The 144,179-nt window shown below is 36.2% G+C and overlaps 5 protein-coding genes across 12 annotated transcripts in view; 2 read left to right on the top strand and 3 right to left on the bottom strand.

Moving 5' to 3' along the window:
- The window catches only part of LOC137387611 (inactive pancreatic lipase-related protein 1-like), a 20,209-nt gene extending 3,633 nt beyond the window's left edge, over positions 1–16,576 (bottom strand). The window contains exons 1-11 of one of the 3 annotated variants that reach the window (XM_068074079.1): positions 16,487–16,576; positions 11,978–12,108; positions 11,701–11,734; positions 10,663–10,940; positions 7,150–7,302; positions 6,911–7,013; positions 5,117–5,248; positions 4,705–4,827; positions 3,944–4,171; positions 3,123–3,234; positions 1,781–1,960 (exon numbers count right to left, since the gene is read on the bottom strand). In XM_068074079.1, the coding sequence (XP_067930180.1) occupies positions 1,781–1,960; positions 3,123–3,234; positions 3,944–4,171; positions 4,705–4,827; positions 5,117–5,248; positions 6,911–7,013; positions 7,150–7,302; positions 10,663–10,940; positions 11,701–11,734; positions 11,978–12,061 (1,427 nt within the window). In that variant the 5' untranslated portion in view covers positions 12,062–12,108; positions 16,487–16,576. Of the gene's footprint in view, positions 1–1,780; positions 1,961–3,122; positions 3,235–3,943; positions 4,184–4,704; positions 4,828–5,116; positions 5,249–6,910; positions 7,014–7,149; positions 7,303–10,662; positions 10,941–11,377; positions 11,392–11,700; positions 11,735–11,977; positions 12,109–16,486 lie in introns of those variants that run through there. The other 2 variants (XM_068074080.1, XM_068074081.1) reach the window with 2 other exon arrangements.
- A 6,659-nt stretch (positions 16,577–23,235) lies between these two features.
- Positions 23,236–38,767, top strand: LOC137387813 (uncharacterized). The gene is made up of 11 exons (XM_068074323.1): positions 23,236–23,546; positions 24,330–24,407; positions 26,784–26,907; positions 27,081–27,154; positions 27,818–28,012; positions 29,473–29,588; positions 30,864–31,005; positions 31,760–31,881; positions 32,393–32,530; positions 36,285–36,346; positions 38,122–38,767. The coding sequence occupies exons 1-11, from the start codon at positions 23,322–23,324 to the stop codon at positions 38,481–38,483; spliced, it is 1,638 nt and encodes a 545-aa protein (XP_067930424.1). The 5' UTR covers positions 23,236–23,321; the 3' UTR covers positions 38,484–38,767.
- A 1,970-nt stretch (positions 38,768–40,737) lies between these two features.
- LOC137386923 (inactive hydroxysteroid dehydrogenase-like protein 1) lies at positions 40,738–55,253 on the bottom strand. Its single transcript, XM_068073151.1, has 7 exons — positions 55,042–55,253; positions 47,109–47,231; positions 46,273–46,442; positions 45,996–46,040; positions 45,019–45,135; positions 43,226–43,453; positions 40,738–41,405 (listed from the first exon to the last, which is right to left on the bottom strand). Exons 1-7 carry the CDS (start codon positions 55,247–55,249, stop codon positions 41,298–41,300), a joined length of 999 nt encoding a protein of 332 aa, XP_067929252.1. The 5' UTR covers positions 55,250–55,253; the 3' UTR covers positions 40,738–41,297.
- A 103-nt stretch (positions 55,254–55,356) lies between these two features.
- Positions 55,357–70,987, top strand: LOC137387089 (MOB kinase activator 3B-like). The gene is made up of 7 exons (XM_068073386.1): positions 55,357–55,449; positions 58,974–59,124; positions 59,551–59,644; positions 62,017–62,150; positions 62,684–62,799; positions 66,973–67,059; positions 70,388–70,987. The coding sequence occupies exons 1-7, from the start codon at positions 55,411–55,413 to the stop codon at positions 70,415–70,417; spliced, it is 651 nt and encodes a 216-aa protein (XP_067929487.1). The 5' UTR covers positions 55,357–55,410; the 3' UTR covers positions 70,418–70,987.
- A 9,052-nt stretch (positions 70,988–80,039) lies between these two features.
- LOC137388911 (dedicator of cytokinesis protein 4-like) lies at positions 80,040–143,515 on the bottom strand. 6 transcript variants are annotated; one of them, XR_010978043.1, is made up of 48 exons: positions 143,273–143,515; positions 141,985–142,071; positions 139,628–139,668; positions 139,430–139,521; positions 135,542–135,662; positions 133,674–133,807; positions 131,330–131,456; positions 126,250–126,398; positions 123,233–123,311; positions 121,156–121,285; positions 120,936–121,026; positions 119,747–119,838; positions 119,516–119,644; positions 119,260–119,289; positions 114,747–114,868; positions 112,877–113,039; positions 110,288–110,391; positions 110,106–110,120; positions 109,649–109,666; positions 108,755–108,917; positions 108,504–108,601; positions 107,652–107,738; positions 107,094–107,323; positions 104,830–104,949; positions 104,022–104,188; positions 103,381–103,505; positions 100,050–100,136; positions 98,853–99,046; positions 97,529–97,607; positions 95,573–95,741; positions 95,153–95,283; positions 94,194–94,279; positions 93,730–93,831; positions 93,568–93,634; positions 91,864–92,106; positions 91,594–91,683; positions 91,321–91,437; positions 90,972–91,116; positions 89,332–89,504; positions 88,994–89,163; positions 88,598–88,775; positions 87,473–87,592; positions 86,611–86,705; positions 86,174–86,246; positions 85,693–85,738; positions 85,487–85,512; positions 81,349–81,392; positions 80,859–80,948 (listed from the first exon to the last, which is right to left on the bottom strand). XR_010978043.1 is itself a non-coding variant. In XM_068075398.1 (47 exons), the coding sequence occupies exons 1-47, from the start codon at positions 143,316–143,318 to the stop codon at positions 80,409–80,411; spliced, it is 5,709 nt and encodes a 1,902-aa protein (XP_067931499.1). In that variant the 5' UTR covers positions 143,319–143,515; the 3' UTR covers positions 80,040–80,408. The 6 variants fall into 6 exon arrangements, 5 of the variants coding, with proteins under 5 accessions (XP_067931499.1, XP_067931502.1, XP_067931500.1 ...); XM_068075398.1 differs by lacking the exon at positions 85,487–85,512 and having other exon boundaries at positions 80,040–80,948; XM_068075401.1 differs by lacking the exons at positions 85,487–85,512; positions 100,050–100,136 and having other exon boundaries at positions 80,040–80,948.
- Between the last annotated feature and the right edge of the window lie 664 nt (positions 143,516–144,179).

Below are 144,179 nucleotides of genomic sequence, written 5' to 3'. Positions count from 1 at the left end.
AGTTATTAGCACATGGGAATGGCAACTGAATGTCGGACATTTGAATATTTAGCACCAGAATGAAACTGATGAAAAACTGAGATGAATGTTACTTAAACCAAACTAAAGATCACTGTTTTAACTAAACATGAGATCTTAAAGTGCATTAGCCTGCTAATGTGAAGAAGTCCATAAGAAAAATAAAGACAACAATGGTTGAACGCTTACAAAAGACGAGTTGTCCCCCTTCCCCTCATTCAACAAACTGAACCATAAAAGTGATCCATTAAAAGACCTTATCATCCTTAATCACTATTTATTTTTTATCATCATCGCTAATGAGAAGAGTCAAGAGCTGCAGATGTTTATCATTTAAAAATACAGAAACAAATTTAGTTTTTGACAATATATAAATTGTCAAAGTTCTTCCCATCAATAATTTCTCAGTGGGTTACAATGTGAACACTTATTGATGGATTACTTATTGATAGATTACTTATTGATAGATTACTTATTGATAGATTACTTATTGATAGATTACTTATTGATAGATTACTTATTGATAGATTACTTATTGATAGATTACTTATTGATAGATTACTTATTGATAGGTTACTTATTGATAGATTACTATGAAGTAAATAAACAGTCAATCCTTCAGTATACACAGTCAAATATTCAACTACAATACACACTCCTATAATGTAAACCCCTATAATGTAAGTTCCACATAACGCAAAAGAATTTATGTTGTTTTTTCGCCATTTTATGTGAGAAATTCCATATGAAGCAAAACATCAAGTCTATGCAAGTTCTCAGATTCAATTTGAATGACAAGAGTACCATAGTTAGCGTTAAAACATCACTTTCTCTCTTGTCGTACTTCAAAGAGATAACAACGTACCCTAATATATATATATACAGTGTACTGGTACCCTCGCAGTCTAAATTGCCGTGAGAGATCGTCATGTGTGCCGATAAAGAAAAGAGAATAAGTAGCTGCACAATTATTCAAAAATACTGTAAGGCAGTCGATTGGTGCAGATGTTAGAGCGTCGGTTTACCCAGCTGAATGTCACGAGTTGGAGTCTCATTGAAAGAAATCTTTTATCCTAACCTTTAACCCTGGCTCTGGACAAACGGAGGCACAGACAGACATCGCTTTTACTATAGTAAATATATATCTTTGTATTAATTTATTTTAGACATATACAATTTTTTTTGCAGCATAGACCTTACTATATGGAAAAAGTGAAGAATGTGATTTAAATTGACATTGAAGGTGTGCGTTCCCCTTAGATAAAAAACTGTCGTAATCACAAACCCTAAGCCATGTGTAAGTGATAAAAAAGGGAAAAGTCGTTAATACAAACCAATAATACAGCAGTTACTATAGTTATTAAATTTAAAAATTAAGTTTGGTCTTTTCCTATTTGAAAGGCCAAAGGGGTGAGTTTGGGATGATCCTGGAACTGATTAGACAGCTTACATGTATTTAAAGAATCGTAAAACTCCTATAAAATTCCTATAAAGTAAACGCTCTCGGAATGGATTATTTACACTGTAGTAGCATTTACTGTATGAAGATAGACCTGAGACACGATCATAAACCAACTTTGTTTGCAAAAATTCAAAGTACCCCATGAGACCTTTTTACTAAATTAAGGAACAACCAAACAGCTGAAAATACATAGAAGCGGAAAAAAAGTATGAACTTTAGCCTAAGAACCTCCAAACTATAGAAAAGTAGGATTGATACGAATAACAAGAAATGTTTGATAGTAATTATGCTGATACGTACCTCTCATGGTAGTATGTGACACTCGCATTGACTAAGACTATTTGGGTGTTGTTGCGTGTTAACATTTGAGTACGGGGCTCCGACTCATCCTCCCAAACTATTAACATTGACTTGACATCACCAATAGACTGAGAGGCAAAGAGCATGGCAGTTTTAGAGGAAGATGAACTGCAGCTCTTCCTATAATAAATAGTTGCTCAGAGATGACAATGAGAATTGCAGCATGATATCATAGCACTGTTACAAAAGACAGCTGTACTGACAGTCTGACCTATTATCTTGACCTATTAATATAGTAGTCTGATCTATCATATTGATTATAATACAAAACAAGGCTGTACTGATAGTCATCATAGATATCTTTATTACCAAATAGAATCAGAAATTTTTTTATTGAGAGTTGCACCAACTTAGTTTAGTTGAATAGGAAGACAACTTCAAAGCATATAGGCCTTCCTGTATGTTGCCTTCAATAAGTACCTGCTTGAATGGACATTCTGACTTATTATACACCTGGTTTTTTGTAAAAATAGAGCTGAATATTACTCAGCTGTTCTTTGAGGAAGCTAGTTACCAGTTTCTTTAAGTAGAAATAAAAACTACAGTCGACCTCAGCCATACGATATTAATTTGTTGTGGTTTGGGAGCGAAAGGCATAAATGTCATATAGAAAGGTATAGGAACCCATAATAATTATCTAATACAAACACCCACAGTAAAAAAACATCAAAACTTTAAATACGTGCTGTACATACATGTATTAAAAATTTGTGACAAAATAGTTATGTAATTATATTTAATGAATTAGAGTTTGTAGTAAAGATTAAATTAAACACTAAAACGCATGATAAATTCCGAACTAAATGCTGAACTGAGAGCATCGTATCTCTTTCAGGAGTTGTGGGAGAGATTTCAGCGAATAGTATATTGGCATCTTCGTGACTCCGACATACGCAGCACATCAACTGCCAAATATGAATTTTTAAAAATTTTTTGTTGATGTCGTATGACGAGGAAAATGCCATGAAAAGGGGCCAGAAAAACTTCGAGTTCAAGGCTGTAAAGCAAAATAACCATAAGACGGAGACACTGTAACCCGGGAGTCCACTGTAAATCTACATCGAACATTGCTAAATATGTACTTTGTTTTTACTAAGATACGAACTAACAACATTTGTCCCGGATAGCTACATAAATGGAAAACCACATAAAGCGATTGTTAACAGTGAGATGATTCCAACTACAAATAAAAGAGACACTGATGAAATGCAAAGTGTTGATTTGAAATACTACCACTCAGCCTATGTATTCTGCCATAAGAAAATATTGAATTATTAAATACCTCATGCCTGGTTGCTCGACCTGACTAGCACGACCATTCTCTCCGAGCAGTGTTAACTGCAGACAGACAAGACCAACTGACTGTATGGTCATATTCACCACATAGTGATCACCTGCAAGTTAAATACTTATACAATTGATTTGGAAATGTGGTGTCTGGCTAAGGAAGGAAGCATTCACTATGTTTGTTTTGTTTAGGTGATATATGACGAAGATTGGATGTGGCAATGTTCGGAAATAAAACACAGCACTGAGGAATGGTCTGCAGATGTACTATAGAGAGTCAATTGATCAATAATTATCACAGTAGGCTATTCTATGTATAGAATCATATCTGCTAGATATTTGCCAAATTTTAACCAATCAGAAGGACATCAGGATGCTGTGAGGAAAATATTCTAACAGCGTGAGACATTGAGACAAGTTTTCTATCACAGAACTGAACAGAACAGGCAATGCGCATTTGACATTAAAGCCATTCAGTTATCAATCGTTGGAAATGATGGCTTGTATGTCGATAGACAATGATATATGACAAATCAATGAGTCAGTCAACACCTCTCCGCAAAACTGATTCTTCAAGGTACATCGCATGATGTAAACTTACCAATTGAGTGTTAATGCAAGCAATAGTGCTAGATAGTTGAACACGAGCTACTAAGATGGAAAGGAGGAAAGATCTCCATGTGATGAACTCCGAGCCGTCTAATGTAAGTTGTACAGCAGACAGTAAAATAAAGGATAAATGTGCCTCTTGATCGGTCCATAAGGCATTTATACGTGTAGCTATTATAAAGACTTCTCGCACCTAATGTAACAAACCTTCAAAGGGATGAACATCAGACATTTGCAGGTAGTAATTGGTACGATGCGATGGCTTGACTGCATCCCATCCCATGTAGTTAATAGAATGACAGATTCCATCTACGAAGCCTTGTTGGTCTTCTTGGCAAGCATAAGCTACATAACTGTTTTTGGCCCGCAGAGATTGTGCAAAGTAATCCATAGACAGCTCATGATCACAGGCTACCATTTTGTGAAGAGGTTGAACTGTAAGCAAACCTGATTGCATTTAGGCTCAGACTTTCAAAAAAGACAAGAAGGAAATGCTTTTGTAACAAACAATGAGAGAGTGTTAAGAATTGAATCAGAGGAGAAAGGGAGATTGGAAGTGGAAACTGGAAAAAAGAGGAAGAAAGAGAAAAGGACAAAACAAACTACAAAGGGAGGACTACGAGAAGGAAAGAAAGAGAGAGCAGGAAGAAACAAAATGGAGAAAGAATCTTGGGAAAAGATACCATCAGAGCGATATGAGTGCCTGAAAATAACTGGCTAGTAGAGAGCGAAGACAACAAAGCCAAAATGATCTGGTACACAGTGCTCTGTGAGACAGCCAATATAATTCATATTTGCTTATACAATATAACAACAAAAAATGTACGGTATGTTTTCTAGCCAAGTATGAGTGACAGCTTTATATTATGCGTAGAGAAACGTTTGTATGACAAAACCTGATAGGTGCAAGACTAGGCTAAGTATTTACGATAGTTCGTTTTGCAGACATATAAAATAACTTGACTCACTTGAAAACTGTCCAGCAGACAGCTCATCAAGTGCCCTTCGCATGGCACCAGTGCAGTGAGGCTGGGAGTGACCACCATTAGGGTAAAAATCAGCATGCCCGATACTGTGATGAATGCCAAGACCTGCGAAACACCCCAAAGTAGATACGAAAAACAACACTTTTGAAGCTAACGCAGTTGTTGCTAAAGTGTGCTCAGAAGTCTCTGCAATAAAACTTGTGTACCTGCGGCTGAGTTTTTGAATAGTAAAACTGAGTCTAAAATTGACATTTCCTCGTCTACCAAAAACACTGGTATGAATTTAATCTGGCTAGGCTAAAGAAATAAATGGAGAAAAAAAAAGTAATGCACTAAACATTGGAAAGTATAGACTGCTCATCGGTTATCCAAGAAGAGGTAGACACGCACTCACCTCCCTCTACCATCACTACCTTATAGAAGTCATCCCCATCTGTGTGAATGGCATCCACGAATATGGCATCTGAGGGATCAAGCCTAATCGATTCCGGATAATTCTCAAAAAGTGGGCCAGCCGCGTCCAAAGCTGTAACAAAATAGGGAGTAGCGAGTGGGCAGATGCAGTAAGCCTTCAAAACTATCTACGTTTGTACTTGTGTGGGTGCAGATCAAGGAATTTTCAACGTTGCACCAAACCAGTAAGGCTATTGACCTGTCAGGGTTCAACTGATCCAAAACAGCCTCAGCTAGACTAGACGCCGCAGGTACAAGCTACGGTTTTTATTACGGAATAACATTAAGCACGGCATTGCCTGAGATTTATTTTATTTTCAATCAGCTGGCGCAGGGCACGCATGCGACACCGCTTTCTCAACAACAATAGCTGAACACATTAATCTAGGGCAATTGTACTTCATGCATGCAAAGACGTATTCTTGTCTCTAATAAGATAGACTTTTAAGAGGCTGGTTCTTAGAAACAGATAGAATTTTGAAAGAAAATATTTCGCTGACCTGTCGGAAGGCACGGAGCATGTGTACGAAGCCTGGACAATTGCGGGTATAAAATGAGGAAACGCTTATCATTTATACAGACAGACGCAATGACAAAGTGGGACTTATTAATAGACAATATCTAATCAGACAAAACTAGAGCTCATGTCAGATATGGAACATTGCTATTATAAATCTCTTTTACATTATTATATGTAAACAAAAAGCACAGGCCACTTTAACAGAGTGTTATTTATATGTAAAATGTTTTTGTTTAAATTAAATAAACTTTGAATTTCTGGCAGATAAAACGTAACAGGCTTGTGATATTAATGTTGTGAATGCGTCTGGAAATACAAGCATAACCCTATACAATAAAGTTGTATTGAAAGATATTTCCTGTAGAAATACATTTGTATTTGTACTTGTTAGAATGCTGAAAGTCTGGTGAAAAATAAAAATTTAGGCCATACATTTTATGTCACACCCGTAAATGTTTGCTGCTTCACAGAACAAGTTAGCCTTTTAAAAAGCAGGTTTCTATCAGAGTTTCTATCAAATTCTTAACACTGGCAGCTTTACAGTTAGTCCACTGGCAGCTCTATAGTTAGTCCACTAGTCCACTGGCAGCTCTATAGTTAGTCCACTGGCAGCACTATAGTTATCCACTGGCAGCTCTATAGTTAGTCCACTGACAGCTCTATAGTTAGTCCACTAGTCCACTGGCAGGTCTATAGTTAGTCCACTAGTAGCTCTATAGTTAGTCCACTAGCAGCTCTATAGTTAGTCCACTGACAGCTCTATAGTTAGTCCACTAGTCCACTGGCAGCTCTATAGTTAGTCCACTGACAGCTCTATAGTTAGTCCACTAGTAGCTTTATAGTTAGTCCACTGGCAGCTCTATAGTTAGTCCACTGGCAGCTCTATAGTTAGTCCACTGGCAGCTCTATAGTTAGTCCACCAGTCCACTGGCAGCTCTATAGTTAGTCCATTAGTAGCTTTATAGTTAGTCCACTGTCAGCTCTATAATTAGCCCGCTAGTCCACTGGTACAAAAGTTCTTTTCACTTTCCTCTTAACATAAAATAGTCGGCAAGATAAATAAGAAGTTACCAACCATCTTAATTTGTTATTTTATTCCAATTGGAGAAAATAAAGATAACAATTCGTTTACAATTACGACAGCAGAGTATCTATTCAACGTTTAATTTATTAATTTACTCTCTTTTCTACATGAAAAGTAAACAAGCTTCATACCTGTAATTCGCCCAATGCCAGGAAGCAGGGCCCCGCAGGTGCCTGCAATATGTGCTCCTAGGCTTGAACCTACCAGATGTACATCGCCTAGTGCAACCGTCCCCTACAAACACAATGTTCAACTGATTAGCCAACAAAGTCTTAGTGGCTCAAAGTGAAGGAAGAAAAGGTGCAACCAGTATCAAATTGATGTTTATAGAATCCTGCACACAAGCGCTGGCAGAGAGCAGAATCCAAACCTGTAAATATCTGAGGAGTTGTGCGATCTCAGCTCCCACCACTCTAGTGTTAGCGACCGCTTGCATGTATGTTTGGGCAGCCCCATCCTTCCACTCTACTAACAAAATGTTCACCAAGCTAGACTTTTCTTGCACAAGTGCTTCCATCATCGGCTAAAAACAATTAAAGGAGAGCATCAAAGACAGCCAAAGTTAAACTCTACACACTCTGTGTGCTAGTAAAAATGCCACGCAAGAAGGTCAAAGGTTAATAGAGGCAATACAAACTCATGTTTGCAGGATATTTGTGGTGAGAGTCATTATTCTTTTAGAACATTACAGTTGGTGCATTTCCATATAATACAAGGCTATTACCCTTACCACTGTTGTACTTGAATTTATTAACTAACATGAGCTTTTACACCAATGTACATAAATCTCAATGTTTGTCAATTGTCTGTTTGTTGGTCTGTCGTTTGTGTGTCCAGTTTTGGTGATAAAATTTTAGGAGCAAAAAATCTAGTATGCACTAGCTTTGAACTCAGAACCTCCAGGGCTGCAGACAGGCTTGCTAAACCACAAGACTACGTGTCTAACTGGCTGAAGTGATGAATAATTGTGAACACACTTATGCACCTGCCAATTGGTTAAAACAGTCACACCTCGTCTAGCACACTCAAATGTCGTGATGCATTATTTTTCTAACGATGGCCTAAGTTATAATAATGACTATTATTATAGTTTGGCTTATGTTACTCAAATTCATTGGGTAAAGAAATTTGGGCAATTAAAAATAACTTTTCATCTACAAACTTTTTATTACCTGTGCAACACCGGAGATCCAGCTGGTAATATTAACTGCCGCTAGTACTCTTGCAGTCTATTAACATACTAAGCTTACAGGGTAACCCTTACTTCGCTGTTACAAGTCAATATAGTTGTTTATCACAATATTGAGATGATAACTATTCATAATTTTGCGTTCACTAGCTTTTCCTACTGATTGTGGGTCACTGTAGCCTGTCTTGACAAACTGTTGTTTTTGTGGAGTTGTCCCCTCGTCGAGCGGGCGAGCAACACAACAGCTTGTCACAAGACGTACTGCACCTGATGCATCAGCTGCACTTATAGAGAGTTGTTCCCTTCCGTCTATGTGGTTTGGCTGCGATGTTATGGCGATTGCTCTATTAGTAATCGTAACGGATTTCGCGCAAAAATTTATGTAGAAAAAAATGAGATTACAACGTTTAACCAAAGACCAGTTTCTGCTGTAAACGTTAGTAGAATTTAAGAATAAAATAAATTGAAAATGAAATCTATAAGAACAAATAAAATTGACTGATACAAAAATAGAAATAAAACTGACTGAGCGCACAAATAACGACATGTTTAGTCGCTGTTGTTGCCTAAGTTCTCAAGTTCTACTAACGTTTACCGCAGAGACTGGTCGCTGGTTAAACGTTGTAATCTTACTTTTTCCACATAAATTTTTGCGCGAAATTCGTTTGATTACCAATGGAGCGACCAACATAACATCGCGACCAAGCCACATAAACGGAAGGGAACAACTCCCTATAAATGCAGCTGATGCATCAGGTGCAGTACGTCTTGTGACAAGCCGTTGTGTTGCTTGCCCGCTCGACGGGGGAACAACTCCGCAAAAACAACAGTTTGTCAAGACAGGCTAGGGTCACTGCTGCCAGCCGTATCTTGCATCGATGCCCTTCCTAACGTCCCAATTGGTCCTTGTGTGATTTAATCTACCAATCTATTGATCATAATGTGCCCTAACCATTGGACAGCGACTGCTCCCTAAATACCTATATATTAGTTTATATAATAACCAGTTATTCTTGTTTTACTTTCTAGTTAAGGTTTAAAGAAAATTCAATCTCAGCTCATATCCAAAACTGAAGATTGGAAGATGCGTATCGGAGACACCGTTGACATTACTGGCAGTTGGATTTTGTAATGTTTAGTTATATCATGAGAGACAAGATGTTTCATAGGATCAGATTTTTCATATAAAGGTCATTAGAAAATTTTCTGTACCTTTAGTAATGCCATAAAGGGTAAATAATTAAAGCGTGGAATGCAGTGAATAGTAAACCAAACTAACTAACAATGAATGCCTCATAGGACTTAATCCCTACAGAGACAATAACCGTAAGAGTAGAGGGTTTGAGACAATAAGCAGTCACTCAACTGTGTAATAAGTTATTATCTGGAGGTCACTAACCTAAACAAATAGCTAAGAAAATTACATGTTACACAGACACTAAAACAGGGTGGTCTTTTGCGAGTAATTTATATGCCTCGCAATATGCCAGAAATCACTTCTTGTCATTCTAAACATGCTGGGAGTATTTCTCATCCTTAAAGGTTGACTTGCAACAAAATTCACATTACAGTTATTTGGTATCAAAAGATTCACCATGTCTTACTCTGCTGTGTTGTAGGTGCCACATACATGGAAATGTGATTACCAGCTCTTAAAAGCTCAAAAACGAAAAGCCGCTGTAGATTGGAATCTCTCTATTTCTCTGACGTATTCATTACAGTTTGGTTATCGTCTTGTCACGTGATATTCTCACGTGAATTGAAACGCCAATAAAAAGCTCAGTATCAAACTTATCGTAGCACTAGTTTATGACAAACACTTCGGGTTTTAACGAAGACCCCGTATCAAATATAGATGCTCGCTACTTTAGTTTTGTTTCGGCATTATTCAATCGGCAAGTCGTAATCTGATCATGTGACCCAATACTTCGCAAATAATTTTTGCAGCACTTTTCTATTATCACAGGTGACCAACAGGCTCATCATGATTATCAGACAATGATATGTACTCATTCGAGGTAAGGTTAAAAAGTTAACGATTTTTTACGGTAAGTTATAAGATATCAGTGCTAAAAGTGACAGCATTACAATGACGATAAAACAGACACGTAAGAACAATAGACATGGTTTTATTGAATGCGTGAAGTATATTTGTGAAAATATTTCGACGAATAAGGTTGCATGAAAGTGTAAACAGAAACCACCCTGTAACAACTACGTCCCATTTGAGCCGTTTTGGAAAGCGAATCCAAACTACGGCGGTCTCGTGGGGCTGCGATTAACTGTTCATTTTTTAGCTTTTAAGAGCTTGTAATCACATTCCCACATATTTTGCACCTGCAACACAACAGAGTAAGACGTGGTAAATCTTATGATACCAAATAACTGTAATGTGAAATTTGTTGCAAGTCAACCTTTAACCAAGTTGAAGCCATTCAAATAAGAATCACTTGCGACCTAGTCCTATAAGAACTAATGACAGCTTATATATCATCTCATAGAATGATAAATATTTTGTTTGGTCCAAATTGGAGAGGCAAACACTTGTTGCTGAAACAATAACACAGCTTTTCACATGGTACTAGGCAGCTTTTCTGTAAACACACTAGTCTGAGTGATTTCCCCAATGCATTGATTTCACAGCACACACGAGCTAATCCATTAGCAATGAGAAGATAATGTGAAGCCTCAGACCTTGAGTACAGGGTTGTCCCTTGAGGAAATCCAGCCATGTATGACAATAACAAGACGTTTCTTTGCGTCGAGCTGGGAGAGCAGAGCAGCACTTTCACCGGAGGAATACTCTGACAGGGTCCCATTTGGGTTATACAGAACAAACTTTGTTCCTATTGCAGATCGGTGTTGAGGCAAAACATTGAAGGGTCGTAAAGAGTAATCACCATCTATAGCAAAGCACCCGAGACTGTCCATACATCTCTCAGTTTCTGCTCTGTAGTGCCCCGGAAGAATGCCTAAAGCATGAAATTGTAGAATGTCACGGGTGAGTTTGGAGAGACAAGCTGGCAGCCTTTATGTACTAAAGCCATATTCTTACAGTATCCAGCAAAAATGTTTTCAGAGAAAGCAAAAGCAGCAGCCGAATGCAATGAGAGTACAGCTGTAATTTAAGTACTTCATGGATCATTAGAAATCGGACAATATTTTAACATAAAAGCTCTGATTCAGCAATAACGAATGAAGCCTAAGACTATGGAAAGATTAGACCATTTGCTTAAATGCTCGCAGCATCATATCTAAAACTACCTATTTCATAGTTTAACATTTGGGACATAAGTTAATATAAACGAAGGATACATCCAGTCAGAATCATGCTATAAGCATATCAAGCATAAGGCTTAGAATCAGGGCAGGAAGGAAGAACATGATGCGCAAGCATAGCATAACTCACACTGGTTGGCACAACTAAAATAACAAGATAACACCACAGACATAAAATGAATCATGGTTGTGTCTTTGAAATGTAGAGATGCCAGATGTGGATAGGTTCCTGATGCAGTATGAAGGATCTGCTATACTCATACCACTAAACTGTGTCAACTTAAAGAGCAGCATTGAGAACAAGTCATATACATGACAAGCGGTGATAAACACAGAAGGGTGCTTGCTGAACAAAATGACTGCTGTGCAAGTAATTTGACAGTGAGCGTTTCTCAAAACCAGCAAAGCGAAATACAAAGGATTACAATATATTTCTACACCAGAGTAGCTCACCTGTGATGGATATCAGATAAGATGAAATGGCAACCTAGAAAAACATCAATTCATTCTGATGAATGGGCAGCATGTCAAGATTGGAATCACAAACACTATCATCATAAACACGGGTAGGTGATGTTGTGAATGTCAGGGTAAAATGTTATTTAGAACTGTTCCAGTGTCCACACAAGAAAAGGGTGCGAGATAGAAGAACTCTACAGATATTAACTAAAAGAACTCGATGGATATCTAAAAAGAGAACTCTATAGATATCTACTAAAACAATCATTACCAGTGCTATAAAAGCAGCAGTAGGCTTCCTGTTTTCCACCATGTAACGCTGTAATCTTAGATACTGTCGTTTAGCGACCTCCATCCTAGGCACTGACAGCGGACACAGCACCAATTCAACAACTTATAATCCTAAAACAATATTAATTTTCAATTCATGAACATACCAAGCCCAAGCATATGAGAAGCAAATGCTTTAGCTAGAAAAAGTGAACCATGGAAAAGTCAAGCAAAAGTTTTTAAGCACAAAAGTAAAAAATGATATGTTCAAACAAACCTAAAGCAGGGCTAAGTGAAGCACTTACTCTAGTACTTTATGTGACGTGTTTAAAGTAATGAACACCGGCCAATAAAACCATGTAAACTTTTATGAATTTACTGCACCAAAACGATCTACATTTACATTATTTTCGCAGTCCCTAAGCGAGTTAACAATTAAACTTGTTGTTTATTGATGAAGTCGTTTATAACTATACTGTGTTGAAGTGTAGTCTAAATATATTAGTTCAGGACATGCATATTGCACAATAGTGTAAATCGACTAACCATTGCACAGTTTTACAACATTCATTATCAAATAGCTAAATAATCCACTGTTTTTATCTTGTCTAGTTACATTTTAGCTACTTTAATAAAGTTTAACTAAAACACTGCACTATTGTAAATTTAAAAGAACAGAAAACTTATATTTAATATTAAAATGAATTTTAACTTGTAAGGATTTATATGTTACTACTTATTATATATATGTTATATAATATGTTACTACCATCAACTTAGATAGAAGTCTACCATTCAAACAATCAGAGATGTGAACGTGAAGCGACTGTTGTATAATCACAAAAGGTTTGGAAATGATACTATAACACTCCCACTACAATATATTGACTATTTAAAATGCTTTTTTAATTTTTATTGCTAATAAGCTGATTGTTTACGTTTGCGATAAAAGGTATTTAATACAATGAATAGTGATGCTGGGTACAAGAAACACTGTGTGATTTCAACGGCAACAAAGGAGTCACCAAACAAAAACTGGTCAGCATAGCAAAGCATACAATATGGAATCCGTCAAAACGAGACAGGAATTTTATCATGGGACTTATTGACAGTCGGACAGCAATGATAGCCAGTAGTATGCCAAAAAAAGATAGAACAACTCTTTGGTATGCAAAGCCATATACATGTATAGCAAAAGTTGCCTCTTCCCTTCTTAGTGATCCTAGAACTAAATTAAGAACAAAAAGCTAATTAATAACCCTTTTTAACATGCTTGGCTAGCTTTTTTTGAACATAGCTCAATCCAAGCAAAATTGATTATAACCAACGAAGCAGTAAATGTTGAGAAAATATACTATAATTTTCATAAACAGAATGTTTCAAGGACAGGAGATAGTATGCCAAAAAACTGGAAGTTCATAAAAATGGCCTGTTGTGACAATAGATGCCAACAAGTAAAATTGTTTACCCGACTACAAGGACAGCGGGCATTGACATACTCTGATGCTTTGTAGATGTCTAAAAGCATCCTTGTATCTGAATGCTTAACAACAGAACCTGAGTCACTATTTTCACTCATTCTTTTATCACCACTTAATGCTAGTGTAGTATTATTATCCCACGACCAAACGAGCGGAAGCGAATTCTGAGAGTTTTTATGATAAATGCATGTGCACACAACTTACGAAAATTATTCATCAACAATGAGACGAACTCTTGTCTCAAAATTTCATCAACAAAATTAACCATCGTTTTGTAGAGTCGTTAAAGTATAATAGCGATACAAAACACATATAAGCCTATTTGAATATGTTACCAAGTCTTTGTAAATTGTCGAAATTCTCTTAAAACTTACCCATCTGATTGGATTATATACAAATAGACAGATTAATTTGGCCGAAAATCGTCACAAAACGCTTGAAAAGCTTGGTTTAATAAAAGTTAAGACCGGAAAATGAAACGCCGAGCGACAGAGAATAGAACGGATTAAGTTGTGCGCATTTCGCAAAATAATAACATGCACATTTCACCAGTCTATAGCATTGTCGAATTGCCGAAGGTTTCTGTAATTCACGTAGGAGTACTGAAATCGTTTCATTTTTGCCGATTTCAAAGTAACTGACATTTTAGACACTTGAGTACTTTGGTATTCTAACTGATGTCCAACGCAGTGTAAGTAAAGGAAATGACGATGATATTTTTTCTAACGATTCTTATGAGATTATTACAATATTTAATTATAAGTTTGGATGACTACAGAACAATGACTACGTAGTACAGATTTTATAAAAATCTATATAAATATTACAACTTCTTGATATTGCTAACTATGACATTTTTAAATGTAAACAAAATTGTGCATTGGTTTTATATTATTACTATATTAATAATATTTGTTATTCTAACAATACCAGTGCATTTTACTTCTACTATTGGCCAATATTGCATTTCTCCTATTGCAGGGGGAGAGATATAAACATATAATCTTTTCCTTTCATTATTGCTATTTGTTGTATATAATAACACCCACACCCAGTACATTACAGCTACTATTGCAGTTATCCTATTGCACTGCAGTGCCATTTGACTGCTAATATTGCATTTCTCAACCATCAGTACCCTTTCATTTTTTCCAATATCTCTTAGGTCGTGGGCTGTATGACAGTGGAATTTCTAGTTTATTTTAGATAGGGCTCGCGAATTGTGAAGAACTAGTACATTGACCTAAACTAACATTTTACACTGAAAAACCAGCTATGTCAACAACCACCCTGGCAGGCCAGCCCTCCCCAACAATTATCATCAATATTATATGAAGCTATATTAAATAAGAACTTGGAAGGTAGATAGTGTGCTTCTTGCTAATAGCTTTAAACACAACAAAACGGTGTCAGCATATCATAGCTAGGTTACTGCTTGATTGTGACCTGTGGTTTTAACAATCGCTGGTTTGTCTGGAAAATTACGTAAAGACTGAAGCTGCTGGCAGAGCTTGTTTTTTGAGAAAAAAATGTATCAAAAAATTAGAGGAAATTCCACAAACAATTTCAAAGCTATTTGATAGCCATATTGATTCAGTACATAAATCTGTGGTGAAGCCTATGCATCCTCCAACAGCCATTCCTGCTATTTCTACTCTGCAAGATATTCCCTACCACGGGAATATCACACTTAAATTGAAAAACCGGTCACAGCGGTTCAAAATAGACCGAGACAGGCTTTTCTGCATTGAAAAATGATCTGATCATAAAATTTGAATCATTAGAAAAGGAAAAGATTATTGCTAAAGTAGGTAGACCAACACAGTGAATATCAATCTTTCAGCAACAAAAAAACCTTCAGATTCTATACATGTTTGTTTAGACCCTGCAGAGGCTCCCTCGTTCCCCTTGCCTGCTGATACACTTTCCTGTGCCTGTGGAGACTCCCCCTCTCTTCCCATTGCCTGTGGTGCTTTTCCTTCCCCTGCCTAGGGAGCCTCCTTCTCCATCATCAGCTGATCTTCTTCCTCTACTGCACTATCTCAACTGCCAAGCCTCTATATAATTAAGGACTGTCATGACCCTCGTTTGACTATCATAACTCGCAGATGTACGGGACCGAGCAAGCAAACATATATGGCCGTTCGAGTAAGGGTGTAACTTTTATTGGCTATTTTAACTTTTTGCCATTAATGTCGGTGTTTAGAATTTTATTAGTTGTGTATTTCAATTTTTTTACTTATAGAATAAAGAAGTATATTTTACTGATAAATATCAGCATTGCTTACAATAGCTTAACGCCTTTACTAGTACCTGAACCAGCATTGATTAATTAGTTCACACAAGCTAAGCAAAATGCACAAACTGAACATAGTCAAGATAGAATAAAATTACCAAGCAAATTCAACACTGATGTTGGGCGTGGGTTTGGATTAGTTATGCCTAACATAATTCTCCATATCCACCCATGACAACAGATCAAGGTAAGTTTCTATGTGGTACAAGCTTGGACACATGTTCTGTGCAATGCATTACTGAGCTAGAATAGGCCACCGCTATCCATCCTGTAGAATACTGTTACTGGTATCTGCACCGCATTGTACCTGAGACTCAGGTTGTATTATTAAAATACTCACCACTTAGGTATAAGTCGACACAACAGTTATTGTTCATTCACTCAGTTATTGTATTCCACTATGCTACTAGCATTTGCCAAAACTAGACAAATGATGCGAACACTCTGGCAAATGATAAAAAGCGTAGCCCATTAATTTGGATATATTAGATAATAACCCAGGGGTTATCTATCAGGGAAAGTTTTCACTGGAGACTTCCAGCAACTATGGTTAACAACTCAAAAATTAGCGGTTAAGCAATTTTGTTGTTACTTGAATCAAACTTAACTAACCACTTCTTCTCATACTAAAAGTTTTCTGGAAAGATATTAATGCGTGATTCTTTATCTCGGTCGACTTAGAGCCCTGCCAAATCAGATAGTTGCTTTAGCAAATGAACAAACTGGAACCTACCATATGTTGCCGAAACAAAAAATAAAGCCGTATCAGTAAGCCATTCGCGAACCAGCTTGATATCTGATAGAGTTACATGTATAGCAAAAATATTGGGCCGGTTCGGCTAGTGTCCTCACGATATTGCCCGTTGCCTGGCGTTCACCGAGTAAATGTCAAGGTTTGAAATTCGGTTGCGTTTCCGTTTATACTTTATAAATAGTAAAACTACGGCTAAGTCAAGGTTGTCTTTTTATCAGCTAATAGCCAAAACATTACATACTTACATGGGCGATTCATGTACATACACGTGTGTACATAATTCAGCGACCCAACCCTCAAGCTCGCACCTTTCAAGATATAGGCCTATATGTTCGCCGCTGCTTCTTGGAGGATTTCGTAGGCAATTTTATACCAGAGAAGCTAGTGGTTTCTACATCGCCGATTTGCTGCAAGAGCCAAGTTCAAACTTATTTAGTACGATTTTGCTATAATAGACAGTATTGTTTTCATTGTGGATCAGAATCACTGTTGTTTATAAACAGTATGAAGGCCAAAATTTAATAAGACGGCTAAAATTTTTATCATAATCATACAAATATCTAAACCTACTTCAGACCTGACCAATATTTAGGAATACTGAAATACTTTAAAAATTTAGTTTGTAGGTGTTTAACGTAGTAGTATATTGTAAGTTATTAAACTACTAGCATGGAGACTTCACCCTAATAGTTGTAGACAATTAGGTCTACTCACTGAGTTTGGTTTTATATAATCAATCACCACGTTTTCACTAGATAGAAGAAGCTCCATAAGCTTAGAAATCTATATAATCTTATAGGCCTGTTTCATTGGCTTAGTCTCTAAAACAGCCAATCTGGCGTTTTAGCCTAAGTTCCTAAAACATATCAGGTGCGCGAGGGATGCCTGCATATACATCATGCATTTTTTAGCATCATGCAAGTCGTTTAGACTGGTGTAATGATAAACCCTATACACCAATAAGCACTTATGACTAATATAAAGCGAAGACAGTGAACACACCTGTTTTAATTCGTTGAGCCTTCAAGATATTTCTTACCAAAACATTCAAGGGCGGTATTTTACTAGCCCATTTGGTCTTTTCAGCCTGGTGCCCTTTTGAGAAGGCATTCAGTCGTTAAGTCAAGGAATTTTCTCAGAAGGTTCTCCTCATCTGAAAAAAATAGTCTCGCCGAAGCTTGGCCTCGCAGGCATAGCCTTAAATATTCTCCCCCCTTGAATGAGAGCCCACCTTATTCCTACCGTAGTGATGATTCACTTGAACCAGTTCACCTCCACTCTCAGAAGCCACCGATTCCATGGACTCAACCTCCCTGGACCAGCGTTCGGATCATGGTCCTTCAAGCTAATTTGGACACCTTCACTTTTGCCAGTGTTGTCACTTGCAGCTGTTTAGGTGACCGTAGATGCCTTACCAACTGCCTTACCACTGATCTTCTCATTACTGTTGGCAGTGACACAAAGCCTTGTGCGAGCACCGTACAAGCTGCCTATCAGGGCAGCTTGTACGGTGCTCATTACCTTGGCCAGGCTCTCCAGAACCTCGAACATCTGCCTGTCTTTTTTAACATGCTGGAAGAAGTTGTTCTTTTCATCCTGAAGCTTGGCCAGAGTTCTCTCCTAAAGTGCTCTGGCTGTCCATTTCCTTCAGTCAATGTTTACTCTCTTTGCATTGACCCCTTCCTCTAATATAAAGTCAGACATGATGCTGTTTAAAACAGCTGCACCTTATTGGCCACTGGCCGCCTGATCACTTTACCCTTTGCTGTAGCTGTGTAGTTGGTGCTATGAGCAAACACCTGTGCCTTTGGACCAGCCTTTTCTGTGCTGCTACTATCCCTTATTGACACCTTTCCTTTGTTGGCCTTCCTTTCTGTCCTTCCTGTCTTCGGGACCTCTACCGTTTCCATCATAATTATTCGTCAAGTTTTGCAACTTGCCATCTGAAAGGCCAACTTAGACCAGCAGTAATGGTTTTAGGTGACAACAATGAAACTGGCTTAGAACATTTTAACTTATCTTTGGTCACCTTTTGCCTAGTGTCCAGGTCCTCCGCAACTGGCTCAAATTATCTCATACGCAATCCATTTAAAACAGCCTATAATTTCAGCTGCTTTAACTGATTTATGCCTAAAAAGTTTTTTACTCATTCCCTTTACAACATAAACTTCAGTTTCCATAGATCTGTATTTACCTCTCAACAGCACTACTGCTTTACCCACCAACATTAACTCACAACCATCTACTCAAAACAAGACAGTTGATGACTCCCTTAATTGTCAATCTAACATGTTGGCTGTTTTTTCAGTCACTATTGAAACTTCAGACCTGGTATCAAACATCAAATTGACTTCAATACCATTCACCTTTAAAGTTTTACTATTTTATCATCTAGTCATTTAAGACCAGATGAGGAAAACCTCACACTCCTACTAAGATGACGGGAGCATATGTTGTCCTTGTCTCTCTTACCTGAACCTTTGCCCGTACTCCTGTCACTTTCACTACTGCTACTAGTATCATATCAGTACCTGTTAAGATCTCGTCTCTGAGACTTCAGAACTATTTTAACAGTCGATACTAGTATGACCTTTTCTATTGCAAGTGAAGAATCTAGCAGCAGGAGAACCGCAAAGCTGGGACTGTCAGTACCCACAATTGTAACATTCATTGTCACTCTTAGGTAAACATTCACCCTTGAGCATAGACCGCCAATTGCCTATCAGTACGGAAATCCCTAGAAGAATGACTAGAATCTCTGTATCGGCTTCTGTGCTCATGTCTAGTATACTCAGGACCAGAAGTTCTACACCCAACCTTTTTTTGCACAAAAAATTAATTTTTAATCAATATGCAACATTTACCATACTAACTTTTAAGTGAAGGTGTCTGTTTATTTTTGTCTGTGTCTGGCTAATGCATAATTCAAATACTATATTTGAAAGCTTGAGGCATAGCTAAAACAGATTGTTGAAAAACATTTCTTCCTTATGCAGCACATTTGCTCAAGATTTAAAATAGCTTATAAACAGTGTCAGATAATGTAGTTGCCATTAGTTGAGTTTCTCTAGCCAATGAATTTGAGTAGCTTATGCTAACTGAATCCTAAGAGGATGCCCAGCGTTGTATGGGTAATAAAAAAGGTTTTTTGCGCAAAAAATTTATTTTTAATCATTATTTCCAACATTTACAATTCTAACTTTTAAATGACGGTGTTTGTTTATTTCTGTGTGCGCTATAGGTTTAACCCTTTCAGTCCTAATTATTTTCCAGCTGACGGCCTGTCAGGCCTAATTAATTTTTCACACTCGTTATTTAATTAAATGAGTTGGATTGAATTGGGCATAAATAATGTTGTGTTCAAAATAATTGAAAATCGTTTTTTGCAGCTTATTGGTAACATTCATAGCTGCAATTTGATACCAATATATGCACATCAAGTTAACTTATATAAGATGTTTTTGATGAGATTCAAATCGATATATGTTTTGGAAATCCAAAAGTTTATGTTTGGTTGCTGCTACCAGTCAATTTCTTGGCTGATAACATTTCAATAACATATTAGAATGACAGAAAGATGTGTTAGGAGCAGGAGCAAAAGAACTTTTGAAGTTCTAATCAGTAGAACTAAAGTTATCAGCCTATATGCAATATCATGGCATAGTAGTCTAAAGCTTCTGATCCATAGTTTAGCTGATTGGTTTATTATGCCTATATATCATAATTACAGTCTTTATTAACAACATTTACACTCTAATGACTGCAAACAACCATTATCGCAATTGTGATAATAAGACACACAAGATGCGAACAACTTGAGTACAAAACTGATATAATCTAGAAATGCATGAAAATGAGTAAAAAAAATGTGTATAAAAAGAATGTTTATCAAAACAGGTTCAAAATAAATGTTCATGAACTATGACTATCTGTTGCTGGTAATCACTGACAGGCGTGGACGCTCTGAACATACCATCATTGCCACTAGTAAAAGAATCATCACTTACATTTCCTACCACATCTACATGTACATGTAACAGCATAACGATAATAAAAAATTGTTTATATAAAAACAGCATAATTTTTTTGCTTCTGAACATCTTGCACAACAATATCCAGAGGTAAATGCATTTACTATGTCATTTGTATCTAAAATTATGGAAAAATATTCAACTAAAAAAAAATTTTGAAATAAATAATATAATAATTCAGTAATTCTTCTGTAATACATATGAAACTTATCTTGTGCTGCTAATAAATTATCATTTTGTTGTTGTGAATCGTTTTCACTGTTGAATTGTTCCCCTGAACTTATAACTACGTTAGATTGACTAAGAAATCTAGCTACGACTTTCAGTAAATGTATTCAAAATGACGACGTTCAGCGTTGAAGAAGTTGAAATCTAACACGGGATTCGCCTGGTAAAATGTTTTTATCCAATCAGAATTCTGGTATCAATATGAACATGTGACTGTTATCTTTCGGAATATAGCTTCAAAAAACGTTATACATAGAAGAAGTATCAATAAAGTTACTCAGATTGAGTCCCGAAATAGTTGAGATCAGTCTCAAGTGAACACAACTTTTCTCGAGATAGTCCGGATCAGGAGTGAAAGGGTTAATAAAGTTTATGCTAGATATACATATATTTCTAGCATTTTTCTAGTACATGACAGTCTTTTGTGAGAGTGAAGATTGGTAGATGTAATAGGTATGTCCACAATTATTTTCTAGTATGGCAAGGTGGCTACATGGGTTAGCGTGCCTGTCTGCAAAACAGGTACTTCCAAGTTTAATTCCAGTGTGGGACATTTTTTCGTTTGAGCGTGTTTTAATAGCTATAACTGGACAAACACTTGGATTTATATATACAAGGTTTATAGATGAATTAAGTCATTCCTTGTCACTAGCAATGCACAATTGTCTTATAATAGATTTTATCCTGTTAGAATCTTCACTGGCGTGTATATGTTACTTCAAATTATACTAAACCATAGAAAAGACTTTGTGTTGCTTGGTTAGGAATCCTGACGACAAACAAACATCAATATATCTACAGAGGTAATACTGAATCAACTTTTTGAAATTTATAAAACGCTACATAGCAAATCTCAAGAAGTTTTACAGCACCAAATACTTGTCCAAGCCTAAAGAGTCCTGTGCATTTCTCATTACAGAGTAGCTTGTCTATTTTTTTACCTACCGTAATTGAAACCCTTGGCTGGGAGTATCAGAAAAAATATTAAGCTTAAAGTTTATATTTTGGTCTATTGCCTCTTATTTGCATGCTCAAAGCATTCTGTTTGCATGTTGCGGGACTTTCTTCAGATGCAAAAAAGTTGGTAGTTTTAGCAGTTTACATGTAATTAAATTAGCGGGCTTTTAAGATTTGCGTTTTGAAATAATTTTGACATAAAGATGTTGGCATATAATAAATGTTTGCACAGAGGTGTGTTTAGTAAAAAAGGTTTTGTCATTTTTCAGTAACCTGTTAGGTTAGCTAACAAGTATCTTTAGGGTGTACTGTAAAGGTAAGCATAACCCTGCAAACAGGCAGTTTTGTTATCTCACTGGCCATTGAAGGGAAACTTTAATATATTTTATCTAAAGGTTGACTTGCAACAAAATTCACATTACAGTTATTTGGTATCAAAAGATTCACCATGTCTTACTCTGCTGTGTTGTAGGTGCCACATACATGGAAATGTGATTACAAGCTCTTAAAAGCTCAAAAACGAAAAGCCGCCGTAGATTGGAATCTCTTTATTTCTCTGACATATTCATTACAGTTTGGTTATCGTCTTGTCATCACGATATTCTCACGTGAATTGAAAGGCCAATAAAAAGCTCAATATCAAACTTATCGTAGCACTAGTTTATGACAAATACTTCGGGTTTTACCGAAGACCCTGTATCAAATATAGATGCTCGCTACTTTACAGTTTTCTTTCGGCATTAATAAATCGTCAAGTCGTAATCTGATCATGTGACCCAATACTTTGCAAATAATTTTTGCAGCTCTTTTCGATTATCACAGGTAACCAACAGGCTCGTCATGATTATCAGACAACGATATATACTCTTTCGAGGTAAGGTTAAAAAGTTTAACGATTTTTTACGGTAAGTTATAAGATATCAGTGCTAAAAGTGACTGCATTACAATGACGATAAAACAGACGCGTAAAAACAATAGACATGGTTTTATTGAATGTGGGAAGTATATTTGTGAAAATATTTCGACGAATGAGGTTGCATGAAAGTGTAAACAGAAACTATCCTGTAACAACTACGTCATATTTGAGCCGTTTTGGAAAGCGAATCCAAACTACGGCAGTCTTTGTGGCTGCGATTAACTGTTCGTTTTTGAGCTTTTAAGAGCTTGCAATCACATTTCCACATATTTGGCACCTACAACACAACAGAGTAAGACATGGTGAATCTTTTCATATCAAATAACTGTAATGTGAATTTTGTTGCAAGTCAACCTTTAAAGTACCATAACAGCATAAATATATAAATCAATATATTTTATATGTGTAGAGCTGCTATTATGGTACTGGCAATCAGTGGCTCTCATTTTCTTGTCTATATTTTGGCAATATTACTTATGAATGCATTTGTTCAGTTTGTATTGAAATATGTCAGATTCAGCTTTTGGGTTTCTGATTTTAGATGGATGCGGGTAAGGCGAAAGGTTCCGCAGTAGTCAGTACAGATGCTTTATCAGAACCTGTACACATTACTCTACCCAGTACAACAGTCATCTTGCCAAAAAATACCAAACAAGCATCTAGTAAATATTTAACTCAACCTATGCCGAGAGTTGTAACACTTGCACCACCTCAGAGGAACAGTCAAGCATTATTATGCAAAGTTAGCCAAGCACCAGGTGTCTCTAGCGAATCCGCAGGTACTTCTGCGGGAGCAGAGGATGTTCTTGAACAATTACTTAGCAATCGGCCACGCACCAAGATATCATTGAAAGGGCGACCAATGATTGTGAATGGAGAGCTTGGTGTCTTCATTCCTAACTCTCTCGTGAGTTCTCCTTTCGCTCAGTAGACCTTGTGTTACTAGTTGTCGCTATTACTTCTGGTTTTGCTAAAATACAGTTTGAAGTGATTAAACTGAGGGGTTCTACAAACATAGGTAAGTATATATTGCGCTGATAAAATGTTTATTTTTTATTCATCATCAGAGGTTCGGAGTCGAGCATACTTCTTTCTTGTTAGTAAGCGTTCTGAGAGTTTAACATGGCACAATCTGAAGGCACTGACCAGATGTTCAGAGCATTCATTGTTCGTGATTATGGAGTACTTGATTTAGCACTAATTCACAGAGAGAAGAATGGCTCTATTTCGAAAATTCTTTTGAATATATGACAGAATTGACAATGAATTAACATATGTGTTTGCTACTCAACCTCAGGAGTACCGCAGTGCATTTATTTGCCCTCTACTTACGCTATCTTATTAGTGCTGATACTTCTGATTCCTTTTGGTATCATCAGAGAATAAGCTAAAGCCATTAGAGGCCAATATGTTTTATTGTTCTCAGCTGCAGTAAGTCAGTGAGGAAGCGATGCATATACTCTCTTATTGACAATACATGCAGGCCTATATTCTCTCATTTTTCTATTAGTTTTCTAAGCTTTGTGTTCTTTTTACTTTGCTAAAATATGGAGACACGCTGAGGAGCATAAAGTGGTAATTTACTTTTTTTTAAAGAGCCTGTAGTGCGCGAATACATACCCGTTGCATATAAACAGTGGATTTGCTCAGTTTTCTATTTCTACATTCTTATCTGTTTACTATTGTGTAGCTGGACCAACAAGATGTGGATTTCACTATTCAACCCGAAGCTTTATTACCAGACAGTTCAACCCATAAATGGAAAAGAGTAAGTACACTATCTACCTACACTAGGTCTACAAGTGTTTGAAAGCTGCTGAAATTTATTGTACCGCATCAATTCTTTTATGTTACAGGTTTTACATGTTGTAAAATTCTCTGTGGTTATATACGCTAAAGGTCTAAGACAATTTTAGCTGGCCAAAAATAAAAATTAAATTCGTAACATTCTTGTTATCAAATTTTTAAAAAAAATCTGTCGCTCTAGTCAACTAACTGGTTCATACAGAAGAGGGGATGGAATGACCTGCAGTTGTTGGGTTTTGAATTTCCAAAATGTTTAGTGGAATCGTTTGTACTGATTTTTTTCAACATTTGATGTAAGCCTTGGTTGGATACTAAACAGTTGTTACAAGTGAAATAATGCATTTGATGACCGTTTAGTTATTAGCAAACATTAATTATATAGTTGTTCTATTAACCGAAACAAAATTAAATTAAAACTTATATAGGTTTGCAACCAAATGAATGGCAGAATTGGTTTAGCATGTACTGAAGGTGTGCAAGCGAGAACAGCCATTAGTTCATCAGAGTAGCTTGATCAAGGAGAAAAGATTACATATGCCAAATTACATTATTAAATTCCTCTGAATTGTATTATGTTGTTTATTTATAGCTGGTTCGTTCAGCTTATTTTGGATCATATTTCTTTTGCTGCAAACTCATTTGCTGATCATCTTTAAAACAAATGAAATTTAAAACAAAACTTTTTTCTACTAGTTTAACTATCAAAAGTAGCCAGGTACAAATCAAGAAATTAAGTAATATGCATGAGAGTCCAGTGTTTTCCTGTTACACTCAATGTTTCAGTTGAGTGTAACAGAATGACACAGTCGATCCACAAGATAGAAATGGCAAGACCTGCAAGTTTTATTGCTCACAAATTTTTATCAATTGTTTCATGCTTGTGAAAGTTGAAAATGGCACTTGCGAATGATGTGCTAGAAAGTCCTTCGCAGGCTATTTCATTTAAAACATTTCCACACTTCAGTCATTCCTATTTCGATTTGAGCAGTTAAAAGTGGGCCAGCATGACTTCTGGCGTCGAATACTTTATCATTTTTAACAAGGCACCCGTGTTAATCCGCAACACACAAATTTTCGATGAAACACTCATCGCGAGGTAACTCAATGGGTGTGCAATGGAAGCTTAGTGATCATCGATGCCAAGCCGATTTGTGTCTACTGATTTATTTTGGAACTCATTAGCAATTTTGGAGATGTAAAACGCTTGACCATCAACCAACAGGTGGAGTTGAAGCCTCATAAAAAAATATTGGTGTTGGCAGAGAAACACTCCAGTATTAAATTCATATAATCAACCTTTAGTAACTGTGGGATCCACATTTCAGACTTCATATAAAACTAGCCAACTCCTTTATAACCTAGGCTCGCTAGTAGGAATAAATACATACATGGCTAGTTTACAGTACATGTGCATGTATTTTGCCGATGATGGAAGAAGTGATTATTTTACTGAAATCCAGTAGTATGATAGCATCAGAAATGAAACTGCTAGATCAGTTTGCATATAGCTTCATTTACTATAAAAAATAAAGTCCTGTTACATAAGCTTTGAATTTTCAGGCTGTAAACGGAAAAACTCGATGCCTAGTTGTGAAATGAAAGTGTTTATTTTCTATTGGCTAACAAAATACACGTTAGGTGAAAATTTGCCAGTACTGACAACGTAACTGATCAACTGAAAGTTCCTTTGATCAGACATGTGTCAGTTCTGACAACAGCCTTCCAAATACATTCAGCATTTAATAACAAGTATGATGCTCAGTGTGAAAACCAGGTCTACATGTACTTATCACCTAAGTACTTGTTCAACATTGTATATCTGATGTGAACTTTGCCGATAACAGGTCTGCGTGTATCTATCATTTCAATGATTTGTAGAGGCTTTTATATCATGTTTTATGTGCTTCTATCGTTCTGCTACAGAAAATAGCTGAACCGTTCCAAGGTAGAGTTTCTTAGGCAGGCATGTGTGGTTAAAGAAATGTCAGTGGTACAGCTGAATAGGTCCCTAATATCGGTTTTACAAATCTAAAGCTCTAAAAGCAGTTAGAGGTTGTTAGAAACAAGTACTGAAGAATCCCTTAGCTCTATAAGAACCCTAATGTTAATAACTAATACATTTAGGTTCTATAGAGCTTTTGACATCAATTATTATGAAAGAAATCGTATCAAATAGTTTTACGCTTCTCAATATGTTACGCTAACAAGAATTTACTAAGGACGCTGCAAGGTGGCTTAACCTACTCAGAACCTGTATCAAAAGTTTGGAGGAAGTAATGTGCTCGTGAGTGTATTTTTTGTTTAGATTTTAGTGATTGCTAGAGAGTGTCTACTTTAGACCATAGGAATCTCTACTTCACACGATGTACCAACTGAAATTGGTCCGATACACCAAAACGAACCACAACTTATTGGTTGGGACAGACTGGGAGCTGCCAGAACAATTATGTTACCTTCTTCTGGTATGTCTGTTTTGTGTTAATAAGCCGGTGTTATGTATGTTACCCTTATCTGGTATTTCTGTTTTGTGTTAATGAGCTGATACTATTTGTAAACTTTCAAGTATATGAGTTTTATAGGATAATTTAAATTCATTGTATGCAGACTTTAAAGTCTGGTCTGGTGTTTCTTACAGGGAAGGTGGTCTATAAAGAGCATGACACACAAACTACAGAGGAGGATTTCTATGACTTCAACGCATTTCGAGAGGTATTGGATTTCATGGTCTGTCGATAATGTTATTGAAAGTGTGTATGCTTGTAGGAAAAACCTACCGTTTTATATTATCATTAGTTTCTCAAGTAAATTTTTATATTAGTGAGTATCTGGCTTCTCCAATACCGCAGTCGTAACCTAGCAAGAACCTGTATTTGACTTGGTTTTATTCTGATGTGGTACAGCCATGAGTATGACTCGGTTCTTGGAGCCCGGAGGAGATTTAAATAAGTTCTAGATCCTTCAAACAATCATGTTGAAAAGTATTATATTTGTACATAAACATTATGGTCAGAAAACTACATACAGAAGGCTGACACTCGCCTTGAACATTAATTGTTGCAGATTATCAACTGTATCTTTTAATCTAAAGTTGATCAGTACTATTTAGAAATACTACATTCATGTAGAACTGGCTTATCTTATAATACCACATTTTAATAAGACTCAATCTATTTAAAACAAAATAAACTTTCACTCCGAAAGATGAACTGTAATTAGAATGTATACTAGTACTAGTTTTTAACAAATGAACTGTTTTGTATAAATTCAACATATAATTAGGTTGTTTTCACGAAATACCAATGTTCAACTTAAATTAAACTTTATCTTCCAGAAATACCATTTTTTAATTTATAGTTGGTGTTTATTCTCTAGAAATACCTGCCAAAGTCTGAAAAATACAGCTACAATTACACCGGCAGGGAGGGCAGTGACCTTGTGATATTCCGAATGACTGGGCTGACTTGTAAGGAATCCATGCGGTCTTGGTTGGAGGCCCTTGAATTCATATGCAATGTGCACTACAGAGTATGGAAAACTTACAAAGGAACTAAAGAAGGAGTGTACAAGGTAACTTAGACTCTTCACACTTGTAATGTGTTGACATCTAATCTTCATTGTAAGTGTCATTTTAAGTTTTAGATTTAAGATTCAGTTAACTAGATTTTCGAACATTTCTGATCTCAACCATAAACCAGAAAATTTGAGATTTTTACGCCTTGGACTTCAACAAAAAAATCGGTTTTCAACCAACCCGAAAGAAGTCAGTAAAAATAAGAAATGTTTTTGGATGTACCAATTTTTTACCCAATCAAGGATAGAATATGTAACTGTATCATTCATTGAAATTTCTGTGATTTTTTTCTCCAAGATTTGGCTACCTTGTACCATTGCAAAGGCCTTCAATATCATACAGTGTTTTGATTTTTTGTGGTACAATTGATAAAAATAAAAGAGAAGAAACGTTTCTGCTGTGCGCTTCATTTTAAATTACCTTTGTTAGGATACTGGGCTCTTTCATTAGAGTCTTTTAGATCAAGCCTTAGGATAAGTTGGCCTTCATTACTTCGATGTTTACATTTATTTAGGTAAAAAAATGTATGAAATGTTTGTTGTTTTTATAATCTTAGATAGGATACCCTTTTATTAAAATAAAACACACAGTCTATTTGTACCCTTTTTATGATATACAGTACACAAGACCCTGAGTAAACAAGTCTGGGGTACGAATACAGCTGTATAGTACAGTACATTGTCCATCCTATGATAGTATTATATAAATAGATTTTTGTGACAACCGCTGTATTTTATATATTACCTGTTCTCTTATTACATGTGTGTACAGTTTATGGTGTATCATAATAACAAATCCTTAATTTCTACACTTGCAATGCATTAAAATTGTTTACATTAATTATAATGAAGAAATAGTTTTGGAATTTCAACAAACCGCTATTCAAAAAGCTTTCTGGGACAGGTTATGGTTGAAAATCGAGGTTTGCTTATATTTGAATATTTTTACAATTTTGAAACTGGTTTTAAAAACAAATTATTTAGAAATAAGTGAAACCCTCTGATCTATGGATTAAATGTTTGTTTCCTAGTCTTAGTTTATGTCTGTGTAATTATTCTATTTCTGACCAAGGATATCAATTATGGCTGGCTGCGTCCAACATGAGAGTTGGCATACCTACGCAAAATGGTAGTGTTTCTAGCTGTGCTCACACTACTTGGGCTACACAGTGTTGCATGTGAGAACATGTTGTGCATATTTCATTCCTTATTATTTTGCTATCCCATTTAAGACACTAAATTGAGGATTGAAGGTACAAACGGACCTGTGTGTTAGGTCACAGATACCAGTTATCACAGCTAGCGTCATGTTCATTTGCTCTTTTTTATTCGCTGTCTATTCCATTTGTGGTATTTTTCATGATTTTTATTGTATCATATAATTACATTTTGTTTGCTGTCAATATATAATTTGACATATAAAGCTGTTCATCACCTCGTGGATCATCTTGGGGCAGGTCGACTTGAGGTGCCATATGAATCAGGGGACAAACCGTAAAACTATGAAAGGTAAAGATTTTGGATGCCGGAGCATGCTTGCTATTAAAGTAGACCCTCCAAAAATCTCTAAAGGGCAAGTGATGATGTCTTCTCTTATTTATATATGTCTGATGATTGGTCTGTATATTTGGACTTGCTTGCTGATTGGTCTGTATATTTGAACTTTTCTGATGATTGATCTGTATATTTGAACATGTCTGATGAGTGGTCTGTATATTTGAACTTGTCTGATGATTGGTCTGTATATTTGAGTTTGTCTGATGATTGGTCTGTATATTTGAACTTATCTGATGACTGGTCTGTATATTTGAACTTGTCTGATGATTGGTCTGTATATTTGAGTTTGTCTGATGATTGGTCTGTATATTTGAACTTGTCTGATGACTGGTCTGTATATTTGAACTTGTCTGATGATTGGTCTGTATATTTGAGTTTGTCTGATGATTGGTCTGTATATCTGAACTTTTCTGATGACTGCTCTGTATATTTGAACTTTTCTGATGACTGGTCTGTATATTTGAACTTGTCTGATGATTGGTCTGTATATTTGAGTTGGTCTGATGATTGGTCTGTATATTTGAACTTGTCTGATGATTGGTCTGTATATTTGAACTTGTCTGATGATTGGTCTGTATATTTGAACTTGTCTGATGATTGGTCTGTATATTTGAACTTGTCTGATGATTGGTTTGTATATTTGAGTTTGTCTGATGATTTGAGCAAGTGTGATGTTTATTGCATATGTTTACCCAAAGATAAATACTTGTTGTATCCTTTGCAATTAAATCTATCAAATTGAACATATTTACTGGAGATGAAGGCCACTTCGTCAGCTAGCACAGGCAATTGATGACAAGGGATTCATCATACTTTTTGCTTTGTATTTCTACACTTCAGGATTAAATTAGTTTATTTAATTCTGACTGCACATTGCACTCTATCATCTGTAATATAATAAAAATTTTGGCCTTGACCTAGAAAGCATCTGTTGAAGATTCATCAAAAATAGCTGGAAATCTTAATTTTTTTGAAACTACATCTGCGAGGGCTTTTTGCACTCTGATCAGTAACAAATGGAATTAGGTGGCAATAGCATCAGTGGGTACAAGTTCATGGGTCATGGGCAGCAACTAGCATCATCAACACTGTTATAAATATGTAGCACTTGTACCAACTTCGATACCGATCGTCGGACTGATGACCTCCAGGTCAGAGATTAAGATAGTAATTTTCAAAAGCTCATATATTAAGATGGTTAAGGTTGGTTGTTGGGGCTAGAACCCTGCATAAGTTACGTTGAGAATAATGGTGTTGCTGTGTATACTCACCATTCTGCTCTTTGTTTCAGGGCTGCATTCAAAGCCATTAGGGAACGCTTTCGATGCCGAGTTCGGTTTCGCTACGTACACAATCACACAGCCAAGGAGAGTCTCAGGAACATGTCTGTTCGGAAAGACATTCAGATAAAGATCCTAAATTTCTTTGAACAGGTTTGCTGTATTTACCTTTGTTTCTACTGTTTTACTTAATTACTTCACGTCAACTCTGCTCTTGCTGCTATGGTCTCTGCGTAATGTCTCGTCTGTCGTTCAAGTTTTCCATAGTTAGGAAGTGTTTATAGCTTATTCAGATAGTCTGCTATTCGTAGGATGTGTGATACTATGATATTCTAGTGACGCCCCAAGCCTCCTTAGGTTGTTCTGTTGGCTGCCCAGGCCATGTGGTGATACTTTATTGGCTCTCTTGCTATTTGGTGGCCATCTATTGGCTACCCATGCCTTTTTATGTATTCTCTTGTCTCCCTAAGTCTTCTTATGACATTCTGTTGGCTTCCAATGACCTTCTACAGTATACTATCGGCTTCCATTGCCTTGCCACATGATTCTGTTGGCTTCTTATGCCTTGTTATGGTATTCATTGGTTTGCTTGGTCACACATTAGTATTTTATTGAATCTTTATGCCGCATGATAGTATTCTATTGCCCCCTTGAGTTTCACGATGTTCATTTGTTGACGCTCCTGGTCATGTAATGATATTATTTTGGCATTCCAGGCTATGTAATAGCATTCTATGGAGATTCTGAGCCACAATATTTCTTTCTATCAGCCTCCCAGACTATGTGATGATATTTTTTGGTTCATCAGGCTATGTGTTTTTCATCTATAATTGGTGCTCTTGGCATGTGATGGTATTCTATTGGTTCTCAATTTTACCTAACTGCGTTCCTTTGGCGCTGAATATAGGGTATGAGTATATCAGATGCTTATTTGAGGCACTACCAAGATCTGAAAAGTGAATATGGCGAAAAATACAACGAGATGCTGTGCAACAGATCCTTGTGTCCGGACAAGGGCTATTTCTACAGGTGCTCCATGGCTGTATGATTATATCTTTCACTTCTTTACCTACCCAACCAATTGTATGTATATGGGACATTTCAAAACTGGGAGATTTTGATAGGCAATTTAATAAGAACTTGTTAGTTACAGTGACATATCAACTGTTTGGAACTAAATTTGATATGAGTACACAGCTAGGGGATGGGAGGTGTTGACACCAACTACATTAATAACTTTGGGCTCCTAGTTAGTCTACCCATCATTCCCATGTTAGTTTCCTGTTGTGTCCTACAGCTTGTAATTTAATTTATTTGGTTCCTAGATATCAGCATGTATAATTGCTGACAAATCATGTTGTATGATATAAAATGTTTTCACTGATATAGAAAATGCAACAAGTTCATATGTCATATGTTCATTATGACAGCGTTTGCTTGCTGCCTTGTGCTATTTTTTTGATCTGACTAGTTAAGAATGACTCATTCGCTTTTTCATCCAGCATTACTAAGCTCATCCACCCATTGTGTTTTTGTCCAGTGTATGGAAGACGTTCTGCATGGCACACTATGGAAAGGTATTGAAGCCCCCTAAATCAAGAATACCTAAAGTTCCTTGGAACAAAGGCTTGAAAGGAATCACATCACTCAAACAATTCCTTCCGATGGAAGATCCTGGGTGAGTAATTATTTGAAAGTGGCTCTGCATTATGCATAGAGAATAAGAGTACTCAAATAATACTCCCATTTGTAGTTTCTTCGTTGATAGTTTCATTCATGTTTTTTTCTAAAAATATACTAATAATTCGTCGCAGGTAAAGCAATAGTTCACACTCTAGTCTCATTGTTTCGGTGTAACTTAAAGAATTGTTTTGATTTGCTGGGCCATTCTACACCTGAAAATGTGAGAGTAGAAATGGTCTATTATATTATATATTTTGATGTGTTGTATTGCCACGGTAGTATCTTTTTTGTATTCAACATCGAGGTATTAAGTGCACTGTTTTGTTTTCATTATAGTATGGCATTCATTAAAAATTGTACATTACTAATATAGTAAATTAATTCTCTAATCATTTGCTAGTATATAATTTTAAATTTGTATGTCTTGAAAACTATAATATAGATATTTACTAGTAGTTGCTAGTCAAGTATATTACTAGTAAGTTACTGATCAGGTATATTACTAGTAGTTATTGATCAGGTATATTACTAGTAATTACTGATCAGGTATATTACTAGTAGTTACTGATCAGGTATATTACTAGTAGTTATTGATCAGGTATATTACTAGTAGTTATTGATCAGGTATATTACTAGTAATTACTGATCAGGTATATTACTAGTAGTTACTGATCAGGTATATTACTAGTAGTTATTGATCAGGTATATTACTAGTAGTTACTGATCAGGTATATTACTAGTAGTCACTGATCAGGTATATTACTAGTAGTTACTGATCAGGTATATTACTGGTAGTTACTGATCAGGTATATTACTAGTAGTTACTGATCAGGTATATTACTAGTAGTTACTGATCAGGTATATTATTAGTAGTTACTGATCAGGTATATTACTAGTAGTTATTGATCAGGTATATTACTAGTAGTTACTGATCAGGTATATTGCTAGTAGTTAGTGATCAGGTATATTACTAGTAGTTATAGATCAGGTATATTACTAGTAGTTACTGATCAGGTATATTATTAATAGTTACTGATCAGGTATAATACTAGTATTTACTGATCAGGTATATTACTAGTAGTTATTGATCAGGTATATTACGAGTAGTTACTGATCAGGTATATTACTAGTAATTATTGATCAGGTATATTACTAGTAGTTACTGATCAGGTATATTACTAGTAGTCACTGATCAGGTATATTACTAGTAGTTACTGATCAGGTATATTACTAGTAGTTATTGATCAGGTATATTACTAGTAGTTACTGATCAAGTATAGTACTAGTAGTTACTGATCAGGTATATTATTAGTAGTCACTGATCAGGTATATTACTAGTAGTTATAGATCAGGTATATTACTAGTAGTTACTGATCAGGTATATTACTAGTAGTTATTGATCAGGTATATTACTAGTAGTTACTGATCAGGTATATTATTAATAGTTACTGATCAGGTATAATACTAGTATTTACTGCTCAGGTATATTACTAGTAGTTATTGATCAGGTATATTACTAGTAGTTACTGATCAGGTATATTACTAGTAGTTATTGATCAGGTATATTACTAGTAGTTACTGATCAGGTATATTACTAGTAGTCACTGATCAAGTATATTACTAGTGGTTACTGATCAGGTATATTACTAGTAGGTACTGATCAGGTATATTACTAGTAGGTACTGATCAGGTATAGTACTAGTAGTTACTGATCAGGTATATTACTAGTAGTTACTGATCAGGTATATTATTAGTAGTTACTGATCAGGTATATTACTAGTAGTTACTGATCAGGTATATTACTAGTAGTTGCTGATCAAGTATATTACTAGTAGTTACTGATCAGGTATATTACTAGTAGTTACTGATCAGGTATATTACTAGTAGTTACTGATCAGGTATATTATTAGTAGTCACTGATCAGGTATATTACTAGTAGTTACTGATCAGGTATATTACTAGTAGTTACTGATCAGGTATATTACTAGTAGTTGCTGATCAAGTATATTACTAGTAGTTACTGATCAGGTATATTATTAGTAGTTACTGATCAGGTATATTACTAGTAGTTATTGATCAGGTATATTACTAGTAGTTACTGATCAGGTATATTACTAGTAGTTACTGATCAGGTATATTACTAGTAGTTATTGATCAGGTATATTACTAGTAGTTGCTGATCAAGTATATTACTAGTAGTTACTGATCAGGTATATTACTAGTAGTTACTGATCAGGTATATTATTAATAGTTACTCATCAGGTATATTACTAGTAGTTACTGATCAGGTATAATACTAGTATTTACTGATCAGGTATATTATTAATAGTTACTGATCAGGTATATTACTAGTAGTTACTGATCAGGTATATTACTAGTAGTTACTGATCAGGTATATTATTAATAGTTACTGATCAGGTATATTACTAGTAGGTACTGATCAAGTATAGTACTAGTAGTTACTGATCAGATATATTACTAGTAGTCACTGATCAGGTATATTACTAGTAGTTACTGATCAAGTATAGTACTAGTAGTTACTGATCAGGTATATTATTAGTAGTCACTGATCAGGTATATTACTGGTAGTTACTGATCAGGTATATTACTGGTAGTTACTGATCAGGTATATAACTAGTAGTTACTGATCAGGTATATTACTAGTAGTTACTGATCAGGTATATTACTAGTAGTTACTGATCAGGTATATTATTAGTAGTCACTGATCAGGTATATTACTGGTAGTTACTGATGAGGTATATTACTAGTAGTTACTGATCAGGTATATTACTAGTAGTTACTGATCAGGTATATTACTAGTAGTTGCTGATCAGGTATATTACTAGTAGTTACTGATCAGGTATATTACTAGTAGTTACTGATTAGGTATATTACTAGTAGTTACTGATCAGGTATATTACTAGTAGTTACTGATCAGGTATATTACTAGTAGTTACTGATCAGGTATATTACTAGTAGTTACTGATCAGGTATATTACTAGTAGTTACTGATCAGGTATATTATTAGTAGTCACTGCTCAGGTATATTACTGGTAGTTACTTATCAGGTATATTACTAGTAGTTGCTGATCAAGTATAGTACTAGTAGTTACTGATCAGGTATATTATTAGTAGTCACTGATCAGGTATATTACTGGTAGTTACTGATCAGGTATATTACTAGTAGTTACTGATCAGGTATATTACTAGTAGTTGCTGATCAAGTATAGTACTAGTAGTTACTGATCAGGTATATTATTAGTAGTCACTGATCAGGTATATTACTGGTAGTTACTGATCAGGTATATTATTAGTAGTCACTGATCAGGTATATTACTGGTAGTTACTGATCAGGTATATTACTGGTAGTTACTGATCAGGTATATAACTAGTAGTTACTGATCAGGTATATTACTAGTAGTTACTGATCAGGTATATTACTAGTAGTTACTGATCAGGTATATTACTGGTAGTTACTGATCAGGTATATTACTAGTAGTTACTGATCAGGTATATTACTAGTAGTTACTGATCAGGTATATTACTAGTAGTTGCTGATCAGGTATATTACTAGTAGTTACTGATCAGGTATATTACTAGTAGTTACTGATTAGGTATATTACTTGTAGTTACTGATCAGGTATATTACTAGTAGTTACTGATCAGGTATATTATTACTAGTGACTGATCAGGTATATTACTAGTAGTTACTGATCAGATGTTCTGGCTTATTGTAGATCTAGTGTAAGTAAGAAAGGATGTAAAGGGGAACTCAGTAAGAAGGAGCGCATAAGACAAGCTGCACTGGCAGGTTGGTGAGCTATGTTATCTATCTTTGCATGCATAGATAAACCTCCACTTACTAAATTTTCGTTAACGAGTGTGTAAAGTTCAATAAAATATTTTTTGACTTTTCATCAACGGTTATTTTCAACATTTGACATTCAAAGTATCTCAAAGCATCACAGTTTCGTTGTTGACAATGAAATGAGATAAAAAATAGAGAAAAGCAAAATATAAAATGATAAAAATTATGGCAAGTTAACCTAAATTTTGCCTTGTGTAAATTAAGTAGAGGAACCTGGACTACCTACACTCTATCAGCACCTCAGCTATGCCCTAGATAGTTGTCGTTTTTTTTCTTCGAGATGTAAAGCGACACAAGATTTTTAATAAATATCTGGCTGAAGTTACTTTGTCAATGCTTAAAGAGATCTGCATTTGCTTCTACACAGACCTGTCATCTGTAGTATGCTCTACCTCTCCCATTGAGACAAATCTACTATATTATCTACTACAATGTATATAATAAATTGCTGATCTTGTAATCTTTCTTGACACTGTACCGATGAGAAAAGGATCAATGAGGAAATTTAAGTGCTTTAAAAAATATTCCTTTTTATTGGCTTCAAACTCATGCATTATAATCATACAGTAGTTTAGTTGCACTTCCTTGAGATATCTAGTTTTCTAAGATATTCCATCTACCTTTATGTTGCTTTGTTGCAATTTTATTATAGCTTTTATCATAGGCCATAAGTCTTCAATGATTTTAGCCATCTTTTCAGCCTCTGTGAGTCGGACAGCTTTAGATATATACCTCTATATATTATATACCTCTATTTATTATATACTTCTATTTATTATATACCTCTATGTATTATATACATCTATGTACTATATACCTCTACTTATTTTATACCTCTATTTATTATACCTCTATTTATTATACCTCTATTTATTATATACTTCTGTCTATTATATACCTCTATTATATACCTCTATTTATTATATACCTCAATGTATTATATACCTTTATTTATTATATACCTCTATTTATTATACATCTCTATCTATGCTATATACCTCTATTTATTATATGCCTCTATTTATTATATACCTCTATTTATCATATACCTCTATTTATTTATGCCCTCAGCCCAAATAGTTTTATATTTTCTTAGCTGATTCACAATGCTTAGAGCCTTAGATACGTTGCTGTGGTACTGTTGAAGGCAAGAATAGCACCAGTTATCAATATTAAAGTTCATAGCCAATCAAATTAAAAGCAATTGGCTTCATACTCCAGTTTGTCCCGGTTTTAATATAATTATGCGAAACTAAGCAGCTATGTAATAGAAATATTCACAAATTTAATTTTCACAGCTATTCCCAGGTTCGGCATCTTTGTACACTTAGACCCAAGCTTGTTTACAGACGGTCGGTGTCTCACGTAGTGTGTACGTAGTTTAAATGCAATACTTAGTTCATGTTAGCAACACAATTTGATTTACCAATCCAATCATGGATTTACAATAACGGCTGTTTACTTTTCAATAATGGAATCTATTGAAAAATCAGTGTGACTACTAGGGTTTGAACTCACTGCTGCTAGTAAATGCACTTGTACTAGCTCTCACCACTTAAGCCTCGTATTATTTGATTGCCCGATGTTGTGTGGTACAGGATACATGTATATTTATGTATTTATGTAGCACAAAAATACGACAAGCAATTTTGCTGTCAGTGGCTCATAAAAGCTCTTTAAGGCTCAGAGGCAGCTTTAGATGTGCTGACTGCTTACAGGTATAGAAAGTTCTCTTATGGAAAGTATTCGTCAAAACCCTGAGACCTACAGCAGAGCTGTGAGCTCTTTTGCGGAAATGTGGAGCTCGATGGACGATAGAGACAGACTGTCTTGGTTACAAACAAGAACAGTAGATAGCATCTCGCAGAAGATCGTCCTGTTTTCCCCTGAACAATTAGATGAGACGATGGAGGCGGCGGAGAACATAAACCTCATAGACTTCACGCAGCCAAGCTATTCCGATGTAGTGATTGGAGGTGAACAACGCTACGACTGTGACTCAAGGAAACATTTGAAATTTGATGACCATCCTTCAGCAGACGGCATTTCTGACTTCACACTCTGCAATTTTTCTGACTGACCAAAGCGGGCTGTCTATGTACCTAAGCTTTGTGCAATGCATAGCGTGCATAACAGATAGGGCACATTGTCAGCTGCATCCAATAATTTCTGCTACCTCACAAACATATTTTCAGCATAAATTTTGTAGTTGCTGTGTTTCACTTGTTGCATTAATCTTGAATTTTATGAAAAGCTGTCTAACATGCCCCATGCATTAAGTTTAACAAAAGCTACATTGTATTTATTGTATTATTGCATGCCATTGTATTTCCATCCGCATTGCAGCAAATTGATTCAAAATTTATACACATCATAAACAAAATTGTTCTTTGGCAGCATATTGAAACAATCACTGATGGACTTCCTTCATTACTGTATAGCAACTAGACAGTATATGAAGTTAAACTCTTTTGAAAGTACTTTGCTATAACCATGCAGCTGTGAAAAAGATTATTTTGAAGTTTTACAAAATTCTCTTGCAACAGATCCAGGAGTCAGCTCATGTCATGCATTGGAGAGGGTTGAAGTCTTTATCAGCTACAATTTCTAACCCGACAAATGAGTATATATTGCGATAGAGAAGTTGTGTTCATTCGGTGCTGCCTTCTTCAGCCGGTGTTCCTAGAGTGAACTGTTTGACTATGTAACTGAAGCTATGCCTGACAAGCTTAAAGGTTTACTTGCAACAAAATTTACATTACAGTTATTTGGTATTGAAAGCTTCACCATGTTTTACTCAGCTGTGTTGTCGATGTAAAATATGTGGAAATGTGATTATAAGGTCTTAAAAGCTCAGAAACGAACAGTTAATCGCACCCATCACAAAATTGCCATAGGTTGAATTACTTCTCAAAACGACTTCAATGTGACATAGTTGAACACGATGTGCTTCTGTTTACACATTCATGCAATCTCATTTGTCGAAATATTTTCACAAATAAACTTCACGCATTCAATAAAACCATGTCTATTGTCCTTATGCATCTATTTCATTATTATTGTAATGCTGTCACTTTGAGCACTGATGTCTCAGAACCTAGCCTCAATGTCAGTTTAATTTTTTAACCTTAGCTCGATGGGGTGCATATCATCCTCTGATAAACATGAAGAGCCTGTTGGTCACCTGTGATGGTCGGAAAATGCTGCAGAAGTTGTTCGCGCTATTTGGCCAGAAATATGGGTTACATGATCAGGTTACGACTAGATGATTAGACCAGGCTAAAACGAAACAGTAAAGTAGCGAGCATCTATATTCGATAAGGGTTTTTCGGCAAAATCCAAAATGTTGGTCATAAAATAGTACTGCCAGACGTTTTATTGAGCTTTTTATCAGTCTTTCATTTCAGGTAATAACATCGCGTGTCAAAACAATAACCACATCGAGTTGAGTACGTCATCGAAATAAAGGGATTCCAACCTACAGCCGTTTTTATAATTGTTCGTTTTTGAGCTTGTAATCACATTTCCCTATACTTTGCACCTACAACACAGCAGAGTAAAACGTGATGAACCTTTTCATATGAAATAGCTGTAATATGAATTTTGTTGCGAGTAAACCTTTAACAAATACAAACTTAATGGCAGGTATAACAGCTATAAAAGCGGCAGCTAGAGGGATGTTTTAATAAGCGGAAATACATATTTGAGAGGGCCAACAAATACATGGTACATTTGGTACATTTTATAGCGAGGAAGCTTTTTCATGTGAAGGCTCATGCTGTGATCTTATCTGTACTACTAGCCCGCTACTAGTTTTCCAGTCAAGCGGCTGACCAGACACATATTTACAAGTCAAATAGCTCCATCTGCATGCATGAGGAAGTGGTTCTCCCTGACAACCATAGGTAGGTAGGTACAACCATAGAATGGCCCACATTATTAAAGACGTGTCCTAGTGAATGAGTTTTTCTGACAAGTGGCGCAGGTACAGCAGATAGAATGTGTCATATAGCTAAGAGACTTTCATTAGCAAGTGTTTCTCTGTAACAAGTGGTACAGATGCAGCCTGGAGATCATCGCATTATTATAAACATGTTATGTAGTGCAGTGATGCAGGTATTGCAACAAAATGCCTATTATTATTAGAGACATACATGTGCTCTTTACCGAACCTTTTGTCAGCAAAAGTAGATAGATGTTTAGAGGTCATCCCTAACAGCAAACTGAAAATTTGTTTTTTAATGCATCTTACTGAATGTTAGGAAAAGAGCTGACAACTCTTTATATTATATGGTTGTAATTTGTTGATGTTTACAAAGCTCACGGGAATCTTTATTTATAGCCACAATCATACAAATCTAAGTTCTACACGAAGATCTCTAGCAAGACGCTTCAACTAAAATCAATAACTTATATCAATCTTTAAGATTATATTAGATATGATTGTAGTTCAAGCCACTCGAGCTCTAATTGCATCTAACAGACTTCCATCAGTCACAACATAATCACAGAGAAAAAACATCCAAAGCGTACGTACAAGAAATAAAGTTATAAAAAGACAGATTAAAGTAGAAAAGATGGCTGGGAATCATTTGGATGTGCCATATGTTGAGCAGGATAAGACAATTACACGCAAAACATGATTTTATAAGTGAACGTTACTAAATGGTGCAAAAATAAACTTTCCTATTCTAATTGCATGACCTAACAGCACAGCAAAACTTGTGTTGAAGATTGATATTTGCTTGTAACAGTAGCTAGTAACAGCAAGTAGTACTACAGGCCATCTTGTGAAAACAGCTACCATAATGTGATGCTAGAGGTGTATGTCTATTTCTCATGTCTTTGGCATTATATTGCAGCCAGTCGTGTCATGGGTTATGCTTTTGAAAAATTAGTGATTTCTTCTTACTCTCTCTTGTGCTTGCCTCCGTAGTGCATTGTTCAGGCGGTTAGCCCCAGATACCCAAAGCCATTCAGGGAGAATATGTGCAATCCAACCCTATAATAGAGTCACTGCCAAAAATAGAGTAATGAAATCGGACATTATTGATGCTGTCAAGTATCTCTGCAAATTTCCTTAACATTCAAACCAGGTCAAAGAGGAACAGGTGCACCAAAAATCCAATCGTGCAATTATAGTTGACCAATTCAATGAATGTTCATAGATAAATGTTAGTCCACGTATGGCGAAAGTGTCAAAACATAGTTAATGACCGATAGCAAAGAGATTTTAGTAGGAAAGGTGCATTCCAGGATGTAAAGTTTAGAAAACTAGTGTTAACAATAAAATTATCTGTGTGATGCCAGTTTTGTCATTACAATCCATGATAGATGTCCAAAAATATGGATATACTATAAAGAGTGCAGTGGTGATCCATAGGTAAATTCAAATTGCTGATGTGAATTAATCCATCGATGAATCATTCCTCAGTATATCACTGCATCCGGAAACTTGGTGATTTGCTGGAACAATCTTTACTTACTGTTAGCAAAATTGCTTTGCGGGCAAATAAACTTTCTTACAGTACGCTACATTGATGCTAAAATTCAAATGCGCTACATGTGAGAATAGTATGCATAGCTTTGGCCAAGTTAAAATAGAACTTCAAGGCTAAAACGTACCCCCAAATACAGTTAGAACTTTGGCTGCAATGTAAGAATATCTGACAATGAAGTCAGTCCCTTGCCTTGTCCAATCTGACAATTGGGCAGATGTGTTACAGGACTTACATCAACGGAACAAGACAGTATCCTTAGGGCTGATTTACACTAAATCGCTGAATGTCAGTGTTAATCCCACAATACTTCGGCGACCATCTGTGATAAGAATGTTCACTCTATGATAAGAATGTTCACTCTATCATAAACCAATCCACGTTTACATCAGCATATAGTTCGCGGCATAGCGTTCTCATTATATACTGTCACGAAGATGATAAAATACCGCACTTTTCGGACTATAAACCTATGTAATGTATTACATACAACCCTATATATTAAATGTATCACATATCACCTTGTCAAAGTAATACTTTTCATAGACAGAGTTTTATGTAATGTATTACATACAACCCTGTTTATGAAATGTATTACATATCACCCTGCCTGTGTAGTATTTAGATATCACCTTTTCGATGTAATCTATTACATATCGCTCTCTTTAGATAATGTATTACCGTACTTTTCGGACTGTAAACCGCACCCCTATATAAGCCGCATCTGCTTTATTTTCCAAAAAAACGATAATAAAACAATACATAGGCCGCACCTTTGTAAAGTCCGCAGAACTCAGGACAGTGCTTGTTAACACAGCAGCAACTTTGCTGTTTAAAACGGAACAGTGCCTAACGGCATTGTTTCGTATTAACCGACGCTTTTTAACCTAGTGCCTAACAGAACAGTACTGTTAGGCATTGTTTCGTATTTTCTTTCACCGCTAACCGGGCGCACTAACCGGAGAATCTGGTTAATGCGCCTTAGCGGTGAAAGAATAAGTCACAAAATAGCCGCACCCTTATATAAGCCGCATGGCTCAAATCATCAGAAAAAAGTAGCAGCTAATAGTCCAAAAAGTATGGTACTAATCCTGCAGCAACAGTCATGAAAGAAAATTTATGTCAAGCAACCCGCGATTGCCAATCAGTGAAGTATCAGAAAAGTTTGATGGCTGCAATCTTCCCGAAGTATCTAGATTATTTCAACGTTGCTAAGGGTTTACGGTGCACATACATGGCGAATAATCAATAAGAGGACAGCTTCGATACAGTGTGAACCAGCATTTAGATTCATGAAGAGTGACTACGTAAGAAGCTGACTAACCTGTATTGTGTGCAGCCAATAGCCATTGGTTCTCTGGCTGTAGCCGAGTGTCTGTACAGCGTGCCTGGCATAACGTTCAGCACTTGGAATAAAACTACTAGGGCTACGCCAAGCCCGATTGAAGCGCTGCATACGTGCCCCGACGTAGAATGGCATGAGGCATTGCACGGTGATACCTCTAGAGGAGTATTCATACTGGAGGGAACGTGAAAACAGGTCGATGTATGCCTAGAAAACATGCTTGACAAGGAGTATCAGGGATAACAAAAAATTTATCAGAAGTTCTATAATATGATAGCATTAATACATATGACATGAAATTACCAACAAAGATTGAAAACCTTGATCTCTAGAGAGCCACATGCGAGTTCAAGAGGATTTTTATAACCAGGACACTGATATTATTGTCAGATAGCCAGTTAAGGAGCAGGTCAATTTAGTGCAAGCAACAGTGCGAGTCCCGTGAGAAGAAATATTTTCAGGAGTGCTTCTGGACTGAGAGTTTTAAAGCGTGCAGAATAAAAAGAAAAGTAAAAGACATAAAAGTAAACGAATAACAGTGAATACTGCTCCATACTGGTTTACATAAAATCTTTTTCAATAACTAAGTGCAATTTTTTAAAAGATTGAATTGCCGGTAGTCGGGAACAAATGGCAAAAGTTTCGAAGCTTCAACATTCCATCAGAAATGAGCAATGTCCTACATTTACAATAAGAGCAGCTCTGTGTCCTTCACGTGACTCGCTGAAAATATATTAGTGGCTTGTGCCTTGTACGATGTTCCTAATTTGTAGCTCAATAAGGAATCTTCTCATTGACAAACCCTTGAGAATCCCTTGTAAAATGCTATACAATCAAACCTCGACTTATGACCATCTCAACATCAAAGTTTTTGACATAAGACATTGGAAATGTCTTATGTCATTTTCAATGTCATTTCGTACATCCGCAAATGTTTGAGCAAACATTTTCTGGACGCCTGATGCTTTTAAAAACATTGTCACTCAGTAAACATGCAAGCAGTTTTCCTTCACATAGTTTAATTCAACGGTGCTCAAATAACCTTGAACAGTGCTTCATAGCGGTTTTTGATGAATCCACGAAGAATAGTATGGGTGGTACAAGTGGGGAAAAATGTAAGACATTATTTAGAATTGAAAGGAAAATTATCGAATAACCTGAGAAGGCATTTCCAGATCAATTCCTTAAAAATATTTAAAACTGTCAGTTATCGCAGATAAGAAAGTGATGAGGAAAGAAAGTGTGAAGCGAGTGAAAGACCTAGACATAATAATTAAAAATTAAATTTAAAAAAGGTCAAATATAAAAGCAATAAAATACAAATAAATTATAGTGATTTAAAGCACACATAGTTTAAGCTAGGCTAGCTCTGCATCCCTATCAACACCTCCACCTACACATTGTCCGTCTCTTGTGTACCGAAGTAACGCCTCAATTGGCCTGTCACTAACAACATGCGAAGTGACAATAAAAGCCTCTTCATATATTATTACTTCATATATTTAGTTTCTCATTGGTTTAACTCACAGATAGCTATATAAAATAATTGGTTTTAATCTTACAATTACCTGAAACATTTATCATCAAGCTTTTGAGCAGTGGAACAAATAAAGCCAAGTGCAATTTACTATTCTACAAATAGCAGCTACACCATATGATGGCTTAGACATAGATGTACAAACCAAATATCGAAACAGGTCAGCTTGATAGGTCGAGGTTTGACAACATATAACAGATGGCAAGGTAATATGGTCTAAGAGTATAGGACTCACCTTGGTGGCAGCGTAAACAGCTAACTGCGGCGTCGGCCGAGAACAGCTGCCGGCAGCAATATTCACAATAGCTCCCTTCCCTCTCTCAACCATCTGTGGCAAGACAATGTGAGTCATCTGCAAGGGAAGGAAGACAAAGATACACAAGTATGTCCATTAAAGGTGAACTTACACCATTGAAATGATGCCAATGAAAATTATATCAATAAAAAGCCAAGACATCAAGCTTCAACTTGATATAGTTTGTGTCTTTGTATTGTAGACCCAGTCAAGGCGTAATAGTTTGAATGAGATCCTAGTTAAGATTCAAGTGAAAGCGCGATTATGATATCTATGGTTACATTTCGGCAAATAATCCGACAGAATAAAGACGCGTAACGCTGAAACTTAAACAAAATGGCCGATATCATAACTGAAAGAGGCAGGTAGATGCGCAACTAGTGACATCATTTGGCACATATTTTGCTTCTAAGGGTTTTAACAGTGATCAGGTTTTGTCGATTTAAATCGTGAAACATCTTGGAAGTCAGATCACCTCAAATGTAAAAAATCACAAATGATAGAAAAATATTGTTAATTTCTGATTTAAATCTATTAGAATTTTGTATAAGTTCATTTTTAAATTGTGAAAGGAGAGACGAAGTGTGCCGGCAGCTTCTGTTAAATTAAGTAAGACTCGTGGCAAAGTGAGCAGAAAATGATCAGTATTTTATAATCGGCTGGAAATGCTCTGGTGAAACAATAGAATGAAACAATAGAGTGAAACAATAGAGTGAAACAACAGAGTGAAACAAAAGAATGAAAGCAGAAAACTGTAAGATTCAGACGCTTGAACATGCTGTAATGATGCCTTTTACAAGTGATACTTTCAAGCAATAACAATATCACAAATAATTCTTGAATATCTATTTATTCTTTGACAATATACAACATTTGTAGATTTTCTTCTCCTGAAAGCTTAGTCTAGTAAAACTCACCATAGTTGTCGCCGCTATGTTGACGTTCACCATCTGCCAAAGTTTCTAAAACACAACCAAACATAACAGCTACCTAAGGATACAGTCTAGTGTACTAAGCCGATGATAATACACAGACACGTCTAGTCCAGAGATGAAACAGCTTCAACAAAAAGAGGCCATGAACTGATGTGATGGGCAAAGGGAAGCCTACACATATTTCTAAATTCCTCCCACCGCAGTTATTAGCGAGCTGAACACATAAAGATACGTGTTGCAGGCAAACTAATGTACTTACCTCAACAGAGACATCGAGGAAGTACTGCGGATAATCGTACATGACTCCGACATTGTTAACCAGAATGGCGATGTCCTTAGAATCGAGTTCTTCTTTCAGTTCTGTGTACTTTGTCTCATCTCCGTCAAATGTGAGGGCGATGAAATCCACTTGCACTCCAAACCTTTCATCTGAAGACAAAGCAAAATTTGGTAAAATGGTGAGAATCATGAAATAGGTCATAATATGAGATCTAAGCAAAACCGTTCTCACACCAATGGCCATATACCTGACACCTGACACCCTATCAGTCAAATGGCTTTAACAAATTAACAAATTCTTAATAGAATGGAATAAGAGACAACTGTCTACATAACTAAAGATGGAGCAGGAAATAACGCAAATATTTTTATTTACTACAATAATGTTCAACTAATTATATTCTGAAGCAGTATATTTTTTCACTCCACAATAATAATAATAATAATGTTGTGAGAAAGAAATAAGCCAATCATTGAGGAGATGAAAGAATCCCAAACCTTACCAGAGTCGACAGCCTTTGAAGGTATTTTTATGAACAAAAAGGACTAAATTCAGAATGCAAGTCAATTCGTATTCACTTTCAGAAATTACTTGTAAAGGGAAGCATTGTACTATTCTTCCAACTAATCTCTTGTTTTAAACAGCTGAAAGCAAAAACACAACATCAATTTATTAATTATTTGTAGATATGTTTAAAAACTTGTGACTAAATAAAAACGATTAGCAAATGGGTTATGACGAGCACAGACTCACGGTTACAAACAATGGAAATAAAAGACGAGTGACATAATGCTGTTACAGTAAGTGCCACGTACTTATCTGAATAGCAGTGTTCTGTAGTTTATTTGCATCTCTGCTGATCAACACGAGGTTCATTCCTCTTAGAGCAAGCTGCTCAGCGTAAGCCTTGCCAATTCCATCTGAACTACCAGTTACCACTGCAAGCATTGCTACATAGTTGAAGAACCTAATTGAGTCACATTTCACGCCCTGATCTCTCCAGCCAGCTATAATTGACAGCAGGCACCATTCCAACTTGTGACAGCACAGATTATGCTTTTTGACACATAAGGGTTTGCACTTATATTTATAATTGGGAATTGTCTTAAATAGAACAGTAACATAGGATTTACAAGATTTAACTTACTACTGGCAATTTAAAGTTTGCAACTCATACTTCTGATAACATGGATGCGAATGACTGAATACAGCATAATATCAGACGCATCAGTTATTAAACCATGATAAGGATCATATTCTTTTCAGTTTGACTATAAAATTACAGAAAATGTGTTTTCGACTATCTGCAGAAAGGCAGTCAATCGGTAAACTCTCATCCATCGAATTAACCATCAATCATTAACTCCCAATTCAATGAAAAAGAAAATGAACCTTAAATTTAAATTACAACTCAAAGACAAAACACAATGCAGTAAAAATGCCAAACAAAGGTATTTAACAAAAGCATTTCACACTCTCGATACTCCATAGTAAGTCGCAGGAAACTTCAACAAGTGAACCGTCAAACTTAGCCGCACATCCATTTGAATGGAACCATTCTCCAGGAGTGGCGAAAAAGTGTACCTGGCATTATTTATAATAAAGAAGTAAGCCTACTACATTATGTTACTAGAATTACTATAGAGTTCGCATTCTAAATGTACCAACTAAATGAAATAAAAATGCAATATGTGGCGCTGATATGGAAAACCAAACTGGATGAGCTTGTGAACTCTATAGAAGCTGTGAATCAACCCTTGGCCCAATCAAATGTGAATAAACACCAATACAGATGTAAAACTGCAGTCTGTGCACTGTTACAGACGCAACTTTTGGATTTAAAAAACTGCTAGTCCAATTTTTAGCATTTTATGCGACAAGCTCTATAAAGTTTAATTAGTATAAAATGATAAATGGCTCAATCAATGTAAAAGAAAACATTTAACAACCAAACAAAAAAGAAGCCATGCTGGAAGATATCTGCAGTAATGTTGTACATATCTTCAAATGTGTTTGCTTTTGAAGCTAAAACTCCAACTACTCCCTTTCCTGGTAATTTTTACTTTTATTTCACCTTTTTTCAAGTTACAATTTACTGCACGATATAAAAAATTTGTTATTAATAAAATCTATATCCTGTTCGTTCATCATTTCTCTATTTAACATTTTGATTAGTGTTTATCTGCAAAATCTACATTAATTCAGTTTAGGCATAAATGTCCTTACAGAGTGTGACAAAGTGTGTGATAAGCCAACCAATAGGATATGCTCTCAGAGTCGAAAACCTTTCTTAGAAAACCTGGTCAGGAGCAGAATTGGTGCCAAGCTGCAATTAGTGTGATTCATAAATATAATTTAGTCATTTTTGTCGATGCTGGACCTATAACCGCCCATTATGGTTGACCGGTGACACTTGCAGATGAAGTCCCCGGCAAACATTGTTGCCCAGCTACAAAGTATTATGAGAGAGAAAGAGAAGTTTGATAAGGAGGTTGTAGAAGAACTCAGCAGCGTTCATGTAGGCAACTGATGAACAGTTAGCTGATGACTCAAAAATGTTTGCAATAGAACCAGAGGACAACCAAAACGATTTGCAGAGAAAGAGTTGCCACTTTTGACTTCTGGAAAGTATAGAAAGAAAAATTCCAACCCCTCCAGTTAATCTTTGTAGTAAGAATGGTGGATGTTTGCTGTCAACAAATGACTGGCTGATGAAACTGGTGAAAGCTATCACATCATTAGTGAGAAAATGTGGGTAAAACCTGCCCCCTCTGTACAAAGCAGTAAACATTGGAGAGCCCCAATGCTTTGTCTAAGCGCATATGTTTAGATGGCACACCAGGGCATGTGAAACATGTCAAGAAAAGTTGCCGTTGTTGCAACTAGGACTCAACTTAATTTCCTTCAGACAAATTTAAATCACTTTAAAATACAAGCACCGCCACAAATAGAGATTAAATAAATGATTATGCCCAAGATGAAGGATCTATAAAAACAGCAGCTCGGGTCAGTTTTAAGACACTACAATGAACTACACTAATATTATCATACATGTAAAGGTGATATATTTTGCATTAAACCTTCTGTAATTGTTTTTATGTAATTGCTGATATTCCCTAAAGGCTATCAAAGAAAATTTGTTATCAAACCCTATGAATTAATTAGGTGTTAAGTATTTGAATCGGTATCGGCCAAACTTTTCTTAAAAAATCTGAAACTTCAGATACGTTTTACAGATCAACTATTGAGCAAAAAGAGTATTTTAGAATGCTACACTGATAAAGATCATCAACTGCAAGTTCCTTACTTTTATCTAATGAATCCACACTCTTTATTTCATGTCTATAGGGTGATCAACATCAACACAGCTGTGGAACCTTTTTGCTTTAGTCAGGACGTGATCACAAAATGTGTTATTTCCCAATTACAGCGATGGAATTTATTACAGCCAATCCCGAACAAGATAACAAAGAGAAACAAGAATGCAGTGTAATATTTCGGTTTACTAGCATTACGAAAGTAATTTAAGCAGTAATTTAATTTAAACTATCTTTCTCTTGATCCTGACAATACATAGCTTGTTTGTTGGGTTGTTCTCGTTTGGTTGTGTTGTGAATGTAATTTGATCTTCTCTTCTATTATAGTATTTATTTACACATTGTCTTTTGAAGTTTGTCTAAATAATTATGGTCCTACAGATCATTTGGTGAGTTAGTTCTTTTGAGTGAACCATTACAGGTCTTACTAAAAATTAAAAAACCGGTGTTCTTTCACAAGTGCTGCTAACGTTGTTGGTGTTTTCATTAACAACAATAAATAAATACAAACAAATAAATCCATTAATATTTATATAATAAAATGAACAATTATCTATGAACACAAAAGATCTGAATTGGTATCGGAATCAGATTATTTTTCAATAAGAATCGGTATATCGGATCGGTTTCTAAATCGGCTGGTAAATTTAGAATCGGGGCAACTCTAGTTAATTCGCTCCTGTGTTGGTATTAGTCAAAATTATATATACCTACTGTACTTACTATAAATTAGTAACAAATTAGTATATTAACCTTAGCAACTATATTTAACTTATAGTTAACCTAATAACTCTAGCTTAGTTGAAATGGTAATCATTTTTATACTTCTTTTAAAGTCGTTGTCAAACCTAGGACTCATGGTTAACGAATTAAAATTATATATGTAGTTATATAGTTATATATGTATAATGAATTAAATTTATAATAAATATTATATTAAACGCTAAAATGCACAATAGATTTACACTTTCGTTTGTATTTTCACTAATATTTGTTTCACTTACACAATATCAAGCATTTACAACACACGAAGAAGCATGCCGAACTGAGAGCGAGCATTATTTCTTTTTCATGCATAGTGGGAAGAATTTTGACAAATAGCATATTTACATCTTTATTATTCCGACATATTCAGCAAACCGACTGCCAAATTTAAACTTTGAGAGAATTTTTGTTGATATCGTATGGCGAAAAAATGTTGTATGGCGGGGGTGACAAATCATAGTGTTCCAGATGTTAAATAAACAAACTGTATAACATGGAAACCGTAACCCGGGGTGCACTGTACATTTGGTTCAGTGCACTAATACATGTACTGTGAGAATACAACTTATATACAATTGGCAATGAAGATATTTTAGCTGCACAGTTCTACACTACTTCAGTGCTCTGCGTGTAGATACAGTTTCAAGCCAAGTATCCTATCATTGTACATGATAGAATTTTGTTAAAATGTCACAAGTGTTTTGTGCAAACTCCCTTCAGTCAACATGGCTAGTTAAACTGTTTAACCATTCACCAAACGGTTAACTATCAAACCTCTCAAACTATATTGATAGACAATGGGCCACAGTTCGTCTCCAAAAAGTTTGATGAGTTCTGTACCATGTATGGCGTCAAACAAATCACATTCCCATCATTCCCTCAGCGTCATATGGTGAAGCTTAAGTTTGTCCGGTCATTGAAGCGCTATGTTGAAAAGCATTGCACTAGAGGGAAGACTATAAAAGCAGCTCTTCAGAGGTTTCTCACTACATACAGACACATACAGTCATATCCAAATGTAGACTGGAAATTTTCAGCTGAAGCGTTAAATACATGTAAAAGTAGAGATAGCTGATCAATCTAAGCTTGCGGATAAATCTGAAATGTCTACTAAACTATTTCTGTACAATGTGGACTCATTGGTGTATACAAGAAACTGCAAGTCAGAAGTTAAGTGGGTTTCAAACTTCCAGGGAAAGTGATCAATAGACTTGTTGATATGTACGATTGTTGATTTCTGTACGAACTGACAGAGGTGTTTGAAAACGTCATGGTAACTAGTTGCAAGTGGGACTACAGCTGAAGAGTAAAATAGCCAATGACAAATTGATATTCAAAGACAATAGTGGACAATGAGTTCAACCAAACTCATCAAAATCTCCAGTGGCAGATTTATGATACCTAGTGCGTAACCTTTAACACAAAATGTGTTAAAGGTATGAAACGTATTTAAATTTTATCAATGTTTATACTCATGGCTTGAGTAGACCTACTGCCATTTCATTGCACAATCACTTTCCTTTAGAGGTTCAATGCAGGAGGCATTCTGACTCAGCATTGTATGCTTAGAGTAGCATAGATTCTGGCATGCAAGTCAACCTGGCATATAAGTCAAGGTGTACCTGTTTGACACGTACCTGCCATATAAGTCAACCCCCTTTTCTGGCTGGAATAGCTTGATCACTATTAGTTCAATCGGCATCAAAGGCGGGCGATGTGTAGCTGAAGAAATTGCATTTCGAAACGCCATCAGAAAAAATGCCCATGTTTTTGATGCCATCGGCAATACAACCATTAAAAAAGAATGAGTGAAGGCAGTTTTGGTGAAGACCCTGGGCAGGAAAAACAGCACTTCACTATTGTATTGGCCCACCTCACCAATAAAATGAAACTGCCACCTCTGATTATATGTATTTAACAGAAAAGCAACACCGCAACACAGATTTCTGTCAAGAATTGTGATCTATGTACAAAAAAAGATGAATGGCCGTAGATGTGTAAAATGGATTACCAAAATGTGGGCTTGTAGTCTGATACTACGAAGAAAGCATTAAAGGTTGACTTGCAACAAAATTCACATTACAGTTATTTGGTATCAAAAGATTCACCATGTCTCACTCTGTTGCGTTGTAAGTGCCAAATATGTGGAAATGTGATTACAAGCTCTTAAAAGCTCAAAAATGAAAAGCCGCCGTAGATTGGAATCTCTTTATTTCGATGACGTAACTACGAAATTTGGTTATCGTTTTGTCACGTATATTCTCCCATGAATTGAAAGGCCAATACAAAGCTCGATATAACACTTATCGTAGTACTAGTTTATGACAAACACTTCGGGTTTTACCGAAGACCCCGTATCAAATATATATGCTCGCTACTTTACAGTTTTGTTTCGGCATTATTCAATCGTCAAGTCGTAATCTGATCATGTGACCCAATACTTCGCAAATAATTTTTGCAGCACTTTTCGATTATCACAGGTGACCAACAGGCTCGTCATGATTATCAGACAATGATATGTACTCATTCGAGGAAAGGTTAAAAAGTTTAACAATTTTTTACGGTAAGTTATAAGATATCAGTGCTAAAAGTGACAGCATTACGATGACGATAAAATAGACGCGTAACATCAATAGACATAGTTTTATTGAATGCGTGAAGTATATTTGTGAAAATATTTCGACGAATAAGGTTGCAAGAAAGTGTAAACAGAAACCATCTCTCACAACTACATCACATTTGAGCCGTTTTGGAAAGGGAATCCAAACTACAGCGGTCTCGTGTGGCTGCGATTTTTTATTCGTTTTTGAGCTTTTAAGAGCTTGTAATCACATTTCCACATATTTTGCACCTACAACACAACAGAGTAAGACATGGTGAATCTTTTCATATCAAATAAGGGTAATGTGAATTTTGTTGCAAGTCAACCTTTAAATTAAAAAAAACACGTTATTCCAGAAGAGAATACTAGCGATGACAATTTGAATAGTGAAGAATTAGACTTTGGGATCTGTGTTGGAAATGGGATCTCATGTTGAATATGACTGCTAATATTTTACTATTATAATGGCAGAGGGCCGTGACCAGGGCAGCGGTGATTGACCTTCTGGCCACCACCACCGGGCCCGAGCCTTCCGGCCACAGGAGAAGGCTCAGTCACCATTGAGGACGCCCGGACCACCGAGAAAACCGAATGTAAAATAATGAGAAAAGTGAACGAAGCCTAACAAGAAAAAGCACATACAGCGCCTCCTACCGAGCCTCGATCGAGTTCTTAGCCCTGAAGTCAGCTAGGCAGGCACGCTTCCGCCACAAATCCTTATATGTTATATTATGTAATTTTGATTTGCGATGGCTTTGTGAATCCTGAATTTTACTAGAATACATGTCATGAAAAATGTAATCACTGTATAAGTCAAGGATAAATTTCAAGCTTGAAATGTTGCATGAAGCTTTCGATTTGAATGCTAAAACTTACGGTAATTAGTGACAGTTGCTGCTACACCACCTAACTGGTTAGCCATGTATGTTTCTGTTCTCATTCACTCTAGTTTGCAATAAAGACTAATCCAGAGGTTAACTTGGATTAACTGATATATACATTTGCACCGCATACATGACATTTACAAGACATTCAAAGGTTGTTTGCCAAAAGAAACAGAAAAGTGATACGCCTCAAAATTGGTGAAGCAGTACCAGCTGTTGGTACCAATATAAAGATATAAGCGGAACAGTGCACAAGGATGACAATAACCTTAACAATAAACAACGGGGCAAAAGACAATTTCTTATCATTTGACAACTGGATGGAGATGGATGTCCAACATTTTGCGTCGCCATCATTCTCAATCCAACTTTTATTGAAAATAGCAGATGTTTGGCTGGTCGTGTATGAGCAATCTATATTCTAACTCATTGGCCTATGTATTATTGTTTGCCTCTAATTTTAATGCGTTTTTGCCAAGTGTATCATTAAGGAGTAGTAGATACTATGGTGAGTTCAAGTTAGGATAGAGTCCCTAGACCACCCGTAGGTGAAAGTGGAGACCCTCAGACTCGTAGAAGTATCAACTAAAATATTCGCATTTATCTGGTTGTTTCTACTATAAAACTGTTAAAATACGCATTTGGGTTAGATGAGATAGCTATTGGCTGGCCCTGACATTTTGTGCGAATGCCAGTACATTCATCATTAAAACATTGCTCAAGAAAATCATCAAGTTTTTAGAAAGAGGCGTTTTCAAACTGTATTATGTTATGAAAGGTCTTGACCCTCTGAATTTTTCTACGATTCTGCAATGAATTAAGTCTCAACAATTCCTTCTTTTGGGTAACACCCTCTCCCCCCTCCCCAGACCCTTGTTTTGTATCAGCTCAAGTGATTGAATAAGAGATTTCAGGCTGGGGTCCCACACCTCTAATGTAAATTCCAGTTTAGGCCGACAAAAGGTTGTATATGCCAGCAGCTTTATTTGAGGCGGATTGAAGAGTCATGCAGTTTGTGAGATTGAAGAGTCATGCAGTTTGGTACTGCGTGACTCCCAAAACGCCAGTTGCTAGTATGTTTACATTTAAATAACTCATCACACTGTGAGTCGTCTAAGTGGCATTTAAAAAGTCAAAAAATTATTTGAGGAAATTAAATTGCTGATCGACTTATTCTTACCTGCCCATTTACCGCCGTATAATTTGGCGATATCACGAGAACCAACTCTAGAAATTATGTACGTTTTAGTAAAGTCCGACAAAACTAATGCACTTGTAAGTAACTTTCGTGATATAAGATATATTCCAACAAATGCAAAGGCATCGTTTATTGATTTCAATTCATCCGAAAGGTAATTGATAAACACTTGAAAACTGTCGGCATTCATACCGGAAGCATGACACACCTAACAAACCTTTTATAACAAAGAGTTCAATAATTTGCCGAAGAGTCCAATATGTGCATGCACACAAATACTATATAGAAACTAGTTGTGGAAGACATGACCTTGCGTTGCCAAATTTAGACTAGTAACATAAAGCTGAAAAGATGGCGAGCAGTTTCAGCTCCTTTTTCTCTAGAGATAAGGTAATTATATGTGTCGTAACATCTTTAACGTAAACTAATTACTATTACTTTTATGCTGTGTTATTTTAAAGGATTAAAGTTTCGTATTCTTTTCATGGGTAGGGTACACTCAAGGAACCTCATAAGTAGATGGAGCTACAGCTAATTGGTCTCAGTCGCTGTTCGAATGATTCCAAAGCTGACATGTTTGGAGTTTTGTTGTTAGTAACAACTACAGATTGGACCATTTTAAACACTTTTCATTGTTTTTATTGTATTTTTGAGTTTCTGTTGTCAGTTCCATTATCAATGTCGAAGCTGGTACTGCATGAATACTGGATACTGCACATTTAACCAAAAGCTTTCAACAGTTGAGCGGTAGTTGTATTATATCAAGCTTTAGATTTTGTAAAAACATGTGATTTAAATCTTGTAATGATTGTAATACAAAAGATTCAATGACTCAAGGCTGTCCTAAGAGTGTTAAGCAAATCAATTGCCTCCTGCTGGCACCATTTCAATATATATAAACTGCCATTTTAACATTTAAGCTATCAGTTCTTTCTTCAAATGATGGGATGAAGCTAATGTGAACTTGATGGTTTTTGTTGGAGGAGCAACAATACTCATTGATACAATGGAAATTGAAGCTGTTAACAGATTAATTCATGTGAATCAGACGTTCTTCAATATTCTTAATATTCTCTTAGCAATAGATTGTGATAAATGTTTATTCAAGCTAATGCTTTTATTTTTTTGCCATATAGACTAATTTAGTAAAAAGAGTTCCTACTATTATAAATTAGCAAAGAGTCTTACCAATATGTGGGATGCTGGCAATAAACTTCATTGATGGTTGCTGGCGCACTGCCTCATGTTCTCTCGTATGAGCATTATACATTGCATTGTGACAACAGTGCAGTTTTGAATTCATAAATATAGTGTTCATTGCAAACTTATTTTATTGCTTTTTAAACTTTTGTAAAGCATGTTGAAGCACTGCCTTATAACATCGTAATCCGTTATCCATATAGCTTACCATTAGTTGTAGGCCTGCTCCAATAATCAGGACTAGTGACCATGATGTAGAAGTTTGTTAATTAACACTGCTGTTGTCGTCATATATTTTCATGATTAATATGCGAGTAAATCAAAATAGACAATAACCCTGCAAAGAATCATTCACAATCATTTCCCTCATTTTATCTTTTAAGAATTTACATATTCGAAATGAACCCGTTTCCTAGTCATGTGTGCAGACATTAGCAATGTGTTTCCGTAGTTCATAGTAGGTGTAATATGAGCTTGATAGTCCAGTTCTGATTAGTTATTTGTAGGAGACTATGGGTTTAGAATATTTCACGGAAGTCTAAACTCTAGATTATTTCTTAACATGTGGATATTTACGCTTACACTGATGCATTTCAATATTTTAATAGTGGATGTCAGGGAAAATCTTTTAACTGTGGAGGTGCTAATTTAAACTCTGACACACTTTGATACATAAATGTGTTCACAGTATGTCGACCTGTGTAATAGACAGATCGACATACTGTGATCAGATTGACCATGTGATCATACTGTAACTCAGATTGACCACCTTATTGCGCCTGTCAGTGAGAGTTTTCACATCGGTTGATCAATAACTTGACAAAATAAGCCTTGGTTTTGGTACAGTCATACTTCAACATACGAGCTTATTACGTTCCGGGACAGAGCTTGTATGCCAGTTTTCTCGTATTTCATAGCTACATTTCTTGTATAAAATGACTGAATACAAATTTATCTGTTCCCGTACTTTGAGAAAAGCACATAAAAGTAATACATATTACGATGGAAAGACGTGCTTTTCATGGTTCTAATTCACCAGCTGTGCTCAAAAGTAAGAAATACCTATTCTGTAGTTATGATTTGCATTAGACTGTAACATTACTATGTATAGTACTGTATAGAGTTCTTACATTTGAAGCAGATGTAGTGGCTAACGGCGGTATGAGGTGAGAAAGACTTGACAGCAACACGTTTGGTGCACTACACTTATGCAATGCTATGTAACATAAACTTATGTAACTTATGTAATGCTATGTAACATAAACTTTAAATTTAACTTAAAGGTTGACTTGCAACAAAAATCACATTACAGTTATTTTGTATCAAAAGATTCGCCATGTCTTACTCCGCTGTGTTGTAGGTGCAAAATATGTGGAAATGTGATTACAAGCTCTTAAAAGCTCAAACACGAACAGTTAATCGCTGCCATCACGAAACTGACGTAGATTAGAATCTCTTTCTAAACGGCTCAAATGGGACTTAATTGAACAAAATGGCTTCTGTTTACAATTTCATGCAACCTCATTCATCAAAATATTTTCACAAATATGCTTCACGCATTCAATAAAACTATGTCTATTGTCCTTGCGCGTCTATTTCGTCATCATTATAATGCTATCACTTTTAGCACTGATATCTTAAAACCTACCTTGAAAATTCGTTTAATTTTTTAATTTTAGCTCGAAGGAGTGCATATCATCCTCTGATAAACATGAGGAGCCTGTTGGTCACCTGTGATAGTCGAAAATGTTGCAGAAATTATTCACGCTGTTTGGCAAGAAGTATGGGTCACATGATCAGATTACGACTAGACGATTTGACCAACCCGAAACAAAACTGTAATGTAGCGATCATCTATATTTGATATTGGCTCTTCGGTAAAACCCGAAGTGCTTGTCATAAACTAGTGCTACGAGAAGTTTTATATTGAGCCTTTTATTGGCCTTTCAATTCACTTTAAATTCATTCAATTCAATTGATCACGTTTCGTGATGGCGGCGATTAACAGTTTGTTTTTAGCTTTTAAGAGCTTGTAATCACATTCCCACATATTTTGCACCTATAGCACATCAGAGTAAGACATGGTAAATCTTTTGATACCAAATAACTGTAACGTGAATTTGTTGCAAGTCAACCTGTAAATAAATTTAGCTTACTAAACACAGACTTACTAAACACAGACTTACTAAACACAGACTTACTAAACACAGACTTACTAAACACAGACTTACTAAACACAGACTTACTAAACACAGACTTACTAAACACAGACTTACTAAACACAGACTTACTAAACACAGACTTACTAAACACAGACTTACTAAACACAGACTTACTAAACACAGACTTACTAAACAATTCTTTAATCCTACACTAAACTTAATTCAAATTTTTGTCTTGGATTTCAATTTTTTTATTATATTTGGGCTCATTTCGCTTCACTTTCAGTTTTAGCTAGATTTTCTAAAACTTTTCCAAACTGATCCAAGGAAAAAGACTGAGCGATGCTATTTTCGTACTCGGTGTCCTAATAAACGGCCAAATCGAAAACTATCTCGTATGCTCGCATCTCAAATTTGTCTCGTATCTCAAAGCAAAAACTTGCTCCAAATTTTGCTCATATCTCAAATTTCTCGTATGTCGAGGTATGACTGTCTTAGTAAATGGTTTTAATTTTGCTAAGCATCATAATAAAGCCTTTGCTCTATTGCCAGACGTTTCGCAAGCCCAAAAAGTTTGAACAAGGAACAACAAAATATAATCTACATAAACAAGCCAATGCTTCTCTACAATCGGGAATTGACCTTAGGAGTGTCGTCAAGAAACCTCCGGATCATGATCTGCAGGACTGGATTGCAGTTCACGGTACGCAGCTGAAATTCTTTTACTCTTTACGCTTGGGAAATTTTCGTGGTGTATGAACTATAAGACATATTCTTTCTTCGTTAATACACATTTATGTACTATTTGTCGAAGATATAGTTGATTTTTTAAAGCTACTGATTTGTTGGAGCTGGCGAGTGCTACTTCCATTAAAACTTGTGGTAAGCTTTTCATTGCTTTTATGAAAAGAAGTGTTGGTATTATTCAAGGAAGTAGACGCTAGTCATTGTGGCTTCGTGCCAAAAAGTTTCAATCGGTAGAGGAGTCATCCAATGGTGACTCTTTATCATTACAAAGAAAGGCTTGTTTGCTGATATCAGGCCGTATCAAGTCTTAGTTAGTCAATATGGCTTAGTTGAAGTGTTGGAACTAGCCTACTCATAATTGCCTCCTTCCGTTGTCATACAGTTGTGGAGTTCTTCAATAGAATAAACCTCATCTATGGCACAGTCTGTGAGTATTGTACAAAGGAGACGTGTCCCAAGATGTCTGGTGGGCCTAAGTAAGTAGGTTTAGCCATATAGAATATGTAACAGGTCATATTATTTTCAATACAAACGAAATTGGACCACAAAATTGTTTTAGTCATATGTAATAGAGAAATTTCTCAGCTTTTCAAAACTGATTACGGAATTGAAATCGATGCAATTTAACCTGAGATACAGGTTTTTATCGAAAGTGCTGTTGGTCGATATGGTCAACACGACAAACTGAAAAATTTTGTTTTCAAAGATGATGGATTGAATATTGAACAGTATTATTTGTTGACGTTTAGGAAAGTCATGGCAACCGCACGCTACAAACATTGCATTTTCATGAATGTTGGGAATTGCTTGGCTTGACAAAAGTCTAGGCCACATGGACAAGTTTCACTTTGGAAGCCCATTTTGCATCGCACCATTGCGCATCATAGGAAATGCTTCATTTTGTATTGATTGAAAATGATACGACCTGTCACATATGTTGACTGTATAATTCAAGTGAAAACTTGATCTGTGTACTGTCTAGTAGGAACACATAATTTGGCAGTTTCATCAGGGGCCATGCATTCTATGGTTAGTTTAAGGATGCATCGATGGTTAGTTTAAGGATGCATCTATGGTTAGTTTAAGGATGCATCTATGGTTAGTTTACGAATACATCTATGATTAGTTTAAGGATGCATCTATGGTTAGTTTAAGGATGCATCTATGGTTAGTTTACGAATGCATCTATGGTTAGTTTATGAATGCATCTATGATTAGTTTAAGGATGCATCTATGGTTAGTTTAAGGATGCATCTATGGTTAGTTTATGAATGCATCTATGGTTAGTTTAAGGATGCATCTATGGTTAGTTTAAGGATGCATCTATGGTTAGTTTACGAATGCATCTATGATTAGTTTAAGGATGCATCTATGGTTAGTTTAAGGATGCATCTATGGTTAGTTTACGAATGCATCTATGGTTAGTTTACGAATGCATCTATGGTTAGTTTAAGGATGCATCTATGGTTAGTTAGATGGCTATGCATCTTTGTTGGTGTCATTGTTTCCCATTAAAAAACCTCTAAGACAAAAGTATTTTTAGTTTGATTCAAGTCAGATGAACCTCGGTTACAAAAGCTGAATTCTTTTTCTCAATACCTTATGGATGTAGCTACAAAAGGGTAGATTTGCTTTAACAAGATGTGTAATCACGAGGAATAGAATTGCTTTTGTTAACTAATTCAAGTTTTCATCTTCGGTAATCAGTGATTGCAGCTTGTTACACGTCAAACTCATTGAAAGCCTACTGAAAAAAAATGATTTTTAAGAGCTTTGAAGAGCTCATTGGTTATTCCTATCGTCTTCATGACAATAAACCCATGAATTTCTTATTCGATTTATTTAGTAAGTCTGATCCAAAATGGCTTCCAGAGTGACATTGTGTTTTCTCAGTCAGAAATAATTTTTTCATTTTTTTTGTATCTACAGTGAAAAATATTTTACTGAAAACAGTTATGTGTGCACTACTCTATTATCTGCTATTAGATTTTACCTGTGCTCTGGGCCATTATATCGTCTTCGCAATGTAAGCCGCCATTTTGAGCTACAATACTTATGCTGTGCTTTACCTAGGTTATTTTTATTTTAGTCTTGTGTGCTGTAACCGTGTGCAGTGTAAATCAACGATCTTAGTTTATTTAGGAGGTCAAGGATGAGCAGCGGTACTGTTTTAACTGTTGTAGTTGAACAATAAATTATTTTCATATTTATTCTTTGTTTTAAATGGTAGTCTGCTGCTACCAATTTTTTCAATTTTCTATCTAAAATTTTCTTTCATGTTTTGGCTTCACAAAAACAATAGAAAAGTTTTTAAAGTGAAATGGGTAGCTGCTTTTTGGTTAAAAATTAAAATTCTTTTAACCAAAAGTGTGATACATGATTATAATGTATCACACGTACCCTTGTACCCCCGTTTTCTTAAAACATCAGCCCAAGTCGGAAAGGAGGGAGCATGAATCAACGATAATTCAAACATCTGCTGATAAAATATAGCAGTGCAAAGATAAAGGCCAATCAGCCGCTATCTTTTTATGCTTCTAATGCAGTTGTTTGCCAATGATCTCCGCAGGTTACTGTGTCCATTAAAAACTAAACAGGAAGAAGATAATTCCAAATGAGTATAGTTCGGTAGAAACTCGATTAGCAAGCATCTCTCTATGAAGTAACGCTGAATGTGAGATTTTGTGATGACCTTGTGCTTGGGTTTGTATGACGCATTCTTTGGGATATGACTAAAATGATTGTGAGTCTATTGTATACCTTGGCCATAAATTATGTGTACACGTACATCAGGTTTATGGTGCCTGCTAATGCTATGAGAGACCTTTGAGTATCTGTATGGCTACAGGTATGAATATCAATGGTGCGACGGCGTTGATTACAAAAAACCAACAGCACTTCCTGCTCAAAAATATACGAGTCTACTCATGGACTGGGTTGATGCGCAAATCAACAACGAGGATATATTTCCTGTCAGCATTGGTGAGTATTTTATGGTTGTTTTGACAGATGTTCTGGTTTTGCTTCTACTGCATACGTCAGCCAGTTTTCTTCAAATGTTGTCACCTAAACTTTCATATCTGTCATCGGTTTGTGTTGCGATTGGATTGTAGTATAATGTATATCGATTCCTAGCAAATTTGTTAAAGCCTGTTCATGTATTTGGTCTTTAAAACTTGCCCCAATCATGTGTCATGTTTTTAGCAAACAGAACATCATATTTTAATGATCGCCTATGATCTTTAAGCGTATAGTTTTGCTGTGTCTTAGCGTTATTGTATGCTCTGCTGCTCGATTTTTATACCAAGTTAAATTTAAAGCTTTTTAATGTTTAAAGGAACTAAATGTTTATGTGATGTTAAATAGTTTCCATTGTATTTTATCACATTTAGAGATTGTAAATTATATCATCTCTTGGAATCTCATTGGTTGAAGGCATTTCATGGTGCATGCATTGTGCATTGTTGCCTGTCGGCTTCTTAGCAGTATAACACATCGCAGGAATTTTTATGTAGAGGTACCCTTTCCCAAGACCTTCCTGCCAACTGCGAAGAAAATTCTCACGAGACTGTTCAGAGTGTTTGTCCACGTCTACATTCACCATTTTGATACTCTTGTATCCATCGGTGCGGTGAGTAGCGCTCATTGTCTGGAATTCTGAAGTTCACTAGCTTTAGTACTGTGTTATACCTTACACAGTGTCTGGCTACCTACATGTAGTTCCTTCACCACTGTTCACTTATGTGTTTTGCTTCTCAATAGACTTCTTGTTTTCTTCTGGCCTCTAACATCAATCTTCAATAGAGTTATTTATATTCATATTTAGTCAGGTTTACTAAGGGGCAGGAACAATCATCTTTTATGCCGTTCTAGAGAAATTATCAAAATTATGAAATTTTCGGCATGCGTTTGTGTACAAATTATGTATGGGCTATTGAAAAAGAGTATGCAAGAAAGTGTTGGCTAAATATTTCAGTGATATAGAAATAGCGATGAAATGACAATAACATATGATAGAAATAATAAAATAAATAAGGAATGCATGATGAAAAAGTATAAAAACTAACTTGTAAAAACTGAATTAATATAATGAAATTTTACAAATTTGAGCAAAGATCTCTGGTCGGGAGAAATGTGTTAATGTTCTTTGTCCATATGGTTAAGAATGGTTTCAGACAAAATATTTTCACCGTTTTTCTAGGATTTATGTAATTTTATGGCAATTTGTTAAAGCCTTAATATAGCAGAGTAAATACTTGATTCTAAAAACTAAATACTGGTCTTGTGTCAAGTACTCTAGTACCTGCTACTGATCATTTTTCATGGGCCTAAGATTTGTTTACTATGAGAAGCTTGCGTAGAGTTTCGTGCACTTTCAGTTTTTTAAACTTTCTCAAATTTTAGTGTGTCATAATGCAATGTTTTATCTATCTAAAACTTTTTAAATCGGCTTATTAGTCCATGACATATGGACGATTTTTTGGCGCCTCACCGGGATGCAAGTACATGCGACAAAAGGACATGATAGTCATAAGACACTAATAAACTCAGTAGTACAGCATGATGTGACACTCTGTTTACTAACTTGCAGGATTACAGTACACTGTTCTGGTGTTTTACCTACTTCACCTCTCTCTTAACTTGTCTCTTCTCAGTCATATTGTAATAATAGTTAGGGCACCACTGACTGTTGTTCTTCCTATTCTTTGTGAAGCTTTTGCTAACTTTTACCTTTCAATTTAGGTGGCACTTTGCTTAACTCTTCTGCTACCGTGCGCCGAAAAATCGGCAATCTCGGTAGTAGCAGTACAGACCGTAAGCCGATGAATCGGCTAATCAATAGGTTTTCACTTTTCTTTTCATCATGAAGCCTACGTATTATCTAGACCAATCAAGTTTTGTCTCCAACAAAACAACCTTGTTGTCGATCACATGCAACTCAAGCAATGCCATTTTTTCTTATTTTTTCAAAACGGGAAAATCGGATCGCTATCATCATGGCAAAAAGAAATTCGTCGCGTTTGTTCAATGCAAAGGAAGTCTCAGAAATTTTGCGAGCGTGGGATTCATTAAACCGTTTTATACTTATCTTGTAGAGAATTTTGTTCTGAATAAGATGCATTTAACACTAAAACAATATCTGCATTGATTCTCAAGGTTTTTGAAAATCCATTTGAATTAATTCGGTCAGAATAGCGAATTTGGCTCGGTAGTGGAAGAGTTAAATGCCTGGTTGAAATGGCATGTTAGTTGCACGAGTAGCATATTATACCAGGTAGCCTGCTTTACTGTTGTACTGTTTTATTCCTAAACCGATCTACATGTAGAATATTATTGTTTAGTTGATGTATAGAAATTAACACAAAATACATTATTAAATTAAAAGAGATTTAATTCAAACAAAATTGCATTAATATACAGATGCTGGAGTCAATAAAGCTATCTATATTTATTGAATGATATTTAAAACATATTTTTTGTTTCTTCTATTTACTGGAAATTAGTAACTCTTTTTGTGACTGGTTAAATTGTTAATAACTAACATTTGAAATACTAATAATGAATGTTTTATAGAATATGAGCAATAGATATTTACTAACAGCAGTTGTAATCTGTGCCTAAGTGATACTTTAATGCGGTGTTGTACTATTTATATTAATGATAATATAACTGTTATTAATATCATTATATTATATTTATAAATAATATAATTATTATTATTTAGATAATAAATGTTAATACTAAATTAAAGTTTAGTAAACAATGAATACAATGTAATACTATATGTATTAAAAATAAATATTAAATCTTGTTTAGATATTACATTTAAAAATATTATTCCATTTCCTGTGAACAAAAAAGTTTAGAAATTATATAATATTTATATTCATGTTGTTAAAAATGAAAATAATTAGTGTTTTTTTAATGTTTACTTTATCATTATTTACTATCTTATTCTTTATAATCTATTATTATTTAGCAAGATAATAACAAGCCATAAGAGTATTTCAAAAGAACATTAACTTAATTATTTGTATAAGGCAATTGCATAGTAAACAGTACATTATATAAAAACTTTATTTTAAATGAAAGTTTACTATCTGTGTTGGTATTTGTTCACATCGCAAATCACTAACGAAAATGTTATATTTACACTAAAATGGAATGAATGTGATGATCATCCTGCTCATACATACCCTCATCAGTATTACTGTATCTGAAAAGGCGTAAAGCCAATGCATGTTATTGAAAGCAATAGGGAGCAATTCACAAAGATCGCTTTACAATTTCCTGTATATTTTATTCTGCCAATGAAACATATAACTCTTGTTTTCAGTGTTGAAGATGGAGACACGGATAATTTTAAATTATTGCTGCTGGCGCGATAATCATAGTTGAATATGAGTGTCATGTTCATGATGTAAATTATTTTGCACCGTCGGTGTTTCGAGACCAGTTGTTATTGTAAAAATTGCTAAAAATGTCAAATTTCCTGTTTTACTAAAAGTTTGTCTCAATAAAATAGTGAGATAATTGTATAATTTTCAGAAGCGAGCCTACTACTTACAATTATAATGACCAGCATGCTGCTGTCTTGCAGATGTTAATAGCAATAAAACTGGTGCTTGGAGATTAAAATGCTTGTGAATTGTATTTAAACTGTAACAAAAGTTGTTTCACTTTGATTTGAGAACATTTTGGAATTCATATTTTATCTATATACCGAGAACAACAACGATAAATTGAATACTTTCGGAGGCATTATCATTGCGACCTCAACGACCAACAAAACATATATTTAAATTTCTTTTTCAACTTAAGATTTATTATATTGTACAGTTTATGATAGAGTAAAATGTGGAGATTATAAAAATAAAAACTTTTTTATGTTAAACTGCACATTAAAGTATATTTTTTTATCAAATAGGTTCCGAAATCTGGCGATTCTTATAATAAACAGGCAACTATGGGTATACATACTTATATGTATATCTATATACTTATATGTATATATACCCATATGTGCATCTCAATTATTCACTCAGAGCCAGCTATTTGTGGCTTTCAAAACGAGCGATAATGGCCATGACTACCAAGTAAATAAAATTCTGAGCATGCTAATATAAAAACTTATTATATGATGAGACTTCATTTTGATGCTTGAACACTGATTCACTATACTGGCATGAAACAATACACAGTGCCCACAAAGAACCATAAAGTTACTTCAGAATAGTAAAATGGGAAAGAAACAGATGCTTTAGTGGTTAGGGTTGGCTGGCCTAGGTACTGACTTTGTAATTAATAGTGGTGGATGTGAGGTAACAACAGGTCCTGTAACAATTATACTGATATGAATTGGGTATGAATAGCGAAGTATAGTAACACTGTTCACGGCTTTGGAAATATGTTTACAGCACTGTTAAAGATACTATATTTAAACCATAAACTAATTATATTCATGTATGAAATATTTATTGTTCTGGTTGGGTTGTTAATTGTAGAGCATTACTTTGTTGTTATATCATTATTGTGTTAAAAGGTGTTAGGCTATTTTATTGCAGCCGATTCACTCTGTTACGCTGTCCATTGTTTGTAATACGATGGATCAGTGGACTCACACAATATTGGTATTAGCACTTTCAACAAAACTTTATTGGGCTACATTCTACAAATATAAATATTATACAGTTCCTTTGTGGGTACTTAGTTGCCCCATCATCTTATGTACTTTGTTGTCATATCCTCTTATGATCTTTTTAAACTCAGCAGTCAAACTATAAAGGGATTATTGTGTTTTTAGGAAGCCCATGTGAACACATGTTACAAGCACTACTATTATTTTGTGACCGAGTTCAATTTGGTAGATAGGAAAGAGCTGGAGCCTTTGGTGAGTGCAGCTATATAAGTCCTTACTTCCCTTTTACAAGTAGCCACGCGGTATACTTTGTAGGGTCTCACTTTGGTAAGAGACCTTACAAGTAGCCATACAGTATACTATGTAGACTCTCACTCTGGCAAGACACTTTACAACTAGCCATACAGTATACTGTGTAGACTCTCACTCTGATAAGAGACCTTACAAGTAACCATACAGTATACTGTATAGACTCTCACTCTGATAAGAGACCTTACAAGTAACCATACAGTATACTGTATAGACTCTCATTCTGGTAAGATACTTTACAAGTAGCCATACAGTATACTGTGTAGACTCTCACTCTGGTAAGATACTTTACAAGTAACCATACAGCATACTGTATAGACTCTCATTCTGGTAAGATACTTTACAAGTAGCCATACAGTATACTGTGTAGACTCTCACTCTGGTAAGATACTTTACAAGTAACCATACAGCATACTGTATAGACTCTCACTCTGGTCATATACTTTACTAGTAGCCATACAGTATACTGTGTAGACTCTCACTCTGGTAAGAGACCTTACAAGTAGTTATACAATATACTGTGTAGAGTTTCACTCTGATAAGAGACTTTAGTAGTAGCCATACAGTTTACTGTGTAGACTCTCACTCTGGTAAAAGACTTTACAAGTAGCCATACAGTATACTGTGTAGGGTCTCACTCTGATAAGAGACCTTGCAAGTAACCATACAGTATACTGTATAGACTCTCACTCTGGTAAGAGACTTTAGTAGTAGCCAAACAGTATACTGTGTAGACTCTCACTCAGGTAAGAGACCTTACAAGTAACCATACAGTATACTGTATAGACTCTCACTCTGGTAAGAGACTTTACAAGTAGCCATACAGTATACTGTGTAGACTCTCACTCTGGTAAGATACTTTACAAGTAGCCATACAGTATACTGTGTAGACTCTCACTCTGGTAATAGACCTAATAGGAAAAGCTGACATGAAGCAAATGCTGTGTTTGCTACAAATAAAGTGTTTTGGTTTCACCTCATTAACTAATTCAGATCTTAATGGATAGGTAGCCTGCATTGCAAGGTGAGAAAAACCATCCAACAGCTAGCTCTTCGCACTCGGTTGCTTGAATAGAGGGTTTAGTTATTAAATTATTAAACGTCACTGCTGTTACTCCCACATTTTGTTCCAGGCCGCCAAAGCTTTTGCGCACTTTAATTGTAGGAATGTCTAAGATTTATGAGTTTATCTAGTATCAGTTGTTGAACTGAAACTTTCAAAATTGCAATTTCTATACCAGGAACCGATGGTATTCATTGGAAAAATCTGGCTTTTTCAGACAAAACATTTATCAAAGTGTTGAGTAATAACTGTCTTTCTAATAAGGCGTTTCAGAGTGGAAATTAATTATTTTTTTCACAAGACAGCTGTACAGCCCATGATTATGGCTGCAATAAATTGCCTTGTTATTTGTTGGCATGCTTTACTGGAGAAATTTACTTTACCTATTTACCAGACTGCAACGATAATGCCTTCACACTGTTTAGAAGGGAAATAGAAATTTTTTTAAGAAAGACTGAAGCGGCTTGACATGGAATATAAAAATCATCAAATATAAAAATGAATGTACACTATGTAAGTTTATAGTTCCCATAGTCCAGGTTAGTCTAGCTTTGTATTTTTAGTACTATCTGTACGTATGTCTTTTGTGTTTCCTGTATCCCCGAGGCTGTACCTCAGCTCACCTGTCTCTACTGTAAACACAAAGTATGAAGTTTTGTTTTATTGATGACTAAGTAAATGCCCGGGCAATAAAAAGATTCTTTGCAAAGAAAATTTATTTCTATTTAACATATAACAACAGTTAACACTATAACTTTCAAACTTCGTATCATGAAAAAAGTGTTTTGTGCAGTTTAAATAAATTAAGAGATCAATCAAAACAACTGTTAAGGTCTTTAAACTTTGACAAACAACTATAATTCTCACACTTCATATCATGAGAAAAATGTGTTCAGATCAAATAAGTTGAGAAAAAAAATAAAATAACTGTAAAAGTCTTTTAATGTAAATGTGAAATAATTAGGAAGTGATGGCTAAATAAAGTTTGTTCTGCTATGATTACAATGAATAATGATGTAGCGATGTTACGATTGGTATAAAATAAAATAAAAATCCTGAGCATGTTGAATTGATAATAAAAATTAGTACATAGAAGTGTGTGTATAAAAAAGGTTACTGTTTCATTAGAAGCTATCCATCAAAACATTGAATACAACGATACTGGTACCTCTTGATACTGATACAGAGGTGAAAATTAAATATTGGACTGTCTTTGTCTTGTACTTTGTCTAACCAAACGGAAAGAGAATGCAGAGTCTATTCCTAAATATACCAGAGCCTCGAATATACCAGGGATTCAAATATACCAGAGCCTCAAATATACCAGGGACTCAAATATATCAGAGCCTCGAATATACCAAAGCCTTAAATATACCAGAGCCTCAAATATACCAGAGCTTCAAATATACCAGTCTCAAATATACTAGTGCTCAAATATACCAGAGTCTCAAATATACCAGAGTCTCAAATATACCAGTGGCTCAAATATACCAGAGTCTCAAATATGCCAGGGCCTCAAATATACCAGAGTCTCAAATATACCAGGGACTCAAATATACCAGAGTCTCAAATATACCAGAGTCTCAAATATATCAGAGCCTCAAATATACCAGAGCCTCAAATATACCAGTGGCTCAAATATACCGGGAACTCGAATATAATAGGGCCCCAAATATAATAGGGCTACGAATATACCAGGGCCTCAAATATACCAGAGCCTCAAATATACCAGAGTCTCAAATATACCAGAGTCTCAAATATACCAGGGACTCAAACATACCAGTGGCTCAAACATACCAGAGACTCGAATATACCAGGGACTCAAATATACCAACGCCCAAATATACCTGGGACTCAAATATAAAAAGGGACTCAAACATACCAGGGACTCAAATATATCAGTGGCTCATATCCATGAGATGGAGAAATGTGCTGAAGTGCCAGTTAAACTTTGTTAGCTGTCTCAACAGGATAGGAAGGAATTTGTTTAGGATAACTAGCTATGAATATCACATATTCAAAGGAATATCTTATGTATGTAGTCGCATTATCTATTCAACATTTCTGTGATATTTAAGTTGGGTCTTAGAGTGTGGTTTGCCGCTATCTTTAATAGGCGTTCTATTAATCAATTAGATGCAGGTTGGGGGGAAGGTCAATGACCTAGCTTTCATTTTTTGTCCTCATTCATTGCCTCTGTCATTGTAGAAGGACATGACAGAGAGGCTTTGTCGCTGATATCCGGCCAATCGCCTGCGAACCATTTTATCTCAAAGCAGCCAGCAAGCATAATTGATCGCCGATTACTTCATAAGTATACAAATTTTTGGTCTCTTGTACGTCTTTACTCATTCTCGTCTTCTATGAATTTTTACCAGATTGACGCTGTTTGGCCTGACTTGTTTCTTCAGCTCGGTTGACTAATGGATCTAGCACTATTACATCTTATTATACTTAGTCACCGATTTTATAGCAAATCTTTTTGGCAGGTTTTTATTAGTAGACTATATACTTTTTGTATTTTCATTGTGCTTGCGTTTGGATTATCTGTTCATTTATTACCTTTAGGAGTAACTAAACTCTTGCGCCATTTTCCTTACGAAGTATCGTTATTTATTATGACACGACCTTGCGGAAGGCACGCTGACATCACTAATGAAAGCTAAACTAATTGAGACATCGCTGAGCATGAGCTCTTCCTTGGAACTAGCTTTTGTGTCGTGTCATTCTGTATTTAACTCGCATCAGATATTATACCATCTCTTTGTCAGCCAATTCATTTTCTTCCAATAAATGTATTGAAAGTCACGTGTCAATTTATCTCCGAAACTAACTGTACAGCAGCTAGTAGCAGCGGTCAAAGTTAATGTGAACTTGTTGCTCATATTGTGGCAGCAGGTATGAAGTTACAACCGCTGAAAATGTGTCTCCGTTATCAGTTAAGTGAAATGCCGTTGCAAGAGGTATCTGAATGGTTAGTCTAACTGAAAAAACTGGATACCATGCACACTAATTTGGCATTCGTCATTTTGGAGGGCTACTTCGAGTAGGTCTACTCTCAAGTAAAAGGTATATTTCTATTATTCCTATCATGGCGGTCACACACAACTGATTTTGTAAAGAGGAAGAATGCAATTTGGTAAAGCGCAAGGTCTGACTACTGGTTAAAAACAATCATTGACAGGTGGAGGGCATCTATTTAGTGAAGTAAGTGCTTGTCTTCTCTCGCATTCGCATTTATCTAATTAAATATGTTGCGCACTTTTGTCAGAGATCGACTCACAACAATGATGATTTAATATTCAAAAGCAATCTCATTCATAGTGATATGAATTAACCTTCAATTGATTTGAACAAATGTAACGTATATTTTTTACTCGATTTATTTTGAATTGAAAAAATCTGATTTAGGATTTGGATTCGACACGCAAACCAAATTGTTAAAGCAGATGTACTCATGTACCTGCGCCAATGAATAATTTATCAGTTGTAAAATACCAGTAAATGTTATTGAAGCTGACTAGCCCTCTTGTTGTGGAATTAGTTGTCTGGAGGAGCATTTTGGGGAATATGCTTGCTTTTCCAGAATAATGATGCCCAGTCGAATTCCGTGTTCTCACATTTTACCAAGGATACTCTCAGCTAGTCGACACACAGCTTAAACGTAACAATTATAACATGACAGACAGTAACTGCAGGTGACTACATGTACATAACTTAGTTACATAGTATTAACTTTCACCGCTTTTAACATTTGCGTTATTTATATGTTATCTAGAAGGCTGTCCGGCATTGCAGAGGTAATAAAAAATGTTTTTGCACAAAAAATTTATTTTTATTCATTATATACAAGATTTACCGTGAATTTACAAGAAACTTTTAAATGAAGGTGTTTGTTTATTTCTTTGTGGGCTACAAGTTTAATTAAGTGTATGCTATATAAGTATATATACATATAATTATAGCATTTTGGGGAAGTCTGGATAGGTATTTTTTTAGTACACTGGCAGTCCTGTGCACTGGCAGTGTTAAATACTGGCAGGTTTGATAAGTATATGCACAATTATTCCATAGTACAGCCGCATGGTGTAGTGGTTCGCATGCCTGTCTGCAAAGCCAGTGTTATTTAGGTAATTTCCAGTGCACAGAGGATTTTTCGTTTCTAACGTTAGCAAGTACTGCAAATGTGCATATTTTAGTGCTATAATTGTATATATGACAGACCAACAAACCAACACTTAGATTTATATATATACATGTAGATAAGTTTTTGATAATTATGCTTATACTTTCCTAATTTAATAATATTAGTACAGTAGAGGCTGTGTATAAATATATATATTAGTACAGTAGAGGCTGTGTATAAATATATATATATATATAGTACAGTAGAGGCTGTGTATAAATATATATATTAGTACAGTAGAGGCTGTGTATAAATATATATATATAGTACAGTAGAGGCTGTGTATAAATATATATACTCGTTATGGTGACCCTTAAATTACTCCAACATCGTAGTTCAATAGGACAAAGTAAAAAAGGACTAATGATAACAGCCTGCAATAATCTGCTTTGCTTATTAACTGTTTTTTGTGATCAACAATTTGTCAAATAATCCTAAATCATTATTCTAATGATTATTCTATGATCCGGTCTACTGACAAGAGACCGAGAAGGCTGTGAAAAAGAAACGATGTGAAGAACAAAGGCAAAGGGGCGGAGCCTATAATGAAAGTAAAATTATAAAAAAGAAGATTCAATCGTTTTGGCCAACGGTACGGACACCTTCTCTGCATGCTTTTAACATAGTTTATTGCCTGTCACGCATGTCTATATACATGTATATATTTCTCAAAGTATTTCGGTGGATCTGTCATTCCGACTATAGCTATAGTGCATGCTGATTATTTTGCCGGTGCGACCACGCGTTACAATACCCCTGTTAAGAAATACTTTTTATAAGGTTCGATTACTATATCTGGAGTCAAAACCAATTCTTCTCACGTGGACAATTATATTATCTCCATATAGTCTTATTCAAAGTTTTGATGGATATCTTCTGATACAACAGTAACCTTTTTATACACACACTCTTCTGGATTTTTATTATTAACTCTACATATTCAGGATTTTTATTTCATTTTCTCAGTTCGTATTAATTTTATCATTACCAAATCATCTTTTATTGTAATCATAGCAAAACAGATTTAATTTAGCTATTACTTGCTAATTATTTCACATTTACATCTAAACCTTTTTACAGTCGGTTTATTTTTTTTTAATTTATTTGACCTGCACGAAACATTTTCTCATGATATGAAGTTTAAAAGTTGTTTGACAAAGTTTGAAAACCTTTACAGTTGTTTTTATTTCCTTTCTTAATTTATTTTAACTACACAAAACACTTTTTTCATGATATGTAGTTTGAAAGTTAGAATGGAAAATGCTGTTATATGTTAAATACAAATAAATTTTCTGACCAAAGACTTTTTTATTATCCGGGCAACGCCGAGTAGCACAGCTAGTAAATTTATATATGTATTTAGTATATACATATTTCATTGACACTTAACACTCAGTGTTGTTGTTTGGCTGCTTTGAGGAGAGTAAAGGGAACCGGCAGTTTCCTTTTACAGCATTTTCAACTTTGGGGATTTTTGAAGAATGTGTGATTGGTGCGCAGCCAGAAAAGTCACCAATTAAATTATTGCAGAAAGTATTCTATGCTCTGACTTCATCTAGCAGCTTTTCTCATGTCGCACACTTTTTTTGAGACTAGCGAAGTTTCAATTGTAGGAGACTATAACAGACTCTATCCTTTGGTTTATCAACAAGATAGCTCGTACCCATAGTCCCTTGCAGCAGTGTCAACTCGATGTGTCTGAGAGAGGTCCGGATTTCTAGGCTTATTGAAAGTGGTTTTGGCAGCCTCCTTCCATGTCTAGGTCATTAACTTTACTGTTAGTGTATATTATGGTTGACCACCCGACAGCCCTATCCTTCTAAAAAAAGCTTGTGGCTCCTTCAGTTTTATCGAAGTGAAGCAGTCCCTCACCTCAGCTACCTTTTCAGTATCATTGGTTACACTGACTGACCTTACGATATGCCTTAAATTTTGTAGGTTTTGTAGTATCTCCCAGTTGGAAAGTTCCTCTAACCTCTCTAATATAAGTGTGTCTCGAAGTAAGAGGCAATGATAATCACATCAGCTGGATAGAGTAAAATGCTTTGCCAATGCAGCACTTGTATAAGAAGTCCCTGAAATATAACTGAGACGAATGTCAGCTCGAAGACTCTCAAATTTTAATGTTCTGACACCATTGAATACCTTGGCTGACATCTGCTATCTGACACCATTGAATACCTTGGCTGACATTTGCCATCTGACACCATTGGCATTGAAGGTCCTTCTAATAACTGTTAACCGAGTAAGCACATTAAAGTACTTGTGGTAATCACAACGATGCTATCTTTGGTTCTAATTAGAGGATAGACATCTTAGAAAGTCCGAGCATTCAATTACCGATAGTCTAAACAGAATGCCACCTTCTGTTCTTTTCCTTTTTACCAACACCACAGAAGAGCCCTAAGTTCTCTTGGACATCATTATAAGTCTTTTCTCTAGGAGCTCCTATGCTCACTGTTCAGTCTCAGCTTCTTGCTTTTGATTAAACCACATCAACTATATTAGTACTTTTGTCATACATTGCAGTACTTCAGAGTCTTGGCTTTCGAATAAGCCTATATTACATACACAAAGAATAATAGAACTATGAAAAACAGGGTGTCAAAAGTATGTCCTGCAATGAAAAAACACTTGGTAGTGGTTCCCACAATGTGATGTCATAATTAGCATTTAGCCTTAGGTCATCGATCCCTTTCGCTGCCATTGAGATTGCGCTTTTCTGTGACAATCGGTGCTGTTAAACCCAGAGAGCGCTAATAATAAACTAGAATTCTAGATAATCAACAATCCCCAGGGATCGTGCTAACACCCGACCAATACAAACACATGTTCTGGGTTAATAGATTTCCGGTGATTGTTAGAGTTTGCTCTTTTCATCCTTTCATTCATTTTAAACATTTATAGTAATTATTTTCACATCGTTTTATATGATGACATTGTTTGTCCCTTGCTGCCTTTAGAACCATAAGTTGTGGAAATAGTTGCTCTTGTAGTACTATTATTATTTGAAGAATTTGTAGCGCTTTCCATGTTGCTTTCTAAATATGACTATGTTTCAATAAATATACCGTTGTTGATGATGATGATTTCTTTATTGATTACAAATAATACATAACCAAAAACAGAAAAATATCCCTTTTTGCGGGCCAAGATGAAAGATTAATATTTGAGTGTATAAATAAAATCTACAGTGTAATTGTTCCTGTACAGATTTTTATAAGTGTTTTTACAGGTTATAATGATATAATATTTTAACGATAATATAATAATATATACAGAATGATACTTGAAAATAAAGATTGTATGAGTATTAGATTGGCAATTTTTGAGATTTATATTCCATGAGTGATTGTGCTGTGTCTTCTGAGATTTGGTGTCTGCCGCTCTGGTTTCCATTCCATCAACAACAGACGACCCTAGTCGCCGCAAAACCGAATCTTAAGCACCAGTTTGTAACTATATCAACCTTTATCAACTGTTGTTGATAATGGTAGTGAAATAACATCGATTAAATTGTGACCTGCAGTGGCATGGCCCTAAGACTATATGTAAATTGCACTCTCGCAAGATCATGCAATGCTTGAAATTAATTAGCCTCAGTCGTGCCCCTCAACATCACTATAAAAAAAGAAGGCTAGTGCATAATATCATCGGGAAAATAGAGCATGGTGCTTGAAATTTGAGCTATTTATCATAGAAATAATTTGTACATGGAAAGCTAATGGCACTAACTCCTTTGTCATCTTCATTGGTTCTCTGGAGTTGTCCTACCTTCGCCTGCCATTAGCGCCATTGTGGTAGTTGATAAATAAGCGGTAAGAGCACACAACACCGAATATGAAAATTGTGCCATCATAATTTCCGAGCCTATACCATTGAACATTTCTGTGGTAGAACTCTGATGAAATCCTATAAACACCAACTAATGTCTGTCTCGCCATGTCAAACAATGGCTCATTTGAAAGCCAAGATATCGAAGAGCCTGAATAAGCTGAAACAGTACTGATATAATTGATGTGCTTTAAGCTGGTGTGATAGTTTACAGCATATGCCTTTACATAGATAGATCGTTCTACAAGTTGGTTCATCTCATACCTCCAGACTTGAAAACTGTATTGCAATATTTAAGCAGTTTCACTTTCTGGATTGCTCTTTGTCTGTGGTAGCTTGCCAAACATGCGCCATGCAACTGTTGCGGGCACTAGACGACTTTCTTCACCCATCCTGAGTGTAGACTCTGTGTCTTTTCATTCTTGGCAATTGCTGTCCAGTATTCTTTTCCGCAGACTCATGAAGGCTTCTATGCTAATTCTGGCTTTTACTTCATAGCTACTACTTTCATTGAATTTGACTTGTTTTTGCTGCAGACCAAAAGTGTGCTCCATAGCTGAACTTTGATGAGTCCGACTGGGCAAGAGTTCCAGATAATTACTCAGCACATTAATTTCCTTTCCTATTTTGCTTTGCTTTTGCTAGAATTAGCACTTTTTTGGTTATTTGTACCAATCAGCAGTCTCCATGGCGATCAGTATACACGTACTTTTAACATCTACTTGAGTTACGGAATAACTATAACCTAGAAGTAATAGGAGACTCTTTTTAAGGGCACCTCTAAGATGGCCTCTACTAATCCTGACCGCAAAAGAAACTTTTCCTCTTTTTTATTTGAATTTGCAGTTTTCACACAAAATGACGACTGTTTCATCAACCATTGGCTCAGAAGACGTGCTTTCCTCGAGCATATGTTTACTTTGTGCTTGAAGCATGTTAAACAACTGTTTTAGCAACGATTTTGTGGTGTAACCTGTAGTAATATAGCTTCTTTCTATCGACCTTGGTAGAAAGAAACTTGATAGAAACTACCCTCCATCTCTCTTTTGCTTTTGCTATGCTAGCAATTGCTGGACTGTTAAGTGGTTGGGCCAAGGCTCTACTGTTTTCAAACTTTCCTTGCTAGTTGATACTTTTTCATCTGTATGCATGTGGCCATGGGTCTCTCTTTGGGTGCTTGGGTATAGCCACCCTTTGTTTTGCTGGCCTTCTTTGCTGGTATATTTTGAGTTGGTCTTTACTTTTTTTAACAAGCAGGCCTGTACATAGCCATTAGAAGTGCTTGCGACTATGGTTCTCACAAAAAACTTGAAACTATTTTTATGTCTTGTGTATTTTTTAAAATATGGAAATCTTTATTTAAGATAAATGCTTGACATTTATTTTTTGAACTTAGCCCTCTTTTCAGTGAAGTTTTTTTTAGATTTTTTATTGTATTTGTCAAGTGCATCTCCTTTCGCTGTGCCTATAACTTCCTTTATGGTATAACTTTTTCTTAGTAATTTCTACACTAGCTTTTCAAATTTTTTTCTACGAGAGTCGCTTTTAGGATCTCTTTTTCTATGAGAGTAGCTTTTAGGATCACTTTTTCTATGAGAGTAACTTTTAATATATCTTCTTCTATGAGAGTGCTTTTATGATCTCTTTTTCTATGTGAGTAGCTTTTAGGATCTCTTTTTCTATGAAAGTAGCTTTTAGGATCTCTTTTTCTATGAAAGTAGCTTTTAAGATCTCTTTTTTATGAGAGTAGCTTTTAAGATCTCTTTTTCTATGAGAGTAACTGTTAGGATCTCTTTTTCTATGGGGGTAGCTTTTAGGATCTCTTTTTCTATGAGAGTAGCTTTTAGGATCTCTATTTCTATGAGTGTAACTTTCCCTTTGTTTTAAACAACGTGGAGTTGGACCAACGACTTGAAATCTTCCTGAATTTTAGACTATTCTCTCCAACATAAGCTGTTTCAAACTGATCAGCTGCTAAGTTGAAAGTACATAATTGTCGAGTTATTTGCAAAAGCTTCTGGAAGTGGAATGGTTATGGAATATGATGGAAATGTTAAATTTCCCCTATCAAGCCCTGTAAATACTGTAGCTTTAAGGTTCAAAAATATAGTTACTGGCTTGTACATAGAAACAATGGTGCAAAAAGAAACTGCTTTTCTGCACAGTTCTCCATATCGCTGTACAGGTTTTCATAACTCCTCATTTGTTCTAATACATGATGAAAGTAGTTGTTTATCCTTTTGTGACTAGAAACCTGCTATATATATATAACTCGGATATAAGATTTCAAATGAAAATCCTGGTGTTCGTACACCCCATCTGCGCTTCCGATATTATCGTTGCAATTACAAGGGATCTGCCAGCTGTTATATTAATTGACTAGGTGAATGTCTGGCGTTACACAAGTAATCAAAATAGTTTTTTGCAAAGAAAATCATTATTTATTTAACATCAAACTTTTAAATGAAAGAGTTTGTTCATTTTTGTGTGCTATGAGTTTGATTAAGTTTATGTTATATCTATATATTTCTCAAAGTATGTGTGTACATGTGTCCCTCCAGCTATAGATCTTAAAATCTTGGTATGAAGAATTCGCACCGAAGATTTGATTTCATACCCTTCCCGTTCGCAAGTTCGGCGCCGTACCACTCAAGTCAGAGATTAATTTCTTCACTAGCTGGTATATGTCCCTATATGGGAGCAAAAACCCAACGGCTTTGCGTATGAAAAGCTGTTGGCTCTCATTATTAAGCGTACTTAAATTTTCCATTGGCAATGTGCCAAGCTAATAGCAAGCAACTCTCATTACTTCTCATTGTTTATAAGACAAAACACTTTTCTCATGATATATAGTTATGTAGTGATGAAATATGTAGTGATATGTAGTGATGAAAGTTAGAATGACAAATGTTGTAATATATTAAATACAAATCAATTTTATGTCCAAAGACTTTTCTATTAACTGGGCAGCACAGCTAATCTATGTATATATTTCTCAAAGCATGTACATGTATGTGTGTCTCTCCAGCTATAGCTATTAGCAATGCTGACCCAAGGTCATTGAGTACTGGCATTAGAAGCCTAGCCTTATTAACCAGCGTAGCCGAATTTTCCATTGGCAATGGGCCAGGCTAATAGCTTGAAAGGTACAGTTGTTAGACAAAGTTTTAAACCCTTTCCAGTTGTTTTTATTTTTCACTTAATTTATTTCAACTACACAAAACACTTCTCTCATGATATGTAGTTTGAAAGTTAGAATGAGAAATGTTGTTATATGTAAAACACAAATAAATTTGCTGTTCAAAGACTTTTTTTATTACCCAGGCAACGCCGGGTAGCACAGCTAGTATATACATATATTTATAGCATTTTGGGGAAGTCTGCTTACATATTTTTCTTCCAGTACAATTTTCTTTTAAAATTAGCTCAAACTTGAAACGTAGCTATTCTAATCAATCACCCTTAAATATTGGCAGGTGTAATAAGTATGTGCACACTTATTCCATTGTATTGCGCGTAGGCTGTGTAGCTTAGTGGTTAGCTCGCCTGTTTGAAGAACTGGAGGTTCCAAGTTGAAATCCAGTACAAAGCAGATTTTTCATTCGTAAAACTATCGCTATACCTGGGCAGACAGACAGACAAACACTGAGATTTATATAGATTTGGTATTAATACAAAAACTTTAATATCAACAAAATACATATACATTGCTGTTGTATTCTATATTTATCTCATTCTTACACAGGCCTGTTGAATAATCATGCAAAACCTCGCTTCTGGTAGCAAACATGATTTTTAGAGTCTTTCATGAAAATAACCAAACTATAATAAAACTATCTATAAAAAGGCTGAATGATATATTTGTATTTACTACAAACAAGAACAAACCGTTATCCAAATAAAAAAAACAAATCTGTTATCGGATTGAACAAATTTTAAAGTAATAAATACATACATATTATATAAAGGATTGTTTTGAGCAGATAAGGTGATAATATGATCAGAAAGCGAAAGACAAAGCATATAAGTGTAACAAACAAAAGCAGATTTGCAGCAATAAAACTGGCATGGCAATTTTTATAATATAACTGTACAAAATGATTGTAGGGCACATAACTGTCAAGGCATCTAATAAGATCTGCCAGAGCACTTACCAGGTGTTTGCAGCATGGCAGGCAGAAATCTAAAACATGCAAGAAGCTCTACCAATTACTTTTTGGGCTTGAAAGTCTTGCGTGGTAAAATGGGAGGATTGTCTTCAGATGTAGGAGTAGAAGCAACCGTCCGTGCTGGCAATTCTGGACGTTCATCTTCATTGATAGTAGAGCTAATCTGTGACTGAGGTGGCGGTGGAGGTTGCCTCTTTTTAATCCGAGCAGTTGAAACATCGGTCTCATCAGGTGGAGTTGGTAGGGCAGGTCGGTGAACTTGTCTCGTAGTTCGTTGTTGATTTGGAGAACGCGGAACATTGTAGACGGCTGTAGTTGATGGTTTGAGAGATGTTTTTCCGTGATAGGTTGAACTCCTTGTAATGGCATTTTGTCCTTGCGCAGTAGGAGTGGCAGGAAGAGGTCGATTGACGAGATCAAAACTGGGAGACGCTGGAGGTGCTGCATACTGGACACTAGATGTCGACAACGACCTTTTCTTTACTGGCAGCACAGGACTTACTAAAATATCATCTTCTTCATCACTGCTCGCTCTCGACTCCTTAACTGGGCTTGCAGGCTGATTGGTAACTATTGGGAGCTACAACAGGTTTACGTTTCAACATGCAAGACAATTGATTACATAAAGGTGCTGACTGTATAACCTCTTAGTAGGTTTTCAGTTATCTCTAACTCCATCTGATAAATTGATATCCAGAACGAAACACAAGGCAATCCTGTAAGGTATGTAAGGCGGCTAGCTGTACAACATCACAGTAATTGCGGATGAGCAAACAACTTCACAACAGTAAAATATACCACATATGAACAATAACAGAGGAGTATACCACTTCTGACCTAGTTTATCTGTATAACAGCAAATGAGAAAACAGATTGAAACAGGTAATCTATAGTCAAAGTTACATCCTTATTAACATATTCACAACGATAAATCAATCCGAGGCAGATACGTATCGCTCGTCTGCTCTCCTAGCACTCACCTTGGCATAGAAAGTCGATCTGCTCGACCTAGTTAGATGGTCATCTACAAAAATAAAAATGGGAATTGCTCATTCAAATCAGAGAAGCCACTAGTTAAAAGTTATTACAAAGCTCGGAGCAGTAATACCATGCATATGCGCAAAGTATACTCGAAAAAATCTATTATTACAATCCGATAAACACCCCAGTAAGGGCTTCCTTCGTGTCACGAAAGTGAAATGTAAACAAGTGACAGAGGTCAGAAGCTCAATGTGACAGGTGGATCAGGTGACAGAGGACCTAACATATATCAACTACAAGCCTCAGGAAATGCTTGTATCCTGTAAGACATTTTGAAAAAGCTAAATGTGTTTGGGCAGTTTAAAAGTTGATGAGGTAGCTTCCTCAGCTTTGCAGGTGCTTGCGCCATTTATGGAATTGTACTTGTATTCCTCAGCCGAGAAACATACAATTTGTGATGTGTATAAATTTTATAAAAGTGAAGCTTATCAAAATATGTGTTGGGAATAAAATAAGTATACAATATAAATAATCTGTGAAACCACATCAAATTTTATATTCTTTAAAATACTATTTGGGACAAAGTGATGTACACTATATATTACAATCACTTAAATAGTAAAGCTCTAGATACACAAGATCACATATGACAGCTTAAAATAACTGGTTAAAGGTTATAATCCAATACGCTGTGATTGAATACAGTCAACCTTAATTTCCTGAATGTTTGTCCCAAAACTATGATAGAACGCTATTGGCTTATACATAACATACGTGTACACGCGTGCTACCAAAAGTTGACCAGTTTTCTGCTTCCAAAACAACCTCAACAATAAATTTATTTTCTAAATTCAGAACAAATTTAAACTGAACAGCATCCTCAAGTCAAAATAGTTTAGAAGTGTGACAAGCCATCTTGTCAGAAAAACTAGCCGTGTGATTCAACATACAGCTAATGTAAAACAACCAATCAAATAGCTACAGTTAAAGCATGATGACTTTACCATGACTAGCCGGAAATTATAAAACGACGTATTGTAGAGCTACCGAGTATCAGGGCTACTGAGTATCAGTATTTTAATAAAAATGATCTCCTTTACAGCATAAGAATTGCACGATATCAGCGGTAACGCAAAATAGATGAAATATGTAGAGTTACCTGATCTACTTATGTATTATTAAAAAGAACTACTGCTATAATAGGCCGGGAACTTGTTTGTGGAGAAAAACGAAGACAGATAACATACATAATGACAGCGATAATCGTCTACTAGAACAGCACTACAACAATAAAACTGCTGACGAGCCTGACAGCATGACTGTAGTCTCAATTATGTCAATCAATGAACGACGCGACGGCAATCATCGGAAAGCGAGAGCAGTACATGAAAGAGAGAGCGTGATGAAAACAAAACTACCTAGAGTAGAGTGAGTTAAGGAGCAGCCATGACGGTCGGTGTGAGAGAGAAACAAGTGCTGTGAGCGGTGACGACAATTACGCCCGTGGAGGTGGTGCGATGCATGGAGCGCTGCTGTGACTTATCTTTTGATACATAAAAATAGGAATGCTGAGCTTGCTACTGCGGACAAAGCTCTTCTCACTGGTCTTTAAAACACTGAGCTATAGTAATTAGTATTGATTCAACTACAGATCAATAAATCATTAACAACACAATTTACAAATGAATCCGCTTCATAAAAACAAACTTTAAAAGCACAATAAGAGGGCGACTCCAAACAAAATATTACTCGTATAAATTTAGTCATACTTCTAGCTTATCTTTATTGTAATATTAGGAGAGAACATGGTTCTTTTGAAAGTGATCTTGCAGTAAACTTATACTGCAGAAGCATTCATGAGTTTGTTATTTGTTCAATTGACTATTGAAATTAAAAAGATTAATGAAATCATTGAATAGCATTACAGCCATTATTTGCTAGTTGAATGGATCCAAGCACTGACTCAGCCTATTACCTAGTCTTAGGTTCACAGAATTCATTGTTCATTATAGTAAGGAGATAATACACTGCAACAGTATTTAATAATTCATTGCTAAAGTGTATTTATGGAAGATGAGATGAAAACACCCATTAAAATTAATTATGTGCATTTTTACATTACATTGAAAAAACTTTGTCAATTTTCCCACTTCCGATACAACCAATCACACAATTGTGCAAATCTAACCTGCTCAGCTATTACCATTATACAAGCCATAAAATAACCAACCCCTATAGAAAGAACCCACTTTTAAAGAACAGCGATGAACTTGCGGTTGACCTATTCACAACATAAGCCAATTGAGGAGCGATCATGTCAGTCTTGGACAGAACAACAACAATGTGAGGAATATTTGGGTATGCACTAATATTCTACGAAGTTTGAGCGCGTGTTACCAGATTTATGACGCTTTAGTGGCCTCCTAATGGTCCTCACTCGCTTGATAAATGATCCTGCTGGCACATAGAATTACTTAAAACAGATGCTTATGATAAAATATGACTAGACCAAGTAATCTCTGCTACTTGGTAATTCTTAGTGCTTTGGAAGGTTTACACAAAAAGGCTGAAACTCAGGATATTACAACAAGAGCAAATCCAACCAAAACTCGCACAGAAACTATAAGGTGTCTATATGGTCTACAGAGAGTGTACGTGTGAGGAGATATTCACTATGTATTGAGAGCACCTGGGCGATGAAGCAGCAGTTATCAGCTCTTGTACTGATACAAGCGTGTCTATATGGTCTACAGAGTGTACGTGTGAGGACATATTCACTATGTATTGAGAGCACCTGGGTGATGAGGCAGGAGTTATCAGCTCTTGTACTGATACAAGCGTGTCTATATGGCCTACAGAGAGTGTACGTGTGAGGAGATATTCACTATGTATTGAGAGCACCTGAGTGATGAGGCAGCAGTTATCAGCTCTTGTACTGATACAAGCGTGTCTATATGGTCTACAGAGAGTGTACGTGTGAGGAGATATTCACTATGTATTGAGAGCACCTGAGTGATGAGGCAGCAGTTATCAGCTCTTGTACTGATACAAGCGTGTCTATATGGTCTACAGAGAGTGTACATGTGAGGAGATATTCACTATGTATTGAGAGCACCTGGGCGATGAAGCAGCAGTTATCAGCTCTTGTACTGATACAAGCGTGTCTATATGGTCTACAGAGTGTACGTGTGAGGACATATTCACTATGTATTGAGAGCACCTGGGTGATGAGGCAGGAGTTATCAGCTCTTGTACTGATACAAGCGTGTCTATATGGCCTACAGAGAGTGTACGTGTGAGGAGATATTCACTATGTATTGAGAGCACCTGAGTGATGAGGCAGCAGTTATCAGCTCTTGTACTGATACAAGTGTGTCTATATGGTCTACAGAGAGTGTACGTGTGAGGAGATATTCACTATGTATTGAGAGCACCTGAGTGATGAGGCAGCAGTTATCAGCTCTTGTACTGATACAAGCGTGTCTATATGGTCTACAGAGAGTGTACGTGTGAGGAGATATTCACTATGTATTGAGAGCACCTGAGTGATGAGGCAGCAGTTATCAGCTCTTGTACTGATACAAGCGTGTCTATATGGTCTACAGAGAGTGTACGTGTGAGGAGATATTCACTATGTATTGAGAGCACCCAGGTGATGAAGCAGCAGTTATTAGCTCTTGTACTGATACAAGCGTGTCTATATGGCCTACAGAGAGTGTACGTGTGAGGAGATATTCACTATGTATTGAGAGCACCTGGATGATGAGGCAGCAGTTATCAGCTCTTGTACTGACACAAGCGTGTCTATATGGTCTACAGAGAGTGTACGTGTGAGGAGATATTCACCATGTATTGAGAGCACCTGGGTGATGAGGCAGGAGTTATCAGCTCTTGTACTGATACAAGAATGTATTAGATGAGTAGCAACCCATAGCTTGGGAACAACCATTAACATTGAGACATGCAAAAATTTCATTGAGCTCTTGCCATCCAGCAGATATTCGATAGGAAGATAGTACCAATCAAAACCAAAGTAATATTTCAACTGCCTGCCATTGGTCGATAAGAAAAGCGATAAAGCAAAGTAACACTGACCGCACCCCAAATGAGTAAGTTGGTGATTTGTTAAACTGTTACCTGTGTTGCCACAAGATATACTCAAACTGCAATAACATAATGAGCTATTCAAATAAGTGGTGATCGCAAAAGTATACCCAGCAGACAGAAGCTACTGTAAATATGAGCGAGCTACATGTAGGTACAAGGATGTAAATCAGTAGGTATGCTAATAACTACCAATTAAACAAGTTTGTTGGTAGACATGATGTGATGTGCCTGCTTACCTTGCCTTGTTTTCCTAAGTGTTGAGGAGGAGTGGGCCCCACCTTCCTGCAATACCACATGCAATAGCGGTGAGCCACACTAATAGCGTTCATAATTACCCCAGAATAAAATAAATGCACAGGCGGCATGCCATGCAAGGAATACCTTATAGATACCAGAAAGCAAACCCAAGCTACCAATCAGATGGAGCTTCAGGCTTAACCACAAACATATGCAATAAATTCTCACCCCTTCTAAAATTTGATGAATTTATTTATTCAACTTTCAAATTCAAACTTGTGACTTACTATGAACAAGAAAACACTGAAGCAACGAGTCCATCCTTTAAAACCCAAAACATTTGACAGCTCGGTTTGGCAAAAAACAGCCATTTTACCTTTTACCTAAATTTCAAACTGGCAATGAAAAACTTTAGCTGTTCTAATAATACCTCATGCTTAAAAGTAAACAAAATGATATACGGGGTCCTTAGCAGCCTACCTCATCAAATGATCCGCTTTGGTGAGAGATGGATGCAGATTTTCTGTTTGGAGTTACACTTTCGACATCAGAACTACAAATAAGCAGGACGCAAGGTCTGAAAAGCTGATGGACACATAGCTAGTCCTGAACACCATCCCAGCTAACTTTGCCAGAAAGGCTAAAAGAGAATTCAATGATAAATTTATTATTGGTTCAATCTTTTGATGAAGTAAATGAGAGGAAATGTGCAAACGCAACACGTCAGCATCATAGCCCTTGTTTTACATCATCAGTCACCACATACCAGAATCACACACCCACATGTAACATACTACGAACACAGCCCAACTTTTTTAGCTAATCTTGACATAGCTAACCTTGACATAGCTAACCTTGACATAGCTAACCTTGACATAGCACAAATAAATGAATGATCAATCATGTTTAAACTCCACCTGGAATAACCAGAGCTGACCCGAGAGGAGTCGGACACTGATAGAAAGCTGCCGGAACCCACTGATCTGAGAGAGGCCACTTCACAGCCTGAATCCTATAAATGAAAGCAATAACAATCATTCCAGATTGTGCATGATGTGAGTGAAGAATTCAAGAAACCACACAACAACCTCCCAATCTTTCACTATAGAATCTTTTGCCCGATCTGACAGAATTAATTAATTCAGGCCAAAAATATTTTGCTCACATACATCCGTTATTTTTTTGTAGAAGTTAAAGTTCTCACCATAGAGCTCTAATCCAAAGTTTTTTGGAATCAGCAGAAAGTTTTGCACAATAATCAAAGCATTTGACAAATGAAAGACATGTTTAATATTTTTCTTAGTTTAGTCGAAGCGGTTGCAAAAGAAAAACATAGTTTTCGCATTTTGACCAAAATGCAGACCCCCATGCTCTAACATAAAAATATAGTTCTCAGCAGTGTCGGAGGCTCGATGTTGACAAATTTCCCCTAGCAGAAATAAATTTAGGACAACTTTATCAATTTTTCTTTACAACAGTATGCTGCGATTTTTGAATAAAAAGAAAACGAACTAGTTCATTTTTTAAGCAAAATGATAACCCGTCATCAGAAACTTAATGAAGCAAAATTTTGGTTGGATCTGTTAACTCATTAATCTGTGATCAACGGTTTTGTACAAGTACTAAAGCCCACGGCTATAAAGGCTTTTAGGGAGAACGAATGATATACGCAAGCCGTTACAAAGGCTTGCTGCAGCAAAAGAGTTAAACATCTCACACAAATGCAATAGCTTAAGGTATGATGCAATTGTACTACTTTACAAATGAACTACAAGTTACCGTCTCTTTGACTTTAGAGAGCAGCTTTTTAAATTCGTCACAGAGGGCATTTATAAGTGGGCGCAGCTCATTCTGCCCTATCTCTTTGAAGAGTGTCAAGCCATCATTTAGTATGGAAACCTAAAAACGTCAATGAATAAAACTGAGTTACCTTAGTAGAATGCTAAGAGACTGGCTTCATAAGTAATCTACTGTAGGGAGAGAGAAAGTCCGAGGTTTTGTTTATTAGCACTTAGTTACAATATAAAACAAGAAATGGACATGTGGTGGATACACAAACAAAGTAAAAATGTAACTGACTAAGAGCAGGGCAACTGACTTAAAGGTGCCCCTATGGGGCAGTACGACAGACAGTGGGGTAGTTCAAATGATGGTGGGGCTAACAGACTAATTGATGGTGGGGCTAACAGAGTGTGGAGTAGCTCAATTGATGTTGGGGCTAACCGACTGGGGGTAGCTCAATTGATGTTGGGGCTAACCGACTGGGGGTAGCTCAATTGATGGTGGGACTAAGAAACTTTGGGGTAGTTCAGTTAACGGTGGGGCTAACAGACTTTGGGATTGTTCAATGGATGGTGGGGCGGTATAACTAATTATTAAGTAGCAGGACTCATTGTGGTGCTGTCTAACAGGAACTAGCAAAACTTGCCACAAAGCATCATATATGATCACGAGCTAGTAGATAGGATGTTTTCAAAAAAATATCTGAACAATGAATCATGTGTATGACCCATATGACCCTCTACTTTCTTTTACTTCCTCTTTCATCTCATATTCTCTCTCTCCTTTCCATCAGCTCTCCCACTCCCTCTCTCATCACCCACACCCTCAGCTTTCCCATGTTCTCAGCTGTCCCATGTCCTTAGCTCTCCCACTCCCCTGCCTTCTTTCTCTCTTGTCACCCGCTCCCTTTTCCCTGCCCATACACTCTCCTCTTTTCTACTATCCCTCTGCTCTCATATTCCCTTTTTCCTCCAGCCCCTTCTTTCATTTCCACTTACTCTCTCTCCCTTGTACACGCCTTCCTCTCTCTCTACTCAAACACCGTATTTTTTCACGATGCTCTCTCTACCTTCTCTTCCCTATGAGACAAGGAAAAAACTAATCTAAAAGATTAATACTCACATGTTGCCGTACACATTGTTTGAAGTCGTTGAGAAGGTCAGCATGTTCTGGATGAGCAGCAGCGTATTCTGGGGAATAAAAAGCATTCTGGTACATGGGAATGCCACCGTTCACCTGGGCATCTATTGTACCCTTCAGCGACATGGATAACTCTTTCTGATCCATCTGCTTGTCACTCCTAAATAAAACACAGTTGGTGTGATGAAATATTAATAAGGAGTATGGGAAAGTCTTGAGAATGGGTTGAGTTAGTGAGGAAGCACAAAGTACCTGTGATAATTGTTTGATTTAACCATAAAATATCTCAACGACCCAAATGGGTGATTTGGTTGCTTATGCTCAGTGACTCTGATTCTGCACTCAGATGAACGAGAAGAAACAGAGACTGTCACTTACTGGTAGCCTACTAGCATCTCTCTCAAACTCGAGTTCTTTTTAGACATGTTTTCGAGCGCGACCTCCAAAGGCATAAGAGTTCGCTGCTCTGTGTTAATTATCTCACACCAATGGAGAATGTTGGGAAGAGGACGCTCGGTTGTCATCACATACCTCAGCTTGTGCAGTGTCTAATAATATATTCACATGCGCAAGGTAGAGAGAAAACAACTCCTCGATCACTCACCAATAATAGTAATATATAGCCTGCTAGTACAGCTCGCTTATAATAACCAAGGTTTCTACCTCAACAGCCAAACTGATTACACACATTCATACCAAGTGAGGAGGATACAAACCCTGTGCTCATTCTCCTTGTCATGAGTTGGACTGTGAAATGCTTGATCGTAGGTGAAGCGAGTCACGTTGTTCCAAAGGTAAAAGCTAGTGATCCTATGATCAACGGGCCTGAGAGCTCCAGAGAACAGCTTAGAAGGGCCGGCATCTGGCTCCACTTTGACCACTTGGTAGTCTGTGCAAAAGCCATAAAAATAGGTTTTTCTTTAAAGATGAACTTAAAACCAAGTTCAGTAGACTTTATCAGAAAGTAATCGGTAATTTTCTATCCTCTGCGAGTGTTTTTGATGCTCGAGGTGATCTGACTGCCAAAAACGTTTTGAGAATATTATCAAAAGAGCTTGATCAGAAGAAAAATACCTTCGAAATAATGTCACTAGTTGTTATCGTTGCCATAGTTGATATCGGCTATTGCGTACAAGTTGCAGTGTTACGCGTCTCTATTCCGTCGATCTCTTTGCAACTATAGATGCCATAATCGCATGTTCGCTTGATCTGAGCGTTTTAACCATGGTCAAGTATTGCCGATTTTAATTTTGAAATATCCTGGCACTCATACCACTTCAAACAAAAAAAAATCCCCAAAATAGAAAAATACCGATACTTTCTGATAACATCCACTAAAATTTTGTTTAAGTTAATCACTAAGCCTTCTTATATAGCCCTGGATTTGCAGTTAGAGAACCCTAACAAACAAGGAAACATCTACACTTGTGGAAAACTCTTTGAGAACTGCTCTAGTTTGTCTAAATGATGAAATGAGTGACTCTTTAAATACATCAGTTCTTCTATTGATCTCCAGCTCAGCAGCTGTATTCATAGCATAACCTCTTCATTTAATTGTCTAGAGAAGTTCACAAGGAGTGACTTTCTTTTTCTAATGAATCCATGAATAATGACTAGATTATTTAGAGCCTAAATTTATAATTTTAGCAAACAAAAACCATCAAGTTCCATCAAGAAGTAAGTTGTTTTCCCATCTTGACTAGCAGTTACTGAGCTTAAAAAACAGGTTTACGACTACATGATAAGGAAGGAGTTAATGCACACCCGCGTCATTTCATAAAACTACCGGTACAAAGTATCAGAGTTATAAGACCGGCAGTGAGTTGTATTTTCACCACAAAACAGAATAAGCGATCTAAACAGTATAAGTAATATATTACTTGTCTTCTCTTGCTAACCAATTTCACCTTGCTCAGGAAATGTAGTTGAGTGCCTTTAGGAGTCAAACTCAAGGGTAAGCTATTTGTCTAGTTATAGGCTGGTCCAAGATAGAAAAAAATTGATGTGTTTCAACCATTGGCGACAATACATAACGCCCCCGACATAAACACTGTGTAAAGGGTTCACAGGGAAAATATATGAAGCTATTTTGGAAAACCAGCCACAAAGAACTGCACAAGTTGGGCCGGATTAACAGGAAGCTCAAAAGAAGCAGCTTAGGGAGGCAGTTGGTATAGTAGTAGTTCGCTTTTGTTCCAAACAAGGAGACATAAAAGATAATAGCGGAACCGCAGTGGCCTGTGCAGCAATAGGAGCAGTTGAATAGCAGAGCCATAACTTGAAATTGTCTGCTCATACCTAAACCTTTTCCAACTTTAAATGTTTGTAGATATTTTCTTGCATACTAATTACTTACATTGCTGGTTGGATGTGAGTTGGTCGGGATTAGGTGTCTTAATCGGATCAGGAAGAACTTTGGCATTGGGATAACTCCTGTTCAGCTCACTTACCACGGCATCGCGCCCAGCGAACGCATTCATTTTAATTATAAAAGATTTGTTCTGTAATACACATAATTGCCTATGATTAACTCATGAAGAAAACGGAGAAAATAACAAACAATCAAACAACAAGAGTAACTACTAATAGAGCTTCGCATAGTGATTTGACTGCAACAGTGATAGCGCTAAATGACAGTTGCCAACATGTGGATGTGACATACAAAGACAAGACCTATTGAGTGATGAGTGACGGTGGGAACTTACTTGGAGAAAGCGAGGAAATGCCTGACCATAGAAAGCTATTCTGTAGTAGTTGCTCGGTAGCCTTGATGCCGCAGCATCTCCAGGTACTATCTTCCGTAGTAGGCCAGCCTGTCGACTCTAATAATAAAAATGTGGGAATGTTTGTTTTCTCAGAGATGTTGCTAAAAACAATGATAGCGAAGGAATTCTCATGTAGACAAAGAAGTATTTTGTAAAAAAGATCCATTCATAGTGAAAAAATGAAAGACGGGATAGTTTACACTTGATGCTTACCAGCAAATTTTGGAGCTTCACAAAGTCATAGACTTGGTTTTCATAGAAAGCTGACAGTTCTTTGCACAGAGGAATTGCATGCTCCCAACACTAAAATGAAATAGAACAGGATAAATCACAAGGGGAGAAGACAATTTACACACATGTATTTGATGACTTACAAGAAAGAAGAGAGGACCTACTCCCTAGAAATGATGCCAACAATATATTCTATCACTGGCTTGATTTACCCAGACTGTAAAGTTGGTTAGGTTAAACTGCACTACATACCCGTCCTTTGTCAAAGTACGAGATAATATCGAGATAGTATTGTTCTTTCCTCTCCCATTCCTTTTGGGCAGGACAGCTCATGTCCCGCACCAAATGCTGGTCTGTCCATTCAAGCGTTGAAGCTTTGAGAAGAAGAGTGAAGGCGGCCTCTGTATGAAAGCCATGCTTGGAGTTGAGATCACGCAGCTTGTATACATACTTTGTGTAGAGCTGTGAACGCTGGATCTTATTCTGATAGAAGTCCTGCGTAATAAAAGAGGTAATATAAAGTATACAGTAATACTTCAACTTACGAGTGCTCCAACGTACGAGAAACTTGAAATATGAGCCAGCTTTCAAGCAAGTTTTAGCACTAACATACGAGCCATGTTTGAGATACGAGCACTTGAGTCAGTTGCCAAGTATGCCGGAGGTGTTTTATGAGAACAGCATCACTCTGTATTTTTCAACTGCTTAGGTTATACTGTTGTACCGTGTTTTTTGTGCACGATTTTCTGTGCAGAATTATGTGAATTAAACGTACTGTGCGTAGACCGAAAGTTTGTCAGTAAAATGAAAGATAATACAAAGAAAAAGCAAATGATAACAATTGATATTAAACGGAAAAGTATTGAAAAATATGCGAAATGTGTATGCATGATTGAGCTAGCTCGGCAATATGACAGAAATACATTCATAATTATCAAACAGAAGGATTATATTCAGGGCATTTAGTTCGCAAAGGACTAATCGTAGTTTCTAAACGGTGCAGCGATCTTCACGACCGCTGATGGCATTGGACAAACAATTGGCCGGTGATAGCGTAACTGAAACGATGCTATGTGAAAAGGCCGGCGCTATCTATCCAAATTGTTTAATAGACATTCGGACAAGTTGGCTAGTGGTCGTGCATTAACCATTTGTGACTACACCTGTGTTCGTCCTAATCGCAACATGTTGCAAGGGCGACAAAGGCAAACATCCTTAGATAGGTTTATCTTAAAACGGCCGGCTAGTCGTGAAAGCGAGAAAAAAGGAAAAATTTGTCGCTAACCATCGAGAAACTTAAAACTATGAACGCCGAAGAAATTTTAATTAAGTTTAGTTGAAAATGAAAGTTTGCTTTTAGGTTTGCTTCTAAGTTTGTCTTTTAACACTTTGATAAAATCCAAATTTATCAAAGTCAACTGTTGTAACGAAGGATAACTTATATCTCCCTCCCTGGCAAATGCGAGTGTTAACTGCTATTGCATGTATTTAATTTTACATTTTAATTAATCACATTTCCTTGCATTATTTTTTATTTGTTGCTTTTTGAAAGCATGTAGTACGTGTTTTATTTGCTTTTTTTAGAGTATGGAAACCAATCAATATATATTTAATTGTTCTATATATAAATAAATTGAACCAACATGCGAGTAAATTGACATACGAGCTCAGTCTCGGAACGCATTAAGCTCGTAAGTTGAAGTATGACTGTAACTTATAAACACATTTCCTACATACTCCGGCCTGTATTTTAGCTACCGTCAGATATGCCATTAAATACGAAAGCCTCGCATCAAACTTTTGTGCAAGCATTGCGCATCAGTTGCCTCTAGATCTAAGCCATAAGATCTAGCCATATCTGTATGGCTAGATCTAGCCCTCTCTGCTTAGCAAAAAGTGGTAAGAGGTGAAAGACTAAGACATGAATTGTTTGTGAGGACAAATTAGAGAACCTACCAGAAGATTGAGTGTAGACAACCTGAGTGTATCTCCTTGCTCCGATGAGGTAGCGTTGAGCTCGCATCTACGAAATGAAAACAGAGAGCATGAATGACTGGGATAAAAAAGTTGGTAAAATGCAGATGAGCTTATTAATGCTTAATGATGCAGACTAAATACCTGTAGTCATATAGGAGATCAATAAGCAGTGATATTGAGTTGACAGATTCAGTCAGCTGTTCCTTCCGGCCACTGCTATCCGAAGATGCAGACTCCATTATCCTGTAACGACTCCACTCTATTAGCCACAATTTAAAATTACATCAACGAATAGATTTGTTTCACAAATGAGCTGAAAAGATAGAAGAGAAAATAAACCAAGGAAGGAAAATATACTAGGTGACAGAGAGATGATGTCAGAGAGATAATGTCAGAGATGAAAGACGGTAGAGGAAGAGGAACAGATGCAAAGATAAAAACTGACCAGGAAGAAAGTAAAACAGTAAACAAGAGTAAGAGGATAGGATTGAAAAAGACATTACGTTTGAAGAGAAAGTACAATACAAAGGGAAAGAACTGGGACTGTAAAAAGAAGCGGGGTAAAAGGTGAAAGAATACACGTATAAGAAAGAGACAATACTGACCTCTGTAAGAAAGCCGTTTTAAAGGAAAGGTCTCCAGATCCATCTATGTATAACTCATCCAGTTTATCCACAATCTCTCCTTGAACCTGCAAGTGATGAATTAATGACTACAAGTTCACTCCATGATACATCGACAGAATAGAAGAGTGGTGAAGGGAGATGACACATCAACATAGACAGGTTTGACTTGGAACTGACCACAGAAGATAATGCGCGTAACTAGAGATTTTCAAATGGACACATTGAAATAACTAATGCAAGCAGAAATGGAGCTCCATGGGCTCTCATTCTACAACACCGATAGCACAGGAAAACATAGAAGTCTATATATTTGATACATATACATATATATACATAAATCTCAGTGTTTGTTTGTCTGTCATTCATCTGTCATTCGTGTGTCCAGTTATAGCTATGAAGTTGCAGGAGCAAGAAAGCAGCGTTGCCCGAGAATCGAACTCAACACCTCCAGTTCTGCACACAGGCATGCTATCCATTGCACTACGCATCCAACTGGCCATACCATGGAATAATTGTGCGCATCATACTTATTACACCTGCCAATATCTAATGCAGATTGGTTTAAAATAGCACACTTCTCGTTTCAACTAGCATGCTTGAAGACTAGGATTGCATGAGAGATCATGATGCAATCTTTTTTCCAACACTGGCTTCAGAGGGACAGACATGGCTCTTATTATAGTAAGGAGTTGAACTAGCAAAGTTACTCAAACATTGCGCAACAAAATTTAGCCAATTCAAAATAAAGTTTCTACGCAAAAACCTTTTCATTACCCATGCAACACCAGGCATTCACCAAGTACATGAATAAGAATAAGGTCTGTAGTTTGATACATAAATATGAATATGATAATCATGAGCAGATCTCAAGTCCATTGCTAAAACAAATAGGTAAGTGGTGACTGACGACTCCTAAAATAATAAGTCTACAGGCTAACCTTCTCAAAGTCGAGCATGAGCATCCCATAAAATACTGGAATAATCGTCATCCTCAGTTCACTCTGAGGCACGAGGGCGACTTGAAGAAATGGCCCGACCATGGAAGGAATGAAAACTGTTAAATAGTCACCTGTAAGACATAATTCTACAATTTGCACGCAGAAGTATGCTTTGTAAACATGAAAAAAGTCATTACTCTTTGACTAAGATGGTGCTGAGTAACATCTGCTTGCGCTGAATCCACAGATACTTGATAAGCATTAAATATACTGCAACCTCAAATAAAACGAAAACTAAATCCTGCTAAAAACCTGCCTTATAACCACATCAGGTTTGCGCATAAATTTTTAGATATTGAAAGCAACGTGTGAGCTTGGCCGTCGCTATGAAAGAAGCTCGTCTTACAATACGCTACTTACCGAAGGAATCAAGCTCCTGCCACATGTCAAACAGGATATGACCCATTTTAACTCGCATATCGCCATACCAGGAAAACAGAGTCATCCGCTTGCTCTCGCTGAAGGTCTCCAGTTGCAAACAAGGTTGATTAATGAACGTCACGCATAGCATGAAGTAATTCTTCCAGACCTGCAGAAATGGCCATGATAAACATCCCTCAGTTATATAGAGCTGCTCAGCTCAACTAAACAATTACTGTTCCGGCACAGGGATGTCTTTGAATTAGTCCAAATAGACAGCACGGATAAGTGGCACGGTTAGTTGACCCGGATAGGCAGCCCAGATAAGCAACAAAGTTAGGCAGCACAGATAGGCAGCACAGATAGGTAGCACAGATAGTCAACACGAATAGGTGACACGAATAGTCAGCACAGTTAGATGACCCGGATAGGCAGCCCAGATAAGCAACAGAGTTAGGCAGCACAGATAGGCGGCACAGATAGCAAATACAACCAGTGATCATGAACAGCGCAGATAACTAACATGGATATCTGGCCCAGGTAGATAATCCACGCAGGTGAATAAATACACAGCAAGCTTGGTAAGAATATATCACCAACACTTATGGTTACGCTAAACAATTGGCAAAAATTTTCTAAAAGCTTTAGAGTGACACAAACACAAACATGCAATTTTAAGATTTATTAAGATGTGTAAGTAAGAAAGCGTGCGGACAGTCAAACCAACTGACTAACAAACTAAGTGTAGAAACTACACAATGTTGAACTGCTTTAAAATACATCACCTGACTCTAGGAAATAATTATGAAAAATGAGTATGACATTGTTTCTTCTATTGCAGAGATAAAAGACCAGTTACAGAACTCTTTTATAAAACAATCTGATAGAATCCTCAGGTTCCATCTATTTTATGCTCACGAACTTGAAGCGATTAGGAACCAATATTCACACCAAGTACAACCTTACTTAGCCTGTCTTGACAAACTGTTGTTTTTGCAGAGTTCCCCGTTGAGCGGGATGAGCAAAACAACAGCTTGTCACAAGATGCACTGCACCTGATGCATCAGCTGCACTAAAAAGGAGTTGTTCTCTTCCGTTTATGCGGCTTGGCTGCGATGTTATGTCAGTCGCTCCATTGGTAATCATAACGGATTTCGGGCAAAGATTTATGTAGAAAAAAATAAGATTAAAACGTTTAACCAGAGACCAGTCTCTGCGGTAAACTTTAGTAGAACTTGAAAATAAAATAAATTAAAAATAAAATCCATAAAAACAAATAAAACTGACTGATACTAAAATAGAAATAAAACTGACTGAGCGCACAAATAACGACATGTTTAGTTGCTGTTGTTTCCTAAGTTCTTAAGTTCTACTAAAGTTACCGCAGAGACTGGTCTCTAGTTAAGCGTTCTTATATTAATTTTTCTATATAGATTTTTGCGAGAAATTCGTTGATTATCAATGGAGCGACCGACATAACATCGCAGCCAAGCCGCATAGACGGAAGAGAACAACTCCTTTTCAGTGCAGCTGATGCATCAGGTGCAGTGCGTCTTGTGACAAGCTGTTGTTTTGCTCGCCGCGCTTGCCGGGGGACAACTCCGCAAAAAACAACAGTTTGTCAAGACAGGCTAAACCTTACTGCATGACTGATACGTATCATGTGATGCAAGTAGTGAGACCTCCATTTTAGAACAAACTGCAAGCTGGCCACCTAATTATAAGCAATGACAACAAAAAAGAAAAAATTAAAAGTCACATTTTCAAGCCTATTGATTTATAATTTTTATTAAAATGTAACAAAAACTTAGTTATTTTTTAGAAAATTTATTATATGAAACCATACACAGAAATTACAACATTTAGTGATATATTTTCATTCTTCAAATGAAGAACAGGAAAAGATAGGTTTCGAAAGGAAACTACGTAATGCGAAAGTGAAAGTGGTAAACTTACCAGTTCATTAAAGTTAGAGCCAGAGAGAAAGTAATCGATCATAGTCTGTGATAGGAGTTTAGTTGTCGAGAGAAGCACGCTAAAAATCGAACACACCCATAGAAAATACTTAAAATCAAAGGGAAGCAACATGCGTTTTTAGTTGTCTGTAGGTGAGGCAGGAAAGAGAGGCGCAGATGGCCAGTGTTATCACTACCTGTCAATGTGTCTAGATAAAGAAAGCATGCTGTATAATGCCCTACATAGACAGTTCAAACCATTTCTCATAAAATACTTTTGAGTTTTACAGCGAAAAACATGTAGAAATATGAGCAGCTTCTATTGAAGATATATGAGCATGAGCTTCTCAATAAGTATGGCCCGTCATTCGCATGCAAGTAAACCTTTATTTATAAAAGACTCTACATACCAAACTTTCAGGCTATGAAATGTCTTTGGGTAGAAGCTCTACTCTGACTTATGAAATATATCTTTAGGAATGAAATGCCAAAAAGCCTTTCAAAGTTTGTCTTTTTTTGTTTCGTGCTTTGGCCCGTTTACTTTTCGTGGGTACCACTTAGAACGTATCTCACTCAGTTTCGTTTGTTAGCGAAAGCTGGTAAATGAAGTGTGTTGGTTTCATTCGTTGTATAATTTGGAGTTATCATATATCGCATATACAGTAAGACAACTTTCGCTTTTAGCAACTCAAGCTCTGTATTTTTTGTATTATGACTGTTTTTCAGTTTGCCATGATGTAAATAAACCTTGCTACTTACATATTCAAAAACAACATTCTGAGCAAAACAAAACCAAGACAGTAATACAACACCCGCTTCTTTTGGCAGCCATCTTTCAACTTCAAGTGGTCTTTTCTTAGTCTCTTCTAGACAGCCAAAGCCAAAGGCAAACAAGAAACAAACATGCATTTGTAATTTTTAGTCAATATTTTTCTGTTTTTCTTTTCTTTCTTTGATGTGTAATTCTTCTACTGGTTGTGTAGTAATATAATTTTAACATGTACTGTTTACCGATGTTAACCATTACATACATTTGTAAGCTACACAAATGTTTTATACCACTTTTGTGGAGGCTTGGAATGGAATAGGGCATTTATATGGTAAAATCGGTTTCTACTTACAAAATTTCTAATTACGAAATGGTTTCCGAAACGAATTACTTTCGTAAGCAGAGGTTTCGCTGTACATAGAGACAACAAAATATGAATGGTAAGTTAACATATTGTGTGCATATGCCTAAGGTGTGTGCATATGCATATGGTGTGCATACACATATGGTGGGTGTACGATTGCAACTATTCTAATATACTAGATATTAGACTCACGAATTGAAGAGAATTAGCAGAACTATCCAATCAGAAGGTATTTGTGCCTCCAATATTATATTAGACATAATGGTGATCAGGTCACTGCAGAGCTTTTTGATAACGAGGGTGTCTTTCTCGTGCTCTAGGACTTTGGTGAAAAGAGCTTCATCCATCATGGAAAGCATAGTTATGAGGCAGCCAATCAGAAGACGCTGCAATTATGCAAAGTAAAATCAGATTTCACAATTGTGACTCAATCAAATTACCATAAATCCTTGTGTATAAGCCACCACTATGTATAGGTAGCCCCAAACTTTGAAGGTGTTTTCTGGGTTACAAGTATACAGCGCGTATAAGCCACACCTAACCATTTTTCCATTCATTCAAAGCACATAATTTAATGAAGTCCCATTCGCCAAGTCTACCGTCTCTGTTTGTCAACGCGCGCGAACTTGATGGCTGACGAGGTAGCAGTTGACCGATGAGTGTTTCATCTTTGTGAAAAAGTGTTACGCCTTCATTCAACCACAGGAAACAAGTCGGTGAGCACATGCTGTAACACATGTCATCGAAAAGGGTAAAATATGACACCGAGCTTAAATTTGAAGCTGTGAGTGTAGCTTTGGCAACCTCCAGCAAAAATGCTGCTGCAGTTTTTGGCAACAATGAAAAGCAACCCAAGCAACCCAAGCAACCGTAGTATGTGATATGTAGTATGTGATATGTCCAGTACCCAAGCAAGTACTGGACATATCACATGACAATGACCAAGACTAATAACCTTATTACACCAGCCCAAGTAATGAGTATTTCCTAGTGTCTTATTGTTGAATAAATTATTTTTAGCATTAGCACATTTCTACAGTTAATTCAAATTGTACTAATAGTTATTATCAAAATAATCATTATTATAAAAAATCTTATTTAAATTTATTAATATTTTATATAATTTTTTAATATAGTTATATTTAAATCTTCTTATGGCATGTAATGTTAGGTTTCTCACGTGACAGTCCCTCAACTCAAATGTAGTGAGAAATTTACAGATATAATTTTTCGACTCTGCGCATCGACAGCACCCCAAACTTTTAAACAAAATTTTAGGTTCACAGGTATGGCTTGTATAAGAATCTATGGTGATTTTCTCCTCATATCTTATATGTAAGAAAGAATGCACTCTGGATATCTGAACAGATAGATAGGGAGTAAACATACCACGCTCTCCGACCCCTCGAGAATAGTTGTGGCCAACGGCTTGATCAACCAAGTAACTACTAGCTCCATCTCAGTCTTCATGGTATCCTGCGACGAAAGAGGATAATGAGATCGGAGGCAATAGGTTTGACACGCGTACCCACCCGTTGGATAAGTGCCAATACCTAAATCTCTCTCTTCACCAACTATAGTATAAACTCTAAGGACTCGACGTAAGCCAAGCTTGTCATTACCCAAGGTAGCAGCAGAGGAAACCTTGAGACCTTACACCCTAGTTAGCTAGTTATTTCCTTAGATAGCCTGGTTTCTCTGTTTGAAATTAATCGTGTCATTATACAGACCTTTCCTAGACTTTATCAGAAATCATCGGTATTTTTCTATCAGTTGCGATTGTTTTTTATGTGTGAGGTGATCTGATTGCCAGGATGTTTCTAGATAAAAATTGACCGCGATTAAAACGCTCGGAAGAAAAATTCGTGCAAAATGACATCATTAGTTGTTATCGTCGCGATAGCTGATTTTGGCTATTGCGATAAGGGTGTTGCTATTGCACTATACGCCTCTATTATACGCCTCTTTTCCGTCGGTCTCTTTGCAATTATAAATGTCATCATTGCACTTTCGATTGGCCTGAGCGCTTTAATCGCAATCAAAATTTATCGATTTTAACCAAGTTTTAATCGATTCCACATCACCTCAAACATCAAAAACAATAATAAATGATAGAAAAATACTGATACTTTCAGGAAACATTGAGCCTTATTTGACAAGCAGCTGAGTAGGATCAGAGAAACTGTAAATGTGAAGCCTTTGCTCAATGTACCTACTAACTGACCTTAAATGAGAAGCCTTTGCTCAATATACCTACTAACTGACCTTAAATGAGAAGCCTTTGCTCAATGTGCCTACTAACTGACCTTAAATGAGAAGCCTTTGCTCAATGTACCTACTAACTGACCTTAAATGAGAAGCCTTTGCTCAATGTGCCTACTAACTGACCTTAAATGAGAAGCCTTTGCTCAATATACCTACTAACTGACCTTAAATGAGAAGCCTTTGCTCAATATACCTACTAACTGACCTTAAATGAGAGGCCTTTGCTCAATGTACCTACTAACTGACCTTAAATGAGAAGCCTTTGCTCAATGTACCTACTAACTGACCTTAAATGAGAAGCCTTTGCTCAATGTACCTACTAACTGACCTTAAATGAGAAGCCTTTGCTCAATGTGCCTACTAACTGACCTTAAATGAGAAGCCTTTGCTCAATATACCTACTAACTGACCTTAAATGAGAAGCCTTTGCTCAATATACCTACTAACTGACCTTAAATGAGAAGCCTTTGCTCAATGTACCTACTAACTGACCTTAAATGAGAAGCCTTTGCTCAATATACCTACTAACTGACCTTAAATGAGAAGCCTTTGCTCAATGTACCTACTAACTGACCTTAAATGAGAGGCCTTTGCTCAATGTACCTACTAACTGACCTTAAATGAGAAGCCTTTGCTCAATGTACCTACTAACTGACTTTAAAGTTAGAGCATGCTTTACAATTTAACAAAAATACATTTAGATTCACTTGACAACCTTAACAAAAAATTAAAAGAGGTATGACTATGAAGCATGCTATTTGTGAAGCATTCGAGCATTTCAAGTCTTTACTATGATCTTTACTATGATCTTTACTATGATCTTTACTAAGATCTTTACTATAATCTTTACTATGATCTTTACTATAATCTTTACTATAATCTTTACTATAATCTTTACTATAATCTTTACTATAATCTTTACTATAATCTTTACTATGATCTTTACTATGATCTTTACTATGATCTTTACTATGATCTTTACTATGATCTTTACTATAATCTTTACTATAATCTTTACTATAATCTTTACTATAATCTTTACTATAATCTTTACTATAATCTTTACTATAATCTTTACTATAATCTTTACTATAATCTTTACTATAATCTTTACTATAATCTTTACTATAATCTTTACTATAATCTTTACTCTAATCTTTACTCTAATCTTTACTCTAATCTTTACTCTAATCTTTACTCTAATCTTTACTCTAATCTTTACTCTAATCTTTACTCTAATCTTTACTCTAATCTTTACTATAATCTTTACTATAATCTTTACTATAATCTTTACTATAATCTTTACTATAATCTTTACTATAATCTTTACTATAATCTTTACTATAATCTTTACTATAATCTTTACTATAATCTTTACTATAATCTTTACTATAATCTTTACTATAATCTTTACTATAATCTTTACTATAATCTTTACTATAATCTTTACTATAATCTTTACTATAATCTTCACTATAATCTTCACTATAATCTTCACTATAATCTTCACTATAATCTTCACTATAATCTTCACTATAATCTTCACTATAATCTTCACTATAATCTTCACTATAATCTTCACTATAATCTTTACTATAATCTTTACTATAATCTTTATTATAATCTTTACTATAATCTTTACTATAATCTTTACTCTAATCTTCGCTATAATCTTCACTATAATCGTTACTATAATAAGAGCCATGTCCGTTTGTCTGTCCATTGGTCCGGAGCCGTGGCAAGACCGTTGGGATAAAAGATTACTTGACACAGGAATTGATCTCGATACCATTTTACAGGCAGGCACACTACCAACTGCACCACTCGACCACCTTGCCAAAATTAGGAATAATTGTACAGATAGTTATTACACCTGATGATCTCTCATGGCACACTAGACATCTCTCATGGCACACTAGATTGCCAGGGTGCTAGCGATTTATAAATTGCAGTTGATTTCTAACTCGCATGTATGTGAGAACATGAGCAAGTCTTAGCTTTTTACAATTCATGAATTTTATATGTATGAACATGTATAATGTGATATGAATATGTATATGTATGAACATGTATAATGTGATATGTATATGTATGAACATGTATAATGTGATATGTATATGTATGAACATGTATAATGTGATATGTATATGTATGAACATGTATAATGTGATATGAGTATGCATATGTATGAACATGTATAATGTGATATGAATATGTATATGAATGAACATGTATAATGTGATATGAATATGTATATGAATGAACATGTATAATGTGATATGAATATGTATATGAATGAACATGTATAATGTGATATGAATATGTATATGAATGAACATGTATAATGTGATATGAATATGTATATGAATGATATGATATATATATCTATATCATGATCTTTATAAACAAAATGAGCAAAAGAACAATAAAAAATGTTTGGAATAACTCAACTAACTCTGTTCTTATAGATGGCTGCCAGTAGATCAGAGAGGTTTTCAGCGACAAGCTTGAGGTCTGTCTGATTCTGAAGGCAAAAGAGGATTTGAGAGTTGCACAAGTCCAGCACAATGTGTCTTGAGTCTACAAACCATAAACATGTCATCCAATTGCGGACAGAATCACGTGATAACTTCTTCCTGAGTCCACCATCGGTACTTACAAGAAAATTATCTTGCGATAAATGAAACAACTATATATGTATAATTCATAATATATTCATAGTATATATTATAAATATATTATTCATAATAGCAAATTATAAATTATTTATATATCATATATAATATACTACATATAATATACTATATGTAATATATTATTATGTAAATGAATAATTAACTTTGAATATATATATATATATATATATATATATAGTAGGCATATATATATTATATGATTATATATATTATATGGCTCATCGGAAGTCATCTTCAGATACAGAGGACAGCTAATAATATTAGGAGTCAATTATTCATCAGGATAACTCTTTGCTTGATGAAATATAAGTTTGACTGCCACCAGCAATCTGTAAGCCATCATCAACACCAATTGGTGAGAACAGATTCGATTAAACAGACATTCTGAGAAGAAACATACCTTCATGGTCAAACAGAGGAGAATTTATAAGCTTCGACAAGCATTTTAGCTTGTGAACTCCGAAGTCCGAGTTACGTTTAGGAATAACCCGTATCGTCTCGGAAAATGAAGACGCTAAAGAATCTGGGGGCAGAAGTTTGAGAAGCTCTGGGAACACATCTACTACCCTGTAATGCAACAGGAAAACAACCGACATAGAGTTGTCTGCTCTTGTTAATAAATACACAACTTCTGGCCAGCAGACCAGTGACCATATGTAAGCGTGAAGGTAGCTATTACCTAAGAAAAACTGACAGTATTTCATTACCACCAAAAGTGAAAACTGAATGGCTACATCTAAGGAAAAAAGCGTGGTCGTTAGTCAATTCTCATCAATCTACTGCTAGTATGATGAAATCTACACGCCTACATAAAAGACATGTCAACATGTTGACATGTCCTAACATGTTGACATGTTGACATGTCCTGACATGTTGACATGTCCTAGGGTCTAAATCTACTAGACCAGTCGTTTTCATACTAAATTAGATGAACTCAATATTTTTTCAGTGTCATTCATGCCACATCTCCTGCCTACCTCTGCAAGGAAACTCCTATCATGAAAATATGACTTGATTACTTGAGCAGGTTGCTGGCAAAGATCATTAGAGCTTGGCAAACAAATCACTAAATTTTCCTTTAAAAGAATCTCTGCTGCTATAAGCCAAAGTTACAGTACTTACAGACTTACCATACTTACTTGCTCTGACTGTACTTACAGATGAGCAGTAATAAAAATAACAAACATAATTAGCAAACAGACCCGCACCTTGTTATGATAGTCAGTTTACTACCATCCTTGTCGGTACTCTTCACCAGCTTCTGCAGAGCTTTCCAGAAGTTTTCCATGCTCATGCACAACAGGCCATGTTCCGCATCCTCTCGTTTGCTGTATGAAAACAACCGCACAAGCGTAAAGATGATCCTAGACGGTGTTCTAATTGCCTCAGTAAACATAACATCAGTAAAAATAGTCTGAAGAAGTTGTATAGGTGGTAATTAAGTCTTCATAAAAGATAGCTTGTTACAGGCCTCCAACTCGTGACATGCAGTTTGTTAGACCTACACTCTACCAACTGTGCTAATCAAACACCTAAATATGTAGGATAATCTTTACTGTAATAAGAACGGTGTTTTGCTCTTATTGAAAAATCAGGAAAATATTGGAATATTGAAAAAATTGTCGTACGCATAAAGACTAAGTAGGGCTTATCTTTTGTGAAAAAGCAAGCGTACTTCAAGCAATCAATTGGATCAATTGGCAATCTTAGAACTTTCACTTTCTGAAAAAAAGAGCAATGGTCCGATTAGGAACTCAAGAATCAACCATCGGATGATTTAAGAACAATTGGCCTCAATAAACGTGTTCATGGATTGTCATCGGGAAACAATTTGTGTTGAAAACGAGAACAATCCCAAGCAACGCCGCGCTTAATGCTTGTTAATTATATAGCAATATAATACACTAGAAATTCTCCTGTCATACGGCCCACGACCTGATAATGGAATAAGTGATAATGGAAAAAAGAAATAGCAGTGCTGGTTGTTGAAAAAGTAGTTGTCAAAAAGTATGTTTTACAACAATAAATCACACCTAATCACACAAAAAACCCACCTAATCTACTATCTCAAACCTATGTTTTACAACAATAAATCATACCTAATCACACAAAAAACCCACCTAATCTACTATCTCAAACCTATGCTTTACAACAATAAATAACACCTAATCACACAAAAAATCACACCTAATCTACTACTATCTCAAACCTATGCTTTACAACCATAAAATGAATATTAACTAAAGCTGTAGGCCTAACCTTTTGTAATGTATGTAATTTAACAACAACAATAAGGAAATATGTTTAATATAACTCCGAAATGCAAAATTAGAAGTAAAATGGCAAGCTACTGTGTACTATACACAGTTTAAAAGTTGGTTGTGTTGAATGTAGAATGGTTTTGATAGCGATCTTTAGCAGAAAGCAAGTATGAGCATTCACGCGTCTGGAAGTTTTCTGCAAGCTGGAGCAAAATAAATAAATGTTCTCGTCATAAAGGGGCATTGTAGTTCGGCCATAGATTGTACATAAGTTGTAAAGAATTTCGGCTAACGTTTTAAATAATTTAATGAAACCTTCAGTAAGTGGACAAAAAACATAGGCTGATAAACTGTGTACCACAATTTTGTACCTGTAAATCGGTCTACGCTTCAAACGGTCTACGTTTATTACAGAAACCTTCGAATAAATTCGATTAATTATTCTTATAATTAAATCTAACAAAAATATTAGAAACCTTAGCAAATAAACAATGCCATAGACTGGTGAAATGAGCACGTTTTTCTTGTGAAATGCGCACTGCTAAATAATTCTACTATCTGTCGCACGGCTTTATTGGCGTATCGTAGGCCGGTCTTAACTATTATTAAACCAAGCTTTTCAAGCATTTTGTGGCAATTTTTGGCCAAATTAATCTGTCTATTTATGTATAATCCGATCAGATGGGTAAGTTTTAAGATACTGTCAACACTTTTCAAAGACTTGGTAATATATTTAAATAGGTTTATATGTGTTTTGTATCGTTATTATACTTTAACGACTTTACAAAAAAATGGTTAAATTTGTTGATGAGATTTCGATACAAGGGTTTGCGATGTTGTTGATGAATAATTTTCGTAAGTTGTGTGCACATGCATTTATCATAAAAACTCTCAAACATTCGCTCCGCTTGTTTGGTCGTGGGAATATATTACAATATAATATAATCTTTGCTATAATAAGAGCCATGTTTGCCCATCCGTTTGAAGCCATGCTAAGAGCGTTAGGAAAAAAATTGCCTTTGTACAGGAATCAAACCCAGAGCTTCAGATATAAAGGCAGGCGCGCTACCACTACACCACTTGGTCAACTTGCTGTGCCATGAAATAAGTAGGGCTACAGTGATTACACATGACAATCTCTCACGGCGCACGAGAGTCGTACTAGTATAACACAATACAAAACTGAGCAAAGTTAGAAAGGACATTCATACTCGGCATGCAGATAGGCAGAGCGGATGATGAATTTGAAGAGAAGATCAAACACAGCGATGACATTTTTAAAAAGTTCTCGCTGATTGTCTTGCCCATCAAGCACTCGCTGTATTTGGGTTAACAGCTCTCTGTGCACAAGTGGAGCGCAGAACGATCGCTCTATGTATAATTCTATGATTGGTAAGAATTGCTGGTAATTCTTCTCCTTGCTGAACTTGAGTATGTGAATCTAAAAAACAGTAAATTATGATGGTTTGAGATGCTTCTTTCATGTATTTCATTTACTTATAGAAAACATAAATACAATAAACAGAAAACAATAAATATAAGGCTACCAAAAAGTAAATGAAAACTGTACATCGCCAAATTACCATAAAAAGTACATTATTACATCGCTCATTTTTGAGTCAATATTTTTCCACTCGTTGTCCAAAGCAAACTCTGAATTTTTAAACTCGGCAACTTTTCCAGCCTAGAAAAGACAACAACAACTTAAGACTTTATAGAAGAGATTCGGCAGAATAGCAGCGTTGAGCAGGAGACAAAGAGTTACTCACCAAAGCTTCAAATATCCGTGGCTGATGATAACAAGCCTCTATATCACAAGTCATTTGGAATAGAGTGTTTAGGAAATCAGTGTGGTGCTACAACAGGTATAGTGATATGCATGAGTGCACTCTTACTCGAATTCCAACAAAACTCATTTCATTAGGTTTAGTGATATGCAAAAGCTTACAAAAAGATGTGTTTTTATGAAAGAAGGTAAAACGACTCGAAAAACAAAGCAATCAATTACCTTGACACTAATTGCATTGTAGGAAGTTTTGTCTGAATAAAAGCTGTATTTAAAATATAAATCTTATGTAAAATATATGACTACAATAAGGAGTTGAGATCAGGTTAATATATGACTACAATAAGGAGTTGAGATCAGGTTAATATATGACTACAATATGGAGTTGAGATCAGGTTAATATATGACTACAATAAGGAGTTGAGATTAGGTTAATACATGACTACAATAAGGAGTTGAGATCAGGTTAATATATGACTACAATAAGGAGTTGAGATCAGGTTAATATATGACTACAATAAGGAGTTGAGATTAGGTTAATACATGACTACAATAAGGAGTTGAGATCAGGTTAATACATGACTACAATAAGGAGTTGAGATCAGGTTAATATATGACTACAATAAGGAGTTGAGATTAGGTTAATACATGACTACAATAAGGAGTTGAGATCAGGTTAATACATGACTACAATAAGGAGTTGAGATCAGGTTAATATATGACTACAATAAGGAGTTGAGATCAGGTTAGTATATTACTAGAACAAGGAAATACTAACATGAGGTGAGTCTAACATATTTTTAGGCTAAAAGAAATTGTAAACCTGCGAACTCACTCTCATTAGCTCGTCTCCCTTGACTCTCTGAACATTCAGTAGAACTCTGTCCAAATTAGCAATGTCATCTTTCCATTTGAAGAAACTTACAAGGTTGGCTAAAATATGTAAATAAGTAAATAAATAAATAAATACAGTGAACTTGAAAAAACAAAAACCTAATTGCTATGATATATAAATCCATCAGGCGGATATTATTATTAAAACATACTACCGGTAAAATAAAGACCATCTATAAGGCCTATCCTTACCATCCTGAGTGAGCTTGGTGGAACACAGAGTTGTTCGAACAAACAATGATTCCTTCTGGCTGATAGTACATTGGCTGTTGGACATAGACTTAGTACCTGGGCTGTCCGAGTCAAAAGCAAGTGAGAGATAGTGGGGAGCAGCACCCTTCATTCCACTGTTAGACTGTAAATCATTGTTAAGATCAAGCAAAATTGACAAACGATACGTAGAAGCTCAGCCTTAGGATCGTGACAGAGACACCTGCAGACACCTGCACACCGCTAACAAAATAAATACCACTAACAAGGAGCATCCATTGAATGACATACTCTCTTATTTATGGTTACCATCACCTCCGACAAATAAGCAGTTAACTCCAACAATGTTGGCTGCTAAACAGAGAAGAACAGGTGGTACCGTAGCGGGGAATAACAGCACAAATGATGTTGTTACAGCAAGCCCAAGTCCTATAATATATTGAGCCAGTGCAACTGTGGACTCAGTTGATTGAGAGTTAAAACTACGGCAAGGTGTACCAAGGAACAGGTGGCATGCAGAGCTTATTGTCCCTTTAAATCATAGTCTTGTGCAGTGACTATCAAAGCACAAATAAAGCATAATGACAGGTATCAATTGTGTGCAAGGGAGAAGTGGGATAATAATAATTGCTTAGAGTGTATGAGTTGCAGGAGTAACTGCTAGTGAGAGGAGATCAATGAGCTTGAGAAATCCGCTAGGGTGAGATGGGGAGATAGAGAGGGCTCATCCTAAAATGTTCACATTTTATGTGAAAAATGGGAAAGGGTAATAATTCAATCAGCATATAATACATAGATGAGCGATGGAGGGAGTTGGACAAAAAAGAATTATTGTTAAATAAGCATGTATGGACAAACAGACAAGGGGAAACTTACTGCTTCAAGAACCTTCAACTATAAAATAATAATTATGTTTAATACAAGAGGAGCAAAAGCCTTATTTATAAAGAAACTAAATCCAGATTTGCTTGACCTCTAGCCTAAGAATGCCTAAGAGATGTAACAAATGAGGAGAGATGAGGCTAAGAGGAAGGAGTATAAGTAATAAAAGAGGTGCGCTGAGAAGAGAATTATTAGAATATACCACTAGTGAGAGGTAGCAACTTTCATCGGAATTCTTGCAAATTATCTCACAGTCAAGTATAGATAACTCCATCATACTCTTGATTCTCTAAGAGATGAAAACCAGTTAACCACCCACGCTTTTTAGGCAAACGAATAGGAGAAAAAGATGCAGCAACAGAATAATGAAGCAAAATGAACTGAATGAATGCGATGAGAGACAAAAGTACAAGTTTGCAAAGATAGTACAAATAGCCATGCTGGTTCTCACCTCGTATTTTGTGGGCTACAAAGACATTCAGAATGATTGCTGTACAACAAGTTCTTATGTCTCTTGCTATATAAAGCCACCTCCCCATAGACATCGGTTTGTATGGGCAATTCATGTTCCATGTCAAGGTCATCCAACAAAGTCAGTGGGACAAGTGAAAACAATTCTCGGTAGAAACCAACCTTATAGACGCACAGCCTGTGCATTCGATCCTGCACTGTTGTGCCGTATCGGTCTTCAAGAGGAATGTAGGAAAAGGCAAATAACTTCTTCTCAGGAGCATTATCTGCAGAATAAATCGCCTCAGCTATAGTAGAACAATCATTACAACTCTCTGTCTACCAGCAAGACAGACTGATTACCATGTCACGTTCAGCAGTTGCTGCTGGAGACTAGCCAGTCGAGGTGTGATCAACTCACGCAACTCAACAATTGTGAGACTTCATCCCTAGTAAAGTAGACACTCCTATAACGCATACATCCTATAGCGTAAATTCCAGATAATGTAAAGAATTTGTGTGAAGTCTTTGCTTCCTACTACGTAAAAAATTCCCTACAACATAAAGTGCCAAGTCAGGCGAGTTCTCAAATTCGATTTGAACGTTAATCTATCTTGCCACATGTGGGAAAAATAAAACAACGAGCGTATAGCGTTATAGATGTATTATATACACAACTTCCGTTACTTTCTAGTTCATCGTAATAAGTTGTCAGATAATGTATGTTGATAAAACAGAGAATAAGGGTAGCTGAGTAGTTTTTCGTAAATACAAAGGCGATCAATTCGAGAAGCTGTTACGGCGTCGCTCCACCAATCCAAACGTTATAGTATAGAGTTAGTATCGTCAAAAGTTCTCTTTTATCCTAACCTGACACTGGATACAAAAGACGGAAAATAGGTAGTACCGCCTTTTTGTAAAATATTTTGTTGTTTTGCTTTCTTGTAGATGTATAAAATATTCGTTATTAGTTTTACTTTGCAGAGTAGACTTTGCTGTTTAGAAAAAATGAGCAAATCGTTGTGAATGAACGCCGAGGATATGTGCTCCCAATCTACTTATTGTAAAATCATCGCAATCATGGTGTATAAAACCGGTGAGATTGATCCTAAAAAGGGGAAAAAGTTGCCGATGCAAACTAATAATGCTGCAGTTACAGAACAGTCCACAAAGTAAAAAAGTCAAGGTTTTGCTTGTTGTATAGCCAAAGGAGTAAGTTTGGAAAGATCTTGAGACAGATTAGGCAATTTACATGTATTTTACTGTTTTACAACGTAAAATACCTATAACGTAAATGGTCCTGGAATGGATTATTTACATTGTTGGAGTGCCCAACGTACAAGTACAAATGTCACCTGACTACATCTGACAGCAATGTAGAATAAGACTCTAAGTAAAGCCAGGGGGAGATCAAGGAATGAGTGCTATTCTTGTGTACTAGGGCTAGGCTTAAACACTATCAATAAAAACACTCAGTGGTAACTTTACAGTTGCCAAGGTTGAAAAATCATAGGCACAGAGGCTACAGCTAACATATAATATCATAGATTCAGAAGTTACAAGCTAACATATAATATCATAGGCACAGAGGCTACAAGCTAACATATAATATCATAGGCACAGAGGCTACAAGCTAACACACATTACAATGAAAAAAGACATTAGCAGTATCATTAAAAACTTAGGCTGAAGCACACAGAAGAAATAGCGAACGGTCTTTGTTGCCCCTACTGCTGACCCTACTGCTGACCCTACTGATGACCTTACTGTTGACCACTAGATTACTTGAGTTCATTAGGAATTATTGATATTTATGCTTGTTGATTTGTAGAGCTTACCTGGTTAATCATCACTATGTTAGCGCATTTAATAAACAACCTGCCGTACAGCGAATAAAGTACTTTTGACTTATGATAAGAACTCGACCACTCAACTAAACTAATATGATTGAGACCAAAAGTGGTTCAAAAACAAAATTAGTAAAAGCAGATACTAGAAGACTATAAAATTTATATTAAAAGCAGTAATAAAAATTGATTTGTGTAAAAGTCAAAAAGAAAAGATTGCGCTTTGAAATGCAAAGCTGATGTTAGTAATAGCGTTTGCAGTGCCTCTAACTATGACTCCAAAGTGCTTCTGTCTGCAGGCAATCTAAACTAATGAGCTGACAGGTGAACTTCGTAACCTTGAACAAGAAATCATCCAACTAGCTTACATATCTTTACTCTACATTTCTTTATATTTAAATGAACAATTAGCTCTTCATCTATATATACATGTATAAATCTCAAAGGCTGTCTTTTAGTTAAACCCCATGTCATGTTATAACAATCAAAATTTAGCGATGAAGAATTCGCATGACACTAGTAAGAGTAGATCTCGAGAAGTCCAGATCTAGAGGTGACAAACTTGACCATTAAACTGCACAAAATACAATGGATTAATTGGGCAGATAGTAATTATATTGGTTAAGATACCCACACATAAAGCGCTTGCTTGGGGTAAATAATTAGCACTGTCGACCATTAGATGTAACGATTGTCGAACTGGCCCAAAACACGAGTATTGTTTTAATAAAGATTTTAGTAAACATCTAGCTTTTCAGGTAAGTTACTCTAACTCATAAGGTAACTAATCTAATACCCATGCAACACCTGGCATTCAGCTTGTTATATAATAAAGCTAGAAACTGTAAACTTCGAAGTGAAAGCCAGAATAAAAAAGTTAGGGACTGAAAATGTTACTAGCAGAGAGCCTAGCTTTGGCACTTACTAGAACAATGACGGAACTCTATACGAAGATGGCAGGAATGAAACTGGTGCTCTGTTAGCCCGATTTTAACAACTTCATTCCATCGTGGATGGTTGCTGTGATAGAAGACGGCACTCTCATAGTGTGAGGTCGGAGCATCACTTGCATCACCAGCGATGCAGGGCTAACAGGAAATAATAATTTTCATTGTATCGGCAGAGTGTTAGGAAAACCTTGGAAGCTGATCTGGATAGCTAGCCAATCATTAAGGCTGATCTAAATAGCTAGCCAATCATTGAGGCTGATCTAAATAGCTAGCCAATCATTAAGCGATCACAAATTGTTGATGATTTAAAATACATAATTAAAATGGTACAGCGATGACCTAATAAAGGAAAAATCTCATTCATCAATCTATTTATTAATGAAACAAATTGTTGTGCTACGTCGATGTGTGCGTCAAAGCAGATGTGTACACTACGTATCAGCCACCTGTGTAATGCATGCTATCAGTATGAGTTAGAGATACACGGTTACACTAGTCCGTACTTACTAGTTGCCACTTTCTAGTCGTCACTAACTAGTCATATTTAATCAGTCGACACTAACTAGTCCGTAACTAACTAATCGTGACTAACTAATCTATAAAAACTGAGACTGACTCATCATCAGACAACTCCAGAACGTGTAACTATTATTCTCACCCTTAATAGATACTGTACTTATCTAGTAAGAGCGAGAATAATCTGTGGCAGAAGCTGGTAATCATAGAAACTGTGACAACACTCGATACCACAATGATTACTTATCACCATAAAATATCAGCAAACTCGCTAGCACATATTAACTAGAAGTAGGGTGAAGAGTTGTTGAGCAGTATTTGTCAAGGCTTGTGCTCCATCTACATGTATATATGTATAAAAATCTAAACAGGTCAGTGTTTGTTTGTCTGTTGCTTGTTTGACTTTTGTTTTCTGTCGTCGGTATGTCCAGTTATAACTATTACAATCTACGAATGAAAAATCCTTTCACAATTTAATTGAACTTCTGACAATTAAATCATAAATTTACAAACAAGAGCGCATAACTCTTAGGCTAGACTGTTCTTTGTTTTTATCATTCTAAACTATCTTATCTATCCTTATTGAATGTTTTTTGGAAGCCATTTTAAAATCAATTACCTTTTTTAATGTGTAATTTTTAAATCTCATATTTCTTGTTCTTCTTAAGCTCGGTCGGTAAATCAGTAAAAGCTAAATACTTTTCACGTGGCCCAATGTATTGTCTCGAGTAGGAATTGTCTCTACATCCTCTTTCCGTTTGGACAGACAAAGTATCAGATGAAGACAGCCCGATATCTCATTTTTGTGTTTGTACCAGTATCGAGATATACCAGTAACGTTGTATTCAAAGTTTTAATAGATACATGTAGCTTCTGCTGCAACAGTAAAGCTTTTATACACACATTTCTATGTGTTCATTGTTATTATTAATTCAACATATTCACTTTTTTTTAAAAAGTTTGTATCAATTGTAGCAGTATCAAAAAAATTTTTCATTGTAATCGTTGTTGCAAAACAAATTTTATCTAGACTTGCTAATTATTTCACATTTAAACACATTTAAAACAGTTGTTTTTTTTCTCTCAATTTATTTGAAGTGCGCCAAATGATATAAAGTTTAAAAGTTAGAATGGTAAGTATTGTATATGTTAAACAAAAATTAATGTTCTGTTCAAAGACTTTTTTATTACCCGGGAAATGCCGGGCATTCATCTAGTTCTCTATTTTTTTATATAAGTGAGCCTCTGTTCCTCAGGTTCCTCTTTAATAACCAGTATAACCATCTTATGATGGATGAGTAAGACAAAACTAGTCTTTGGTAACCATACCAGCTCCTTGCCAGTATCATCCACAACCAAGATCTTGGCCTCTATATTTCTATCGGCTCTCTTTGCACCACGTTCAAACTCCGCTTCAAAGAGGTTAACATAGAAATCATTCCTCGTCTCGTCTACAAATAACCGCAGCTGGTTCACAGTCTTTACAGCTGGTTCACAGTCTATGCTGTTTAACAAAGTGAATGCCAGTTCTAAATCAAATCATAAAATAATATTAACCCAAAATATATATATATATATATGACATATATATATGACATATACATATATGACATACATATATGACATACATATATGACATACATATATGACATACATATATGACATACATATATGACATACATATATGTCATATATGTATATATGACATAGGCAGCATGAATTCAACAATCCTTGTACAACCATACCTCAACTTTCAAACATTTCTTTCTCCACTAAATTGGATGTCCATGAAAAAATTCAAGATTTTTACGCCCCGGATTCCAACCCAAAATTCAGCTCCCGACTGTATCCTATTATGCATAAATTGTTTAATGTCACAATTGATAGAAATAGAAGATAAAAAATGTTCTGCTGTGCTTTTCATTTCACACGACCTTTGCTAGGATATGTTACTCTTTCATTAGAAAAACTGAGATTGACTCACCATCAGACAACTCCAAAAACTGACATATACAACACTTACAAATTGTTCGTTACTTAATAGTCTTAGGTAGGATATATTTTATTAAAATAAAACAGTCTATTTCTACGCATTTCTATTTATTGTAACCACCACAAGAGAGCAAATGAGTAAGCAAAGCTAAGGTGTGCGCTGCTACAGATACAGCAGTATAGTACAGTACAATCCCTAACCTAGTCTGGCTTATTATTAGATTTTTTGAGGCAATCACTGTATTTTAGATATTGCTTGCTCTCGTATGACATATGTATTTAGTTTATGGTGCCAAAAACACATTATGTTTTTAAGAACACAAAAAAATTTTCTGGTGTAAAACACGCTTTTAAAGTTGTTACCTAGATTTGGAAGAAATTTCGAACGAATCGCTTTTCGAACAGTCTTCTAAAATAGATTGTGGTCAAAAACTGAGGTATGACTGTATTTCCCATTAGAAGAAACATCAAATGTATACATGCATATACAAAGTATAACATGCAGTTATGGTCAATACCCAGTGTTGTAGCCACTCTAGGGACAGAGAACATAACAGTACAAAGGTGCCATATATCACAACAACATAAATAGCGTGTATGCGATCGATCTACATGTATATCAGAGGTATACATATCTCTGATATACATGTATATCAGAGAGATATATATATATATATATATATAGATATATATATATATACATCCATTCAAAGATTCTATACAGCAGCAAGAGATAGTAATAATTAGTACACTCATTACAAACACTTTAATTTATGTAAAAAAAACATTGACACGTAATGAAACTTGAACCCACAACTTCTGACACTACAAAATCATCCAACAAAACAAGGAGACAAAACAAAGAGCGCGGACTCCTTTAAGAACACAAAAAGCATGCTGACAAGCAAGGTTGGTGCGCTTGTCACACGGTCAACTTATTAATAAAAGTTGAGCAAAAGGTAGTTGAAGAACATCTCTTGCTTTCAAAGAATATCATATCATGGCTATAGGAATATGTAGATGGAATGAGTTATCCAACTAATTCTTGAGCTCATGTCTTTTATATACACTACATAACTAATTGCATGCCCCGCATTGCACGGCTAATAGAGAAAGTTTTGCATAAAAAAATCTTTCTTAATCAACATTTACCATTCTAACTATTAAATAAAGGTATCTGTTTATTTTTGTGTGAGTCCGGCCAATGCATAATTCAAGTATTTGAAAGCTCGAGACATAGCTAAGATTGTTGAAAAACATTTCTTACTTTCTATGCTACACATTTGTCCCAACTTATAAACAGTGGCAGGTAATGTAGTTGCTATTGACTAAGTTTCTTTACCCAATAAATTTGAGTATCTTAAGCTAGTAACTTGAACTAACATTGTAATCATTACTATAATAAGATCTGTGGTCTATTATAGATACTGAAAGTCGTCTGTCTGAAGCCAGCTTCAGATTCATGAGGAATGAGGATATTTATGGTTATGAGAATACTGTTTCATGTGAATCTAGAGGGAGAGCACATACCTGGACCCACCTCATTGGGTAACAGTAATGTAATTAGATTACATTATACGAATACAGTGCACCCTCATGATACGATTTTGATCTGTTCCAGGGTTGGCATTGTGTGGGGAAAAATCGTAGGTGGGGTATAGAAACCATAGTAATTATATATTGCAAACATCCCCTGGTAAAAATTGTCAAAATTTTATATATGTAAGTGCTGCACATACTAAAAATTAGTAATGAAATAGTATGTTAACCTTAGTAACTATAGTTACCTACAGTAACTTTATTGTATTTAGTCGTTATGATCTGCAATAAAATGTAACATTATGATGTACCGTAGAGTTTTTATTTTTAAGACAGACATAAAACAAACTTTAAATTCACCGCAAATAAGTTTAGCTTACTAAACAGACACACTTAAAGCTAAGCTTTAGTATGTATTTTTAACTATTTTACTGAATTTCAACTTTTTATCACTAAAATTTTATCATTTATCAGTTTCTGTCATCGCTTTCACTGTAACTTTTAGCAAACCTGTTTAAAAACTTTTTCAACCTAACTCGGCAAAAAAACCTGAACAATGCTGTTTTCGTAATGAAGTGAATTTTTGTTAGCTGGTTAATGGAGGTTGTTTAATCAATAGAACTTGGGTATGAAGGGATTGCAACTCCAACTTTGCTATTGGTTTTAAACTTTAAAGGGAAAATATTACTGTTTTACACATGATAATTACTGAACTCAGAGAAATCGGCCATCGTGTCTCTTTAAGGTGTTGTGAAAATATTTTTGTTGAACAGCATTTTGGCGTCTTTGTTATTTTGACGTACATAACAAGCACGCCGACTGCCAAATTTGGACACAAGCGAGAATTTTGTAAAATTCGTATGGTGAACAAAAATTTGTATGGTGAGGTGAAAAAAAATGAACGTGTTCCACTTCGTAAGGTGAAAAAATTGTATATCAGGGTTCTCTTATGCTGAGGGTGCACCGTACAAAAGAGAAGCTAATTTCAGCAACCACTTAAACGACGCATTTCATCTATATAGCTTAATAGCTTTCCTATGATACTATGTAGTGAAATTCTAAAGTATAACAGCATATCTAACTCTTAAAATGATTTTAGCAAACAAATGTATTCCTTCTCTGGTATTACATGGCTGTGGAAGAACCGGAGTCCTTGGTACTATTAACATGGATACATAAGTCAAATCCACCTTTAACTTAAAGTAAGTTGTAGTATTGATTCTGCATTTAACTAGTATTTTCACAATAACCACTAAAACTGAAATAGAAACTTTTATCAAAATCATCTTCAAGTTCCCAAGGAATACAACTTGCTAATGTCATAATCCTAGCCTTTGCACTAGCGTAAGAGCAACTAGTTTCATAATCCTAGACTTTGTATTAGCGTAAGAGCGACTAGTTTCATAATCCTAGACTTTGTATTAGCGTAAGAGCGACTAGATCATTCCCATCATGCAGAGACTGTTAAATCCAACACCAGGCTCTGATGGAAACAGAGCTTGACTCGCCTTAACACACGACAAAACCTAGACATTTGCTTTTATTAATATAAATAGTAGCTATGGGTTTCTTTTTGCGTAGTTGTCTATTTGACAAAACAACTTAACTGAAACAGAAATTGCCATGCCTGAAAAGAATGTTGTCTGAGTAAAAAGTCAACAAAAAAAATCTAATTTACATCTAAACTGAGCAGAACCAGCGTCAAGATGTCAAGGATAGCAGAACCAACTGTCTCAGAGTGTCAAGAATAGCAAGACTAACTGCTTTTGGATGTCAAGGCTAACAGAACCAACTACCTCAAAATGTCAACGATAGCAGAACCAACTGTCTCAGAGTGTCAAAAATAGAACCAGCTGTCTCAGGTTGTCAAGGATAGCAGAACCAACTGCCTCTGAATGTCAAAGATAGCAAACCAACTGTCTCAGAGTGTCAAGGATAGCAGAACCAACTGTCTCAGAATGACAAGGATAGAACCAACTGTCTCAGAGTGTCAAGGATAGCAGAACCAACTGCCTCTGAATGTCACGGATAGCAGAACCAACTGTCTCAGAGTGTCAAGGATAGCATGCTAAGATGTTTGCACTGCTTGCTCTTTTATGTCATCATTTGTCTAAACCAACCCTTGCGGTTTAAACAGAAAGCGAACATAAAGGTGCAAAATATGGTAACTTCATACAATTAGCGCAGTGTTCACGACTACAGATGTTCTACAATGCACAGCTGTACAGGCATGGCTGGGAAAGGGTGTTCCATTCCTGATGCATTACTAAAACAACTCAAAAGGGATAGCGGATAGAGGTGATAAACTTACGCTCCAATAGAACATAATGGGCACAGCGTTCTGAAATAGTTGATTAACAGGTGCAAGTTAATGCAGAGAATATATTGCAGAGAATATATTGCAGAGCCTTTAATGCAGGGCATATATATGATGCATAAAGGCAAATTAAAACCAAATTGCTAATTTATGCAAATTTCAGCAGTTACCAATTCACATTAAAGAAATGCTTTTAATAAACCAAGGAGAGGAGGCATTCCACTTGTGATAGAGAGCATGTATGACCTACCGGGAGCAATAACATCAGCAAAGCCAAGTTTTTGGGTGATGATGGTACTACGAGTAAAAAGCTGCGGATTTTTGTGCCGAATTGATGAGATCTCTCCATGCAGCATGCCTAGAGCCACATTCACCGCCCCTAATAATATAACCGTAGACATGTAGGAACAGCACAGCCGACACAGCTAGTAGACAGTAATGATTTCCAAATCAGAAGCTAGGCAAACAAGACTCAACGCACCAATTTCCTTGTCATCTATTTTTCTCTCCTTGACCTTTCTGATCAGATGATCTGTGATATTTGAAAAGTCATCATCTTTGTTGTTGCGAATGCTGTAAAAGCAGTAAATTACAGGATGCTTAACAATAACTAAAATGAAGAGCCAACAGTTGGCAGTCAATACACAAACATATGACAAATTCAGCTAATGGCAAAACAAGATAAAAGAAAACTCTTTACAACGAATATACCATAAAACCTCTATTCGAATGCCATGGTGCTCTATTTTTCAACCCTACCCCTATAGTGGCATTTAATTAAAGGTGGCATTCAAGTACTCGTGAAAGAGGTGGCGCTGTGTTTTTCCACTAGCTAGTCGAATTTTTGGGAAGATAAATTTAACCCTATTACGGGCGAAGCGATGCTAATGTTGCCTAAATTTTACATTTTCCTTCGACGAATCCATATTGATGCTGTCGACCTGAGCAATTCTGCTAAACAGTTTTTCACATACGCCAAAGTATCAGACCGAGTTAGACAATGAACTACTTTGACTATAAAATAGTAGCGTGGTATTGTTATTATTTCAATGGTCTCACTTTCAAAGTTTTAAAGAAAAAAGAATCGTAAAGCTTTGGAGTTAAAAAATTGACATAATGTTTAAGATTTTAAAGACATTTTTAACATTTCTCAGTTAGAATACGCCATTACAATGGCCGCTATTACATCATAAGGTGTTCCTGAAAAGCATTCTCACCGTTCATCAAAACGATTTAAAGCCTTCAGGGTTAAATTGTTAACTAAATTTTGGACGAAATTGAAAACAATAGATATGATTTAAACCATAGGACTTCAAATCAGAGTGTAGTTCTGATGACCGTGACAATAGATCTTTTCAGGTACAATGGCACTAAATTTATGGCAGCCGCTACAGCAACAGCAAAAAAGTTAATTGTTATCGATGTAACCGAGTCATTATTAGTACTATTTTGTGGACACTTTTCTATTGATCACTTGCTATTATAGGTTCATAAAGATCAAAGAATGTCAAAGTGGGGAGGCAAATAGAGGTGATGTTCAATTAAAGGGTGGCATTGTATTTTTCAACCCTTCCTCTATAGTGGTGTTCTATTAAAAATGGCAATCAAGTAAATGTAGCATTCAAATTGAGGTTTTGTGGTATAATATATAATGATGTTGGATGGCTCACGGTAAGAGAGACATGCTGAAGTCTTTTGTAAAACCCTCCTCATCATAGGGTTTAGGGTGTTTTGAGTGAAGTACATCCCTCAGTGGGAGAACTGAAACAGTTACACACAAACTTATACAAGCCTGCAGCGCCAGCGATTCACCTCTGCTATAGCAACTTAACAGCTATCATCTGAGGAAGTTCACCTGCAACTTAACAGCTATCATTTGAAGAAGTTTACCTGCGCAGCCATAAGGCCTCTTGTAAGCAATTACTCCGTTATCAGCTCGTGCGTTCTTCAAGCTACCAACTTTATACACTTGAGCAATGAGATAGGCATCCTCAAGGTTAAGGTCAGCTGTTGTCAAGTCCTAATTATAAAGAGGATAGCAAAATCAACAACGTCAGTAAATCTATATACAAATATATTACATCGAAGAACACCAGCATGTGAATTGAAGAGAGATGTACTAACATTGGGAAAACAGCGAGCATTGCTAGCATAGCACGAGGCCACACTCGGTCTTCTAAATGAGGGATTGGGGAGAACAGAATCATGCGTGAGTTGAAGATATGCTGCCATATCATTTGTGAGTGGAAGATATGCTGCCATATCATTTGTGAGTGGAAGATATGCTGCCATATCATTTGTGAGTGCAAGATATGCTGCCATATCATTTGTGAGTGGAAGATATGCTGCCATATCATTTGTGAGTGGAAGATATGCTGCCATATCATTTGTGAGTGGAAGATATGCTGCCATATCATGTGTGAGTCAAAGATATGCTGGCATATCATGCGTAACTTACAGAGATACTGTCTTATTTAATGTAATTTTAATAATTGAGCTGATTGCGTCATACAGTATTTGATCCAACAACAATGGACTTCACCATCCAGCGTGCTAGCACTTGTGCCATTCGGTTGCCTTTAAGATGTTAGAATTATTGTGCACATACTTATTCTCGCGCACAAGAGTATAGAATTTATTGCGCACAAGAGTATAGAATGATTGCAATTTTTCTACGAAAGGATTACTAACGAGTAACCTAAAGTCTACAGCCGGGTGTTCAACTGTGTCTTATGACCTTGACATCGCAAATGTCTATGCCACATTACGAGGAAGCACATTAAAATGCATGACGCCATTTCTAATACCACTGCATATAATAATGAGTATTCCATGAATGCTGCATCATAGCTTACAGCCTAATTCAATGATTCTACAGTGCATCCACCATATGACATTCATTCATTCCAGTGTTGGCATCTATAGCGAAAATATCATATTGAGTGATATAGAAACCCATAGTAATTATATAATGCAAACATCCTTGTAAAATCACCAAAATTTTATATAAATACCATACATTAAAAACTGGTAACAGAATAGTAGGTTAACCTTAGTAACTATAGTTACCTACGGCAACTAAGTGTATTTAGTGGTTATGATCTGCAATAAAATGTAACCTTACATTGTACTATGTGCAGCACACCGTAGAGAGTTCTTACCTTCAAGACAGACATAAGTATAACAAAAACTTTGAATTCAACTTAAATAAATTTAGCTTACTAAACACACACTTGAAGCTGAGTTTTAGTATGTATTTTACTAAACTAAACTTTTATTTTGCCATCTATAAAATTTTATCACGTATCTGTTTTTGGTTACGTTTTCATTGTAACTTTCATCCAACCTCATTAAAACTCTTTTCAACCTAGTTCGATAACCCTGAGCGATGATGTTCTCGAAAGTGGCCTTTCGCATACTTGACCATTTAATGGCCATCACGAGAAAAAATGAAATTTTATTTACCTTTGGAGCGACGTGACTTGATCTGGTATATGTATTCCCTTCGCTTACTTTTCACAAATTTACACAAGAAGAAAGCTTAACTGAGAAGGGAACGAGCATCGTATGTTTTTCATGCGAATGGAAGTGATTTCAGAAAATAGCATACAGTTGTAACATCTTCCTTATTCCGATGTATTTAGCACATCGACTCCCAAATTTGAATTTCAAGAAAAACCTTTGTAGATATCGTATGGCAAAAAAATGTCGTATGGTGGGACGAAAAAACGTTGTGTTCCACATCATAATGCCAAAAAAACTTGTATAACAGGGTCATCATAACTCGGAGAGTGCACTGTATAAGGGAACGGTCCTCCATGCATAACCTGTTCACTACCATCAGTAACGTAAATCCAAAATGGCGTAGTTTTTAAAACAAGTTTAATAAATATTAATATTAATAAATTAATAAACATGGTACTAGAGAACTCTCTACAACAGCATATTCAATGATATTGAGTCTTACCACAAACATAGCGGTAAAACTTTGGCCAGCCTGGGATCCCTGTGTTCCGTTTCTATATTGCTTGCACATGACACGTTCCCTGCAATGCAAGCAACTGATATAATATCCAGTATATATCAGTAGATGTCCACAATAGCCCATTACTAGAGATAGTTTGGTATAATTCACATCATATTGTAAAACAGTATTGCAAAGTAGCGTATATCTATAACGCAAACCATAACAAGCAGTTGGCTGTTTGTCAACAACTACAAATTTGTTTCAAGCAAATATACATGTATGTAGGTTTGCTCTCATTAGGTGATAGCTCCATAAGGTTCTGCAGTTATCACCTACATCTGTGTAAAACAAATTAGCAGTGAATAACTAACAGCTAAGTGCTGTTTATACTTTATACCATAATTGACCGGACACTTAAAGTATCAAGTCATCTCATTATATTATTCTAAAGTACTTTGCTAACAGTAAACTCAGAGTTAAGCGATAAAAAATGACATTTACAGTCAAGGCACACTTTGATAACAGCTATTATACTTCCTACTGACTATTTCTAGCTATCTGGCTTAGATGATTGTTGACTTGAAAACAAAATATATGAAAACAATACACAAAGCTAAAAGTGTGCAGAATCTCTAAATCAGTAATCGGGTAGACAGTTCTTCATAAAATATGAATGAGATATAGAATAACAAGGTGGCAAGTTCACTGCTAATAAAGTAAGCACAAGAAACAAATTTCTGTGTTTTAATATATATCAAATGCATAAAATACACAAAGCAACAGATGCTGAAATGTATTTTCATTTTTTAAGTCAATGAAAAGACCAATTACCATAAACTACAAAAAGTACTAAAATATAACAAAAATAATTCCACTACAGTATCTCCGTAACAAGCAATACTACAGTATCTCCTTAACAAGCAATATTACAGTATCGATGTAACAAGCAATACTACAGTATCTCTGTAACAAGCAATATTACAGTATCTCTGTAACAAGCAATACTATGGTATCGCTGTAACAAGCAATACTACAGTATCTCTGTAACAAGCAATACTACAGTATCTCTGTAACAAGCAATACTATGGTATCGCTGTAACAAGCAATACTACAGTATCTCTGTAACAAGCAATACTACAGTATATCTGTAACAAGCAATACTACAGTATCTCTGTAACAAGCAATACTATGGTATCGCTGTAACAAGCAATACTACAGTATCTCTGTAACAAGCAATACTACAGTATCTCTGTAACAAGCAATACTATGGTATCGCTGTAACAAGCAATACTACAGTATCTCTGTAACAAGCAATACTATGGTATCGCTGTAACAAGCAATACTACAGTATCTCTGTAACAAGCAATACTACAGTATATCTGTAACAAGCAATACCACAGTATCTCTGTAACCAGCAGAGATATGTCAGAATTTCTGGGCCTGTCATGAAGTTGATTGTATTTTGACATGGCTTGTTCAGCTTGAAAATAAACAAGCCTTAGTAAGTGAAGCAGTGAAAGACCTGTGTTAAGCATTCTATGAAATGTTTGAAACTCTCATCCACAGCAGATAAAACCATGAGTCAGCTTGTGCTGTCGAAATGAGCATTACATCTGACTTGTCATCACATCTACCACGGGCGACTAGCCACGCCATTCAGAGTTTAAACTCTATTAGAAATTGGTTTGACATGGAGAACTACTTGGAAAAAACAATTTATTGATGAACACCACCAGTTGAATGTAGAGAATTCTATTCCAACCGATTGCCTAATAACCCAATAACATGTCAAGTTATAAAACTAATGCAAGGGAACATCGGCCAAACAGCTCAAGCTGCTATAACCGTTTCCTGAGGAGCCAAAGTCAGTGACTACCTTCCAGTCAGAATATATGTTCAATCACACCAGCTTCTTACTAGCCCTGGTCTCCTGTCGCACTCTATAACCGTTCCTAATGAAAGAGTACTATTATAATATAGAGGCTAAGCGATGTAATAGTGGAGTGAGTAAACAGCTTCACACTGCCCTCATCTACTCCTATGATTTCCTACGGAGAATGCCCATATTCCGAAGATGTAATCTTATAACATAGAATTTATTCTACAGTCATCGACTTGATGACAACGATATTTTGCAATAGCTATTTTTCTATTTATTCATAAATAAATGTCACCTTTGACCTGGTCATTTATCACAACACTATAATGAAATAGCTTAAGAAATATCTCATGTTCTAAAGTAAACAAGCTGACTTCACGAAAATAAATATTTCGATGCAACCATGTTAGAGAGTAACATACCATACATTAAATATTAAAATTCTATATATTAGAGGGTAATATTCATATATTAAAGAATAAAACGCAATAGATCAGAGAGAATACCGTATACAATTCCATATATTAGAACGCTACATATCATATATTAGAGGGTAACATACAATATATTAGAGGGTAGCATACAATATATTAGAGGGTAGCATACAATATATTAGAGGGTAGCATACAATAATTATATTAGAGGGTAGCATACAATATATTAGAGGGTAGCATACAATATATTAGAGGGTAGCATACAATATATTAGAGGGTAGCATACAATATATTAGAGGGTAGCATACAATATATTAGAGGGTAACATACAATATATTAGAGGGTAGCATACAATATATTAGAGGGTAGCATACAATATATTAGAGGGTAGCATACAATATATTAGAGGGTAGCATACAATATATTAGAGGGTAGCATACAATATATTAGAGGGTAACATACAATATATTAGAGGGTAGCATACAATATATTAGAGGGTAGCATACAATATATTAGAGAGTAGCATACCATATATTAGAGGGTAGCATACAATATATTAGCGGGTAGCATACAATATATTAGAGGGTAGCATACAATATATTAGAGGGTAGCATACAATATATTAGAGGGTAGCATACAATATATTAGAGAATACCATATAATAGAAAGTAACATACCATAAATTTAAAAGTGAGACAACTTACGATACGAATTCAGGAGAACCAGCGTTGTAGTTGTAGATGGAGAAGTATATAGCAAGGTCACCATCACCGGATGGAGGATTGAGGGGTGGAGAGAGAGTCTTAAAGTGGAGGTATAAATGATGGGAATTGTATGTGTCTCTCACAGCCGTCTAAAATTAAGGACTAACGTGTAGGTGAGTTTTAAAAATAAAAACTTTGAAAAAATGATTTCTAGAAGGGTTATGATATAATTCTAACCTCGAGGTGAACTCAGCGATGCACCAACAATCATGATGAGAAAACTCCAATACTCAGAACAGTTAAAATGTATGTAAAGGAATCTCAAAAATCATGCATAATCCAAAAAGTTGAGCCTCTAAAAAGATTTTTGTATTGACATTGACATTGAGCATTGCGCGTGATAGAGACTGGAGCAACACCGCATCTAGCAGGAGAAAATTGGGGCTATAAAATAATGTTGTATTTGTTTACACTTTGTCAAACCAGAAAACTCACGGGTTAGAAGCAATGCTGTGTGACAGATCTGTCACACGCATTGCTGAAATGATACCCGGCATATCAGCAGTTCACACCACATCCTGTTATGAACTTTGTTATCAGAAAAAGTGATTAGCTGCGTGGGTCGAGGAGACCGAAGTAAAGATGGATATTTTATTTCAGTAATTTATAAACAACTATTTTCTTTATTACCCTTTTCAAAGTTGCAGATAGAGGAAACATTGTACTAAGAGGTTTACAGCACTTTAACTCCCCACCACTCTATATACCTATTCTGGACTGTATACTTCACTCCCCAGCACTCTCTATACATATTCTGGATTGTATACTTCAACACCTTAATTTTGCATAAATAGCCCAGACAGCGTAAGGTAATATGAGCAGTAAACCAACACCATCCATCCTCCTTCGTAGAATGCAAATAATATAATACTTGTATGTTTAAAATATACATTGTACACAAAACAGCTTCCAAATGCACTCCATGCGTAATAGCACTTCAAGAAACCTGGTTTCACTTGTTTCCTTCAGTCAACCACTCGGAGATGATGACATGAAGAACCTGACTACGGCAGCATGAGAAACCTAACTACGACAGCATACTCTCAACCAACCAATATTCAGTCCTGGTTAAACAAACAACAAAAAGAACTTGCTGCGCTTGTCTAAAAGAGTTTAATAAAGGTTGTCTACCAGATTGCTGCCAGAGGGCACTAATGGAGGATACATCGATACCGACATCTATTTGATTTGACAGCCAAAAATTCAAAACCTCACGTGTCTAAAGAATACACAATTCATGAACTCTGTTCCAAATGAGTTTAAAGACTTTCTTATCTCGTCTCTCTCCTAGATGAAGGTTACATTTTTAATAAAACAGCTTCGTCACACTTGCTGCTGATGTGCTTGGATGGTGAAAGTTGTGACACGGTGCTACAGATTGTGACACAGTGCTACAGATTGTGACACAGTGCTACAGGTGGTGACACAATGCTACAGATTGTGACACAATGCTACAGATTGTGACACAGTGCTACAGATTGTGACACAGTGCTACAGATTGTGACACAGAGCTACAGGTTGTGACACGGTACTACAGATTGTGACACATTGCTACAAGTTGTGACACAGTGCTGCAGATTGTGACACAGTGCTACAGGTTGTGACACGGTGCTACAGATTGTAATACATTGCTACAGGTTGTGACACGGTGCTACAGATTATGAAACATTGCTACAAGTTGTAACCGGCAGTAAATCAGGTTACTCTCTACTATTACAATATCTTATTTGTTGGCCATCCAAGTCAGCCAGAAGAAACAGCTCCAATGAGCTGCCTAAATAGGGTATTATAAATTGACTGAAATGTTAAAGTTAGAATCAATAACTGAGCGTTACGAAAGATGTGCAGGAGCAGATAAGACTGATATCAGAAACATGTCAGCGATTGTCAAGAGATACGGTAACAGACAAGGACTGGTAATTTGTAGAAACCTTTGACCTATCATTGTTAACGCAGCGTTAAGGCCACGTATGCTAAAGATAAGAGTGTTATCAGCTTTACCAAATACAGTGTAATCCATCTGAGGGTGAAACAGTTACCATTGGAAGTAATCGCAGCAAATTTACTACTGAGTCATGCCATATAAAAGTTGAAATTTTTTTTAGTAACGAACAAAGATTTCATGTAGCATGGTTAAATATACCGGTACTGCCTAATAGCCAGATACTGCCTGGATGTCCTGATCAGGAAGTGACTCCGCTACCATTTTAGGACAAACAGTACATGTAGATAACTTTGCAAAAATCCAAGAATAACTTTCACCTCATTTCTGGTAACTTTTTTAAATTTCAACTAAATTATTTTCTGAGCCCAAAGCATATAACAATGTTTACTATAGTAAGAGCCGCCTTCTTTCGTCTGTCTGAAGCCACGGTTGAAGGTTGAAAAAACATCGCATCATACGAAATTGGAACTCGCAACATTTGGCTTACCATTCTGGAATACCACCACCTGTACTGATAGTTCGTATTTGTTTGTAAATTGTGAATTATTGTGCCCGTACTTAATTTCTATGCTTCATTGGCACACCTTATGATACCAGGGAACTAGTGACAAATAATACTAAATATTTCAGAAAACAACACAGTTGGTTAAAGTAGGATTGAACTCAGTTTTAGAATTGCTTTTTAAGTAATTCTAATCTATGGAATGATAATATTTTAGAAAATCTCAACCTTTCAATTTTTGCTGTTCTCTGATCTGCAAATATTGATGACATGGAAACTGCAGGCATTAAGCTATCCATTGACACTGCCAGATGTTTGTAATATTCTATTGACTCCTTGCTAACAACTTCGCTTTGCGATAAAAGAATAGCATAAATGAGAAAAAGATGAAGATTACTAGAGACCAGCAGTGTCAGACTAGACTGTCTATAGTCTGTTAATGGCATGACTAAAAATAATCGAAACTAACAGTCAGGTTACACTCGGTTATTTGAGCAAACAATCTAATAAGTAGGATAATTCGTGTATTTTCAAGGTCACCCTTATTCAAATATTGCTACACGGACAGTCTATCAGCTCTAGCTTATCATTAAAAATCTCCAACAGACATTTTATTAGTTGAGCATTTAGTGAATTGGAATTGTTCGTCTTCACACAGATAGTAACTGGTGTCTCATAACATTCATGTATTGTATTTGTGTCAACAGAACAATCTCTGATAAGCATTTTTATGCAATCTCTTTGGTTGTATTTCTAACCAAGCATCTACTACAGTCAAGACTGGCACAGTCAAGACTGGCACAGTCAAGACTGGCACAGTCAAGACTGGCACAGTCAAGACTGGCACAGTCAAGACTGGCACAGCCAAGACTGGCACAGCCAAGACTGGCACAGCCAAGACTGGCACAGTCAAGACTGGCACAGTCATAAACTGGCACAGCCAAGACAGGCACAGTCAAGACTGGCAGTCAAAACGGGAACAGTCAAGACTGGCACAGTCAAGATTGGCAGTCAAGAAAGACTGGCACAGTAAAAGCTGGCACAGTCAAGACTTGCACAGTAAAAGCTGGCACAGTCAAGATTGGCACAGTCAAGACTGGCACAGTAAAGACTGGCACAGTGAAAACTGGCACAGTCATGATTGACACAGTCAAGACTGGCACAGTCAAGACTAGCACAGTCAAGACTGGTACAGTAAAGACTGGCAGTCAAAACGGGCACAGTCAAGATTGGCACAGTCAAGACTGGCACAGTCAAGACTGGCACAGTCAAGACTGGCACAGTAAAGACTGGCACAGTCAAGACTGGCACAGTGAAAACTGGCACAGTCATGATTGACACAGTCAAGACTGGCACAGTCAAGACTAGCACAATCAAGACTGGTACAGTAAAGACTGGCAGTCAAAACGGGCACAGTCAAGATTGGCACAGTCAAGACTGGCACAGTCAAGACTGGCACAGTCAAGACTGGCACAGTCAAGACTGGCACAGTCAAGACTGGCATATTTAAGACTGGCAGTCAAAACGGGCACAGTCAAGACTGGCACAGTCAAGACTGGCACAATCAAAACTGGCACAGTCAAGACTGGCACAGTCAAAAGTGGTACAGTAAAGACTGGTACAGTCAAGACTGGCACAGTCAAAATGGGCAGTCAAGACTGGCACAGTAAAGACTGGTACAGTCAAGACTTGTAAAGTCAAGACTTGCACAGTTAAGAAGTTGAATGAGCATCTTCGGATAAGAAGAGTAAAGATGTCATATACATAAAAAAGCAAAGATATATAAAAATACATAGACATAAAGAATGCTTTAAATGTGTAAAAAAAGAGACCGGGCCATAAAAGTTAAAGAATAATATTTTAAAACATTAAACACGACAACAAAAAAGTATAGTAATACCTTATGTTGATGTAAAGCTCACTTAATTAGGTTAAATTAATTCTTTATCTTGCTCACAGCCTCTACCTAAACACCTCTGCATCACCAAAGTTACAGCTCAATATGCCTGTCTGCAATGCAGAAACGACGTTATCTTGTTTGACCTTGTTTGACCTTATTTGACATTGTTATATTGACTACTAGTTCATTTAGTTTCTTACGTGTAGCTGAGTTTTTTAAAACAATTTTATAAAACTTCTATAACTCATTTTTACGACGGATCTAATTACAAGAAGTGTTTATAGTTCAGTTTTTGGTTGTGGAAGGAATACACCTGCATACTTATTAGATTATTTACTCCAACACGGAAAGGCAATGTCAAAAGGGATTAACTTTGAATGTATTTAATATGATATTCACAAGCTTATTGCACACAGAAACTGTGGTTGATAACAAGTCTATTGTACTGCAGAGTCTTGTCAACCTCATCAGGAATAGGTGTCCAAATAGCCTTAACAAATAACCACTGAAACTTCAACTTCTGTTTAGAACAGCAAACGCTTCTCAACATTAAGTTGGCGTCACATCTGTTAGAATCACTAATCGTGTTACACAACCTCTATTAGACTCACTCAGTTAAGCGATTCCAATATTCTTACTAAGGGAGCAGATGACTCTCGTGTTAGATACTTACAAGTGTCATATTTCCTGTGGTGAAACTATTTGTGTCCAGGTGAATTTTGTGGAGCTCAATGGGGCTGATGCTTTTCGGCCCAACTCGCATGCCATTCACTCTAGGGACGACATCTAGCCCCAGTTTCCTGCACAGAAAAGTAACAACTTAATGGTGCATGAGTAAATTATCTGACCACTTGAAGCAATTACTTGAAGTGCTGGGCATGAACAGTGAAATATCACATTACCTTATACAAGTGAGTCACCTTTGAACAGTGAGTATTGCCGTTCAAAGCAGCAATTTCAGAGGGTAATTATCTTGAACCGAAACTAATCATAATCGCAAGGGTCGTACTACAACTGGTAAAGGTCAACTGATGCCTCAAAAGATGGATGCACTATTAGTCGTAGGTGACATCACAAATTGGGGTTTTAAGAAATTCTGTGCAGCTTCTATGATATGATATATGAGATGCTGGCTGCTTCAATCCATGTAAAATGGATATTGAATGAAAGCCGGCAGCGTCCCACCTTTGGATATGAGGATACCTTGAAGGCTTTCAGCGCTGCTTATCTAAAACACTCTTAAATGAGTGAACAGCAAGTGGCATCTAACATGTTACATGTAACATGCTACATGTAGCATGTTACATGTTACATCTAACATGCTACATGTAACATGCTACATGTAACATGTTACATGTAGCGTGTTACATGTAAAATGTAGCATGTAAAATGCTACATGTTACATGCTACATGTAACATGCTACATGTAGCATGTTACATGTAACATGCTACATGTAGCTTGTTACATCTAACATGCTACATGTAACATGCTACATGTAGCATGTTACATGTAACATGTACATCTAACATGTAGCATCTACATGTAACATGTTACATCTAACCTCATTCATTTACCATCTAACATGTAGCATGTTACATGTAACATGTTAGATGTAACATGTAGCATGTTACATGTTACATGTTACATGTAGCATGTTACATGTAACATGCTACATCTAACATGTAGCATGTTACATGTAGCATGTAACATGCTACATGTAACATGCTACATGTAGCATGTTAGATGTAACATGTAACATGCTACATGTAGCATGTTACATGTAACATGCTACATCTAACATGTAGCATGTTACATGTGGCATGTAACATGTAACATAAGATAGATGATCGATCATAAGCGTAAGATAGATGTGGGCACTCATGGCAGAGGAAAAATAGTAGCGAGTAACAACACAGCTTCTTGGACTAAAACTCAAGCTAAGGTGTACTGACACACAAAATACAAAATTTATGGCAAGAACCGTTCTGTATGATAAATGTAGTGTAAGGGTGGTCATGTAGGATGCTCATAACTAGTGGTTTGGACAGCCTCTAATGAACTGAATCACTGTCAACATTCCATGTAAATAAAATGTATGTACATTATATGGACAAAGAAAGATAGGTGAAAGATCTCTCATCAGATGTCCCATCAGCTCTGCATGTCAGAATGATCTGACATGCAGAGCTAATGTCTATCATAGCTCTAGGTGCTGAGTAAAACACAAACAACACCCAGATTATATCTACATAACTAGCTAAAACTAGTAGCAGACTTCCTCATGGGAGCAGAGCGATTCTATTGGTCCACTTATTATCCAATCAGCAAAGCAGAGAGAACAAAAAGAGCTAAAAGACTTCCTCTAGGTAACAAGAGCAGTCAAATGGGCAGACATCTTTGTTATATAATTATCTATTACAAATACACAGCTAATCAAGAGTAAGCTGTCCTCCACCATTCAAAACCAACAAAGTATAAACTTAGGGTGGCAGCCATAAGAGTGAGAAACAAAAACACATCAGCTATGACAAAATGTAAGCAATTATAAGAAATAAATTGGACTATCATTTACTGGTTCATTTGTCTCAAACAATTCGGAATGCGCTAAGGAGAGGGTGACGCGCCCCTTGCTCTAGTATGAGTATTCGGAATGCGCTAAGGAGAGGGTGACGCGCCCCTTGCTCTAGTATGAGTATTCAGAATGTGCTAAGGAGAGGGTGACGCGCCCCTTGCTCTAGTATGAGTGCTGGGAATGTGCTAAGGAGAGGGTGACGCACCCCTTGCTCTAGTATGAGTATTCAGAATGTGCTAAGGAGAGGGTGACGCGCCCCTTGCTCTAGTATGAGTACTGGGAATGTGCTAAGTAGAGGGTGACGCGCCCCTTGTTCTAGTACGAGTATTCAGAATATGCTAAGGAGAGGGTGACGCGCCCCTTGCTTTAGTATGAGTACTGGGAATGTGCTAAGGAGAGGGTGACGCGCCCCTTGCTCTAGTATGAGTACTGGGAAGGACTCACTTGTTGCCCCAGTCTATTTTGTTGGTAATCTCTGTACGGAGCTGGGTCCTCAGTGTGCTGGTCAGGTAGGGAGCGGTGAAGGAAGTTCGCAGTTCAAGGAGTTTAACTATTTCTTTCTGAATGTATGCCAGCATCTTCAACCACAAGAATGACATTGCATAAGAATGAATTGCCGTGACAAAGCCTTACGTAAGCCAATATGAAGTAGAAAAAACATTCTGGAGTTTTTAAACTACTTCCTGTTTTAAAATGGTGACTGATCAAAATGTTCAAAGGCTCAATGCTATTCCTAACAATAGATTATCATGAAAAATGTCTATCTAGAATGCAGGTCGCTTGAAGCAGAGTAGTTGTTATAGCATATTACTTCCTCCTGTAGGTCAAGGCTTCTAAACGTCACTCGCTAGGAACCAAGTTGTAATGTGAATGTCCTAATTAGTTCTAAGGAGGTAATGAAATACATACGAGGCCAACTTCAACTTTTAAGCTACATACAGCCGTAACTGAACAGCAGTTACCAAAGGTTTCAATAAGTGGTTACACGAGCTCAAACCTTCGAGTATCCTCTTGCAATGATTAATAATAATTAATAATAAATTTTCCAAGCAAAGTCACTAAGAGTTTTTATCATCTCAAGTGTTTAATCTGAAGTCTGACTTTCCTGGTTAATTTTCGTATAATTACATTTCACAAAAAGAAATCAGTGAAAACTAGCGTAGTGGCAGAGTAGCTATAATTATTTATGTAGCACTATAAAGTTTCATGCTTTCAGAGCAGAAGTACTTTGAGATGACCTTGCACCTTATCACTATATGAAATTATCAGCATTGACAATGTGTGCATAGCGATACAGAAATCCATTGGCATTGAATAGCCCAAGTACCATACAAAACAACCCGATTAACTAGTATTGAAAATGATACGAAAAAAATGCAAAGTAGCATAGAGCCTGTAAATCTCAGGTTAGATGTAATATTATTGTCATTGATCTAGTATTGCAACTGAACTAGGTCACAATAACTGCATGAACTCGTGTCTATTGCATAGCAACGTCGAGTGGCATTAAAAAGCTTGTGTCAGTATATGAAAGCATAGCAAAATCAACTTTCAACAACTTGTACGTTTCAAAGAATGATTTTATCATTTACAAATAATCCCAAACATAAATGGTCTCTAACTCTGACTTGAAGCTCATCAAACCAACCACAGATAATGGAGCATTTCAGGTTGACTACAAAATTAAAAACTTAAGTTAAAAGTAATGTGGCGAAGAGAATTTATCCAAGTGCACAGCGATCTGTACCAAATGCCCATTCAAATAGACCAACATATGAGCTACAAATCAACCCTTCAGTTAACTGTTTTGTCCTGGTGCCGGCTGCATTACTGATTGTCTTGCGAAGGCTAAAATAAAATAATATTAGATTTTATATTTTATATATATTTAATATATATTTTATTGAATAATACGATTCATCTGGGGCCAAAATTAAAATATCGTTGTTCTTATTAGGAGGCTTTTTGCAGTTTTCTGAAAAACCCCCTAAAATTATAGCTTAAAACATAAATTTATCTTAAAATAAAGAATGTTGTGTTTTGAAAACGCAATACATTATTTATGTTTCGAGTTATAAAATCCTGCCAAACATTTCATAGTTTCTGAAATTTTTGAATAGCATATACAACAGCTAACAATCGCCATAGGTTGAAACAATAACTTTTAAGATTTGTTTACAAGTATTAAAACACTGATAAAATGTCTACTAAAACTACAGTGCTGACAGCCTTCTAAAGCTGACGCCAGGAAGTGTTGAATATCCCTGAGACAACTTGTGAGCAACTTAAAAAATTTACAATGTAAAACATACCGTGTCTTGAGGTGAATTGATGTAGAGTTCTTTGATGGCTTTGAACCATTCCCTGAGAGTTTCTGTCAGTTCACAAACTATCAGCTCGTCTTCAAAGCTCAAGCCCTCGCAGGGTCTTATTCTACAAGCAGTGAGCCTGGCAAATCAAAGCTGACATTTTAGACACTATGTCGAGTACTGCCAACAATTACAAACACAAAAAGCTAGATCGGTTAGTTTAAACTCCAATGACGCTAGCTGTAAGGAGCTACATGTATGTTATAAAACAACAACTCTCTCCTTTGACAAGCAGCCTCACCAACCAAGCAGCCCAGACATCAAGAAACGGTGCAAATGCTTCTCATTTTTTACTCTGTGTCTGAAAAGGCCATGGAGCTAATCACATAGTAATATCAGTTTGTTCCCAGGACCAGGAGTCAAGACAGCGGATCTGGTGAGAGACAGTTCCTGAGCTACCTGAAATCGCTCAGGCTAATTTTATGGCCATGATAAGTACGACTCGGAAGAATGTAACTCAAAAGAAGTCTGGCATTTCTAGGCGCCAATATTCGCGGTATTGCATCGATGTGTTAGTCAGTCGACAACATATATCGATATAGGAAATTACTTACTTCTCAATAATTTCTACACAAGCTACATATGTATAAGGCAATCACTTCACGCATTTAGGGTAATGTTTAACACCCTGCAACTTTCATAGAATGTTAAAAGAATATCGCTATGAAGAGCTTATCGATTTCAGAAACATTTTATAATGCAAAATATGACCACTCCGCTGGCAGATTTAGGGTGATTTTAGATTTTCCAAGCTTAGGGGGCGCAAGGGTTAAAATTACCAAGTTTTCATTCGTTGATAGCATTGCGACACACCCCCATATAGCTGTGTTGCTCTCATTTTATAGTGATTAAGTGTCGCTATTTGGGAGCGAAACACCTGTGTGATGCGCCACCTTTGTGCCATGGAAACGACCTTAGCGACCAACAATGTCACACTTGTGTGCGCGCATAGGTCTTGCTTTTCTGTTGCTTTATATGTAGACATGAACCTTGACATAAGGCTTCACGCAACCATCACTCTACTACAGTGCCCTGTGAAAACAAGATCTGCTTCTTGGCCCAGCACAGTGCTTCAGTACTGACACACCTAAAGGTTGTTACACCATCGCTGTAAGAAAACTTAGTAAATATATATCGTCGAATCTTCATAACTTGGGAGTTGTCCTCTTCATGTCACTTTCAGGGATCGCTGATTGACGCAGTGAGTATTTTATCAATGAGCGACAAACAAACTCGTTAAACCGTTTTAGCATACACTGATTGTCTTCGTTAAAACTCTGGAGTTTGGCTATCATAGCCTAAAAATCTGAAAATATTTGTAATGATTATGGACCAAAGACTTTCATTGCTGCATCTCTGAGCCCATGCTTATTTACTGTCAATATACCCTCTCTCACACAGCTGTCATATAGTGATATGTCCACCAACAAACACAAAAACTACCATACTTTTTTTGGAATCATGGTAGGTGCGGGATTGGAATCTACAACGCTGCCCACACATCCCCCCTTTCGTGTAGGGAATCCAAAAACACCTTCAGTCATTGATGAGTAAGTGATATAAATTGTTGGACACGTCTGGGCAAAACACCAGCCTGTAGCCAACTTCCAATGAGAAATGAGAATACAGTCAGGCCACAGATATCACAGTCATCCCTTACGCAGGGCAATTTAGGATTGCTGAACTCACAATATGCAGATTGGTCACCTCATGTTATTAGCTCAAGCTGAACATTGTATGAAATGTCTGCTCAAAAACAGGAAACCCTCAAGAAACGCAAACAAATCGAAGCTATTGTACTAAGTCATGAGTGATTTGTTTGCGCTATGTAACTCGGCAAACAGCATTGTGTTAATGGTTGAAGCAAGGAGGAAGTTGGCCTGCTTTATACTGCGCATTATTTCAGGGCACAGGGAAAGATTGTACACCCCATCACACGCTATACCTGCTCTAACCCTAATCCATCTCCACTTCAATGCTGCTCCTAATAATAGATTATCATGAAAAATGTCTATCTAAAATGCAGAGTAGTTGTTAGAGCATATTACTTCCTCCTGAAGGTCAAGGCTTCTAAACGTCACTCGCTAGGAACCAAGTTGTAATGTGAATGTCCTAATTGGTTCTAAGGAGGTAATGAAATGCATACACGGCCAACTTAAACTTTTAAGCTACATACTGCCGTAACTGAACAGCAGTTACCAAAGGTTTCAATAAGTGGTTACACGGGCTCAAACCTTCGAGCATCCTCAGTTGGTAAAAAAGTAGAGCCAAAACTTACAATGATTAATAATAATAATGATTAATAAACTTTCCAAGCAAACTCACTAAAAGTCTTTATCATCTCAAACGTCTGATTTTCGAATTTCCTGTTCAATTTGTATATATTTACACTTTGGCAAAAAAAATTAATAAAAAGTAGTTTACAATAGCATTCACTAGCACAACAACGTCCAATCAGACAAGAGCAGCACAACAACGTCCAATCAGACAAGAGCAGCACAACAACGTCCAATCAGACAAGAGCAGCACAACAACGTCCAATCAGGCAAGAGCAGCACAACAACGTCCAATCAGACAAGAGCAGCACAACAACATCCAATCAGACAAGAGCAGCACAACAACGTCCAATCAGACAAGAGCAGCACAACGACGTCCAATCAGACAAGAGCTTCTATTGCTGAACCACAGGTTTTCCCTTTCAAGCTTTTAGCTTCAACTGCTTCCTCTAACCAAAGCTACTTGTTGGAAGGTTCAGCTGGAACCCCTTTGAACAGGCGCAGGATTTTGGAGTAAGGAGGCTAGCAGACCAAAAGAAACAACCAGTTTCGGGTAGAATATGGTCACACAAGTCGAAAAGGTGTTACATAACCTTTTAGAACCATGAATCGGCTACATAAGGTATCTAGTAAGCTTACAACTTGCCAAGGGGTCAAGAGCTGATAAATGCCTAGACACACCGGGATGTTATCTTTCCAAACTGGTAACTACAGCTAATGACTTTAAGTAGATTGAATATACATATCAAAGGGCCTTCTAATTATTTATAACATCCTTGTTTGGTTTTCCTTGAATGCATTGTCTCAGCTTATCAACCAGCTCCCCTTGACTGTCATGTTGTTAGATGAACTATCCATTTTGGCAGGTTGGAATGCCGTGTTATCTCTAGTCTTTAAACCCTCTACGCATATTCTCAATTCTGATAGGATAAACTTATCCAAGTTATTCTTGTTTCATGCACAAGCACCATGGTTGGCTTAAAACTTGATTAATGTGTCAGAATAATCACAAAACTAGTGACCCCGAGATATCTTCGTTTGACTATCCATTCACTCAGCAATGAACAATGTGGTAATTGTAGACTCTGAAATGGAGACGTATCCACATTTTAATATGAAAAATTATTAGCGAGGAAGTCTTTCTTACTGATAATACAGGCATCTAAGACAGCGCCTCTGCACTCACATCGGAGCAAAGCCATAAAACGTTCTCCCACAAGTAAAAAATTAAACGAGTTCTGCTTTGAAGAAGGTGAAAAATAGGGTTGACTATCAAGCTAGAAAATGTCAACTTGGAACTAGTAGGTTCGAATGAGACAAAAGTTATCGAGGAAAATGGGCAGCATGCAGCAGCTAAATATGGAAATGAGGCAAATGTTTCGCGATCTAGTTGGCAGCTTTAAGGAACGATAAGATATATAGAAGTATACTATGCAAGGAAGTTGGAGCAGCTGTGAGGTGATTCGATAGGATAAGTCAACAAATGATTTAGATAGTCAGATCAGGAAAGGCCAACTTAATGCTCATAATTAGCCACAACTAAGTGACCTCCTACCGGGAATAGAGATGATTGTTGACTTGATCTTCAGTAGCAGTAATACTCCGATCGATTTTTCTTACATGTACATACTCGGAGGGGAATATGCCCTACAAATACAGATAAAGTAAATAAGAGGCCTTAGGTTAAGAGCTTTTTATTCGCTGTGACAAAATCTGAAGTAATAAAAACTATCAGATCATTGTAAAAACCTACCGAGACTGCTCTATCGTCCAGCAGATAGCCTTTGTACCATCCTACAAAACCAGCAGTATATGAGCTACAGTCCAGCACAACGAAAAACCTTTGGTGCTTCATGCGAATTTTAACATACTAAACAACGTGAAAGATTTCATTCATTTGAGGCCATCGTCAGAGCATTCAATGCTGGAAGACTCGGTAGACTTGCGCATCGGTTTTGAGATCAGCTTATCTAAGCTAGTCTACTGAAGCGCATGTGACAAAAGGTTGACAACTTCGGAATGTTTTAATTTTGGTCAAAACCAAACTCACATGTAGATTCGCTTCCCTCAGAATTTGCCTTTTAACAAACATAAACTCAAATACTGTCAACAGCCCCTTTTTTCTGCTGTCTCTACAATGCCTCATATGCGTATGTGAAGCAAGTTTGAAATAGAGCCGGTTGATTTTAATATTTCTACAGCTGCTAAAAATAGGAAGTTTTGCATGAGACATTTTAGTAGCGATTGGATAAACTCAAACAAAAAGTTGTAGTAACTTCATTATATGATAATTACAAACCCCGGAAAGTAATAAATCTAGATTATTAAGCAGGAAATACATAAAATTAGAACTGATAACAGCATACTAACAAAATATTTTTGTTTTATAATTCTTGTATGGCACAATTTAGAAAACAATTATGTTTGAGATTTAATTTATTGCCAATAGAGTAATATGCATACAACTATATTAGTATTCTTTTCGTCCTGAACATCATTCAGCTGCCCTAAAGTTGTACAAAGGCTGGAGATTTGCTAAACGGGGAGGGTAGCTTTGCGTAGCGCATAGCCTGACTCGATAGGTTAGCCGAATCGATAGGTCTCGAAATAATTGTAACGGAGCATTTTGCCATTGACTCGCATTTTTAGCCAAAGGAAACTCACATAACAATTATAAACCAACTCCTGAAATTACGCCTAATTGAAATAGAGTTGTCCGCCCTGTAATCAATTTTCCAAATGCATAGACTTTGTTTCTGTTCAACATTCTTTATATGGTTATAGTTATCACCAGTCAGCACATTGAAGTATCAGCTACAATGATTTGGCCTATTGACAGCAGCTGCATGTATAAAAAACAACAGTGAATACATGACTACTGGCACATCACTTATACTATCTCAATCAGAAGAGGCCTGATGTTAATGGGACATGATTAGATGTGAATGCCATCAAACTGGCTTTTCTTGATAAAAATCGAAGGTGATAATGGAGAGCAATTACTACTGAGAGAATATTCAGATGAGGAGCTTAGCATCCATCCTTTTCAGTCGATGCTGTGTAATGAAATTATTGCCATTATTTGCGTGGGACATAGAAGCGTACAAATGAAATCCCCTCACAGGGGGGTGGTTTGGCCTCACCCTAGTCTCATAATAATAACATAGTCTAAGCTCCCCACCTGATCACTCTCAACATACAAATTGTTTAACGTATGATTTAAAGTTCGAATACATGTATAATAAATAGTATATAAATGATATATAAATAGGCCTATTACTACATATATATTAAAAATGATAAATAGATAATATTGTACTCTACACCCTAGGTAATGTCTAGCGCAACATAATAGAGGTTTATTGATAAGCTAGTCTCCTAAACAAAATGGAGAGGTTGGTGAAAATTAAAAATGGTATAGAAAGTCACCAAAATTATAAAGCTGTATTGAGTTATACTGCAGGTCTTTATCCCACCTTGACCTCTTAACCTCCTCATTGCTGAACCTACATTTCCGTTTAAGTTTCTCTCAACTAGAACAACGACCAAAGTATTTTTTTATCTATTACTACTATATTATATTAGTTTTTTACTATATAACAATAAAAGGTTTTTATTATATAGTAAAAAATAGTTAGTTTTAATATATTTTATAGTTATATACTATATAGTTATGCAATAATGTTATTTTTCTTCATCCACTTTTTGCAAGAGTTTCTATTACATACACTTTAATGTCATGCGCTTTAATAACCTGCAGGTTTTACAGGGAATTGTTCTAGATTTTTGGGCTGTTGAATGAGTTTTATGTAAACAATGTATTCTTACAGAAATATTTGCTCTACCAGCTTTAGCAGATGAGACAAATCTCAAAAATTAATTGTTTCCATATGCAGAGGTTTGACTGTCCAAGTTTTATTTAACTTTAAATCTAGCCTTAGGAACATATAATTTTTCTTCCAAGTCTCAGTTTAGTTAGCAGCTGATGGTGAAACATTACCTATTTATGATAGTTTCTATCATTAGTAGGTTAGCATGTCACTATGGAACAACAGGCTATGTAGTTATTGTCAACAGGTTAAGGAGGCGACACGGTTAACACAAAAGTACCTGGGCATTGTTCTTCTATCACCACAGTGTCACACGGGTTCAGATCGATAGCCTGTGCTATGTCTCCTTTTCTGAACCTGCACACAGCTGCAATATAAAGTTTGTTTGAATCTTATGTCTGCTGGCTAACAAGTATTCGATACACCCATGATAGTGGCCCTTATACATAAACGCCTTCACCACCTTTAACCACAAAAACAATGGTGGAAAAAGGGTAGTGTCCATAGTGCTTCGGCTGGCACTCCCAGCATACTCATCAAATCGAGTTGGCAGCAGGTGCATGAGTCAGACAGCACTTGCTGCGGTTTGGAGTAAAATATCAAACAGTAGGATAATCTAGAATTAATTGGCACAAGGCTATGCGCTAGAATATAGCATTGCCATTCAGGAGACTAATATCAACAAAGATATAGTAACCAGGATTGTAGCATCCAGTGTCCTCACGGGCAAAACAGTATTCTACTCAGATACATATTTGCTACAGCCCATTCATAGCTTCCATTCCATTGCAATTGTTTAAAATTAGAATGCAAATCATGTTAGTCCTTGCCTCAAAAATTTACCAGAGCTACCAGCATTACAAGATGAGTCACCCTAACAGTTTTGGATTGCCTGGTGAGTCATAATTCATGTGAACTGATGCAATTATTGTGGCACAACCGCGGACCAGTTAAAACTATTTGTATTGACCTATCAAAACATTAAATGAAACAATAAATAACACTAGCAAAACGTGCAGCTATAAGCCAGACTGGCTGTAAGCAAAATAAACTGAAACCCGTTTTACCACGATTTGACAGCTGGAGATAATTACCAACCGATTAGCCTACTACCTTCAAAGGTGGGCACTAATGCAAGTTGTTTAAACGTCGTTATGAGCAAACAAAAACCTTGTATGGATTATGACACATTATTTCAACAACAATGCTTGTATGAGCTTTCATGTTAGCCAAAACTCTGTTAATTGGCCGAAACAGCTAGACACTAGATCCATATGACTAGATTCATATGACTAAGCGAGCTTAGTGCTACAAGCATAACCAAACTACATAACAGTCCATTTGAACATCGTGTGTCATGCTTTACTTGCATACTATACAAGCAAGTGTTTGCTCATGATATCTTTGCTTCCTTGCAAAGATATTATGAGCAAGCGCATCATCAAAAGCAAGTTTAATCGCATGTTATGTATTTTTTTCAAACTGCAAATGAACGACCAATAGCATAATGATAACTCTTTGACAAATGTTTTACACCACAAGCCTATTTATTTGTATGAAACACGTACCTATACCGATCTTTCGTTGAGCCTGAGACGTTGTAGTCCAAACCATGGTTTCAGAATAAGAGTGTTGTGGTATATCTCAGAAACCTTGAAAAGGTTCTCTGTCAATTCACAAATAACTAAACGGATATATAAAAAAAACTTCAGAGAGGCATATCTATGAGAAGTTAGCACATACTAGAACATAGAATGTCCACATAGATGAGCGAGGCGTTTATCGCGTAAGATGTCAAACTAAGCACAATAGCTGTAGCAAACGTATAGAGCTAGCTTGCTACTGTGTAAGCGTTTTTATGTATTATAAATGTTATACATGCTGGTGAGTCTACGAAACACGTTAATTTACAACAGTCGCGATGGGATTTGTACTACGTACATACTGCATAGAAAGCGAGAGCACGACAGCATCGAAATAGCTTGTTGAACCCGGAAGGTCATGCGATAGCTCAGAAACTGAAGTCAAAGCTAACGAGCGTTGCTCGGCGAAGGATATTTCCGGCTAGCGCAATGATAACTCGGCCATGGAAGCGCGATAATTTCCCGCAAATGTAACACCCAAGTCTTTTTAACTTAGCGTGCGTACCAAACTAACGAAAGTTAATTAATCGACAACACTGTTTACATTTTGCCACGTATCAAGAATCTTATAATTCACGTCAAAGAGTGTATGGGAGAAATGTAGTAACGACGATCATCGGTCATTTTCAATGGTTCAGCGCAAAATCTAAACTTGAAATGTTTCCGACAACGATTTCCGAGTCAAGTTCGGACATTTGTAATTATTTTTAAACTTAGAAAAACTTCAACAGCTAACATGCTGAGAACTGTACGGCAGTTCGGGGATGCGAGGATGAGTAAAGCGAGAGAAAAAGAAACTTTGCGCTACACCCGTCCTTATACATGCTGTCCT

Source organism: Watersipora subatra, chromosome 2 (genome assembly GCF_963576615.1).
Source record: "Watersipora subatra chromosome 2, tzWatSuba1.1, whole genome shotgun sequence".
Lineage (NCBI taxonomy): Eukaryota > Metazoa > Bryozoa > Gymnolaemata > Cheilostomatida > Watersiporidae > Watersipora > Watersipora subatra.
Note: the sequence above shows the minus strand (reverse complement) of the source record. Positions and strands in the feature narration are given on the sequence as shown.

Excerpts from the sequence above, each read along its gene's own strand:
- LOC137387813 (XM_068074323.1), top strand. The coding sequence starts at position 23,322 with ATGCCGAGAGTTGTAACACTTGCACCACCTCAGAGGAACAGTCAAGCA. Across the intron at positions 24,408-26,783 it reads CAACCCATAAATGGAAAAGA|ACCATAGGAATCTCTACTTC; the intron begins GTAAGTACACTA and ends TGTCTACTTTAG. Across the intron at positions 31,006-31,759 it reads TCCTAAATTTCTTTGAACAG|GGTATGAGTATATCAGATGC; the intron begins GTTTGCTGTATT and ends CGCTGAATATAG.
- LOC137386923 (XM_068073151.1), bottom strand. The coding sequence starts at position 55,249 with ATGAATGCCGACAGTTTTCAAGTGTTTATCAATTACCTTTCGGATGAA. Across the intron at positions 46,041-46,272 it reads TCCTCGATGTCTCTGTTGAG|AAACTTTGGCAGATGGTGAA; the intron begins GTAAGTACATTA and ends GTTGTGTTTTAG. Across the intron at positions 45,136-45,995 it reads ACATAGCGGCGACAACTATG|ATGACTCACATTGTCTTGCC; the intron begins GTGAGTTTTACT and ends CTTCCCTTGCAG.
- LOC137387089 (XM_068073386.1), top strand. The coding sequence starts at position 55,411 with ATGGCGAGCAGTTTCAGCTCCTTTTTCTCTAGAGATAAG. Across the intron at positions 59,125-59,550 it reads GGACTGGATTGCAGTTCACG|TTGTGGAGTTCTTCAATAGA; the intron begins GTACGCAGCTGA and ends GTTGTCATACAG. Across the intron at positions 62,800-66,972 it reads CTCTTGTATCCATCGGTGCG|GAAGCCCATGTGAACACATG; the intron begins GTGAGTAGCGCT and ends TTGTGTTTTTAG.
- LOC137388911 (XM_068075398.1), bottom strand. The coding sequence starts at position 143,318 with ATGGTTTGGACTACAACGTCTCAGGCTCAACGAAAGATCGGTATAG. Across the intron at positions 133,808-135,541 it reads TCAATTCACCTCAAGACACG|ATGCTGGCATACATTCAGAA; the intron begins GTATGTTTTACA and ends TTGTGGTTGAAG. Across the intron at positions 95,742-97,528 it reads GCTCTAACTTTAATGAACTG|GTCTGGAAGAATTACTTCAT; the intron begins GTAAGTTTACCA and ends CCATTTCTGCAG.